The 113,115-nt window shown below is 32.8% G+C and overlaps 6 protein-coding genes across 14 annotated transcripts; 3 read left to right on the top strand and 3 right to left on the bottom strand.

Moving 5' to 3' along the window:
- The first annotated feature begins 27,270 nt into the window (after nt 1–27,270).
- On the top strand, nt 27,271–33,912 carry LOC110633872 (G-type lectin S-receptor-like serine/threonine-protein kinase RKS1). The gene is made up of 2 exons (XM_058139048.1): nt 27,271–27,685; nt 32,834–33,912. Exons 1-2 carry the CDS (start codon nt 27,271–27,273, stop codon nt 33,910–33,912), a joined length of 1,494 nt encoding a protein of 497 aa, XP_057995031.1.
- Nucleotides 33,913–34,018: 106 nt separating this feature from the next.
- On the top strand, nt 34,019–36,378 carry LOC110639903 (G-type lectin S-receptor-like serine/threonine-protein kinase RKS1). Its single transcript, XM_058139047.1, has 6 exons — nt 34,019–34,133; nt 34,243–34,439; nt 34,542–34,752; nt 34,903–35,140; nt 35,278–35,428; nt 36,319–36,378. Exons 1-6 carry the CDS (start codon nt 34,019–34,021, stop codon nt 36,376–36,378), a joined length of 972 nt encoding a protein of 323 aa, XP_057995030.1.
- A 4,894-nt stretch (nt 36,379–41,272) lies between these two features.
- Nucleotides 41,273–45,514, bottom strand: LOC110639913 (serine/arginine-rich splicing factor SC35). 3 transcript variants are annotated; one of them, XR_002491990.2, is made up of 11 exons: nt 45,352–45,514; nt 45,174–45,252; nt 44,143–44,222; nt 43,993–44,059; nt 43,713–43,784; nt 43,015–43,221; nt 42,657–42,846; nt 42,434–42,565; nt 42,004–42,122; nt 41,747–41,883; nt 41,273–41,647 (listed from the first exon to the last, which is right to left on the bottom strand). XR_002491990.2 is itself a non-coding variant. In XM_021791035.2 (8 exons), exons 1-8 carry the CDS (start codon nt 45,425–45,427, stop codon nt 42,560–42,562), a joined length of 777 nt encoding a protein of 258 aa, XP_021646727.2. In that variant the 5' UTR covers nt 45,428–45,514; the 3' UTR covers nt 42,268–42,559. The 3 variants fall into 3 exon arrangements, 1 of the variants encoding a protein (XP_021646727.2); XR_002491991.2 differs by having other exon boundaries at nt 41,747–41,863; XM_021791035.2 differs by lacking the exons at nt 41,273–41,647; nt 41,747–41,883; nt 42,004–42,122 and having other exon boundaries at nt 42,268–42,565.
- A 21,292-nt stretch (nt 45,515–66,806) lies between these two features.
- LOC110639907 (potassium transporter 7) lies at nt 66,807–78,393 on the top strand. The gene is made up of 10 exons (XM_021791021.2): nt 66,807–67,429; nt 68,568–68,796; nt 68,924–69,172; nt 69,365–69,415; nt 72,830–73,090; nt 73,573–73,625; nt 73,765–73,885; nt 74,099–74,353; nt 76,442–76,964; nt 77,503–78,393. The coding sequence occupies exons 1-10, from the start codon at nt 67,133–67,135 to the stop codon at nt 78,038–78,040; spliced, it is 2,577 nt and encodes an 858-aa protein (XP_021646713.2). The 5' UTR covers nt 66,807–67,132; the 3' UTR covers nt 78,041–78,393.
- Nucleotides 78,394–90,130: 11,737 nt separating this feature from the next.
- On the bottom strand, nt 90,131–97,403 carry LOC110639894 (putative disease resistance protein At3g14460). Its single transcript, XM_021791008.2, has 4 exons — nt 93,779–97,403; nt 93,446–93,638; nt 93,168–93,332; nt 90,131–90,708 (listed from the first exon to the last, which is right to left on the bottom strand). Exon 1 carries the CDS (start codon nt 97,396–97,398, stop codon nt 93,826–93,828), a length of 3,573 nt encoding a protein of 1,190 aa, XP_021646700.2. The 5' UTR covers nt 97,399–97,403; the 3' UTR covers nt 90,131–90,708; nt 93,168–93,332; nt 93,446–93,638; nt 93,779–93,825.
- A 2,810-nt stretch (nt 97,404–100,213) lies between these two features.
- LOC110639912 (putative disease resistance RPP13-like protein 1) lies at nt 100,214–108,165 on the bottom strand. Of its 7 annotated transcripts, XM_021791030.2 has the most exons (6): nt 107,945–108,165; nt 102,562–106,936; nt 102,379–102,418; nt 102,169–102,277; nt 101,670–102,010; nt 100,214–101,018 (listed from the first exon to the last, which is right to left on the bottom strand). In XM_021791030.2, exon 2 carries the CDS (start codon nt 106,697–106,699, stop codon nt 102,596–102,598), a length of 4,104 nt encoding a protein of 1,367 aa, XP_021646722.2. In that variant the 5' UTR covers nt 106,700–106,936; nt 107,945–108,165; the 3' UTR covers nt 100,214–101,018; nt 101,670–102,010; nt 102,169–102,277; nt 102,379–102,418; nt 102,562–102,595. The 7 variants fall into 7 exon arrangements, 6 of the variants coding, with proteins under 6 accessions (XP_021646722.2, XP_021646724.2, XP_057995112.1 ...); XR_009145415.1 differs by lacking the exon at nt 102,562–106,936 and having other exon boundaries at nt 107,945–108,149; XM_021791032.2 differs by having other exon boundaries at nt 100,214–102,010; nt 102,379–102,449.
- Nucleotides 108,166–113,115: the final 4,950 nt, after the last annotated feature.

Genomic DNA, 113,115 nt, shown 5'->3' with positions numbered 1-113,115 from the left:
TACTAATAATAAATTGAATTATTTAATTTTAATTATAATGAAAATATATAACATTATTATCAATTACAAATAACATTTTATTATATTATTTTTTTAAAATATTATATCTTTAAATTTTTATAAAGTGTAAAATTTTTTATTAATTTGATATATTTTTTATAAAATAATTCTTTTATAAAAATGGTTGTCATTTTATATAAATTTATGATATAAGATAAATATATTTCATAAAAATTAAAATTTTAAAATATCATGTTTTTTATTAATATAATAAATGTTAAAAATACATATTATTTTTCAAAAGACAGATTTCATAATTTTAATATTGTAACTTTATTTTTTTTTAATTATTTTTACTTGTAATTAAATTTTCAATGTAATCATATTTGTATTTTATTTTTGAAATTCTACTTCTTTATAGAAATATAGTTAAGAGATAATTTATGCATAAAAATTTAAATATTTAATTAAAATTTAAAAATATTTCTGTTAAAAATTAATGACAATAAAATATGGATAATCAAAATATTAGTTATAATTGCATTTTATATATAATTATAATGAAATAAAATATTAAAAAGATTAAGAAATATTAAATAAGAAATTTATAAAAAAAATTAATAATTAATAAATATTAATTAAATATATTTAAATAAATATATTTTGAAAATGATAACTAATAACTTTTAAAAGAAATAATAAAAAAATACAGTAAATCAAAAAAAGATTTGAGAGCACTTAGGTGAAGTGAAAACACTTAATGAGAGGAGAGTATTGATATTTATCAAATGTTTCATGTAGCATATTACATATGGACAAATAAATGGAAACTATTTAAATAAAAGTTTAATTTTATAATTTTATAATTAAATATTATTTAATTGAAAAATGTAACAAAAGAATTTAAATTCATTTTTTATAACAGTAAAATGTTTCTTATTTATTTTATTGTTTCAATTCAATGTCCATAAATTAGTCATAATGATAATAATAATAATAAGCATTAATTAATCTTAGGAAAATGAAATAAAAAGAATATTAAATTATTAACATAAAAATTAATACATAGTAATTATAAATAAGTCAAATATTTATATTTTATTTTTATAACCTTTTATATGGACTATATTTTTTGTGGTTAAATTTCAATAACTATCTCAGAACTTATATAGTTGTAACACTACAGTCCTTTAACTTTAAAATGTAACATAAAACCCCCTAGATTTTTAAATTTCACACAATAAAATCCCACTGACTTTCAATTACTGATTTTTTAGTTAGAAACTGATGTGAATAGCTTCCGCATGTCGCTTAATCAATATTTCTCTCTCTTTTCTTATGCAAAGTGTAAAATTATTCTCTTTATGCATAAAAAAATTATTCTATCCATAAAGAGAAGAAGGATTCAATTTACACATGGCTTGAGAGAGAAAAGAGAAATATTGACTAAAATTCATGCTGAAATTGTTTAAGTCAGCGTCTAACTGAAAAATTGATAATTAGAGATTAGAAGGATTTTACTATGCAAAATTTGAAAGTTGATGGGGTTTCATGTTACATTTTTAAGTTGATGAACTGTAATGTCACAACTAGATAAGTTCAAGGACAGTTGTTAAAATTTATTCTACTTTTTGTCTATCAAACTTTTTAACAAAGATTTCATAATAAAAATAATAGAAAATATAATAATATAACAAAAATATTTATTAAAGATAAGAAATAATTTAATATTGATTAAATTATATGATAGTTGATTGTGAGATCACAAATTAATGACTAATTTTCTTTAAATTAATGGTTCTCACTAATCTTTTATTATTATTGTTGTTGCTGTTATTGTTGTTATTAAATTATTTTTTATTTTAACCTATTATTATTATTATTATTATTATTATTATTATTATTATTATTATTATTATTATTATTATTATTATAGAGGGTGACATGCGGTAAATAATAATTTTGCATAAATAAATTTATAAAAAAATAATATAAATAATTTTTAAATATTGTATTTAACCACATAAAGTTTTGACTTTTAAAAATTAAATTTTAAAGAAAATAATAATTTAAATCATAAATGTTAAGGTAGATTATAAATAATATTGATAATTAAAAAAGAATTAAATAATTATTATTATAAAATAGTATAAAAGAAAGTTATTAATAAAATGTGACACATGACAAGCTTTTCAAAAAAAGTACCACGTGACATTTCCTTATGAATACCACTCTACTTTACATATATATAGATAAATTAAGGTATTGCTTAGCATTTCACTATTAATGATTTTAATCTATATATATATAATTTTTTTTTAATTTTAACATATAAAAATAATATAATGTTTTAAATTTTTTATTAGTTATTTTAATTTTATTTTTATTATCTTTCTCTCACAAAATTTTTAATGAGAATTTCAAAATAGAAATAATTAAAATCTATTTATGTATAATATAGATATAATTAATATATATTAATATATTATAAGTTATATTATAGTAATAGCTACTTATTATAATAATAATAATATGAGTAACTATTAAATAATATATAAATTACATATAATAGAGAATGTTACGTAGCAATACTATAAAAAAAATGGCACATGTTAAACAAGAATTGCCCATACTAATGCACGTAGTTATTAATAATTTTAAATTTTTTATTTTCTTTTAATTTAAAAAAATGTAATGTTTTATATTTTTATTAATTATTTCAAATTTTATTTTTATTTCTTTTATCTCTCAAACTTTTTAATAAAAATTTCATAATATAAATAATTAAAATCTATCTATATTATATAATTAATTAATATAATTAATATTATTATAAGTTACCGTATAATAATGATTATGTATTGTAATATTAATAGGGTAACTATTATGAAAAAAAAAATGCCATGTGCTAGCTATTTGGCAACACTATAAAAGAGAATGCCACTTGGTATTATCAATTTTGTGAGAAAGTGAAAAATGAAACTTGTATTGTTCTTTATATACAGCAAGTAGTTAGCTAAGCGACTAGAGGCGGGAAAAAATTAAAACTAACTAACTGATTAACTCCTTCTTTAATTGACTAACTAAATAAGTTACACAATAAAAAAAAAACAAAAAAAAAATTCATCCATTCTCTTCTTGATTCTGCGTTAATACCCCCTCGCAAGCTGGAGAATGAATATTGAGCATTCCCAGCTTGTTTAAAATAGCAGAAAATGAAGCTACCCCAAGAGGCTTAGTGTGGATGTCAGCCAGTTGTGCATTCGAAGAAACAGGCAGTAGCTTAATCAATCCTTGTTGAACCTTGTCTCGTACTAAATGACAATCCATTTCAATATGTTTTGTACGCTCATGGAAAGTGGGATTTGCAGCAATATAAAGTGCAGATTGATTATCACAATATATAATGGTAGGCTGATCATGAGGGATATGAAGATCTTTGAGAATATACAATATCCATTGAATCTCACAAGTGGTAGAGGCAAGTGCCTTATATTTTGCTTCAAAGGATGATCTGGATATTGTATTATGCTTCTTGGATTTCCAACTTATCAGAGAATCTCCTAAATAAACATTGTAGCCAGTAACAAAACACCTTGTGTCTTCACAATTCCCCCAATCCGAGTCACTAAAAGCAATAAGCTTGATAGCTGACTTTGATGGGAAGAATAATCCATGACCAGGAGCAACTTTGATATACCTCAGTACTCTATGAAGAGCTTTCTCATGTAAGTCAGTTGGAGCTGATAAAAACTGACTTAATTGATGTGTGACAAAAGACAGATCAGGTCTGGTAGTAGTGAGGTACAATAGTTTACCAACAAGACGTCTATATGAAGAAATATCTGAAAGTGGAATTCCTCTATCCTTGGACAATTTGGTAGAAGAATCCATGGGAGTTTTTATTGGCTTTGAAGTTAGATAACCAGTGTCTGCAAGTAATTCAAGAGCATACTTCCTTTGGCATAAAGATATACCATTTTGTGATCTTGCAATTTCTAAGCCTAAGAAGTATTTGAGAGTCCCCAAATCTTTAATTCTAAATGAAGAATTCAAGAAGCTTTTAATTATTGTGATTTCAGTCATATCATTTCCTGCCAATATTAAGTCATCTACATATACCAAAATGGCAGCAAAAGATTGACCAATAGCTTTGACAAAAAGTGAGTAATCAGATTTAGATTGAGTATAGCCACAAGACAACAAAGCATGAGATAACTTGGAAAACCATTGTCTACTAGCTTGTTTTAACCCATATAAAGACTTTTGTAACCTGCATACTTGATTAGGTTTGGGTGAGTGGAATCCAGGAGGTAAAGTCATGTAAACCTCTTCATTCAAGTCCCCATATAAGAAAGCATTATTCACATCACATTGCTGCAAATGCCAGATTAATAAAGGCTAAAGCTAATGAAATCTGGATAGTGGTCATCTTATCAATAGGTGAAAAGGTGTCAAAATAATCTATCCCTTTAGTTTGTGTATATCCCTTGGCCACCAGCCTAGCTTTGTACCTCTCTATTGTTCCATCTGCCTTGTACTTTATTCTATATACCCACTTGCATCCAATAGGAGTCTTTCCTTGTGGTAAATCCATCAATTTCCATGTATGATTTTGCTCTAAAGTAGATATTTCAGAGGCCATGGCTTCTTTCCATACATCTAATTTAACAGCTTATTGATATGTTTTAGGTTTAGTATGGGTAGAAATGGACAATGTATAATGTTTGTGTGAAGAAGACAAGGAATGATAAGATAAAATAGAAGATAGAGGATATAGAATACCTGAGAAAGACTGATTAGTAGCAGCTGAAGAGGTAAGATTACAATGGTAATCTTGTAAGTATGTCGATGGTCTTTTGACTATATTTGAAGTTCTGGTTGATGAAGCATGTTGGGAATGGAGTTTTTGAGATTGAGGTGTAGGTATATGATGAGATGTGGAAGAATTAGGAAGAGCACAGAAAGAATTTGGATAAGGAAAAGGATATTCTGGTTGAGAAGTTAGAGAAGGTTGAGAAACAAAAATAGAGGGACAGTGGACAGCATAGGGAAAAACATTTTCTTGAAAAGTGACATTCCTGGAAATAAAAATTTCCCTATTATGAAGATCCATTAATATAAAGCCTTTTGTGCCAGTTTTGAATCCAAGAAAAATACATTTTCTAGCCCTGGGATCAAACTTGGACCTTCCAGCAACAAGAGTTGAGGCATAACACAAAGATCCAAAGACTTTTAGTTGGAGGTAATCAGGTGGATGAAGATACAAAAGTTGGAATGGCGATTGGTTTTGTAAAAGTGGTTTGGTAGTCTATTGATTAAAAAAAAAAACAACATGGGGAATAGTGTAGGACCATAAAATTTTTGGAAGCTTGGACTGAAATAACAATGCCCTTGCAACATTCAAAATATGCTGATGTTTTCTTTCCACAATAGCATTTTGTTGAGTTGTCTCAACACAAGAAGTTTGGTGCAAAATGCCCTTTCTGTTATAAAAATCAGTCATTAAGAATTCAGAGCCATTATCACTTCGAATGACTTTGATTTTTGTTTCAAATTGGGTTTCAATCATTTGAACAAAGGTTTGCACATGCTCTCTAGTTTCAGACTTATTTTTCAACAAAAAAAAACCTAAGTAAATCTGCTATAATCATCAACTACTGTAAGGAAGTATTTGTGACCAGTTATAGAAACAATGGAGAATGGACCCCATATGTCCATATGTACAATTTCAAAAGGCTTTATAGATTGAGAAGTACTAACTTGAAATGACAATTTCTTTTGTTTTGCCACATGACAAGTATCACAAGCAACATTATTTTTAGTTACAGGAATAAAGGGACATACATAATGCAAAACAGAAAAACTTGAATTTGAGGGGTGTCCAAGTCTGTAATGCCATAGGTCAAAGGTGGTAGGTTTAGTATTGACAGCAAGAACTATAGAAGAATTGAAAGTGGGTTTAATCAGAACATATAGACCATCTTTTGCCTTAGTTATACCAATCATCTTCGAGGTACTCATTTCCAGGACAAAGCAATAATCATTTTGAAAAGTCAAACAACAATTGAGTGAGGATGTGAGTTTTGTGACTGAAATAAGATTGAAAGTGAATGCTGGTATATAAAGAACATTAGTGAGAAATAAATCCGAATTGAAATGAATTGTTCCAGAATAGTGTGCAACAATCTGACTACCATTTGGCATTTTAACAAAGATAGGTTGAATTTTCTTATAAGTGGTAAAAAAAGACAAGTTGGAACATATATGATCTGTGGCACCAGTATCCAAGATCCATGAATTTTGTTTAGAAATGCAACTAAGGGAAAATGAATTACCTTGGGATGAGGAAGGAAGAGTGTTACCAGTACTAATTTGATTAGTTATATGTGGTGAAGCTGTCAAATTTGGATTTTGAATCAAAGCCAATGATTGTTATATCTGCTCTTGAGTAAAAGGCATACTTGGAGAATTAGAGGAATTCGCTACTTGGATTGACTCAGTGTTATCAAATGGATCTGTAACTTCTTCAGCAGAGACCTGATTAGCAAAAGGTCCAGAGTTTCTGAACTTAAAACCAGGAGGAAATCCATGTTTTCTATAGCATGTATCCACTGTGTGATTCTATTTACCATAATAAGTACATACTTTTCCGGTCACATTCTTATTAAACTGCATATTCTGACCTCTGCTATAATTGTTCCCTTTCTGATAATTGTTTCCAGTATTCATCACTTTTGTAACGCCCTCACTTTAGATAGTCCAAATATTCTACTGTTCCGATGACTAATGTCTGTCCGGACAGTCAGAATGTCTGGAACTACACTTCAACTAGAGTAAGGAGACATAAATTAATTGAATAAAGATCAAGAAAAATAAAAGAAATGAATTGCAAATGAGTTAAACGAGCCGGGGTTACAGCGATGGGTGACCGTACGGGGAAGCGACTGTGAAGACAATTGCTGACCCCAGACCCATGAGGAACCCTAGGAAAATAATTTTTGAGACTCCAATGAATAGTTATTGAGGTCTAAATGAAATTAGAAATGTCAAAGAAAATTTTAAAAAATTTAATTATCGGTACAAACCAAAAATGACCGCTAAGCACAACGGAGGGAATTTTGGTCATTTCAACCCCAGAGTTGAAATTTGACCTAAATGTCAATTAAAATAAAATAGATTAAAAATATCAAAAATAAATTTAAATGATGAATGTTGCAAAGGAAAATAAGAAAAGAAAAGAAAAGAAAAGAAAAAGGAATAAATAAATAAATACTTTACATTTATGATGTCATATGACATCATTTAAAAATTTAGAACTAATAGGAAATTAACAAATTCACAAGAGGGATAAGAACGACTTAAAAGAAGACAAAAACTCATGAAGAACTCATCATCTTCTTCCCTCAAGCACCATGGCCGAACCATCCCTTAAGCTCTCTCCATCATTTTTGTTTCCACAAGCTTGATTTCTCTCATTTTCTCACCTTAAAACCCTAATTTGTCTTCACAAAAATTACTCATCACATCATAAGGAAGTTATTGATAGTTATAAGAAGAGGTAGAAGTGAAGTTTATCAAGTTACCAAAGAGGTTAGTGCACTAATCCATCTCTCTCTCTTCATTAAACATGAAAAGCATGTTTAGTTAAGTATAAATTTCATGAAATTAAAAAGAAAACCTTGAGGAAAGAAACCCTTGAATTTCGATAGCCCTAAATGAAGTATTAAATTGATGTTGTTGAGACTATTGTTGCCTAATTGAAGTGCTATAAATGATAAGTGATAGTTTGGGAGTAAGGAGGAATGAATATTGGGAGTGTTTCTTTTATGCTGGAATTTGGACCTATGAGTCCAGTATACTATTTGAGCTATAACTGAAGTTGTGTGGCTCCAATTGGTATGAGACCAATTGGAGGTGAAATTAGACTCAAAATACCCCATTTTTCATGAAGAAACCATGCCCAAATTCTGTCCAAATCTTGACCTAATTACTGTCCCAATCCAACTTACCAAATCCTGAGTCCAGAAAATTGACCAAACAATGTTCATTTGGCCATAACTCCCACTAGATAGGTCCAAATGACCTAAATTTTATACCATTGGAAAGATTAGACATAGGACTACAACTTTTGTTCAGAACACTAAGCTCAGAAATGCCTCTAACCAAATGAATTACTGACCCAAGTTAGGTCACCAAACTGACTAGAATCAATTCTACCTAGAATTTCCTGGACATAGACCACCCGACCAGTTTTGGAAAAATGGCCATATCTTGGTCTATAAAAATCCAAATGCAATGAAACTAATGGAAAAATTTTTATAAGACATAGGTCTACAATATTGGTCTTTTGACCAGAACCTAAAACCCAAAGGAACTAGGTCAAATGGTTAGAAAAAGTTAGCACATCAAAACCTGGAATTTGATCAAACTACACTTGACCCCAGAAACAGTCTTTAAGTCATATCTTCCACTAGGAAACTCTAATTGGGAAGAGTCCAACTGTTCTGAAAACCTAAGAAACAGGGCTCCAACTTTGATTCAGAGACTTGCCTCAAATTTTGAATGTAAGAACCCTAAAATGAAAGTCAAATCTACTGACCTGAACATGGACCCTGAAGACATAGGGCACATGAGTCCAGGCCATTGATTTGGCTATAATTAATTTTACAAACCTTGAAAAATTGTAATTAAAATTTTTGAGTGACTTTAAAACATAGGGTAAGAACTTTTATGAAGAACCTTAAGCCCAAAAATGACTGTAATAGGTCCAATTAATTAGACCAAAACAGACTCTAGAAAGTGCCTAATTCTGGACCCAGAAAGAGATAGTAAACCAGTTATGGTTATTTGACCATAACTTGAGTTCTAAAACTTCAAATGACATGATTCAAAAAGGAAAACAAAGGTAACACATAGAGGAACAACTCCCATGAAGGATATATGGCCAAACAGTGGCCACATCTTGACTAAATTGTTAGGTAAATTTGAGACATCAAATCTGAACCTTGAGAAAGGTTCATAAAAATTACTTGTTATATGATATAAAGTTAATCAAAATGAATTGTTAAACATAAAGTGACATGAATATATATGTGGAACATATGTTTCCCATCATAAGTAACATGAAAATATTAATAAATACTTAATAATATTAATTTTCCCTGAGTGTACCTAGACTTACTTATATAGTATGGGTCTATTGGTATACTAATTAGGGACTACATATTGCAGTACTGCCCACAGGGATAATCAAGGACAGAAAACATATGTCTAAGATAATTGTTCTACGGGCTTTATGCCTGCCCGATGGCCATAATGCCAATTTTCATTATTACTGGCTTATGCCTGCCCGTTGGCCTTGTGCCTGATATGATCGTTGTATACTGGGTAGACATACAGATGTCTGACTAGTATACTCCCATGTATCCAGTCTTTATAGTCTGTCATAGGTTACTTGGACACAGTTATGAGAAATAAAAGTTTAAACTCAAACAAGTACATGAGAAAATCATTAATATGAAGTATATAAGACCGAATATAATATACATGAATAAAAAGATCCCGATTAACTTAATTGCTTCCAAAGTTTTATAAACATGTAAAAAGACTGTAAATTCATATAATTGTATAATTCTTTATAATGTTATACGCAGGATAATTATTTCAATTATTTCGATATTTTTATTTCAATTTATGCACCACTAAGTAAAATGCTTAGAGCGTTGGCTCTTACCACGCATAGGTATTAGAAAGCAGCAGCAGCAGGGCCTAAACAGGACTTGGACCAGATCTGCTACAATGTGGATTGTTACCTCATCAGTTGTTTTGGTAGGGCTCATGTACATATTAGATTTTGTATTTTGGTATTATATGTAATTAAATGATGTAAATAATTTAGAATTGTATATGAATTGTGAATATTGTACTTGACTTTATATGAATGAAATTCAATATTTTATTTTCTTAAAAATTGATATGAGCATGAGGAATAATATGACGAATGAATAGATGTAAAGGATATGAATTGTTTTAACAGGTAACATGAAATCCACCATGCACTAATAGAACAGAGGGGACTCTGTCTGGGTCTCCATAAAAATGAAATGGGATGAAAAAAAAAATTTCTACAAGTGAGATAATAAAATTAAATGGACATTAAATTAATATTGTAAACGATAAGACAAGATAGGGTGCTCTGGCACCAAATGTAGCACGCCTTACTCGGTTACACTGTAGACAGGAGAGGGGTGTTACAACTTTTGTGTTCACAAACACTTTGGCGTTAACAACTTCTCTTATATCCATTTGTCTCTCCTGCTTAACAACTAATGAGAAGACTTTGTTTATAGAGGGCAAAGGATCCATGAGCATAATCTGGGATCTTATATTAGCAAATCTATCATTTAAACCCTTATAAAACCGAATCACATATCAATTTTCTGATAATTCGCAAAAGTATCAATTGCACCACAAGAACACGGATTAGGGCATAAACATATAGGAAAAGGCCTAAAATTAATCAATTCATCCCAAAGAGTCTTTAATTCAGTGAAATACTCAGTAACTAATAAATCACCTTGTTTAAAGGCGTAGAGTTCTTCTTGCAGATCGGAAATTCTGAAAATATCTCCTTGTGAAAATCTTTCTTTAGATCTTTCCATACATCAAAAGCCTTATCTAACTAGTTGATACTCTGAGCAATAGAAGGCGATAGGGATCTTGTGATCCATGAAAGTACCATTGTATTACACCTTTCCCAGGCTGAATACATCAGATTTGTAGTTGCAGGAGCTGGTAATGTGCCATCAATAAATCTCATCTTATTCTTCGAAAGAAGCGCCATTTTTATGGCTCGAGCCCAAAACTGATAATTCTTTCCTGTGAGAACAGGTTATACAAGTACAAGTGCTGGATTCTCATTAGAATGAAGAAAATAGGGGTTTGATGGATTCTGTAGGTAATCTTGATTTGCAACTTGAAGCGGTTGATTAGTCATTGAAGAAACAGAATGAAAACTAAAGAAATCTTAAAGAGGGCAAAATTCAAGAGAAAAGAGAGAAAATTGCTCTGATAGTATATCAATTTTGTGAGAAAGTGAAAAATGAAACTTGTATTGATCAGGGAACAATATTGTTCTTTATATACAGGAAGTAGTTAGCTAAGCGACTAAAGGCGGGAAAAAATTAAAACTAACTAACTGATTAACTCCTTCTTTAACTGACTAACTAAATAAGTTACACAGTGAAAAAAAAAACTCATCCATTCTCTTCTTGATTCTACGTTAATAAGTATTCTCTTGGAAATACTTTCCCACTTTATATAAATATATAGATATAGATTAATGCCAATAATATTTATCTCTTGCGTAACTAATATACAAAATAATTTTATTAAATTTAATATCTAACTAAATAAAAAAAATAATATGCCTTCTTTATCTTATATACGCAATTGTTCTTAAGCAATTCAATTCAAAGAAAATCTAACTAAATAATTTAATACAAAATTTTTATATAGAAATAATAAATAAAAAAATATAAATAAATAAATAAATACCGTTGTACAGTCGAGATGTCTCAATGGTGGTGCCACATTGAAGGAGTGGGTGAAATGACTCATTAGAATTTTTTTACTTATATACTATATGCTATTTGCCTATTTTTAACCTCACAAAATAGTTATACGTGAAATTAATATATAGATAATAAATATTTTAAAAGAAAAAGAATGTTAAGAAGCTATAAAAATAAAGGTGTCATTTTAATTTTATTGATTTCGATTTATTTATTTGTAATTTATAAATTAGGTGAATTAATGATTAAAATTTTTCATTAGTTATACACATATTATATTATTCTTTGGATTTAATTAATATAAATTTTAATAAATTAATATGTATAATTTATTTAGTTTGATGTTATTTTAATATAATTACGTCTTCTCTTTTTTTATAATAATTGAATTTAATTATGAAACATATGTTTTTTTACTGTAATGAATAAATACCATATAAAATGAAAATCTTAGAGCAACAATAAATTGTTAAAAAAAAAATTAATAGGTAATAAAATTAGTATAAATCTTCTTATATTTCGCTGTCTAGTTTATTTGCTTGTAAAATTAGTTTGATTTTGTCAGTTGCAATTATAAGATGATTTTGTAAAAATGAAAAAATGCTTCAATCAAAAAAAAAAAAATAATAATATATAATTTTTTTTTTTATATATATATATATATATATATATATATATATATATATATATATATATATATATATATATATATATAAGTTTAAATGAAATTGATTATATTGACTAAAGTTTTTGGCTTCGCCATTGATATGTGAATATCACATGCCACCAGATTTTTCCTTTGTCTTTGAATAAATCAAATCCTAAATTATTTTTTTATTGTATCAAATCTACCTAAGTATGCAAATATTAATTTCTAGTCAAAATAACTAACAATTTAATGGTATTAATTAAAGTTTGATTATTTTTTGATATAAATTGAAATTAAAAGATTAATAAAATAATACTTGCAATTAAAGGACTATAAATATAATTAAGCCAAAATTATTAAATATTTTCACTCGCAATTTTTTTTTTTTAGTGTAAATGTCACTGATTTTTAATACTTTTTGATGTATTTTATAATTTAGCGTCCGACGAGCAGTTTTCGGTAGTTGATGGACCAAAACCTTTGCGGCCCACTTTGGGGATAGCCACGCCTGCTCTCAGAGGTTGGGCCACCGTAATTGTCCATTGCCATCGTCTTATAGTGTAGCAAAGTCCCTTCCTAAGCACAATTTACTTCGATATTTTCCTCCTTGTAATAATTGATTAATGGCAGCTTCAACCAACAGTTCTTTTGGGATTCGCCTTCCTACTTTTCAAATATTTATGACTATGATGCAATATAGCTTTTAAAATATATATATATATATATAAGATAATAAGAATATATGTTATTTTTATGTTTATGTGTAATATATTATTAATTAAACAAAAAAAAAATTAAAACCCATAATTAAACCAATACATTAAGACTTTGTTTGATAACATTTTTTAAAATAGTGTTAATATTTTAACTAGGATCAAAATATGTTATCTTATTTATATTATTCGGCGATATAAAGTAATATTTAGTATGATGTAATTAAAATTATAATGTAATCGTAATTATATTGTATATTGATTATATTGTTTGATTATATAAAAAATTTTGATGTAATAAAATAATAATTAAATTATGTAATTAATTAATTAATTATACTAAATAGTCATAAAATAGAAGTAATTGTAATTACTTGTTTTGATTTTGTTCATTTATTATCAATACTACTATTACTATCACTATCTAACCACCACCACTTAGTCACTGCCACCGTCTTCACTGCCACTGTCTTCACTACCTAACCACTATCACCACCACTAGCCTCACCTTGATGCTATCACTATTGCCGTCGCCACCACCAAGCGATCATTAACACTCGATCAACAGTCACTTCAACCATTGCTATTTATTATTAACACTATAAATAAATTAAATATTAAAATAAAAATTATCATTATATTTTTATTTTGCTATCAAATATAGTAATATAATGATAATTATATTCCATTAAATTACAACGCTAATTTCATTATATAATTAATTATATTATTTTATATTATACTCTACTAAATGTAGCCTAAGTGTTTATACTAGTATTTAGAGATTGAAAGAGTAGATCATAAAACGTTGCCTCCCCTAGCTTTTAACATAGTGTTTAACATTTTAACTATAGTCAGAAGATAATATCACTATATTTATATTTAAAAACTGATTCAATAACTATTTTTTAACGAACATTTATTATTTAAATTACTATATAAATAATTAATATTCAATAACTAAGTGCTAATTGATAACTAATTAATAGTTATTAATGTGGTTAGTATTGTCAAACAGACAAAAAGCGAAGAAGTGGGAGGATGTCTTGCAAAAAAAGATTGCCATATTTGGATGGAGAGGGGAGATGGCTAGCATCCGCAACATCAGTTGAGAGGGCATGCATGTAGGAGATGAGATGAGGAATCAAATGTTGACAATTTGTGGCATAATAGGCGTGCGTTTCATCCATAACAATTCTGATGATGATGATGATGAAAGATAGGATGGTTTGTTTTGGAAAGCAATTAATTCCAGTCTAACATGGCAGATAATATCTTTAATTTTTGGATAAATTTTGACAATTGTCCCAGAACTTATCTAATTGTAACATTACAATCCCTCAACTTAAAAATGTAACATAAAATATTATCAACTTTCAAATTTTGCATAGTAAAATCCCTCTAATATCCAATTACCAGTTTTTCAATTAGACGCTGACTTGAACAGTTTCAGCATAGAGCTTAGTCAGTATTTCTCTTTTCTCTCTCAAGTCATGTATAAATTGAATCATTTTTTTCTCGGATAAATTTCAACAATTGTCTCTAAACTTTTGTAACACTACAGTCCTTCAACTTTAAAATGAAATATAAAACCCCCTAAACTTTCAAATTTTGCATAGTAAAATCTTTCTGACTTTGAATTATTAATTTTTCAGTTAGAAACTAATGTGAACTCTCTCCTTTCTTATGTAAAGTGTAAAATTATTCTCTCTACACGTAAAAAATTATTCTATCTACAGAGAAAAGAAAGATTTAATTTATACATAGCTTGAGAGAGAAAAGAGAAATACTGACTAAGCTTTATACTAGAACTATCCAGGTCAACATCTAACTAAAAAACTGATAATTAAAGGTAAGAGGGATTTTACTGTACAAAATTTGAAAGTTGATAGGGTTTTATGTTACATTTTTAAGTTGAGGGACTGCAATATTATAACTAGATAAGTTCAGGGATAATTGTCAAAATTTATTCTTTTTCTCTCTATAGACAGAATAAAATTTCCCTTTGAAACCAAATTGAGCCTTCATTTATACCCCTTATTTCCTTGGCACCCATAATTTACCTAGCCATAAACCTAAACACTTACTTACCCTTCATGAGAATAATTTGTTTAAGTGATAGATATGCAACAACAAAAAAAAAAAAAAAGAAGAAGAAGAAGAAGAAGGGTATGTAACAATCAAGTGGGAGAAGTACTAACGTAAAATTGGCTAGCAATCATATCATGTTGAAAAAAAAAAATTATTTACCACCCAAGTATACAAAGAAATAAGTTTGGGGGTTGATTAAAAAGGGACAATTGCAATGCAAAATTCAATGTTATTTATGTAGTCCCTAAAAGAGTTGCAAAAATTGTATGCTAGCATTGGTGATTTATTGTAAAGGTCTTCCTCCCATTTCATTCTTAAAATTAAAAAAAAAATAATAATAATAATAATAATAATAATAAAAGAAAAGTGTATCTTGATCTTTTTAACAATTTAATTATTTTCATGTTTTCCTTCCCTTTTACCCTTTCTTGTTAGCCACATTATCACCCCTTAACCCATTATATCCATTAAAAGTCTTTTGGATCTCTTAATTGTTTTTTTCTACATTAGTGGAGATTGGATTAGTTGGTATGCCTATAGAATTGGCACATTATTCATCCATTTAAACTATTTCCATCATCATTTGAGACGCTTTAGTTTATGGATTGTTTTAGAGCCTATTTTAGCATGATTTCTCTATGTAATTGATTGGTTTGGGTTTGAAGGAATGAATAATTGACCCAAGGCTAAGCGGTGATAACTTTGGTGAGAATTGAATTCCTTATATCTTGAAAGTGGGTATATGGTTTGTTGGTGGCTAGAGGTAGGTTTGAAAGTTTGAATGAGTGATTTTCATGAATTTAAGAAAAAGGTACCCCAATTGCATATAATTATTTTTAATTTGCTTGAGGACAAGCAAAGATTTGAGTTTGGGGGAATTTGATAAACTCATTTTATATAAGTATTTTAGGGTAGTTTTACATCCATTTTGCCTTTTTAGTTTAGTAATTTTATACTTTTAATGCTTATTTTAGTTAATTTATGAATTTTAGTTTCATTATATTTGATTTTTAGAATTTTAATGTTTTTGATAGGTTTTAATAAGGTTTAAAGGCAAAAGGTCCACATAGAAGAAATTCAAAGTGATTTTGAAGTTTAAAGTAGTGTGAAAAATGAAGAAAATTCATTTAAAGAAGAAGACCAGCCGAGACTTTCAAAGGCCTCAACATGCCCCGTGTTGAGAGTTGTGTGAAGATAAGAGTTAGCCAGCAGGAATCCACATGAGGCATGTAAATTCACACTGGGTTGTGTAAACAGAGATTTCAGAACAAAACACGCCGAAAGTTTTAAGGACTTCAACATGTCCGTGTAGCTGGTCATGCAGAATCTAAAGGCTCTTCCTCCGAATCAACATGAGGCATGTGGAAAATAACTTAAATCAATATGAGGCATGTGGGATGGCGCTGACAGATTTGTTGACATGGAAAAATTTTCTCTTTTCATACATTTTATACCTTTTATCTTTATCCTTTTAGAGACTATTTTTAGGGCAAAACTTGAGGGGATATATAAGCATCATATTCTCATTTTTACCATAAGGAGAAAGAGAGAGAAAAATCAAAAGAGAAAGGAAAGAGGAAACCACGCCATTTTTGGAGGAAGAACACCTACAGAGTGACGTTTTCCAGTTTCCATTTTCAAAGATTTAGATTCTCTTCTTTTGGGTTCTTTTATTTTTTCTTTTTATTTTCATGTTTTCTTGCTCTATTTCATATTTTCTACTTGTAAATACAAGCATGAGTGAGTAGATATTTAATATTTCAGAGTTGGGTGTAATGATTTAAGTTTTGTCTGTGGATTTGGACTGGTTTTAGCCAGATTTTAATATATATAAGTTTTTATTCTTATCTTGTGTACTTATTTACATACCCATTGTTGGTACCCTTTGGGTTTTGTTCTTACTCTTAGATTGAAGGACCAAGATGTGAAAATTTATGATAGATAATCAAGATAATGAACTTAATTACCTAGTTTTAGAAATAAACTAGTGAGTTAAGAGGAATTTCAAGTTGATTAAAATGCTTAAAGGCTTTTGGGTAATTAAACATCGTATGAGAATGGGGTTTAGTTTCCTTTAAAACACTTTATAGTTTGCTTAAAAGAGAAATTAAAGGATATCAGAATTAACTTTCTTCAAAATTGTATTTCCCTTAATTTTGACTTTGCCTATTCAAATCCCAATAAAATTTACTTCATGAACCTCAACTCTGGAATTAATTTTGCCATTAATTAATTAAATCATTAATTACCTATTGAAAATTTTAGTAAATTAGTATAGTGCTTAGAATTTTAATTGCTTCATTCATCATAATTTCTTTATTTTCTCAATTTAATTTACTACATCTCTTACTCTATTTTTGGCACAAATATCGATAGCCCAAATTATCATGACTTTTATAGTTTGATACTCAAACAATAAATCTCTGTGGGACGAAATCTTTTCTTTACTACTTGAACGACCCATATACTTGCGGAGTACGCAACCAGTATAATAAATTTATTATAACTATAAATTATGATAAATCGTACGTGAGTACTATTATAATTAATTATTATAATTAAATCATTGTATGTATAACGGTTGCATCAAATGTGAGAAGAAAAGAATGAGATAAATTTCACACATGACACCTGAATTTAAGGCTGTATAAATTGCATTGCATTGCATCAAACCCCTTCTCATTATTATTCTTATAATCAATCCCACTTGAATCATTTGCAAAAACATACTCAATTCACAGTGAATTCACAAAAATTGAACTTTCGAAAACCCAATTAAAAAGCTAGATCCAAACCACAATGACATGTCACCTTTTAATTAATTTTTAAATTTTTTTAAAAAATGAAAAATACATTTTCCATTTTCCTAATCACAAAAATTTTCATTTTCCTAAAAATGAAATTTTCTAAAATGAAAATTTATTTTATTTTATTAATTTTATAATCATTCCATATTTTGTTTCATGATATATCAATTAAGCTCTTATTCATCTTGATTAAATCTTAAATTCTTTATCTCTAATTTTCCAGATTCAATAATCGAGCTAGTATTATACTCAAGTTTCCATGTTCCAAATACTGTACCTCAGTCGTCAAAATTGAGACCTCTTTCCATGGGTAACTATATACAGTCAAATATATATTCTAAAAAAATAAAATAAAATAAAATAAATAGCCAAAATGTCTTTAGAGAAAATTCCAGAAAGTTTTTTTTTTTAATCAAATATTTTCTTATTGTCACAATCAATTATTTGAAGGTTCCACTAATATTAAAATAAATACAAAACAGTGATACTGACACTGGACAATTAGATTTTAATAAAAGCTAAATCAACAAGGATAACAAATAAATAAAAATGAGAACAAATTATTATTTAATCTCTTAATTATATTAAATTTAATTTTGTCAATTAAAAATAGTTAATAAAAGAAAAAAGTATTAATAATGATAAATTTTGATCTATGAATTTGTTATAGTAGACATGCAAATTTAAAGCACATATATAATTACACAATCTAACTGTATAGAAAAAAATAAGAAGAATAATAAAATATTTATGTGTTTTAATCATAAGATCTATGTTCATGATCAAGTCGAGAAAAAAAAATTCACTATGATGAAGAAAAAAAAGATATAATCATTCAGAATTCTCAAATTTTAATACAGTATTTTCTCGAATATCTCACAAATTTACTATAAAGGGCAGAACTCATACTGAGTCGTTGTCATACTGAGTCATTGTCACACCTTACCCCTCTGTAAGGCATAACATGATCCCGTAGAATACCTAATGAACTACCGCACTTCACCTACCGATAACTCATTAAGTACCCTACAAGGGATTTTAAAATAATTTTCTTACTTTTGTTAAGTGGTGAGCATTTTCTAATAGGTATTTAAAACATATGATTAAAAGTAAATCTAGTTAATATTTTTAGTCCATTTTATTTTTCCGTAAATTTTATAAAAATTTTGACAGAGTTCCCTCTGTATTTTGAGAAAACAGTTCTTCAAATACCTGAAAAAAAAAACACTTCTAAAAATTTTTCTCAACAACTACTTCAATTTCACAATCAAACTCAACCCATTTCAATCCATTTCTCAAGTTCAAAATTCAGTAATCCTCAAAATACTAGCAATACATTTCATTCAAATTAAATAAAATAGTTCCACTCATATTTCATTAAAGACAAAACAATTTATACACATCCTTACAAATTTATATCAAAAGAAACACAAACTAAACTTTATTACAGACTTCATACAAATTTTTGTACAAGCTGCTCAAAACCCATTTGCACGTCCATACATTTATATGCAATACATACATGAAAAGAAATATTTACAATTATGGCATAAATTATACCCGATGACTTTAAGCTGATAGCTTCACACCTCAACAGCTCAGTCTGCTACTCCTCTAGTCTCTGTATCTGCGACAGCAATAGAAGCTATCGCTGAGTACTAGGACTCAGTGGTGCACAACATACTAAAATAATCTTTGCACAAAAATAAAATCACATTTATTCAAAAATTTTACTAAATATGAGCATTAAACACAAAACATGAATTATGAGATTTTAATGCAAACCACGTTCATTTCGAAATATCAAAACACATTTCATAAAACCCACAGTTAGATCATGCCATTCGAAAGAAATAGAATCTCAATAGCCAGAGGCTAAAGAGAAATCACATCACAAGGCTAGTTAGCTCAAATATATGGATATCCATTCACATCCTCTTCTACTGGCACACCTCAACACTTCTCCAGAGAAGGAATCAAAATTCGAAACTAATTACCCCCACTAGTCGTGCTAGTGAGGTGTTCAAATATATGGTCATGACACTGTGGTTTCAAAACTTATCTTAACAATTTGATAAACATTGTCATTTCAATATACATAATAACTTTCAACAATTTAAATCAAAACATCATAAGAATGCCATAATTCAATATTTCACATTATTCAAAACAGTATGCAAAAGATGATTATAAAAAGTATACGTTGTGCACAAACCTCAAGTGAGTCGCCTCTTGGCCTTGACTTGGTTCCTCGGGTTTTTTCCCGGTATTCTTTTCAACTGAAACACACAATTTTATAATGTTTCAGTACTAGAACTTAACATAAATCCAAAATAAATTTAGCTTTACATTTACCTAGTTCTAACGTGTTAAATTCGACGTTCTCGAAATTTTTGTGTTTTGGGTTACTATTCACTACACTATTCAAGTCAAATAATTGACTTTCTAAGGCTTAGTAGGTATGGGAACTCCAACTTCACCCACATACCACATTTTGGTCACTAAACTTGTTGGTTTTGGTTGTTTACTCAAATCCTAAGTCTTTTAGGTAAATTTGGTAAATTTCAGTTTTGGAGTCCTAAGTTGCACTGTTCCATTGGTCACTTTATTGTTGGAATTTGGCAAAACTTTCTTCATAGAAAATGTTCCCCCATTGTCTTAAGTTTATTCTCCTTTTTGAATCACCCCAATTGGAGTTTTGTAACTCAAGTTATAGCCAAAATACAGTTACTGTTCACGTGCACTATTCATGCTGCAATTTTGGTTCTGGCAGATTTTTGATCCAACTTCGTTCAATAATTTGATCAAATTAAGTCCGTAATTTGGTCTAATTTCCTTCATACGAAATATTCTACTATGTCTTAGGTTTCCATCGGTTTAAGATTCACCTAAATCGGAGTTTTCTAGAGAGAGTTATAGCCATTGAAACTTTACTATTCAAATGGCAATTCTGCAGTTTTGCAAGTTCAGTAACTCAACTTTGCTCAATAATTTGATTAGGTTAATGGAATAATTTGGGTTGGTGTTCTTCATGAAAGTTTTAGATCCATATCTTATCTAATTACTGGTAAAATTTCAGGTCATTTTGACCTTCCTAGCTCGAGTTATGACCAAATGAACAATTACTGTTCATTTGGTCAGTTTGTGCTGATGTGATCGCTCTTAACCAACTTTGGTCAATTGGTTCACTAGGTTTTGGTCAGTTTTTGGGCATGGTTCCTTAATGAAAATTGTGTCATTTTATGTCTATTTTCATCCCCAATTGGTGGCATATCAATTGGACTTGTAAAATTTCCGTTTTGGTCCTTCAAAGTTGGCCTGGCAGTATGACCATTTACCCTACGAATTTGACTTCCATTCTAACAATTCTCACACATCTCCTTTGGTCATTATTGACCATTTTTCTCTTCACAATAGGTCAAAGTCATCATTTATGCATTTCTCTAAAATTTGCCTCAAAACCCTAGGCCTCCTAACCCTAATCACACTAATTTATTGTAATTAACTAATTCAAAGCATATAAACACAATCTTTCAACTCATTCAAGCATTTTAACATGTTTAACTCACTCAAACTCATGCAAATCACTCTCCCCTCCCTGCTGGACGAATTTCAGTTTAGTCCCTCATACATATTTTTTTTCATTTTAAGCATATTACAAGCTAATTCAAGCTAAAAACACAAGTAAACTAATCTTGTACCTTAAATCACTAACTTTTGTGTAGCAACTTCTAACTCCCCTTTTCTCTAATTTTCTTTCTTCTTTTCTTCTTTCTTTGATGACCAATCTTCTTCTCAAGTTGCCTAGACAAGCTTTAACTATGGTGGCTTACTTTTGTATGGTGAAATCTTATAATATGCAAGCTCAAAATTGAGCTTTAATGGAGGTTTTGGTGTGAGAGAGAGAGAGTGACGTTTTTTTGAAGAAGACTTGCGTTTTATTTTTTTTTTCTTTTCTTTTCTTTTGTCTTTTATCTCTTTAGGAAGACCAAAAATCCATTTAATTAATTTATTAATTATATGACTTATGGCATCATGCATGATATCATGCATGATGTCATCTTCCCACACCTTTTTAATTTTTTCATTTTCTCTTTTTTTTTCTATTAGTTCTTTAATTTAATTCTCGATCCAGAAGTTTTCTTTTCTCCGATTTTATTTGACAGTTAGGTCAGGAGTCAACTCTCGGGATCAATTGACCAAATTGCCCCTCGCCGATTCATCCCGGTTTGTAAATAATTTCATATTTCTTTCGGCTCCCTGACCTAATTATTTGACTGGCTTAACAGTTCTTTTTCATGATTTTCTCTTTTCCACTGTGTTCATAAGGGTCCTAAGGACCGCAGCATCACTTTTTACGGTTCGAAATTTGATTTTAAAATAACTTCGCAGTCGTTCCCGAGAAGGTCACCCATCGCTGTGACTCTCGGCTCGTTTAACTTCTTTTGTTCTGTTTTTCTTATTTATACTTAACTAATTAAACATTACTAATTATTTGTGTTTATGGCTTATCTAGTTGTCTTAAGTGTGGTTCTAATCCCCTTAATTGTCCGGACCGACACCGGTCACCGGAACAGTGAAATCTACCAGGCTATGCAAACGGGGGTGTTACAGTCGTGTTCTCCGCTACTGCTACAGATATCACATTTTATTCTAATCGGGTCAGAAAACAAAACTTTCGATCAAATCAAAATTCGAATATATGAAAAATATATTCAAAATTCATAACATATAAAATAACAAATAAAAATATTTATAATGGTAAAAACTTAAAACAAAAATATTTATCATTAACAGTAAAAGTGGAGAAAAATATATGAATAATCAAAACTTGTGTTTTTCAAAATATAAGAATTAAATCATTATTTTTAATATAATTCAAGGACTAAATTGTAATGGCCAACTTCATGTTTAAAGTGGAAGACACTAAGGTCATGTTTAAACAGATGCTTGAAGAAGCTTTGAATGCCAAGATGGCTGAGCTTGAAGGAAAAATCATGGCCAACTTTGAGAAGAAGTTAGAGATGGGTGGGCCTAGTGATGTTCAGGTGAAAAGGCCTGAAGAAGAGACTAGTAAAAAGAAGGCCTTTGATGATGTTTGGGATGAAAAAGATTATCTGCAAGACAAGGCCAAAAAGAAAGAAAAGGGGACAAGTGAGGAGATTAGAGTTGTTACTGAGATGATGGAAAAACTTCAGGCCAGTGTGAAAAAGCAAGCTATTAGATGCAGATGACTTTGACATCCAGTTGGATGGAAATCTACCTGAAAAATTCAAGATGCCTGATTTGGCTAAATTCGATGGTACTGGTGACCCAAAAACCCACCTCAGGTCTTATCTTATAGTCATGAAAACAACTGGTTTGACTAAGAACCAAGTCACTCAGTTCTTTTCTATGTCACTAGAAGGGGTTGCATCTTCATGGTATCATGGGCTAGAAGCCCTTTGTGAGAAAAGATTGGGAGGAGCTAGTTAGGAGATTTGTGCAACAATACTCCTATAATACAGCTTTAGATGTTACCCTAAGAGACTTAGAGACCACTAGGCAAAAACCAAATGAAACCTTTTCAGAGTATCTATTGAGATGGAGGAAAAAGGCCATGAAGATGACCAATAGGCCTGCTGAAAAGGATCAAGTGCGATTGGTAGTGAAAAGTCTGCAGCCTAGTTATTATGAGAAACTTTGTTATTATCCCTTGGCTACCTTTGAACAGCTAAATGATGCTGGGGTATTAGTGGAGGATGTATTGAATAATGAAAAGAAGATTTATCAGCCCAAGAGGGGAGGATACCAGTCAACTGGCAACATTGCTGGGGAAAACAAAGTCATTAAGGTTCAAACCGTGTCCCGCACCCCTAGAAAGTTCTCTCAATTCAACCAACCTCTATCTAAAGTCTTCGAGCGACTCAAAGCTCGGGCTCTCCTCCAACCCTTGGCACCTAGACCACCACCAAACCCACTGCCACCCAATTACAATGCTAACCTATATTGCCAATTCCATCAAACTCATGGCCATGACACTGATAGATGTTTTCGGCTAAAACACGAAGTTCAAGACTTGATCGATGCTAAGAAAATAGCTGACCCAGAAAATCGACCCAACACACGCACCAACCCAATGCCCAACCATAATGTTCCACCTCCACCAGGACTTTACATGATTTCCACCACCTCAATTGACCCTGACCAAATTCTCAACCTTATCCAACCTATCCAAAAGCTTGATGAACCTCGATCCAGTAATGACAATTGATATTTGGGATAGTTCGGTGATGAGGAAGGTTTGTTAGATGTTTGGGTTGACTCTGACGGAGAGGAAAAGAGTAGGGTGAGCCACATGACCAAGAGTGGTGGATATTATCCTGATCCACCCATGGAGAAGGACAACGTGAGAGGGAAAGCCAAGGTGTTGGCTGAAGAGGACACAGATGAAGAGGATGATCAGTTCCTTAGGCAATTGAAGAGGACTCAGGCTAGTGTAACGATGCAGGGAATTGCTATTGGCATCGAAAAACACAGAATCACTTGACCAAGGCCCCGAGTGTACTCAAGGTCTCCACGGAGATAACTCGGAAGAGATTGCCAAAGTTGTGCTTATAAAAGATGGGGTCATATTACTTTCTCTTATCATGATCTCCCGGTGAGGAGAAACCATAGTAGGGCTTTGTTCGTGACCGCCGAGGTTGGAGGGTGGAAAGTGCCTTGTGTGATGATAGATGATGGGTCACCATCAACGTATGCCCTCTCAAGATTTTGCCAAAATTAGGAATTTCTATGTCCGAACTAACGGTTACGATCTGGTTATCAGGGCCTATGATGATTCAAAGAGAAACGTGATAGGGGTATTCAAGACTATGGTTAAGGTGGGGCCTATAGAGACTGAAGTTGAGTTCACTGTGCTAGACATCCCCATGACATTCTCCTTACTGTTGGGTAGAATCTGGTTCCATCCCTTAGGTGGAGTCCCCTCTACACTCCACCAAAAGATCAAGATCCCACACCAAGATGGTGTAATCACTGTTAATGCTGAAAGAGATGGGGAAGTAGCTATGCTGCAAGTGGGTGGTTCGGTACCACTATTGTCTGGTTTCCAAGTTGCTGGTATCTATGGAGACTGGATGGACCCTAGGGTGGCCACTATGATGAAAGAGATGAAGTTTTTTCCTGGCATGGGTTTGGGAAAACGAGCTAATGGCTTAGTGACTTTTCCAGAAATAAAGGGACAAATCACTAGATATGGGCTGGGCTATCAGCCAACTGAAGATGAAGAGGGACTCAAGCCCACCAAGTTTATCAGGGAGGGCGCAATTGCATGGACTGATGACCAGGAGCTGCCGCATGTTGAGGAATTAGAACAAGAGGTTAGTGCCATCAAGTTAAGGTCTGCATGGAAACCAAGCACTTGGACCTACACCCCTAAGTTTGAGTCTGTCTTTTGTAATGCTCACAGTAGTGATACTGATATTGTTATTTCTGATGTACTTGATGACAATTTTGAGGCAAAAATAAATAATATGACTAGTCCTTTTGCTTACTTGTTTGATGTTCATCCTAATGGCTACACGCATGGCATTCATAATCATTTAGAATCTATTTCTGTTAATGCATTAAAATCAATCTCTATTAATTTGGGTACACCAGATGATCCTAAAGACATTAAGTTAGCTGAAGATTTAACCCAAAAAGAAAGAGATAAATTTATAGCCTTATTAATAAAGTACCAAGAAGCATTTGCCTGGTCTTATAAAGATATACGAGGAATTGATCGAGACATAGTACAACACAAGATCCCCACAGACCCTGACATGAGGCCAGTAAAACAAAAGAAGCGTCGCCTTAGGCCAGAATGGGAAGAAAAGATAGCTCAAGAGGTGAAAAAGCTCATTGAGGCTGATTTCATTGAAGTAATCGAGTATCCCGAGTGGTTAGCCAACATTGTGCCAGTCCCCAAGAAGGATGGGCGAGTTCGGATGTGTGTAGATTATAGGGACCTGAATAAGGCTACTCCTAAGGATGATTTCCCATTGCCTCACATCGATGTGCTTGTTGTGATCTTGCTTGCATGGCCATGTACTCTTTCATGGATGGTTTTTCGATATAATCGATCCTCATGGATTTGATAGATAAAGCAAAGACACTTTTATCACTTGAATGGGGACTTATTGTTATAAGGTCATGCCTTTTGGGCTAAAAAATGCTGGTGCGACTTATCAGAGAATGGCTACTATGTTGTTTCATGACATGATGCACAAAGAAGTTGAAGTATATGTGGATGACATGGTAGTAAAATCCCCAACTAGGGAGAGACATTTTGAGGCATTAGAGAAGTTCTTTCAGAGAGTCATCAAGTATAAATTGAGACTAAACCCTAGCAAGTGTGTGTTTGGGGTCACTTCAGGCAAACTGTTAGGGCATATGATCGAGGGAAAGGGATTGAGGTTGACCGGATAAGGTGAAGGTAATCCAGAGATGCCACCTCGAGAAGAAAAAGAGATTAGAGGTTTCTTAGGCAAATTACAAAGACATCAGAGGTTCATAGCTAGGCTCACAACTACCGTGAACCAATTTTTAAGCTACTAAGAAAGAATCACCTTGGTATGGAATGAGCAATGTCAAGAGGCATTTGAAAAGATAAAGCAGTACCTGAGCAATCCACCAATTTTGTCACCACCCATACCTAGCATCCCTCTAATCCTCTACCTATCAGTGGAAAACATGGCCACGGGGCAATGTTGGCACAAGAAGTAGAGAACTGGAGAGAGCCATCTATTACATCGAAGAAACTCCTTGCTTATGAGGAGAATTATTCACTAATAGAAAGAACCTGTCAGGCCGTAGTATGGGCAACTAAGAAGTTAAGGCACTACTTTCAGACCCATCGAGTTATTGTAGTATCCCGGATGGATCCTTTAAAGTACCTATTTGAAGTACCGACGCTAGTTGGAAAATTGGCCAAATGGTTGGTCCTACTGTCTGAATTTGATATTGTGTATGAGACTCGAAAAACCATTAAAGGGCATGTAGTGGCCTAATTTCTTTCTGAAAATCCAGTTAATGAAGGGGAAGAAGTTTAAACAGCCTTCCCGGATGAGAGTCTCAAGCTAGTAGAGGTCCAGCCATGGAAAATGTACTTTGATGGGGCCATGAATAAGAGCGGAGCCGGTATAGGGGTAGTTTTGGAAGCACCGAATGGAGAATAATTGTTAATGTCAAAAAGGCTATGTTTCCCAACCACTAATAATATTGCAGAATATGAGGCTTGCATTTGTGGCCTGGAGGCATTAATAGCTGTTGGGGCTAAAAAAGTGGAGGTGTTCGGAGATTCAATGCTAGTGGTTTCCCATGTTAAAGGTGAATGGGAATTGAAAGAAGAAAAGTTGAGGCCATACCTGGAGTATGCTAAGAAACTATTATTTAGCTTTGAGAAAGTGACAATGAAGCACATGCCTAGAGCTCAGAACCAGATAGCTGATGCTCTAGCCACGCTGGCATCCTTATGGGAGAAGGGTGATCAGAAGCTGACCCAGCTAGTTATCTTGATGAGGAGTAGAATCCCATGCTATGAAGGGTTAATAATAGCACATTTAGATCTAGAAGATGAGATGAAATGGTATGAGGACATAAGAAGATATTTAGAGGTAAGAGAATACCCACAGTCAGCCAATAATAGGGATAGAGCTACAATTCGTAGATTAGCCACTCAGTTCACTTTGGCTGGGGGGCAACTCTACAAAAGGTTCTTCGAAGGACTATTGCTCTTGTGTGTGACGAAAAAGCAGTCTGAGCAGATAATGGAGGAAGTACATGCAGGAGTGTGTGGTCCTTACATGAACGGAAGGGTATTAGCAGGCAAAATTTTAAGATTGGGCTATTACTGGTCTACCATGGATATCAACTGCGCTAAATTTGTGAAAAGATGCCATGAGTGCCAAATCCATGGGAATTTGAATCACCTACCGTCCAGTGAACTCTACAGCATGACTTCACCGTGGCCATTCTCAATATGGGGCATAGACATTATTGGGAAGATTTCTCCCACGGCTTCTAATGGCCATAGATTTATCATTGTGGCAATTGACTATTTCACCAAGTGGGTTGAAGCTGAATCTTATAAAGTAGTAGGGGCTAAGCAGATAAGTAAGTTTGTGCGAAAGAACTTGATTTGCAGGTTTGGGGTACCCCATGAGATAGTATCAGATAACGGCAGCCAGTTCAAAGGTGATTTCTTAGAATTAATTACCGAATTTAAGATTAAGCATCACAAGTCCTCACCATATAGGCCACAGACTAATGGAGCAGTAGAAGCAGCAAATAAGAATGTGAAAACCATTCTGAGAAAAATGGTTGAAACCTATAAGGATTGGCCTGAGAAACTCCCTTATGCTCTTTGGGGTTATCGCACTACTACAAGAACATCCACAGGGGCAACTCCATTCTCTTTAGTGTATGGGACTGAAGCAGTGCTACCCATTGAGCTAGAGGTCAAATCCTTGAGAGTGATACTAGAAGCTAAGATTCCGGAAAATGAGTGGGCCCAGAAAAGATATGAAGAACTAGCTTTGATTGATGAGAAGAGGATGCGAGCCTTGTATCATATGCAGGCTTATCAAAGGAAGATAGCAAGGGCCTTTAATAAGAAGGTGAAGCCAAGAAAGATCAAAGAGGGAGACATGGTTTTGAAACAAGCTCGGCCCATCCCTTTTGATCCAAGAGGAAAGTTTAAGCCAAACTGGGATGATCCATACATAGTCAAAAAGATCTTGTCAGGAGGTGCTGTAAGAATATCAGACCTGGATGGGAATGAATTTCAAGAACTACCAACTTAGACAAGCTCAAGCGGTACTTTGTGTGAGATAGCCCGCAAGGATTAAAATTTACAAAAGACGGTCTAGTCAAAAATAAGGTTAAAATAAAAAAAAAAGAAAAGAAAAAAAAAAAAGCTAGATTGAAAACCTGCAAAAGGCAGTCTAGGCAAAAGGAGAGATGAGAGAAGATTTGGATGAAAAACCTAAAAAGGCCATTCGACAGGTTATAAAGCTTATTTCTAACTTTGGAAGGTTAGAAATTTGGCAAAACTAAATGTAAGAGGGAGTAATGGTGTATCTGAATAAATAAAGAAATTTTTATTGCATTGACTAGGAATGGGTTTTATTTAATTATGATCGTGAATGTCTGTGTCTTGAGGGATACATCAAATGATTAAGTAATTGAACTGCGTTGTTTTGATTTAATCTATTTCTTCTGAGCATGAGAAGATAGGTGCTTGATATGAATGTCCTGGTAATTGTCTAATTTCAAAAAAAAAAAAAAAAAAAGGGGAGCTTGCTAGGTGGAAAACCCGAAATGGCCACTTAGGCAAAAGTTAGAACAAGCCCGCTGAGATGAAAATCCGAAAGGACATTTCAGGCAAAAGTTAGGGCACAGAGAATGGAGTTCATGGAAGAGAAATGAGTCAAGGCAGAAACCATGGGGGGAGAGAAGAAAAAGAAAAATCAGAGAGAAATTGTATTGTGACCTTAAGGAAGTCTTTTTGGTGAACAATTCTTCTAAAAAACTTGGAGGCTAAAAGAAAGTTTTTGTAAAAAGAGGTCCCTCAGAGGACTAAGTTTTTTTAGAATCTCTAGCAAAATCAGCATGCCCATGATAGGAAGTAGCATACAAGAAGCACAAAAATCACAAAAAGAGTTATGAGACCTAGTCATCCTAATTTTTCAAATCATGAATTAGATATTTTTTGGTAAGTCCTTAGACGTTGTTTAGGGCGCATGACATAGTTGTGTAAGGCATAGAAGAACATGCATCAACATGTCACCTGTGGGTGTGTAAGGCATAGAATAACATGCATCACCACAGTTTCAATTGTCGAACTACGAGGGGGTCTGATTCTTCCTTAGGATAGCGAGGGGGATACGTAGGTAGTTTAGGACCGCGGTCCTAAATACGAACCCACAACATTTCATGACAGATATTTTTTTGGTAAGTCCTTAGACGTTGTTTAGGGCATATGGCATAGTTGTGTAAGGCGTAGAAGAACACGCATTAACATGTCACCCGTAGGTGTGTAAGGCGTAGAAGAACATGCATCACCATAGTTTCAAGTGTCGAACTACGAGTGGGTCTGATTCTTCCTCAGGATAATGAGGGGGATACGTAGGTAGTTTAGGACTGCGGTCCTAAATACGAATCCACAACATTTCAAATCACACAGTTGCCATTGTCATGAGACCATAGCTAGTCTCATGACACAGAGTGTATCGACAGAGCAAGATGCACTCAATTTTCACATGACACAGTTATCACTGTTATGAGACCGTAGCTAGTCTCATGACGCAGAGTGTATCGACAGAGCAAGATACACTCATTTTTCACATGACACAGTTATTACTGTTATGAGACCGTAGCTAGTCTCATAATATAGAGTATGTCGATTGAGCAAGATATACTTGATCCTCATAGCCAATGTTTCATAGTTATTAGAAGTTCGAGTTTCACTTTGACGAAACTTGAGCAATGCTTTCGCATTGATTTCAACTTTCGCCAAAGTGGGGGGCAAACTGTAGACCCTTATTTTGTGATGAGTATGTGCATTGAGGCCGTGGGAAACCCGATGATGAAAAATTATATGACTGTAAGATGTAATTGGAGGCATTGAGCTGAATTATTAATTTCATGGCATGATCTTGAAAAAATAAAAATAATAATAAAGTTTTGGGAAAATTAATTTAATTAAATTTAAATAAAATTTTATTTTGTTTAAATTTAATATGGGTAGTTTTTTAAATGGATCTAATTAAGTTTAATTGGGCTCCATGGGCCTAAGAAAGCCTAGTTAGGAATTTTAAATGAGACCCATTTAATTATTTTCTAAAAATTAAAATAACAAAATATCTCTCTCCTCCTTGGCCCCACTCTCTTCCTCACTCCCTATTGGTGCCTTCCATTTTTTTCTGTCTTCCTATTGGTTGAAACACCTCACCCATATCCCAGTCTTATTTGAATTCTGCAATCGCAGTTGTTTAAGTCATCTAAACTTTATCACCCTAAGACTCCAAATCCTACCACACCTCTTCCTCATTCCCTATTGGTGCCTTCCATTTTTTCCTGTCTTCCTATTGGTTGAAACACCTCACCCATATCCCAGTCTTATTCGAATTCTGCAATTTTAGTTGTTTAAGTCATCTAAACTTTATCATCCTAAGACTCCAAATCCTACCACACCTCTTCCTCATTCCCTATTGGTGCCTTCCATTTTTTTCTGTCTTCCTATTGGTTGAAACACCTCACCCATATCCCAGTCTTATTCGAATTCTGCAATTGTAGTTGTTCAAGTCATCTAAACTTTATCATCCTAAGACTCCAAACCCTATCACACCTCTCTCCCAAAACCCTATAAATACCCTACTAGAGAAGAGAAGAAGGGGATGATGGGAGGAAAGAGGTAGAGAAAATTCAGAGCTATAAGAAATTTAGAGATATTTAAGACTCTTTGAGTTCTTTCTTTTTTTTTTTTTTTCTCTTCAAGAAGATTTTCATACAAGATTTCTGGAAGGTCAGTTTTTATTGTTTTCTTTTCAAGATCTATGCCACACAATCTTTTAATTCTATGCTCTTTGTCTTCAATTTATTTTATATGTTCATATAGATCATGTAATCATGTTTAATTTGAGGGGATACACAACTCTGCACATGTTTAGTTTCTGTCTCTCGTACTTTTATTATTTTTCTTTATTTTCTTTATTTCTTTTTATTTACAAACAAAATTGGTAAGTAGCCCTAAGATAAGTACCAAAGAGGGCATTTGCGCGGAGCTTATATGGAGCTAAACGGGAGTAAGCCAGGGATATCATTGCCATACTAGAAGAGAAGACCCTTTTTTAAGGGTAGCTTGCCCCAATGGCAACTGCATTTACCAACAAGTAAGTAGCTCTAAACTTCTCGAATAACCATTGGCATGAAATTGTAGTAATAATAGAACTTTCATTTGGTAAATTAAAATTAACTTTGTTTTTAATTTAACTGACTTTTGCATGTAATTAATTTAAATAAATACTTTGTAAATTAAAAATTAATCTTGTTTGTAAATTAAACTAGTATTGGCATGTAAAATAAATTTAATTTAATACTTGGTAATTATAAAATAAATTTGCATGTTAGAAATTTTTATTAGGTTGTGATTGTTTGGGACTTATGTGATATTAGAATAAATTACACATGTACATAATTAACTTAGTTCAATTATCCTTAGGGTAACTTAGTAAAAATTAATTAATTAGGTTAAATAGAAACATAGGGTTATTTGAAATTGAATTTGTTTGTAAATTAAATTTCCAATAATAAATTAATTTTAGTCATCTGGTAAATATCATTTAAATAATTAGCAACCCCATAGATAGGAATTACTTGTGCATGAAAATTGTGTGTAAACAACAACCCTTTTTGTGAATTACTTGCGTGTGTAGGATTAGAATTGCATTTTTTAGGATAAAGTTTAATAAAGGAATAATAAACAAGACTTCTAGAAACATTAGTAGAGGACTGGCACTCGAATTAACGAGGTTAGACCAGGCGTAAGGGGTGCCTAACACCTTCCCCTTACGTACCCACTATCCCGAACCTAGACATTGAGCTATGGTAATGACGGTTGTGGAAACTCTGCAAGGAGTAAGTTGCCATCCATGACCCTCGGAAGAAACACTGAATATGTCCCGGTTATTACCCGGGTAGCGACTCCTGTCTATCTATGCCTTCGTGGCATAAATCCTTAGTACCGTGATAGTGTTATGGGAAGACGGTACTTACCAGTGGTTTGATTCTATTAGGATTGTATGAAGTGCATGTCTAGGAAATGCTGTCTAAGGAGGTGGTACTTAAGTGAGACCATTGTGACTCCACCATCTTTCCTGGGCATTACCTGGTGCATTTTATATAATTCTAATGCATTTTATATAATTCTAATGGATGATATTTCGCCTCACGCCCCACCCCTACAATGGGTAGCAAATAGGAACAAGCCAATCAATGGTTCTTCTGGAGTTCTATCAATTAACCAATATGGGAACCTCATTCTCTATAGCAGCCACGAAATGAAAGTTCCAGTGTGGTCTACAAATATTTCAATGGAAGTGACATATACTTGTGTAGCTCAGCTCTTGGAATCAGGAAATTTCGTTTTGGTTGAAGATAGAAGCAAAAGAATTCTATGGCAAAGCTTTGATTATCCTACAGATACTAACCTTCCAGGAATGAAACTTGGCTTGAACCAGAAGACAGGTATTCGCAGGTTCCTCAGTTCATGGAAATCAAAGGATGACCCAGCAAGTGGAGACTATTTGGTTGAGGTCAACCCAACAGGATCACCACAAATCTTTCTCTACAAGGGCACAAAGAGTTATCGGCGAGGCATCCCGTGGCCGTTGAGAAGTTATGTGGATTTATTAAACTACAGTTTTATCAACAGTGAAGATGAGATTTTCACCTCCTACTCTGTTGTTGATACTTCTGTTATTGTAAGGATAGTATTAGATTATTCAGGAATGATGAGACACCAGATATGGCGTGAAAAGGATGGCAAATGGAAAGAATACTGGTCAGGACCTAAGTATCAGTGTGATACATATGCACATTGTGGTGCCTATGGTAAGTGTAATCCTGACCGATTTAATGTTAGATTTGAATGTGATTGTTTACCTGGGTATGAACCAAAATCCTCAAAGGACTGGAATATTCTGAAAGATGCGTCAGGTGGGTGTGTCAGAAAGCGGCTAGAGTCCTCTTCCGTATGTGATAATGGAGAAGGATTTGTGAAAGTGGAAGATGTTAAGGTTCCTGATACTTCAGTAGCAGCTTGGGTGGCCATGGACATGACTGCTATAGACTGTGAAAAGGAATGCAGGAGGAATTGTTCATGTTCTGCATATGTAAGCATAGACATCCCAGGAAGAGGGAGTACTGGTTGTCTGGCTTGGTTTGGAGAATCAATGGACACAGTATACCTTGCGGATGACGGATATGATATTTATGTTCGAGTTGATTCACTTGAATTAGGTACTTACTACTTTCTTGGAACTAATTTTTAACAAAACCATTTCTTGTTTGTCCATTATGCCTTGTCCTTTAAGTTGTTTCCCCTTCTTCCAAAGTAATGTCAAATTCATTTTCGCAACTGACATCAAGCGAAAATCAATGGCTTTTCTTGAAAGGAAGGATACGCAGGCCATCTTAGCATTATCTGTAGTTTCAGCCTGGTTTATCATTATCTTATTTGCATATTTACTGCACAAGAGGAAGAAAAAAGAAGGTAAGAATCAAGAAACAGGATTGTGAATGTTGTCTTCCACCTTTATATATATATATATATATATATGAATTCCTTGTTGATGGAACATTTTTGCTTCATGATTTGATAGCCAGGAACAAATGGAACGAAAGTTTACTGCACAGAATTGGTAATTCACACTACCATAAGGATACTTTGGCGGCAAATGAAGTTAGTATGAGTCTTCCAGACATTGCATTTTTCGATCTGAGCACGATACTTACAGCGACTGACAATTTCTCTCCATCTAACAAACTAGGACAAGGTGGTTCTGGCTTGGTATATAAGGTATATACATACAGTTTCTGTGCAAAAGCATCAATTCTGCATGAGAATACTGGTTTAAATTGATTTTTCAGAGTAAGTTTACTCCTCTAACCATTATTGTAGGGTCAACTGTCTAACGGACAGGCGGTGGCCGTGAAAAGACTTTCCAAAAATTCAGGACAAGGAATAGAAGAATTCAAGAATGAAGTTATGTTGATCGCAAAGCTTCAACACAAGAACCTTGTGAAAATCGTAGGATGTTGTGTTCACGGAGAAGAGCCAATGTTAATTTATGAATACTTGCCAAACAAAAGCTTGGACTCCTTTCTTTTCAGTAAGTCGTTCTATGTATATCCTTCCCATTTTCCAGTAGCTGTCTAACTGTATCTGTTTAGCTTTCAAAAGAAATATGATTTAGCAACATGGACGACATAAACAAACACCAAATCAAATGGTAAATCAATTTTCTTTTCTTTCTTTGTAGATGAAAGAAAAAGGACAATTTTGGATTGGAGAAAGCGCTTTGATATTATTGTTGGGATTGCTCGAGGGATCTTGTATCTTCACAATGACTCAAGGTTGAGAATTATTCATAGGGATTTAAAAGCTAGCAACATTCTATTAGACGCAGAGATGAACCCAAAAATTTCAGATTTTGGCATGGCTAGAGTCTTTAAAGCAAATCAAATTCAAGAGAAGACAAATAGAGTAGTTGGAACATTGTAAGTACGCATGCACATACAACACCAAAAAAAAAAAAATCAATTTTTACTTATCAGAAACATATCATTTTTCTTAACATCAAATAATATAAATTGGAATGATCAACTTGACTATTTTTTGTATTTTTCATATGTAGTGGTTATATGTCACCAGAATATGTGGTGTTCGGAAAATTTTCAGAAAAATCTGATATCTTCAGTTTTGGGGTAATATTATTAGAGATCATTACTGGGAAGAATAACAATGGCTTCCATGAAGAGGATTCCTACCTAAGCTTGATAGGACATGTAAGTTATAAAGAAGCTTTTGATACCCTATACAACTCAACTCAACTCAATTAAGCCTTTATCCCAAAAATTTGGAGTCGGCTATATGGATTCGCTTTCTCCACTCTGAACGATTTTGGATTAAATCCTCAGAAATGTGTAATGCTTCTAGGTCATGTTGTACTACTCTCCTCCAAGTCAATTTAGGTCTACCCCTTTTTTTCTTTCTATCCTCTAACCTAATGTGCTCTACTTGTCTAACTGGAGCCTCCGTATGTCTACGCTTCACATGACCAAACCACCTCAATCTCCCTTCTCTCAACTTATCTTCAATTGGCACCACTCCTACCTTTTCTCTAATACTCTCATCTCTGCAACTCTTATCTTATATGCATACGACTCTTTCAATGCCCAACACTCACTACCATATAACATAGCCGGTCGTATGGCTGTACGGTAAAATTTTCCTTTCAATTTATTGGGAATCTTATGATCACATAAAACTCCCGTGGCACGTCTCCACTTCAACCATCCGGCTTTAATCCTATGACTAACATCCTCCTCACATCCCCCATCTACTTGAAGGACTGAGCCTAGATATTTAAAGTGATTACTTTGGGGCAAGATCACCCATTCAAACTAACTCCTTCCCTATCACCGTTTGGCCTTCATGAACTCCGCAATGCATGTATTCTGTCTTCGTTCTACTTAACTTAAAACCCTTTGACTCTAGAGTACTTCTCCAAAGTTCTAGCTTTCTATTGACTCCTTCTCGTGTCTCATCTATCAGAACAATATCATCCGCAAACATCATGCATATTGTTATTCTTTTGATACCCTATAGTCCAAACTATATATGCAATTTCTGTTGATAGTTCATATCTCATATGTTAATTTTATGAACTACATAGGTGTGGGAGTTGTGGAAAGAAGGAAGCGTATTGGAGATAGTTGAGGTTGTAAGTCGCTAAAGTTATGGGCTTCCTTTTGGATTGTCATTGGGAGGAACCCATAAAAAGGTTAATCTCAAAATGGAGTTACTCCTGTGATCAAAGCCATATATGTTTTTCTTCAAGACTCAACTCAATCCAACTCAGCTTCATAAGAAATTGCATGTAAATGCATGCGACAAGGTTGATAAATTATGTTAATATTGAACCATTTGTCTATACTTCATTCTGACCAGATAATCTTTTCTCCATGGAAAATTTCTCATCTTTTATTCCTACTTTACCTTTAGATATTTCAGTGATCGACATGCATTACTCTAGCAACTCTCAGCCTTCTTTTCATCTAAGAGCAACCAAATTATAACAATAAAGCAAGAAAAAAAACACCCTTTTCAGAGATGTTGCTCTGCAAAAGAAGACTAATTGGTTCATTTACCCACCATTTGTTGAATTTTTAGAGCAGTTGCCAAGTAATAATAAATTCTTATACCCTTTACTGCCCTTTGAACAATCATGGTCCATATTTAGGAATGGCAACGGGTCAGATTTTTATGGGTACCTGATCTGACCAAACCCTAATAGAATATGTTTGGATATTATATAATCGGGTTCAGAACGGGTTCGGATTTGAAAAACAATACCCGTTGCTGATTCTGATCGGATTTTGATTTTACATGTTAAGCATCCATTACCCGAACCCATTTACATAAATACTTAATTAAATATAAAATATATATTTTTATAATAATATTTATAAATTTGTATATATTTTATTTTGTATAAAATGGAATTTAAATATTTTATGAAATTATTAAATTTTTAAAACATAAATTATTAGTTAAAATAATTTTCATACAAAATATTAATTAAAATATATAAAATTAAACGAGTTCGGATTCTTTTCGGGCAAAATAATTGAGTTTGGGACAGATTTTGGTAGTTGAAAATAAATTTTAAATGAGTTTGAGATGAATTCGAATTTTGATAATATTAATCAGGTTCAGATTCAGATAAGGTGATTTTTATAAATACCCTACCCGTTTGCATCCCTGTTTATATTCCAGTGAAAAAGCACAAATAATTGTAACCAGTCAGTAGCTCGAAGATCTTGTATTTTGAAAGTCAAAGAGAACAGTAAAAAGAGGCACCTTTGAAAGCACCAACTTGAGTGGGAGTTTCTCTTCTTAAATTCGAACACCTCTATCATTTTCATGTCTGCCCTTTTCGAATTTAAAGTTCAATCACCCTAACATCAAGAGAAATAGAGGAAGAAAGAGTACCCATGGTTGCTTAAAGGAGAAGATAAGAGAGAAGCGGCCATTTCCAAGTAGTTACAGAGAGAGAGAGAGAGAGAGAGAGAGAGAGCTGCTGAGTGACACAGCTAATCCTTTGTTTGGATTGGACGAAATGGAGAGAAAGGATTAAAGGAAATTAAAGAATGGAAATGAACAGAAATGTATTTTTTTAAAATAATAGGGAGAAAATAATTGTTATTTTTTTTTTCTTTTGATTATATATTCTAGAAGAATATTTAAATATTTTAATAATTATTTTTCTTTTTTTTAATATTAAATATTTTAAGTTAAAATTTTTCATTATTTTTCTTTTTTGCTCTTAAATTTCCACTATTTAAATAAAAAAATTTAGAGAAATGAAATTTCTTGTACTCAATAAAGTGATCCAAACGTGGAATTTTTTTTTTTTTTTGTTTAAACCGTTTGTGGGTCAATTTCTTTTATTAATTTTTATTAAATTAAATTAATTAAAACTCAGTTAAAAATTATCCATAAAATCTTTTTAATAAATAAACTTTTTCAATCCTTTTCTATTATTATTATTATTATTATTATTATTATTATTATTATTATTATTATTACAGATAAATATAGATTATGATGATTTTAGTTTATTTGATTTGCTTGTTTGGTGTTATCTTTTGAGTTTAAGCCTTTTTAATATTAAAAAAATTATAAATCTATTGAAAATAATGATACGAAGTAAAAAAATGGATATTAATAAAGTAAAATATCAATATTAAAAACTTATCATAAATATTTTAAATTTAATTTAATTCATTATTAATTTTTATAAAATTAAATTAAAATTAGATTTCATTTATTTCTAGAAAAATATTTTTAGATTTTTTAACGTTTGAGTACTTAAGAAAATTACACAATAAAAAAATATTAAAAATTAAATTATTTTTAAAGAAAATAACTTTTTTTTAAGGAGAAGTCATTTTTTTATTTTTTAAATTTTAATAATTTATTAAAATGTAAAAACACTTAACATTATAATTAAATAACATAAAATTCTTTTAAAGAAAATATTTTTTAAAACAAATATTTTTCATAAAAAAATATTTATTATATATAAATTAATTTTCATAAAACAAATGAAACCTTATTAACAGAAGAATTTTAATTTTTATAAATGTATAAATTGAACTACATTTTACGTTTATTTTGTTTATAAAATTAATAATTAATTGAATTAAATTTTGTATTTTTTTTAATATTGTCCCATAAAAAATATTAAATTATAATTACTAATTCTTTTTATTTTTTAACGAGATAAAAAGTATTCAACCAAAAAATAAAATCCGAACCACATACAATAATTAATTTCGGGGCAAATACCATCCATATCTATGTTTACACCATTCACATCCATATTTAGTAATGATACATTGAAATGATCCAAACTAAAGATGATTTATCCATTCTTCCTCTAAATTGTAGGGTCCATAAAAAAATTTTGATAACTCGAATAAATTATTTTTTTGTTTTATTTAAAAATCTAATTTTAAACAAAATCATTTTGCTTGATTTAAATAAAAAAAATTATTAATTATCTTCTTTAATACTCTAAATTTAGATTTCTAATTCTCTTATACAATTTTTTAGTAAAAATTAATTAAAAATTTATAATTAATATCATTAACCATTTTCTTAATTTCTAACTATAATTATACTTTTAAGTATGCTTAAGTAGATACTTTTAAAGATAAAATATAGATTTTTAAAATAAAATTTATTTAAAAGGAATGTTTTTTAAAGGGGAAGCTTTTAAAGATTTTGAAATATCTAAAAATTTTACTTTTTCAACCCATCAAATTAATAAATAAAAAATTTTTTGATACATTCCCTTAGGTTGCCTTCACTATTAAAAAAAACCCAACACATTCCATCCAAAACATACTGTTAGTATGCCCACAATTACTTTCTTAATATAGCTCACCAACGTCCTTCGTATGGTACCAACATTATCTAAATTCCACACGCTAACGATTTGGTTCGACCCTTTTAGGTTGAACCCATTTGCATAAATCTTTTTTCTCTTCTCACTCTATTCTTCAACATTAAATATAAAATTCGCCCAATTCTTACATAAACCTTTGTCACTCTCTTGCTGTGAGAAAAAAAGCCCACTTGGCTACAATTATATCTACCTTTAAAGATAATCAAGTTGACACTTTTTTTTTTTTTTTTCAACAAATGCATTTGCCAAAACCACATTATAAGCCAATACAAATTCTAGAATGATTTCCCTTTCTCATTCCCATTATTCACACATCTGATCCCTTCATGTATCCATTCAATGCTATCATGCACAAATCCATTTAACCCTCATTTTACAAAAACCTTGTACCCACCGAAAATTCCTTCAATCAGAGCATACACATCTTCCCCAACTTCCTCATTACACACGAATGATAATAATAGTCTCTTTTCTCAATTCTCATTATTTCAAGGAAATAATCCTTTTATCAATTTTACTTCCACCAACTCATCTTTGAGTCCTAATTCTGCCATTGTTCCAACCCCATTTCGGTTCTACCACAACTTACTTATAACCGCACAAACAGAACTTCGGTAACACATTGAATATATATATATATATATATATATACAATTTTCTTTTCCCACATTCAACGATGAATATTAGAAAATAAAATTTTATAGTTCAAATAGTTTGATAATACTAAAAAAAATTATAATATTCACTATAAACGCCAGAAAACAATATTCATTTATTTTCGACATTACAACAAAATAATATAAAATAAATTATTTCCAAACGGAATTCAAGGAGGATGCATACGCCAATTTCAAAACAATTATCAATTTCCACTAAAAATAAATTAACAACGAAGGATAATTAAATTTAAATTTGTTAATTTTAAAAAATTAAATATTAATTCTACTAAAAATAATAATATAATTTACACGAAACAATTTAAATCACTCGTTACTTTCACATTCCCTGTTATTTACAGGAGCCAAATTTGAATTAAATTACCATAATTTGTCAGATTTTATAATTAATTAAAAAGTAAATTTAATTATCCTTCATTGTTAATTTTAGAAACAAATTGACATAGAAAAACAAAACTATATTAACAAGAACACCAAACAAAAAGGACACAAGAAAACCAATGTCACACAAACACCATCATATCAGCTTACAAGATGTAGAACCTCTAGTCCAATCCATACAAAGGTAGATCCTTCCTCAACCAGGCTCCATCACACAATAACTTGTGTTTAATAAGAACAGTAAAACATCATATCAGCTTACAAGATGGAAACACAAGACATGTTCAAAGAACAATAAAAGTACAAAACATATTGGTTTACCGAAAACAATTAGAAACACACTCAAATAAACAAACTTTGAACCCCAATGACAAACACTAACTACTAGCCTAATCCTTATCAAATTATTTTTCCCTATATTAATCGGTGCCTAATGTGATGGACACAGATAAATGCCAAAGGCATTTTACAACTTATCATCAAGGAACTCAGATTTTAAAGTAGAGCATAAAATAAGCACATCATAGGACAGGCATCAGTCTCTGCCAACTAGACCACAAAGAAGTTGCAACATCAAACAACTACCAAGTACCACATAAGCAAAGCACAATCATTTGATGATCACAAGCATTATAAACAACAGCAACTCTTAAAGCTAATTTTCAAGTTTAACTTATGGCAGTAAAATAGAAGCCATATTTGTCCGCATATGACATTAAGCAAGCTTACAAGTCAAAGCAGATCTTTTGGAATTGACCCAAGCCAGCAACAAATCTAGGCAGCCATCATCAATATCAAAACTGCTAGTATCATTACCGACCCGATCCCATCAAGAAGGGCAGCAACAGCCCGCTACAGGTGGTTATTCATTAGTACTTGCACAAGTCACTCACGAACCCATGAATATCATACAACAGAACATGTATCAGCTACCACTTCACTGCTACAGTCACGGACTTGTATGCTACTCGCTACATTAAGCAACATAAGTCAAACTTTACATGCTAGGATTCAACATGGTAAAAGTCTAATGTACACCCCAAACAAATAATCAAACAGAAACATGTTACCATGTCCAATTCAGAGCAGCATATTATGTTTGATTTTAGTATCAGCAAGAGAACTACAAACAGGTCCACTTCATGTGCAGCATCAGCTATAGGTAAAACACGTGCATCTCGTGCCACCTTTTAAACCACCACAGCAACTACAACCCCAAATCAGGACCATATTTCCAAAGTAAAACAAATTCCAGAGAAAATCAGGTCAACATCAGACATCTGAATGACATTAGTGTTTCAGAAACCATGACTGACTTCATTCTTACCAAGCATCAGATAATTTCGAGAAATTGCAATCACGATCATCCATCTACATTTTACAAACAGCATCAACAGCCACAACAGCCACAACATCAACATTCTCGACATCAGCCCTCATAGCAATCTTTCCAGAAACAGATATAAAACCCAATAAATAATTTATGGTAAATCAAGACTACTATGAAATGAATCACATGCAAACAATGACCATACAGTTTGAAAACAGGATCCCAAAAATTAAAAAAGAAAGAGAACGTGAGAGAGAGAGAGAGAGAGAAATAAAACATACTTATGTAGCTTACAAATCAAAACATTTTATGAATAATAGAACAGAAACCTACAAACTACAAGATCCATACGTACCAAATTGACCAAGTAAAGAAGCATAAAGTTCAACATAGAAATATTTAAGCACCAAAACAAATACAACCCTACCAAAACTAGCTCATAAAAATTCTGACCAGAACACTCATGATGCTCGTCAGTCCTTAACATTAGTAACATGGCCATAAGAAATGCACTAGTCATGTCTCCATAAAATTTCCCATGCGACCCGCAGGTTCATTCCTACAAAAATTAAAAAAATAATAATAAGGACATCATGTAAGTAATCAAACTATGAGAGCAATGAAAGATAACTGGAGATGAAACAACTCACATCAACATCTGAGTTTCGAGGGGATGCGCTACGACTACGAGAAGCAGCAGGTCTACCTCTAGGTGAGGCACTTCGTGGAGTTGGAGACCGACCATCACGGCTGCGCCTATCAGGGCTTTCACCCTTAGATGGAGAATTCTTACGGGGGGAAGAACTCCGAGGACTTGGGCTACGTCTAACAGGGGATGCACTGTGATATAGACAGAAACATTCAAACAATGATAATGATTATGATGATGATAATCACAAAAATAAAAGAAATAATAATGTACCAAAAATAAAAGAAACAACAATGTAAAGGTAAAACAAGTCAACTCCTTAAATCCATAATGATTCATTGAATAACAAAGTTGTAAACCTATCCACTGATCGACTGCTGCTCCTCCGCTCATCATCATAACGCCCTCTACCCCGGCCTCTAGAGTAATCAGGACTGGCACTGCGACTCCTGCTCCGTCGACGATTATCTTTGTCCCTTCCACGATACCTGTCACGATCATATCTGTCCAAACTCCTGCTGTGACTTTTCCTCCTATGGTCTCTATCTCTATTGTCATCTCGGTACCTGAAGATTTGAAACATCCACCAAGAAGAAACAATATGGTGATTCAGTGTAAGCTTAAAAGATCACAAATAAAGGTGCCACCGAGGCAACCCCTACACATAAATCAAAAGAAGGATCACACATGTTAGCTCACACAATAGAAGTATAAAGAACAACCCAATCTCACTATAAGCAGTAGAACAATTATGGATGGTGCTTCAGATTCAGAACAATTTAAATTAGTGATCTTGCCCATCAAGTGATATTCTTGTTAGCCTAAAGCAGCAACACACATTCTTCAAACTTAAATGGACAGTGAAAGATAGCAAATTATGCAGTCCATTTAACCAAGGTTAGAAACACCATTTATCACAAAAAAAAAAAAAAAGCAGTAAGAGGGGAAGATAATGCAATTTCTGAGATTCATGTAAATATTGTTCAAGCAAACACACCCAAACTCACCCTTGGCCCAAAACAGAGAAGGCAATAAAGAAAAACAGAGAAATGTGTACCTTCTTCGAGGACTGCGACTCCGAGACTTGTGTCTTGACCTTGGAACAGGTTCAATGATCCTTCCTTTATGACTGATATAAAAATAACAAAAATTGATTCAGCAAATCAAGACAAAATTAGAATTATGGTAAGAGAACAAGTTATGATGCAAGTGCATCTGTAACAGAAAATTGGAATTATAATAAGGGAACAGATTCTTATAGTGAATCATGCAAGTCCCTATAATGGAAAACTGGAATTGTAATAAAAGAACTTATTAAAAACTAACTTGGAACTTACATCCTCTCAGCATTGGGGCCATATTTCGCAAACTGAACTGTTATCTCACGCCCATCAACAACTCTTCCTGAAAAGAGAAATACTGGGGGAATCAGAATGCATACATGCAGATATATATCAGAAGAGGGGGAAAAAGAAGCACAGGCATACCATCTAGCCTATCCACTGCCTTCTGTGCCTCATCTGCATACTTATAGCGTACAAATGCAAAGCCACGAGAGTCACCAGTCCTAAACAATAAAATCATAGTCAAAACATTATAATAAGGGGGAGGAGAGGGAACGGTAGCAGTAACAATAGCATCACTCTACAAAAGAAAGACAGATAATAGTAAAGGAGCAAATTGTTGGTATAACATCAAGAATATCAGTCAACCATTTGTTTAAAAAAGTGAAAGGGAATAAGCTAGACACGTAACTATTTTATTATTAATAGCAAAAGAAAAAATACAAGGTCTTCATATTCTTTATGTTTTCTAGGACCTAGTAAACTTAAATGGATGTATACCACAGTGGACAAATTCTACTGTTTCCAATCATGAAATACAGTTTCACCAATGTGCCCATAAGTCAAAACCCATACCACAAAAATAAACAGCACGTGCTCAAATCTCTATTAAACCAGTCAAAACTGAAAACAAAACATCATAATAACCCACAAGGCCACAACTCACATACAACAGATTGAACACTACTCGTAACACTTGATAGCATTGAATCAAATATGAAGTGCCAATTGCCAAATTACAAAATTCCAAGGTTCCCATCATCTCTAAATTTTGCTTCAAGAAAATGGACATAGCACGCCCTTTACCCCTTCCAAGCTGTGCAACAATAACAGGAAGCATACCACTAGTTATGCATGGAAATTGAAGCCACAAATTCGTAGAGGAGATGCACATTCGATGCATTCCCATAAACATTTATGCAAAGTTAACCCAACTACTATTATGCGTTTGCTATCTCCAAAAAATAAAACAAGACCGACCCTCCTACAAAAAGAGATTCCACATTCCCTCATTCAATAAAACAAGAATTTCAATTATTTTCTTTGAGGAATCAATATAATCAGAATTGAAAGGGCCGATTTTCAACAGAAGATAAGAAGATGACGAATACAAATCACAAAAAAAAATGTAAACGATAAAAATCAATGGAGAAAAAGGAAAAGTTGCAAAGCACCTTCGATCTCTGGGGATGAAGATGTCGACGACCTTCCCATACTTGTCAAAAAGAGGGAAAAGATCATCAGCAGTAGTACCTAATCAACCACAAAACCAAAATCCGTTACCAAAGGCAGCGAAAAAGAAAATCAGCATGAGAGAGAGAGAGAGAGAGAGTGAGAGAAGTGGGTGCTTACGGAAGGTAATGTTGAGGACGAGAAGGGAGTAGGTGTCAGAGATATCAGGAGGGCCAGACCTGCCGAAGTGAGACATCTTTGGTTTCTGGTTAGAGAGAGAGCGAGAGATAAGAGAAACGAGATTAGGGTTTGTGGCCGGCTTGAAGAACTTTCTCGAACGCTCTTGTCGTCATATATAGATAACAACAGTACGTAATTGCCCTTATATTCTCTTTTTATTGCCTTTTCTGCCATTGTTTAACTTTTTTTTATTGTCCAATCTTTTATGATTTATAATAATTATAGTTAAAGAAATAAATAGATAAATTAAATTTCAAAAACTTAATGATGAATTATGATGTAATTTTTGAAATTTTATTTTACTAATAAAATAATATATTAATTTAAATTTTATATTTACATATTTTAATTTATCATATAAAATATATTTTAAAAGAAAAATCTAACACAATTCAATTTTAAAATTTCAACACAATATTTGATTTTTAAAAAAATTATTATTTAATACCTATATTTAATTAAATTAAATATCTAGTATCTATATTTTAAAAAATATATTATTTCTCCTCTCTATTTTACTTTCGTTAAATTCTTTATTTTATCAGTTAACATCCTATAATATTAGTTAAATTATTATTTAATATCTCTATTTTAGTAAAATTAATTAGCTACTCTATATATTTTAAAAAATACTATTATTTAATTTATTTATTTTTATAAAATTAATTAATTGGTCCATATATATTGAAAAGCACAATATTTAAAAAAACATATTCCTGGATGAAAATATAAATTTTATTGTGTGGAGATTAAATTTAATTTGTATTTTTTAAAAATTATTTAAATATTTTTATTCAATTTTTGGATATCATTTTTCACATTTTCTCTATTGTTCCAAGATTATCGTCTTGGTTATTTTGAGATCTGGAATAACTAATTAACTTTTTATGTAGATAATTTATATCATTTTCTATAAAAAATGAAAAACAAAAAGAAAATGTGGAGGAAAAGAGAGTTGGTGCAAAAGAGAAGAAACATGAAAGAGAGAAACGAGGAGAGAGGATCAAAGCAATTTAGGTATTAAAAAAAAAAAAAGAGTAACTAATGAATTAAAGGAACTGAATTATCAACTAATTAATGTGTTTTTCAAAATTTACAAACTAACTAATTAGTTTTAATAAAATAAATTAACTAAATAGCAATTTGATTTAGCATTAAAACCCATTAACCAACAGCAAAATTACAGAGGGATTAAATAGTATATTTTTTAAAATATAAAAACTAAGTAATAATTTTATTAAAAGATAAGGACTAAATAATTTTTTTTATTTTGAGATGTCAAAGTATATCGTAAGCTACTTGGGGGCATTTTTTAAGTATAATTTTTATTTTCAACACTTTTTTTAATAGAAAGTATGAAACATTGACTTAGGAATGCCTTAGAAAGTCCTCTCAGCATGATCATAAGTGAAATATATGTAAATAAGAACTTATTACATAAATTTTTAGATGTTTATAATTTTGTGGTTTATTTTTAATTATTATAATTGTTGTTTTTTTGAGATTTTAGTTTTACAATTAATTTATTCTCTATTTAAAATAAAAAAAGAAATTTTAGTTATATGATTGAAGATTCATCGATCATGCATGTAATATATAATTCACTCTAATTAACACGTGTAATTTATTTAATAGATGTGATAATTTATATCGAATACATTATTTTCAATTATATATTCTTTTCAAATTTGCTTTGTAAAATGGTACAAATTTATTTTTATGATTTATTTTTTGATATATGAATTTGTTTTGCTTGATTCAAAAGATAATACATTAATTTCAATTCAAAATACATATAAAATATATTTTTCATAATAAGTAAAAATATTTAGTTATATAATAAATATAAAATACATTTTCTTTTTAAATATAAAATTTAAATCAATGAATTATTTTATCAATTAAATAAAACTTTGGGGACTACATTATAAGTTATCGTTACTTTTTTAAATTCAATTTAACATTTTCATTATAATTGTGACGAATGATAAAGATTTCGTTATAACACAAAAAAATTTAAAGAATTCACTATAATTATGATTTAGCGTAAAAGTTTGGATTTTTCGCCCATTAAACATTTTCATGGTTTAAAAATCTTTACAATTTTTTTATATTTGGGAAAAAAAGAAAAAGTTTTAAGTATTTTGAGATTTTAATGAGAAAATCTTATTAACCATCAATTTCAATAGTTAAAAAATTAAGGTTTTGGGATATTTTTAAAAACTTTATTTTAAAAAGTCATATGCACATCCAAATACAATTTCTATGTGTTTAAATTTTGAAAAACCTCTTAGCACGTTAAAAAGACCTCCTCTCAAACAAATGATAAGTATTTAGTAAAATTTTGTATAACTATTACTGTTGATATGCGATGTATATATATATGTGTGTGTGTGTGCGCGCGCGTGTGTATAATGGATATATAATTAGTAATTTATTATATAAAATGTTTAAAAATACAATTTTTTTAAAAGCAAAATTACATTTTATGTATATACATATTTCTTATCATTTAAGAATAAACATTATAATTAATTTAATTATTATCAATAATATTTTTATATTTATCTATTATTTCTTATAATTATAAATATTTTATTCATATAAAAGAATTAATTTAAAGGCATAAAAATTTTATAATTAATAAATTTTAAAAGGTTAATATATTTGGATTAATTATTAAAAATGTAAAAAATAAACTATTTACAAATCTAATTGTATTTGAAACTATTTACAAAAAAAGCGTTTGCTTAATAAAACATCGCTGCAGAAAGAGGTTTTTTTTTTTAAAAACTCAACTCAACTCAACTCAACTCAACAAAACATTTATCTCAAAAATTTAGGGTCGGCTATATGGATTCGCTTTCTCCACTCTAAACGATTTTGGGTTAAAGAAACTAAAATATATTACTGCTAATCAAAGATAGAGCATCTACAATAAAGGGAGGGGCAAAGGAATCCCAACTCCCAACATCTGAAATAGAACGGGTCTCATAAGCTAACAAGTGAGCAATACTATTCGCAGACCTATGAACAAAATTGAAATAAAACAGAAACAATCTTTGATGTAAGAGATTTACAATCTACAATTACAATACCAAAAGAAGGAGAACCATAAGAATAATGTTGTAAAGCAGAATTAATTTATTAAGAATCTAATTCAACAATAAAGTCAGCCTATCCCTGTACCTTGATCCAAGAAAGAGCCTCGCGAATGCCAATGGCCTCAGCAAGGTCTATAATAAAGAAAATGCCGTAGAGATTTTTATTCAATCATTGTCCTTTTAATAAGTGTTTAGTTTTTAAAATTATTGAAAAATAAAATTAATAAAAAATAAACAATTATTATATATCATGAGGACTCTACCCTTTAATGTAATGAATAAATTGAGAAATTTTTCTTTCAATTTTAGAGTGTTTTGGTTTTTTTTAGTGTAAATTACAATATAAGAAGGGAAAAATTTTTAAAAAATTGAAGTATGATCGGCTGGCCTTTTATAAAGGGAAAGTGCCACTGAAAATGCATTGAGAGTGGCATTTTCACGAGCATATCATATGCTCGTGAAAATGCCACTCTCAATTACGTTTTCATAAGCATTATTTCTCTAATGATTGTGCTATAATTAAGAAAGAAAACTTTTATTGAATAGCATTTTGTGTAGCAAGTTTTCATCAACCAAAATTTTTTAATTTGCTAAGAAAATTTTACTAGGATTGGCATTTTCTTGATTAAAATATTATTTTACTAAATTGTTTTGGATTCATATCATCTTTCACATTATTTTAATAATCAATCCAATATATTCTAAATAAAAAAAATCTAAAAATGCAACTAATGTCAACTGATTCATAAATTTTACTAAACACATATATGCTAGTTGATGGGTACAAAACAACTATTAGTAGGGGTGAGCATTCGATTCGAACCGAAGCGAATCGAATCGAATCGAACTGAATTACATTATAAAAATTGAACTGTAAATTTTAGAAATCGAACCGAATTAAAATGGATGAAAAATTGAATCGAACCGAACCGCTCTATTTTGGTTTGGTTCCTTTTAAATCGATCGGTTTGATTTTTGATTAATTTTTTAATTTAGACTTGATTTTCAAGTTATTTGGTCTAATTTTAACTTTGGTTTGAACCTAATAACTATTAATCAATGAAATTAAACAATTAATATATATAATTAAATATAGTTCATAAATTTTACATAAAAACAAATCAATTCAAAAATCGATTCGGTTCGATTTAGTTCAATTTGACTATATAAATTACTATTCGGTTTTGTTCAGTTTAACCAATTTTTTCTCTTTAAAATCGAACCTAACCGAAATAACCGAAATTGTTATAATATAAAACTGAACCGAATTGATTGAATTTTAAAACTAAACTGATTGAACCGAATTGACTCGATTCGATTTGATTTTTCTATTTGAACCGAATTCTGCTCAGCCCTAACTATCAACTACCCCATAATGCTAAAGCAAACGCCACCTTAATTGAGGTATTAATTAATATCTCAATATTAATACATACAGGAATTTTTCTGTTCACTCACAAGTTTATCTTTTCATTCTTATTATTATATATTAAGATTAAAAAAAAAAACCAACTTAATGATTATAGATATAGATTATTATGGTGTAGTTTACTGTTTAATTCTTGGATTTTATTATTATTATTAGCAATTCTACCTCTCTATTTTAAAAAAATAAATTAAAATGTCACAATAATTTTATATAGTCAACAATTAAATTTTTCCATCAATTTTACCATCTGTCACGACCCAACCTATGGGCCGGACCGGCACTAGAACCTGGGCCAGCCTAAAGCCCCCGAGGCCCGTAGTAAGCCTAACTGTTCATTAACCCAACTCTAAGGCCCATTTGGGCCCAATTTCAAGAAAACAAACGGACAGAGTCCGGCCATAAAATGGACTTACCAACGGGGAGTTTTCGACTCACCCGACCTATAAACACAATATATAGTCAATTGGGGAGCTCAGCTCACCCTCCACATACTCATCAACATAATAATAAATGGGAGCTCAGCTCCCTCATCCAATCCATCAAACATGCATAGCATATTAAGTTTACAGGTCCCAAAATAATAATTTAGTTTACAGACCCAAATCAAATAAACATTTCTAACACATGCGGAAATTCTAAGATTTAACAAGTTTATACAAACAGTAATAATTGACCTACGAGGGAGAGAGCAGGTTAACCTCAAAAAAAATCCTCCTGTGGCCTGTAAAAATTTTTGAACAGGAGTGAGCGTTCGACTCAGAGAGTAAAATATCAATTTTAACCATAATCCCTATAACTATCTAAAACTAATGCACCCTGTAGAGTAAAATGCAACATCAACAACATTTTCACATCATAACATCAAAAAGGTAATTTGGAGCACTCATACACCCTGTAGTATCAATCATAACATATGGGGTGATCCCTATCTGACTCTCTTAAATCCAACTTTGGTGCGGCCGAATTACTCAAGCTCGGACTTCCACTTAATAACCAAATCCAGGGTCCCAGCGAATTACTCAAGCCGTGACTACCCCTCGAAGGATCGGGTCCCAGCGAATTACTCAAGCCGTGACTACCCCGTCCTATCCATAGTCCACACCACATTACACGCACGCCAACGCACGCACACTGCTTCAAATTACCACAACAACATCCATGGCACATCAACAGTTATGAATGCAACATAAATCGTGCCTAGAGTTTAACTACATAAATATATGCATATAAGTGATGCATGGGCATGCTTGAACATATAATAATATCGAAATTACAATTAAAATTAATATTCTACTCACAGACTTGACGACAATCACTGTGGCGGTGGCGGAGGAAGAAGGTCATCGCTCACTGACAATTTTATTACAATCATTTAATAAATTTGACTCAATACAAACAAAGAAAAAGACCAATACGTCCTAAGTCGTAGAAAATCCGGTAGAGTCTCCCTATACCTAGGACCTACCCAACTGCAAAGGGCTCAAAATACACTTCTATACTCACAATCCATATATCCACAACTCAATCACATCACACAGCCCCTCCCGGCCCATCAAATCAATCATCCATCACAATATGTAAAATTTCAATTTAGTCCCTATAATTGACCATTTTTGCAAAAAGCGCCCAAATCACTCTAAAAATTCTAAAACTTTGCCCCGCGGTCCTTAGCAATATTACTAAGCTATTGCAAAAAGAATCATAATTTTCTAAGCTACCACGAATATTTTACGGATTTTTAATCCTATTTAAGTACTAGAAAATTATGTAAAAACAAGGTTCGGGTTTACCTTTGCCGATTCGACTTGAGCAGCGCTCGGGGCGTCGACAATGGGGCTAGCCAAAATCTCGGTCCAATTCGGAGACTTTTTTGATGCAGTGCATGCGGAATTTATGAACCGGTCAAGCGCCAATTTCCGCGAATCGAGGATACCTACACGAAGCCCATAACACGGGGGTTAGTACATAAATTTTTCAGAATTTTCTAAGCTCATTTAATGCTCGGAAAAACACTGCGAAGTTCCGTGGGACCCACCGAAAAACGGTGTCGAAAAAATTCGAAATTTATGTCGTTGCGAAGCTCTCGACGAGTGGAGCGTGCTGGTAGTCTCGGTTTTCTCGTGGGATTCACGGTTTTCGAGAAATCTAGCCCAAAAGTCGAAATGGGCTAAAAACTTTCCGAGCAAAAATTGGACAAACCGCTCGATGGATTTCGGCGTTCTTGGTGTCTATGGAAAGCTCTCGCCGAGTAGATGATTTTAGATGGAAGACACGGTCAAATTGGTGGCCGGATCGACCGAATTTGGCCGGGGAAGCCGAAGGCGCAGGGAGGGAGATCGCCGCGCTTTCCGGCGATTCTAAGCGGCCAGGCTACTGGGAGGCGTGAGGGTGGCCGGCAGGGGAGGAGAGAGAAAAGAGAGACAAAAGAGAGAGAAAACGACGCGCGCGGGGAAGAAAAAGGGAAGAAGGAAAAGGCCGGTCCGATTCGACGGTCCGATCCGTCCGATTTGATTCGGCGATTCGATTGAATACAAAATTTTGAATTTTTACTGCCTCGGGGACCAAAACGAGGTCCAAAATTCGAAAAAATTTCAGAAAACTCAGAAAAATACATAGACTCCAAATATATTTTTAGTTTTGCCACGTGGTCTTTAAATTAATTTTTAAAAATCATTAAAGTTTATATTTTCGGAAAATCGAACCCGATTTTTAAAATCCGAAAAATCTCAAAAAAATTCCTAAAATTTAAATAAAATTAAAATACCAAAAATGCTCATAAAATTTAAAATTTTGGGGTGTTACATTCTTCTTCCCTTACAGAAAATTCGTCCTCGAATTTTACACAAGGCAGAATAAAACATATGATTATACATTGAACAAATAAGGGTACTTGCTACGCATGTCCCTTTATGACTCCCAGGTGCACTCTTCCACTGACTGACTCCTCCAAAAAACCTTAACCATAGGGATCTGTTTGGATCTCAGCTGCCTCACTTGGTAGTCTACTATGGCTACAGGCTGCTCCTCAAATGTCAAGTTCTCTTTTAGCTCTATCACATCCGGCTGTAGTACATGAGAAGGATCGGGAATGTATTTCCTGAGCATGGAGATGTGAAACACGGGATGAACGTGAGAAAGGTTGGGTGGTAGCTCCAACCGGTAGGCAACTGCTCCAACTCTATCAGTAACCTCAAAAGGTCCAATATACCGAGGTGCCAACTTGCCCTTCTTTCCAAATCTCATGACTCCCTTCATTGGAGAAACCTTCAGGAATACATAGTCGCCTTTGCAAACTCCATCCCTCCGTCTGCGGGTGCATAACTCTTACGCCTCGAAAAGCTGTTTTGATCGTTCACGATTAAAGGAACTACCTCAAGTATCGCACTAGGTCTACATCATGCACCTTCGCTTCCCCCATTTCTGTCCAACACAGAGGAGACCTACACTTTCTCCCATATAATGCCTCATAGGGTGCCATCCCTATGCTGGAGTGATAACTGTTATTGTAGGCAAACTCCACCAAGCTAGCTGCTCATCCCATTGACCTCCAAAATCCAAGACACTCATGCGAAGCATGTCTTCCAGTGTTTTGATTGTCCTTCGGATTTGTCCGTCTGCGAGGTGGAAAGCCGTCTTGAAGTTCAACTGTGTGCCAAGTGCCTCCTGCAACTTTCTCCAAAACCGAGAAGTGAACTGGGGCCCTCTGTCAGATATTATGGAAGCCGGAACTCCATGCAATCTGACTATTTCTCGAATGTAGAGCCGGGCATACTGTGCCACAGAATATGTAGTCTTCACAAGCAAGAAGTGAGCTGATTTGGTTAGACGGTCTACAATTACCCATATCGAATCATATCCTTGCGTGGTACGAGGCAACCCAGTCACAAAATCCATAGTGATCATTTCCCACTTCCATTCTGGGATAGGGAGCTCTTGCAGCTTCCCTGACGGTCTCTGGTGTTCAAACTTCACCTTCTGACAAGTCAAGCACTTGGACACAAAGTTTGCTATGTCTCTCTTCATGCCATTCCACCAGTAGCTATCTTTCACATCATGGTACATCTTGGTGGAACCTGGGTGGACACTGTACAGGGTGTAGTGTGCCTCTCGCATGATTTCATTCCTGAGGTTGTCCACATCGGGCACACATATCCTAGAACCTTGTACTAGGGCGCCATCATTGGCAAATCCAAACTCACCACCTTCACCTTGCTGTACTCTTTCTATAATCTTCATCAATTGTTGGTCTCTGTGCTGGGAAACTCTAACTCTGTCCCTCAAGTCCGCCTTCTTGAAAAGTGAGCCAACAATACCCCCTCATCTGAAAGATCTAGGATTAAACCTTGATCCATCAACTCATGTACCTCCTGAATCAGTGGTCTCTTCTCTACTGAAATGTGCGCCAAATCGCTGTAAGATTTTTCGCTCAAGGCATCTGCCACAACATTGGCCTTTGCGGGGTGTGGTACCGATGGTGCAATCATAGTCTTCGTAAGCTCCATCCATATCCTCTGTCTCAAGTTTAAATCCCTCTGTTGGAAGATGTACTTCAAGCTCTTGTGGTCGGTGTATATCTCGCACACTTCACCATACAGATAGTGTCTCCAGATCTTTAGTGCAAAGATTAAAGCCGCCATTTCCAAATCATGGGTGGGGTAGTTCTGCTCATGCCTCTTCAGCTGCCTTGAAGCATAAGCCACTACCTTTCAATTCTGCATCAAGACACACCCTAGGCCAACTCTGGAGGCGTCACAATACACTGTGTATCCTTCACCACTCACAGGTAGTGTCAACACAGGGGCAGTAGTTAGACACTCCTAAAGCTTCTGGAAACTCTTCTCACAGTCATCTGTCCAAATGAATGGAACATTCTTCCTGGTCAACTTAGTTAGGGGAGCTGCTATCCTGGAGAAATCTTGCACAAAACGCCTATAGTAGCCAGCTAAACCCAGAAAACTTCGCACCTCAGTGACTGTTGTAGGCCTAAGCCAATCGATTCTGACTTCAATTTTCTTGGGATCCACTTGAATGCCGTCACTAGAAACCACGTGTCCCAATAATGAGATGCTTTCTAGCCAAAATTCACATTTTGAAAATTTGGCATATAGCTGGTGCTCCCTCAACGTCTGCAACACCATCCTCAAGTGCCACACGTGTTCTTCCTCGGTCCGAGAGTACACCAAAATGTCATCTATGAATACGATGACAAAACGGTCCAAAAATGGCTTGAACACCCTATTCATCAAGTCCATGAAGGCTGCTGGTGCATTAGTGAGTCCAAAAGACATCACCAAGAACTCATAATGACCATATCTTGTCCTGAAAGCCGTTTTGGACACGTCCTCATTCCTGATTCTCAACTGATGGTAGCATGATCGCAGGTCTATCTTGGAAAAGAATCTAGCTCCTTGGAGCTGATCAAACAAATCATCGATCCGAGGAAGTGGATACTTGTTCTTCACAGTCACCTTGTTCAGCTGTCTGTAGTCGATACACAACCTCAATGATCCATCTTTCTTTCTTACAAATAGAACAGGAGCACCCCAGGGTGAAGTGCTTGGACGTATAAAAACCTTGTCCAAAAGCTTCTTTAGTTGCTCCTTCAGCTCTTTCAATTCTGCTGGTGCCATCCTGTAAGGTGGCATCGATATGGGGTTTGTACCCGGCACAACATCAATGCAAAACTCTATTTCCCTTCCTGGTGGCAACCCTGGAAGCTCCTCTAGGAAGACATCCATAAATTCTCTGACAACAGGAACATTTTCCATGCTGACACCTTCTACAGATGTATCTCTCACCAATGCCAAATACCCTTGGCATCCACGCCTCAACATTTTTCTAGCACTAATTGCTGACACCAAATTATATAGAGCCACGCTTCTGTCACCATCAAAGCTAAACTCTTCCACACCAGGTATGTGGAAATACACCTTTTTGTTCCTGCAGTCTAAAGTGGCATAGTGAGTTGACAACCAATCCATCCCGTGATTACATCAAAATCCATTCTTGGTAGAGGAACCAAGTCTGTGGGAGGATCTTTCCATCCACTACCACCGGGCTACCGGAAAAACCATATCTACATCTATGTTGTCACTAAGTGGGGTAGCTACTGACAAAGGGCACTCTAAAGTTGTAGGGTTTCTACCCAACCTCATGGCAAACACAGGGGAGACAAATGAGTGCGTAGCACCCGGATACAATTGTCGAGGAACATTCGCAACAGAACCCTGTGACCCCATCTGTGGCTCGCTGAACATGGGGCATTCCCTAGCAAAGTGACCTGATTGGCCACACCTGAAGCATACTCCTGATCCCATCAAACAAGGTCCTGAATGTCCTCTTCCACACTGTGCATAAGGTGCCAAGGAGGATCCTGAACTGCAGGACCAGGCTGTACCCGGCGTGACCACTGCTGGATCCGTGCACAGTGCAGATCCTCGTGGTCTGTGTCTAAAACCACTTCTCTTGCTCCTACCCTTTCCTCTGTAATTACTCTGGCCACCACTATCCGGAGTACCCATTTGGGGAACACCTGAAGAACCCTCTGCTCTATTTTTCTTTACTCTTCCATTTGTCATCCACAAAGATAGCTAATCTCAATCTGCAGCTCGATCAACTACCACGTCAAAAGACGATCGGACATCATGGCCGGTTTGCATACCTCCTGTCAAGCCCCTTTAGGAATCTTTTCACCTTCATAGTCTCTGTAGATACTGCTGTAGGGGCATATCTGCTCAATTGCAGAAATTCTGTAGCATATTCATCTATAGACCTGCCATTCTGTCTTAAGGCCTCAAAAGCCTACTGCTTCTGATCTCTGAAGCTTTCTGGCACAAACCGATTGATAAAAAGTTCCACAAACTGAGCCCATGTCAAGCCCTCCATCCGGGGTAACACGTAGTCATTCATCCATTGTCTAGGCATAGGCCCCATGACATGCTGCATACACTCTATCAGTCTTTTATCAAGCCAATCACATTCTGCTGTGCGGAGAATCCAAAAATCGATATGCATCGTCTGACACATCATAAGTACCAGGCACCAACTTCTTGAAATTTATGATCTGTTTGTAAGGTTCCCCTCTTGGTGCGGTGGACTGCTGCTGCTGTGGAGGGTGGACCATATACTGCGCCATCATGTCGATGGTTCTCTGTAACCCAGCTAGAGTAGCTGCCATGGGGTCCATGGGACCCTGTGCCATGAAAGACTGTTCCTGAACTGTGGGCAGCTACTTTTGCTTCTACGCAATTTCCTGAAATTCAGCAGCATTAGCCCACAAAATTCAAAACTGCACATTGCACAGCTCTATAGACTCATATTTACACACAATATATGAAGCAGAAACTAGAAGCAAAGACGACAATGCAAGACGAATATGGATCCTATTTTTCCGCATGTGACTCCTATTAGACTTTTCCCAACACTTTAGACAACATTCCCTAAGAATCTGGAGCCTAAGCTCTGATACCACATTTGTCACGACCCAACCTATGGGCTGGACCGGCACTAGGACCTGGGCCAGCCTAAAGCCCCCGAGGCCCGTAGTAAGCCTAACTGTTCATTAACCCAACTCTAAGGCTTATTTGGGCCCAATTTCAAGAAAACAAACGGACAGAGTCCGGCCATAAAATGGACTTACCAACGGGGAGTTTTCGACTCACCCGACCTGTAAACACAATATATAGTCAATTGGGGAGCTCAGCTCACCCTCCACATACTCATCAACATAATAATAAATGTGAGCTCAGCTCCCTCATCCAATCCATCAAACATGCATAGCATATTAAGTTTACAGGTCCCAAAATAATAATTTAGTTTACAGACCCAAATCAAATAAACATTTCTAACACATGCGGAAATTCTAAGATTTAATAAGTTTATACAAACAGTAATAATTGACCTGCGAGGGAGAGAGCAGGTTAACCTAAAAAAAAATCCTCCTGTGGCCTGTAAAAATTTTTGAACAGGAGTGAGCGTTCGACTCAGAGAGTAAAATATCAATTTTAACCATAATCCCTATAACTATCTAAAACTAATGCACCACAGAGAGTGAAATGCAACATCAACAACATTTTCACATCATAACATCAAAAGGTAATTTGGAGCACTCACACCCGTAGTATCAATCATAACATATGGGAGTGATCCTATACGACTCTCTTAAATCCAACCTGGTGCCAGCGAATTACTCAAGCTCGGACTTCCACTTAATAACCAAATCGAGGGTCCCAGCGAATTACTCAAGCCGTGACTACCCCTCGAAGGATCGGGTCCCAGCGAATTACTCAAGCCGTGACTACCCCGTCCTATCCATAGTCCACACCACATCACACGCACGCCAACGCACGCACACTGCTCCAAATTACCACAACAACATCCATGGCACATCAACAGTTATGAATGCAACATAAATCGTGCCTAGAGTTTAACTACATAAATATATGCATATAAGTGATGCATGGGCTTGCTTGAACATATAATAATATCAAAATTACAATTAAAATTAATATTCTACTCACAGACTTGACGACAATCACTGTGGCGGCTGGGCGGAGGAAGAAGGCTGTCCCGGCTCACCTGACAATTTTTATTACAATCATTTAATAAATTTGACTCAATACAAACAAAGAAAAAGACCAATACGTCCTAAGTCGTGCCGAAAATCCGGTAGAGTCTCCCCTATACCTAGGACCTACCCAACCTGCAAAAGGGCTCAAAATACACTTCTATACTCACAATCCATATATCCACAACTCAATCACATCACACAGCCCCTCCTGGGCCCATCAAATCAATCATCCATCACAATATGTAAAATTTCAATTTAGTCCCTATAATTGACCATTTTTGCAAAAACTGCCCAAATCAGCTCTAAAAATTCTAAAACTTTGCCCCGCGGTCCTTAGCAATATTACTAAGCTATTGCAAAAAGAATCATAATTTTCTAAGCTACCACGAATATTTTACGGATTTTTAATCCTATTTAAGCATTAGAAAATTACGTAAAAACAAGGTTCGGGTTTACCTTTGCCGATTCCGACTTCGGGAATGCGCTCGGGACGTCTGACAATGGGGGGGCTAGCCAAAACCTCGGTCCAATTCGGAGACTTTTCCAGAACGTCCGTGCAGTGAATTTTGCATCGGCCAATCATCGAATTTCTGCGAATCGAGGATACCTACACGAAGCCCATAACACGGGGGTTAGTACATAAATTTTTCAGAATTTTCTAAGCTCATTTAATGCTCGAAAAAACACTGCGAAGTTCCGTGGGACCCATCGAAAAACGGTGTCGGAAAAATTCGAAATTTATGTTGTTGCGAAGCTCTCGAAGAGTGGAGCGTGCTGGTAGCCTCGGTTTTCTCGTGGGATTCACGGTTTTCGAGAAATCTAGCCCAAAAGTCGAAATGGGCTAAAAACTTCCCGAGCAAAAATTGGACAAACCGCTCGATGGATTTCGGCGTTCTTGGTGTCTATGGAAATCTCTCGCCGAGTAGATGATTTTAGACAGAAGACCCAGTCTAATTGGTGGCCGGATCGGCCGGATTTGGCCGGGGAAGCCGAAACGCCGCGCGCGCAGGGGAGGGAGATCGCACGCGTTGCTGCTCGGGCGGCCTACCGGGCCGGGATACCGGGAGGCGGCCAGGGGGGGACACAGGAGGTGGTCGGCTGGGAAGGGGAGGAGAGAGAAAAGAGAGAGAAAATGGAGAGGGAACGACGCGCGCGGGAAAGAAAAAGGGAAGAAGGAAAAGGCCGGTCCGATTCGACCGGTCCGATCCGGTCTGGTTCGATTCGGCCGGTTCGATTCAGAATACAAAATTTTGAATTTTTACTCTGCCTCGGGACCGAAAACGAGGTCCAAAAATTCCGAAAAAAATTCCAGAAAACTCAGAAAAATACATAGACTCCAAATATATTTTTAGTTTTGCCACGTGGTCTTTAAATTAATTTTTAAAAATCATTAAAGTTTATATTTTCGGAAAATCGAACCCGATTTTTAAAATCCGAAAAATCTCAAAAAAATTCCTAAAATTTAAATAAAATTAAAATACCAAAAATGCTCATAAAATTTAAAATTTTGGGGTGTTACACCATCAATTGGACTAAAATGTAGTCTTTTGAAAGAAATATTTTATAATTCTTGCCTCACCCTCAACTCCCCTCAATTTATCTCTACTTTACCCCCAACTTTATCACCAACAGTAATGCTAAAGCCATCACCAACACTAGCCTTCTTCCTATTTACTTCACCTTCAAATGCCCTCTCCTCCTGCAATGGCCCATGTCAAACTTTAGATGACTATTAGAATCAATAAGAATTGCAATGTGACATAAACATTGGCACAAACACATGCAGCAAAGGTGGAGCACAAGTTTACCCTTTAGAAGATTATCAATCTTTTGGTTACATTTCACATGGAGGATAATGCTACATTGCATACACATGAATGCAGAGTTGGTGAATTTTAAAAGGATAGTGGGCTCTGAATGCAGCTTTGAGCATCCCTTGCTAGCAGCTACAATTGGTCACTACATCCATTATTATCTCCTTTTTTATGTTCCCCATGTTAAGCCTCCCTCCCTCCTGTGTATTCTATTTTGTTTTCCATATTGGTCTATTCTTTTTCCTCTTATATTCAAACCTAACACAACAGTACTTTTAAGGAACGATGACTCAATTTGAATTTTGCAATTGAAATTATTGATTTGCAGATTCTATAATTGTTTTTTTATTGATAGAGGAATTTGTTGATTTGTTATTGTTGGAATTATTGATAGAGGAATTTGTTGATTTGTTATTGTTGGAATTGTGTAGTTGAATAGATTTTGTATTTTAGTTATTTTATTGTTATTTGAATTCTATAATTTATTAAAATTTGTTCTTGTTGGAATTCTTTTGCAAAATTATAATATCTGTAATAACCTGAATTTAAAAAAATATATAAATTTTATATTGTTATATAGTCTTTAAATACTATTTTAATATTATCTAACTACTTTATGATGTTTTTGTAATACTTTCATTTATATATATATATTTAATGTTTTTCTAAACATATTTTATAAATTATTTAATAATCCAATTTTAATTTAAATGATTAGTTTTAAATATTAATAATAAACCAATTAACAAAATATATTATTTCATTATTTTTAACCTTAGCTCTAAGATTTGATTTATTGTTATTAATTTGATTATTATTATCAATATTATTTATTGAATTTTATTTATTTTTTAATTGTGCATATTTTTGTATTTTCGGACTTATTTGAAAAACATAAAAAAGATCAAGAATTTATAAAAGAACAAGGGTTTATTAAGGACTTATTTGAAACTTTTCAAGAATGAATCTAGACAAATGCTTGTCCAGATTCATTCCCTGATATATATATATATATAAAAAAACTACAGCTCTTCTTTTTTCTCTCTCCCCCTCCCTCTTTCTCCTCTCTCTCTCTCTCGTCACTTCCCTCCACCCCCTCTTCCTCTGATGGTCGACGAGCCACCAACCACTGACAGCGATCAACGAGGAGTCCCACAACCTTGGGCGATGCCGACGAGTAGCCTGCCGGCTGGAGCAATGGCGCACATGGGGAGTTTTTGGCCTTCAACGCACGCACGGGGGCAGTGAATTCCAGGCGCGATTCTGGCTTTATCCAACGTCCGATCAAGGCGTTCTTGGTGGCGTTGGAAAGCTTATTTCGAGAGTTTTCTTTTGATATCAACTTTGCAGTAAATGGTGATCGGAGGAAAAAGTTATGAATGAGAGAAATTTTAGATTTTTCAAGCTTTCCTATCAGATCTAGGATGATCCGATCGTTGGATCGACGATCTGAGACCACCAATAGACTCAGAGTGATGAAACCTTCGAGATAGAACTGACCCTGCCCCGATCGAACACCATTTGAAAAATGCGATCATCGGACAGTCCAGATTGCTTGGTGAGATTTTTGACCTTTTTCGATGCTTGTAAATTAAATATAATTGTATGATAATTATTAAAAATTTATAAGCTTCGTTTAGTTGTAATCATATCGATATTAGCTCACCGATGCTCGAGGCCGAGTTTTCAGCCTGATCCAGCTGTCCGTCCAGGAACATAGTCAACATTATAATCGATCCCCATATTTTCAGACGTTCCAGACGCGTTTCAGGTAGCAAAATTTGCAAAAGTAATCCCTAACTCAAGTTGTATAGTTTGTGTCTTAATTAAGCTAGCTGATTAAATCTGTAAAATATTCCTGGCTTAGTAAAATTAAGTAAATTAATTTTAATTAATATAAAGATAATGTAGAGGACCTCCAGGAATATTTTTATAATTTTTGAAGTACTGAAAATAAATATTTGGACTGTAAAAGAGTTAAGGACCTGAGCTAGAGTTTGGAAGATTGGACCTAAACTAGGATTCTTGTAGGCCTCGGATGGGGGTTATAATTGTTGTTGTGGGCCTGAGGCCCTGTTGGCTGCTGTGCTTGGAGGGGGTTAGGTCCAGTTATAGGGAAGATTCTGTCGAAATTTCAGTAAGACCCTAGGAAATTATTCTTGTTTCTTTAAATAAAGTAATTGGTTAATTCTATCAGTAAATTGACAGAGGTCATTATTTCTGTGTAGGTGATCAATGTCGGCTAACCTTTTTCTTTCCAACCGAACCAGCTGCAATCGGGTCAACTAGTCTGTGAGTTGGATATTGATTATTTTTGCAATTTCAATATTAATTATATAACTAGGATGCTCATGCATTTTATAAATATTTAATTATGCGCATGTATAGTAAATATATTAGGGGCATTTTGGTTGCTGCATATTTAATTATTGTTATTTATTTGTGATTGCAGCCCTGAGGATAATTTAGAGCTTTGTGTGTGTGTTGGCGTGAGTATGGTGTATATATGGATATTGGTAGAATGGGTAGTCGCAGCTGGAGCTTGACTCGCTGGGACCCGATCCTTATATATGGATAAGTTGGGATGAGTACGGCTTTGAGTTGATCTCGCTGACTCCCACACTTGGATTATTAAGTGAAAGTCTGGCTTGAGTTGACATCGCTAGCAGGTATTGGATTAAAAGAGCTAGATAGAGGATCAGCTCTCATATATATATTGATGTCATATACTGAGTGTGTGAGTAGCTCCAAATTAACTTATTGTGTGAATATTGGGTGAATTATTTATTTTATGTGTTGGACATATAATTCATAGTAAGATTGCACTAGTTTTAGATAGTTATAGAAATTACATCTGTAATCAATATCTAAACTCTTTGAGTCGAACACTCATTTCTATTCAAATATTTTTCCCAGGTGGTAGAAGGAGCGAGTTTATTTCTTCGAATCTAACATATATTTTTCCTCTATAGATTGTGCTTATTAGTTTAACAGTTTCTTGTATCTATTTATTTATTTGTTTGATAACTAGAACTTTGCTGTGACATTGGGTTATATATTTATGGTATTAATTAATGAAAAATTATTATGATATGAAATAATTTGTACATTATGGTATCAGAGTTGAGCTGGGCTCCCCTAGCTTTGATTTCTGATCGTTATAAGGTTGGGTTAGCTCAAATACAAAATATAATATTTTATTTTATTTTATTTGCATGTTTGAGCTTAATTTTGGCCCTGGTTATAGGTTTGTGAATAGTGAGGCTTACTACGGGTCTCGAGAGCTTTATGCTGGCCTAGATCCTAGTGCCGGTTTGGCCCATGGAATCGGGTCTTGACAATATCAAAGCTGTAGAGCAAAAAAGAGAGATAGAGAGGGGAGAGAAAGAGAGAGGGAGCGAAAGAGAGAGAGAGAGAGAGAGAGAGAGAGATAAAAACAATGGAGATGGAGAAAAGGGGAGAGAAACATAACTGAGTCATTTCTGAGCCATTTGTGTGTCTAATATCTACATAAAAAAAATGATTGAGAGAACCAGAGAGACATAGAATAAAAGTTGGAGCAAACAATTCGTTTTCGTGAGTCATAAACAGACTGTGTCAACATAAACCATAACCCATATGACCTGTTTAACCTATTTAACATTTTAAAACACATTAAGCAATATTATCACACATTAAGCAAGATTACCATAATATATGAATATCACCTAAATTTCAAACATATTGAAATATTCAATTATCCAAAGGTTAACTAAATATCCAAACATCATCCAAATAATAAAAGTTAATTAAAATTGCACAACAACAATAAATGTTCAAGTTTTGAATATGAGCTTCACAACATCTTTGTCTTTCCATAATATTGTTGATGAAGTTGCAACATTGAATATGAGCTGCTTTAGGTTTAACTCTTTATATTTATGCTCTATAAATGAAACTATGTAGTTTTAATTTGTATATAACACAGGTCATAATATGTTTAAATGGTTTAAAATAAACCTGTTAATCTATTAATCTAATTAAATAAACAAGATATTTCATATTTTATCCAGTTAGTGAACTAAATTAAATTCTTATTTTTGGCATATCATAAATATGTTGACCTATTTTATGACTTGAACCTATTTACGTTAAACTTAAACCTGTTTAACTACTTGTCGAGTCATGTTGTGCAATTGGTCATTTTAAAAATTTTTAGCTCTAATAAAAGATAAGGAAGAAAGATATGAGGGAGAGAAAAAAAATAGGAGAGTGTGATAGAAAGAGTTGAAGGAAGTGAATGGTAATTCAGTCTTTTATCAATTATGATTAGCTTCTAATTGACTAAAAATAAATAAAGGAATGAAAGTGTAAATCGAATAAATTTTAGAGGGCATTTTAATTTATTTTTCCTAAGTAAGGAGACAAAAGTGTTGATAATAGCAAACCTTGGAAACAATATAATAAATTATTTATTATTATAATAATTAAAATATAATAATTTAATATTAAATGATATTAACATTATTAATTAACATAAACACGTTCTGTAAAGCCTCGTTGGCATTTTTTAATCAATATTTCTTGATTTTATTAAGGTTTATATGTTAGATTTTGATTCGTAGATGTGAATCTTTTGTTAATAAAGTTTAGTAGTATATTCCTCCATCAATACATAGTGGCTTGAATTTATCTGTACATAGGAATGATAGCAGGTCGAGTATTTTTAGATATTAGATTTGATCGAACTTATTGGAGTGGGTTTAAGTAGTATGTAATCAGATTTGGAAATAGCTTGGGCTTGAGAAATAGTATCCGCATTGAATTTGACTTTTATATGTTAGATATTAATTACTCAATCCGTTTATATAAATAAATATTTAAATAAGAAATATATAATTTTTATAATAACATTTACAAATATATCTTATATAAATTATTAATTAAAAAATATAAAATTAAATAAATTTTAATATGATAATTTTCACAGATACTCTATTCGTTGTCATCTCTATTTATATACATTATACATAACAAATTTCAGAAAAAATAACTAGGTATGAAGGATTCAAAAAAGTTATTTTATTGTCCAAAAATCATACAAACAATCAATGGCTATTCGAATTTTTTTTTATTAAGATAATCTTTAAGCAGAAAGATTTAATATTTAATTTTATAAATTTTATCTCATTTATTTAATTTTTTTCTCATTATATTAAATAAATGGCGTCTTCTATTATTAATTTATTTTTAATTTACTTTATTTTTATTTTTTTTTACTACACATAATTTCCTCACGCTTGAATTGAGAGTAATATTCAGATAAAGTGCGCTCTCAATAGTGAGGACTATAGATTAAGAAAATAATTATTTACATAATAAATTTTACTTGTAAAAAATAAAGTTGAATCCCTTAAATTATAACGGAAGAAAGCTCAAATTCACCCCTCAATATTCGGCCTCTGTTCAATATGAGCCAACTTTTAAGTTTTTGTAAAATTATTGATTTAAGTCCAAATAACTCTATTATTTTGTAAAAAATTAAAAATTTAATTTTTTTTAATTTTTACTACTAAATATTAATTTTAATATTGTTCACTATTAAAATTATTTATTATATCCAATAAAAATAAAAAATTAAAAAATATAAAACCAAACCCAGCAACATGAGATCAATCCACCACGAATCCCTTGATTTTGATCTCAATCTCCCTCCGAAACCAGAAGATGAGCCCATGCTCATCCGTTTTTAATAATTCTTTTACCTTTCTCTTTGAATTTTTTTTCCCAATTTTCTCCAAGAAATTAAGAAAATAGATTTATTTGAAATAAATCATTTACAAAATTTAAAATTTTTTTTACATAATTATACAATAATTTTTTAAAAATTTCTTTTAAATTAAAAATTAATTTTTTAAAATATTATAATTAATAAAAAAATTAATTAAATTAAATTCTTATAAAATTTTATAGTTAGTATTATATATAAGATAAGACTAGAGACATGGGCTCCCCTTTTGCTTTTTAAGACATTTTTAACTTTTTATTTAAAGGTGCAAAGCATAATTTAATCTATAACTTTTATTTAAAAAAATTTAAAAAGTTTCATTTCACACTACAATTTTTAGAAAGTGAAATTTGCTTTTAAAAGTAAAATTAAATCAACATTACAATCGTAATTAGCATTAAAGATAAATTAAACTAATTGAGAACATTACTACTTTTTTTAAATAATAAAAATCTAATTTTATATTAATTTATCTTAAAAAATTAAAATTTATATACTAAATTTCTTAATTAAAAAATAAAATATTTAATTTCTTAATTTTTAAGTTAAATTTTTTAATTAGTTAATTGAATTTAAAAATTAATAAATTTAATTTCTTGTTTTTTTATTTTTAAACTAAATAAAGACTTTAATAATTTTAAAAAAATAAAAATATACTAAATTAAAATTAGAAACCTTTAAATTTCGAATTAGATCTAATAATAGATGCTACCCACACCCGGTCTAACCCGCCCAATTAACAGATCCAGATTCACACCGAGCACACTCAAGGCTCACCGGTCACCAGACCACCGAACGTAGGCACGATTGCTATTTGTTAGTTACTCAACAATTACAGTTTATTTTTAGTTCATTATTGTCAATCCTGTTCTTCCTTCTCTGTTCGCCGCGTGATCTCCAAAAGCCCTTCCTTCCTTTCTGCTATCCTCCACTTCTTATTCAATTTCCCATTCACAGAAGCAAAAAGCAAATCACCAAACCCTAGAAACAACAAAAATAAATCTCATTTCCCTATAGATTTCTTCTTCTGTGTCTACGATGGCAGAGGAGAATGGTGGCACTGGTAGCAGTGTCGGTGGAGGATCCGATATTAACAGCAGATTGGCGTCTTTGGACTCTGTGGAGTCGCGTTGGGTCTTCCAAGACGATGATGATTCCGTTATGGACGACGACGATGAAGATGAGGAGGAGGATGTTGCTCACCACCGCACTGTTTTGGATTCCGATGACGATGATGATAATGCTGAGCAGCGTCTGATCCGTACTGGTCCTCGCATCGACTCCTTCGATGTTGAAGCTCTCGAAATCCCCAGCGCTCAGCGTAATGACTACGAGGTCTACTTTCCCTTTCTCCATTTCTCTGTAGATTTATGTGTTTCAGTGGCTTTTTTTGAGCTATGATTGCGCCGACTTGCTTGAGGTGACGCGAGTGGTTAGGTTTACCATTTCAGTTTTGTACGTGCTATTGTTATTCAGTTGACTGAGATATAGGTACTCAATTTGGTAGCTTCTTATTTCTCTTTTATTAAATTTGAACCTTGTGTTAGAAAGCTGAGTGTCTTCGAGCTACTAAAAAAATATACAAAAGCTCCATTAACTACTTTGGTATGAATATACTAATTGATATCATATTGCCATTCTACATCAACCCTCCTCAAGTGTGGTTGGGATGCTTTGTGCACTTAGTCACCCTTTTCATTGTCATTCTACGTATGAAAATTATAGCATCTATTATAAAACTTGATGTTTAACTATTAGAAACCATGCTAATTCTTGATCAATTTAAGTATTATATTTGGATAAAAAGGATTCATGTAGCCTTTCCTAAATATTGTAGATTAAGACTTGGTTGACTTGATTTGTTTATATAAATGATAAGGTTAATAATCAAGTTGATCATTGCAATTTAATGTAAGCATGCTCAGAAAGTTAATGATTTATTTTTATGGCTATCGTATAGATAGTATTCCCATAACATTATTTGTTAGATCTTTTAATTGTTTGGCATGCCAAACTGGAAACTCTTTGTTTATCAATGATGGTGCTGGTTAGGAAAGCATCTCATAGACACGCTTGCATGATTAGGAAGAGTCGCTCAGCACGTCTATGATGGATCAGTATATTTTACCATACTTGTTCTTCTTTCATTCAGAGGTGAGTTTCTGGATGAATTCAGGTTTTCAGAGTCCTTTGGCTGGACGCCTGGACCTTTGGATCTGTCTCTGGTTTTTATGTTTACTTCTTTGCCTGTGCACTCTTATGAGTTGTCTTTTGGACATTATGTTCATTAGATTCTGTTTATTTATTTGGGGAGATATATTTTCCTTTGATAGTTGTTCTAAGGTTCCTGAGAACATTATTGAGTTATGCAATGATATCTGCATCATACACAGACATAAGCACTAATATGCAGCACTGGTTGCCAACAGAAAAATAAGTACTGGCTGTTGTAATTATAATAATTTAATTGCAGGACTTCAGTGTGGGAAGGAAAATTATAGTTGCTTTTCAGACACTTGGTATTGTCTTTGGTGATGTTGGAACAAGTCCATTATATGCCTTTGATGTGATGTTTACAAAGGCGCCTATTAAAGGAAAAGAAGATGTTCTTGGTGCATTATCACTGGTCCTCTATACCTTAATCTTGATTCCCCTAATCAAATATGTCCTTGTTGTTCTTTGGGCCAATGATGATGGTGAAGGTATGCTGCAACTTTTAAATCCTCAATTTCTGTTAGCCTTTATCTCTCTCATATGCACTTGACCCATGCTCATGAATGCAAAATATTCACATATTAACAATAGCAATTGGTGCTTTAAATATTGCAGGTGGCACTTTTGCCTTGTACTCACTGATTTGTAGGCATGCCAAGGTCAGTCTTCTCCCAAATCAGCTTCCTTCAGATGCCCGTATATCAAGCTTCAGGCTCAAGGTGCCATCAGCTGAACTTGAGAGATCACTCAAAATCAAAGAAAGACTTGAGACTTCACAGACTCTGAAAAAGTTACTCCTGATATTAGTGCTTGCTGGTACATCTATGGTCATTGCTGATGGAGTTGTTACACCAGCGATGTCAGGTTTTTGCGCTCTTCTTTTCTAAATGCTTTTTGCCCTGCATGGTTGTTCTGTTAAATTGTGATTCATATGCAAAAGGCAACTTTTGATCTATACTTTAAATAGTTGATTCTTGTAATGCAGGACATGTTTGCGTTACCATTTCTTGGTTTTGTTGGTTTCTTGATAATTTTGCCATGCTTATCTTGATGCAGTAATGTCAGCTGTTGGTGGTCTAAAGGTTGGTGTGGCTGCAATCAAACAAGGTAATCAATCCTCCCTGTTAATTAATTTTGTAAGCATTTTTATCTTCTATAATATTAATTTCTCAATTTAGTTGGAATTTTTTTACTTAATATCTGAATTTGGTATTTGTTACAAGGTCTGATGTTAGGGCTGCACATTTATTTATTTATTTTGTTATTTTTTTTGGAGAAGAGGTCTGCATTCCTCAAACTATCAGCAAAGTTGGGATTATATTATAGATCTCTGTTCTCTTTTTATTCCAATTTCATAAATGGAGTAGGTTTAGTTTTTTGCTTGGCCGTCTGACTGCTATTCTTAATGAAATAGCAGAAACTAGGCAATCTGTGCTGGTTTTAATGAAGTTCAGAATCACAAGTGGAATAGTTGGAGGGTGATGGGGATGGTTCTGGTGTCTAAGTTGGGTAGCTTGGCAATTAATCAAAAAGATGTGGGGTGCTGTATTTGCTAGCAGACTAGATAAAAAAAATGGACACAGAACTGAATGTTAATTTTGAACTAACAAATAATAGCTAAACGATGCTAAAAAATTGGGATAAAATACGAGGAATCATTGACTGGGAAGATTGTGCATCTCATTTAAAATTAGGGTTGTTATCTTGAAAGAACAAATGCTCTAGATTCTTCCCCTTTGTCAAAGTAAATATTACAATTCTAGCATAGTATTTTGGGAAGGTTGCTTCCTCTTTAACTGCTTCAATGCTAAGGGCTTGTTTGGTTCAGATGTTTGTGACAATTAGTAATTGATAGCTGGTAGTTGATGGCTAACTAATTTCGGCATGGTTTTAAATTGTAGTCATGGTCTTGGGTAACAGAAATAGGCCTATAATGGCTATAACATTATGGTAACAGCCTGTCAGCTATGTTGCTTGAACTCGAGTACGGGTGTCGGAAATAGTTCATATTCGTGTGTCAGACTTGTGAACTTTCTAAATAGAAAATACGGGAATATGAATCTAAATTTAGACATAGGTGCTCGGATACGTTATGTAGGCTGAAAGGGTTAAAGTAATCTGTACAAAAGAGGCCAACCACAATAAAAATTGTGACCTGCAGTCATTGGATTCTCGAAATATTCAATATTTTTTAACTTGTTTTGTACCTATCCAATCTATCCTTTAACTAAAAATTGCATTTCTTTTTTTTTTAATTTGTTTAGTTGTTACCTATCATTTAATGCAATATGCTTTTCATCTTTAAGATCCCCATCACTCGAGTATTTGACTACATGAATATGTGTTGGAAACATATTCCATGTCATTTCCGGTGTCATGTCATGTCAACACAGGTATGACAAGGCAAAATGATGAGTCGTAGTATTTTGCTATGCAAATTTATTTGAAAAATCTGCAAAGTTCATGAAATGAACAAATATTCAAAGATATATTTAAAACTAAGATATACAACTAAATAATAAGCATAGATATATTAAATAAAGGCATTAAATCCATCATTTTTATATATCATTAGTATTAATCAATTTAAAACCAAAATAACTAGGTGGGTAGTAAATCACTAATCTTATTACCACCAAAATGAGTGTCTAGTAGGGAGAAATTGAGAGAAAATGGCTTAGTTGTCTCAAGAGAAAATGATGAGGCACTAAAGTAAATGAGTCAAGATAGTTTTTTGCCTGAAAAAAGGTTCCCTCTATTGCATTTCACTTGAAAGATGTAAAAAAGCCAAAGATTCTCCGTTGAAAAAGTAACGATCATTAACTTAATGGTCGGTAATGGCTGTTACCTTTATATAACTGCTGTAAGTTACAATTTTAAAAATCCATTAGATAACAACGATAACGGTAATGGCAAGCTAAAATCCCTTTAAATAATGGTGGTTACGAAACACAACAGCCGTTATTTAAAACCATGTTGTACAGTAAAACATTGGTGATTGTTGCTGCTAATATATCAAATAATCATTAATGATATAATTTATTTTATATTATTTTTCTTAAAAAGGCAAATTATATCAAATTAAAATAATAATTAAAAAACTAATTTACTTTGATTATGTGTTTGTGATAAATAACATTCCTTACCTATAAATACAAGTATCATAATTATTCAACCATTAATTTTAATAATTTAATAGTAATTTATTAATATTTACAACAAATAGTTTCCTCATATAAAAATTAATTTCAAATAATTATTATTTTGTTATTAGTAAGTTTTAATTAGTAAGTATTAATTTCAAATGTAAATATAAATTCAAAATAACTACTAGCTGGTATCAGTAGCCTTCAGGTGGTCAAACAACTACCAGCTGCCAATTTTTTTTATGTTTCCAAATAGGTTGACTTAGCTGTAGGAGGTCAAAAAGCTATCAGCTAGCCTTCAATGGCTAATTCCAACACCCCCTAAACCAGGTAAAGCCAGAAGGTTATGAGCACACTGCACGCATCTGGCTTGCTACTTACTTTCTTAAGGGTGAAATTCTTGTGTAGGTGCCCCTAAAGCTTCTGACTAGGTTCTTGCCCTTTTCACCTTCCATGGAGACTACAAAGTCAACGAAGGGATTACTCAAGTGGTCTCTTGTGATTTACTGACCTAATCACACAGTTTGATGCCTCAGGATGGAATAAATTATTTTTCTGTTTTTTATTTTTGCGGTGGTCGGGATGGGGGTCTGGGTTTGATGTAGTTGACAGATAACCTAATGTAATGCTTACCATTGTTAGAGAAAGTGCTAAAGATTGTAAGAGGATCAAAACGAATTCTGAACCCTGTCTCTAATGCCCTAACTGAACTGCTGAAATTGCTCTAGGGCTTAATCTAATGTTAGTCAGAATAACTTGGGCTAGCATTTGGATGATATATTCTGGAATTGGTTGTGGTTCATTGTTATGTGCCATTGCGTGGAGTAGCAAAGTGGAGCATGGGATGAACCCTGATTCTGATTTGACATGCTTGAACTTTCTTAATAGGTAATCAACATGGATCAACCACTTTTATGCATTTGATTTCTGCATATGTTAAGTTTCTCATTGTCATCTTTAGTAAGTCTTGCACACTCCTAGCATTAAAACAAAAGGGAAGAATTCTACTGTGATAATAATATTGATAATTACAAGTGCACAGTACAATTGTCATATTAGATGTAGTCAACTTAGTAATGTTAATTCTATCAACTCTGTTCATTCTGTTTATGGGATCTGGATCCAGTTCTGCATAAAATGATAAGCTTTCTTGCTAAAATGCATCGTAAAAGGCTTCCATGATCTGATGGTCAATGAGACTTTTCTGATAAACCAAATTAGCTGAATCTTGCATTCCTTCTGTTATATATATATATATATATATATATATATATATAGAGAGAGAGAGAGAGAGAGAGAGAGAGAGAGAGAGAGAGAGAGGTAAACCAGCTCTATTGTTGAATTAATTATTATTATTATTATTATTTTTTTGCAGATCAAGTGAAGATGATTTCAGTTGCCTTTCTTGTAATTTTGTTCAGTGTACAGAAGTTTGGAACTAGTAAAGTGGGACTTGGAGTAGGCCCTGCTTTGTTCATATGGTTTTGTTCTCTTGCGGGCATTGGGATATACAACCTTGTTAAATATGACAGCAGTGTCGTGAGGGCTTTTAATCCTGTTTACATCTATTACTTCTTCAAGCGGAATTCTACTAAGGCTTGGCGTGCCCTCGGAGGTTGCCTCCTATGTGCAACAGGTAAAGTGGATGTTTAATTCGCTATATAATATACTAAATAGCATACATATCTCAATTTACTGAACAAAGGGAATACAAATTTGAACTTTGGTTTCTGGAGTGCTACCAATTCCACCAGACCCAGATTATGCATTCATAGGGGGGGAAATTTTTAATTTTGTTACCAGTTGTGTTATTCAGTTGGATGGTTAGGATGGATAGAAAGATGTTTTGAATCTGAGTTTTGGATGCAAGATTCATGGATAAAAAGATGTGAACAAGATAGACATTTGATACAAAAGCAATGTTTTTCAAACAGTGACATAATATTAGATGATGTGATTAAAATGGGAATTGACTACAAATTATGCTAATATGAAGAAAATTGTGTCTTTCAGGTTCTGAGGAAGGTTTCATGGTTATTACAAAGTGGGTATTATATTGTGCTTTTCTTTTGTGATTGTTGCTGATGATTTATTTTATTTTATTTTATTTTATTTTAGGTTCTGAGGCAATGTTCGCAGATCTTTGCTACTTTTCTGTCAGATCAATTCAGGTAAGGAAGCAAGGAAGCAATGCTGTATGAGTAATGCTAAATTTCTCTCTCTCTCTCTCTCTCTCTCTCTCTCTGGTGGTTTTATTCTCATTTTTCTGATCGCTACAATTCTGATTTATTTATTAGTGGTCATTTGCAGCTTACATTTGTATTTCTCGTTTTGCCGTGCCTTTTATTGGGTTATTTGGGTCAAGCTGCTTACCTTATGGAAAATCATACAGGGGATGTGGCTGAGCAAGCATTTTTTTCATCAGTTCCAAGTAAGCTCCTTGCTATATCTGTACCAATAAATGAACCATTTTATATTTAGTATAACATATTTGTCAATATGTTCTTTTATGCATGTTTATTTTAGAAAGAAGAATTTATTTGTTCGTTTACTGCATTACTTAGTTAAATGAAACACTGTTTTGCATTTTGGATCTTTTTATTTATTTGTTCTACTAAAATATAATTTTGCTTTGTGTCTGCAGGTGGTGCTTTCTGGCCAGTTTTCCTCATTGCTAATATAGCTGCTTTGATTGCCAGCCGAGCCATGACAACAGCCACGTTTTCTTGCATAAAACAATCAACTGCACTTGGTTGTTTCCCCCGTCTTAAAATCATTCATACATCTCGAAAATTCATGGGTCAGATATATATTCCTGTAATAAACTGGTTTTTGCTAGTAGTCTGCCTGCTATTCGTCTGCTCTATCTCTAGCATTACTGAGATGGGAAATGCATATGGTAATTCTTGTTTCCTAGATATAGTTGAAATTATTTTGGCATCTTCATGTCTGTTTCTTCTTTATCAATTTATGAAGTTGTGTTTTATTATTTATCACTTTTTATTGATAAACAGCAAATTTAATTTGAAGGCCACAAGAAAGGTTACCAGGAATCATATATAAAGTAACACTGATAGAGAAAAAGATGTTCTTTCCTAGTCTAGTACTCAAGAAACTGTGAAAAGCTCCAGATTAATTTGCCTTTGTGAAAATATGGATCCATGAGAACAAATTACATAAAATTCCAGTTAAGTTAGGAGGATACCTTAGCATTCATTTTGTATTCTTCTTTCTTCCTCTTTAGTAAAATTTTCTTATATATAAATCCCATTTTTAGTTTCACCGATGGTATACTTTTTCTCGAAATTGTGAAGTTCCTTCCATCCACAGGCCTCGACAGCCAAACCAATAGTCAAATGCCCAGCCTTGCATTATCTCACCAAAGTGCGCCTGGAATTTCTTTTTAAGTCTTGTTATGGCTATATCATAGCTGATGAAATGATAGATGTAAAAATTATTTTAATATAAAGCTTCTACTTTTAGGGGGTTTCTAATATAAGAAATTCTCCCTTGCACTTTGCAAATCCACAATTGAATATAAACTTCTAACTACTTTGATTTTGATCCTGTATAGTGTTCTAAATGCAGTTTCTTCTATATTTCTTTTGGTAGGTTAGTCTCTAAACAGTTCTTTTAGTTTGTTTTATTGTTTGATATGATTTGAATCTAGCACCTTTGGCAACAATCACCTTGTGTCACTTCTCTGAGTTCCAAGTCCCTGCCCTTTGCTAACCATTCTAGATTGTCTGAGGTCAGAAGAATGCTTTACATCCGCTGATGTCAGAGTATTTTATTTGAGAAATAAGTAAACAGACTGTAAATTTTTTTTTGGTAGCCATTGTGCAAGCAAAATTATGTCTTGCGCTATCTACACGTAAGGCTATGGTTTCTCTCTTCCTTCCATTTCCCTCAGCGTTGGTCCTAGAGTTAATTTGCTTGTTTATTTGAATAAATTTCCCTAGCTTCAAACAGTTAGGTTTAAAATATGGGTGCTGGGTTGGTTAGCCAAGCCTTGAACACCCATACTTACATTGACTGCATGTCTGGGACTAGGTTTCTCCAGTATTGAGAATAATAACAAAGATATATTTTTTTTAAATTAGAAATTGAAATAATGTTTGAAAATTTCTTATTTAATATTACATAAATATCTACATGTCATCTTATATATGTGCTATTTTTTTACTATGCCAATAGTTGTTTTGTATAAATTAATCTTTTTTTTTTCTTGAGTATATGAAATACTGAACAGGATAACTATTTTTTAATCTTGTCCAGTACTATTGTGTTCTGGTTTGTTCCATGTTGTCCCATCCATTGCACCAAATGCAGGGTTACACTGCAATCCATTTGTTTAGCATATTCCATTATGATAATTGCTGCATCAAAGGTTTTCAAGGGGATATGGTTTCATTAAAGCCTTTATTTACCTCAATTAGCTTTGTGTGTACAGTGTATATATTAGACCTGGCCAGCGTCCATTTCATGCACTGAAGTGGACTGGAATCAGAAAAGGTCAATTGTTCAAGTTCCTGAACTGGAACACAACCCACCCCCCCCCCCTTAAAAAAAAAAAAAAAGCCTTGAATTGGACCTAATGGTTTGGAATCACTGGTACTGGACTGGATCAAAGCAATTTTTTATAAAGATAAAGGTGGCAGCTTTAGAGAGCAACACATGGACCAAAGCTTTTTTGTACTGGAAACCAGTTAGGAGCCGGAACCAGCTGGAACTGGACTGGTCCAGTCTGGTTCCAGTTCACTCCCTCCCCAGGACCTGAACCACTGGTTCCAGTCCGGTGGCCAGGCCTAGGGTAGATAGTAACAAACTGCTCTGTTTTTTGCAAATAGTCAAATGATTTTTTAATAATGCTGAAACTGGCTGCACAGTAGAGTTGAGATATTGTATTTGAATAAATTCTTGTCTCTTATTTTCTTTTGCTGTTTATGTGAAAAATTAATCTTTTGATGTTGATTGGTTATTACAGGAATTGCTGAGCTGGGGGTGATGATGATGACAACAGTTTTAGTAACTATTGTTATGCTTCTTATATGGCAGATAAACATCATTATCGTTCTCAGTTTTGTGGTTATTTTCCTAGGAATAGAACTGACCTTTTTCTCATCAGTTTTAGCGCTTGTGGGGGATGGAAGTTGGATAATATTGGTTTTTGCTGCAATTATGTTTCTTATAATGTACATTTGGAACTATGGGAGCAAGCTAAAATACGAAACTGAGGTTAAGAAAAAGCTGTCAATGGATTTAATGCGGGAATTAGGCCCCAACCTTGGGACGATCCGAGCGCCAGGAATTGGCTTGCTCTATAATGAGCTGGTGAAGGGAATTCCTGCTATATTTGGCCATTTTCTTACCACTCTCCCAGCAATCCACTCCATGATCATATTTGTGTGTATAAAGTATGTTCCGGTTCCAGTAGTGCCTCAGGGTGAAAGGTTCCTTTTCCGGCGAGTTTGCCCTAAAAGCTACCACATATTTCGTTGTATTGCCAGGTAACTTGTTTAGCTTTTGCAAGGTTGGTACTGTCATGTTTTAAAGTGTGAATAATTGATGTTCTTCTTCTTCTTCTCCTTCTTCTTCTTCTTGATACCATGGCTGATAGGAAGACAGTCATCTCCCTCCCTGAAAATACCCATCATCCTCCATTTCCAATAATACTAATTCCAAAAACATCCATAATCTCATAACTGAGTACAAGGACACAAGTTATCTTTCAAATAATTTCATAACTTTAGTCTCATGATCACCATGCCTCACCGGAAATGTGTGGTCCTTTGAAAGATAATGCACCAGATGAACTGAACATACTATTGACTACCATCTGTTCCCCCTCTGCACTTCTCCCTCCACTGCTTCTTACAGCACTCTTTTGGAGACATCTTCAGTTGATATAGAAGCACCAAATGAGCACTTTGGAATTTTGGAGTATTTATGGAAATTAATCTTGTTTCATTGATTTATATAGTGTATTTTTTTCACCTTCATGGTTCTATCATATTGCCTTAAAGATTAGCGTAATTGCTTAAACAGGTATGGCTACAAGGATGTCCGCAAAGAGAATCACCAGGCTTTTGAACAGCTTTTAATCGAGAGCCTTGAGAAGTTTATTCGTCGGGAAGCCCAAGAACGGTCATTGGAGAGTGACGGGGATGATGATACAGACTCTGAAGAAGAGTCTGCTTGTACCAGGGTTCTAATAGCTCCCAATGGAAGTGTTTACTCGCTTGGTGTGCCTCTCTTGGATGACTACAGGGATACAAGCAAGCCCATTTCTGAAGCAAGCACCTCTGAGGAGGTGAAACTAGGGACTTCTGCTGACCCAACAATGTCTGATCCAGAACAGAGCCTTGAAAGGGAGCTTTCTTTTATTCGCAAGGCTAAAGAATCTGGGGTTGTTTATCTTCTTGGTCATGGTGATATAAGGGCAAGGAAGGATTCATGGTTTATAAAGAAGCTAGTCATAAATTACTTCTATGCTTTTCTGAGAAAGAACTGCAGAAGAGGGGTTGCGAATTTGAGTGTTCCGCACTCACATCTCATGCAGGTTGGCATGACATACATGGTTTGAGAAATTGATTTTGCTATCCAAATAAGGCAAGTCTTAGTTACTTTTGACACTGCAGTTTGATGCATGCGATTGCCAATTGATTGGAGCATTGCATCCATGCGTTCACAAATGGGTCTGTCAATTTCGTGAAGCAAAATGCGTATGTGAGTTTACACATGCTTGCATCATTTTCTTGACTAAACCTCTTAGTAAGAGTTCACTCTTTGATTCAGGAAGTTTTGTAGTCTTGGAATCGGGCTGCCTTTATCATATTTGTTTTATTGTTGTTACAGATGCATACGCAATCAACCCTTGTAATTAACATTTCAAAGTGATATGAATGTGATTTACCATAAAGAAAATTCCACTCGAAATTGTCTATTTTTGAAAAAAAAAAAAACTTTACTATCCCTGTTGAATTTAATAATTCTTGAAGGGCTTTTTTTTGTGGATTTACTTGATTTATGTTTTGTTTGAATATCATTTTTCACTAGTTGGAGAAGAACCAGAATAGTTTGTGCAATATATGGCACAGAACTTGTCAAGTAGTTCCTGTCCTGCCATAAGACACGAGTGATGGCCGGGGGATGCTTTTAAGCATCCTCGTTAAGGACATGTTTAGTTTAACTATTGAATACAGCTATTAACTGATAGATGTTATTGTTAGTTGATGGTTGATTTATGTTAAATGTTTGGTAAAATTATATTTATTTATTATTATTGATATGTGAAATGACTAATAAGAATATATATTATATAATTTATTTTATTATTTAAATAAATATAAAATTATAAATTTATTATATTATTAAAATAAATATATAATTATTAATTTATTATATAATATTATTTATTTTATTATTGAAATTAGGAAATAATTATTTAAAAAAATTAAATAACTTCAAAAATATAGATAAAATAATAAAGTAATTATTATTGTTAATAAAAAAATTTTATAATTAATTTTAAGTATTTAAATATAAATAAATATTTTATATTTTATGTTATTAATAAAAAAAAATTTAATAAAGTTGAAATATGTTAATTAAAATATTAAAATTATAAATAAAAAAGTTAAAAGTATTAATAATATTAATTTTTAAGTTAAATAAAAATTAATAGTATGATCAAAATAAAAAATAAAATCAAATTAGCTATTAGCTGATGAACAACAACTCTAAAAATAGAGTTGATATAAATTATAATTGATAAACACTCTAATTCACCTGTTTGAGTGTATCAATTATCAGTTATACTCAATAAATGAATTTAACACTTCTCCCTAAATTTAGGCTGGTCCAGCAGGACGACCTAAATTGGGCCCATTTTGTAATTGAACCGCATAAACAGATGAACGGGAAATATCTGACGTTGATCGATCCAAAAACGCTATGTTATATATTTTATGGTAAATATATTTTATGTATTATTAATAAATTTTAAAATAAAAATTTCTTATATATATAAGTGTAGCTACAGTTTTACTCCATTTGGCCTTATAAATTTTTCTAAGTTCACTTTCCTAATTATTTTTTTTTTTAAATTTCACCTTTTTAAGATTGATTAATAAATATAGTAGTGCATATATATATATACCATAATAATTATTATAATTTAAAATAAAAAATTAATTTAATAGTATTATTATATCTAAAATTTATAAAATTATATTTATTCAATTAAATTTAAATATTATAAATTTCAGGTTTTTTTAATTATAGATCATCATGATTATATTTTTATATTATTTTAATTATTTATTTATTTATTTTTATGAATGATGATATATATATATATGATGATACTTTTATATTTTATACTTTTTATTTATTTATCTTTATGTGTGATAATATATAAAACATATTATAAATGATTTTGATATAAAGTGAAATAATAGAATTTAAATTAAATATATTAAAAATTATTTTTTATTAAATTTATTCATAGCACAAATATTTACTTAGCACGTTATTAGACAAAATTAAAAGACTTAGGAAAAAAAAATCCTTTTGCATATATATATATATATATATATATATATAATTTGATATTTTAAAATTTTTTAAATAGAATGAAATTACTTAGGTTTAAATATTATACTCAACTACCAAGTTAAAGCAATTTATATAAAAAGAAAAAAAAATTAAAAATACAAAAACATTAGTTGCATATCCCTCCCATGATGTCTTCAAACTATCTTTCAATTTAAATTGATGATAATATATTTTTTTAAAATTTCATTTTTTGACTAATATTTACCAGTTACTTGAAGGTTCGAATATCTGAAGAGGATCCTTGTGTTCGTGAAATAAAGGGTAGATAGCAGGGCCCCATGAGGATCCTTGTGTTTGTGATGGAGGCTTATGCAGCTCAAGAAACAATCACCAGAACATTATCTATGAATAATGTGAGATTCTTTGAGGGGAAGATTGTTGACGATCGTGTGCAGCTTATGATGCAATGCGCTTTCTCTGCTGCTCCTAGAGCTGCAAACTCAGTTGCAAATAAGCTGCCCAGATGGCTTATTCAGCCGATCCTTTTGTTGTTTGGCTAGAAGATCCTCCCCTGGTTTGATCTGTGCTTTCTAATGTTACAAATTCCATTGCAGACACAGCAGCCCAGTTAGCTTCTTCTGATCTTCTTGTTGCTTCGTTAGAAGATGCTCACCACATTTCAGAAGAAGCATATAAATTTACAAGAAAATTTTTTAAAAATAAAATCTACTTGCTAAAAATTAAATGAAAGTTATTATTAATTAAAAAAAAATAATAAATGCTTAATATTAAGAATTATTGTATTTATAATATATTAAGGCTTAAAATTAAAAATTTTGTCTAATTTATCTCGAATTTATTTTTTTTTATAGTAATCACAAAAAATAAATTTAACTAAATTATAAATTAAACAAAATAAATGATATAACTTTAATTTATAAAAGAAATTTTTTTTTAATTTGAGTCTAAGGAAATTATAGTAAGTGTCACGACCCAACCTATGGGACGGACCGACACTAGTACTTGGGCCAGCCTAAAGCTCCCGAGGCCCGTAGTAAGCCTAACTATTCATTAACCCAACTTTAAGGCCCATTTGGGCCCAATTTCAAGAAATCAACCGGATAGAGTCCGGCCATAAAATAGACCTTAGTTTTGACTCAAAACACAATAAATAATCAATTGGGGAGCTCAGCTCACCCTCCACATACTCATATCAACATCAAAATAAATGGGAGCTCAGCTCCCTCATCCAGTCCATCAAACATGCGTGAGATAATAATTTTACAGGTCCAAAATAACAATTTATATTACAGACCTCAATCATATAAATATTTCTAACACATGCGGAAAGTCTAGAAGTTTATAGAATTACACAAACATGAATAGACGACCTGCGAGGGAGAAAAGCAGGTTAAACTCAAAAATATCCTCCTGTGGCTTGGGAAAATATTGGAGAGTAAAATATCAATTTTAACCATAATCTCTATAACTATCTAAAACTAATGCACCTGTAAAGTGAAATGTAACATCAATAATTTCACATCATAGGTAATTTGGAGCACTCACACATCCAATATCAATCATAATATAGGAGTGATCTCCTCTCTTAAATCCAACAAGAACTCAAGCCGAACTTAATAAACCAAATCGGGGTCCGAAGAACTCAAGCCGTGTCTACGGAAGATCTCAAGCCGTGTCTACTATCCATAGTCCACACCACATCACGCTCCAAATTATCACAACAACATCCATGGCACTTTGACAGTTATGAATGCAACATAAATCGTGGCTAGAGTTTAACTACATAGATATATGCATATAAGTGATGCATGAGCATGCTTGAACGTATAATAATATCGAAATTACAATTAAAATTAATATTTTACTCGGAGGAAGAAGGTTGTGACAATTTTTTTACAATCATTTAATAAATTTGACTCAATACGATTAAGAAAAAGATCAAATACGTCCTAAGTCGTGCCGAAAATCCGGCAAAGTCTCCCCTATATCTAGAACCTACCCAACCTGCAAAAGGGCTCAAAACGCACTTCTATATTCACAATCCATATATCCACAACTCAATCACATCACACAGCCCCTCCTGGGCCCATCCAAATAGTCATCCATCACAATATGTAAAATTTCAATTTAGTCCTTATAATTGACTCTTTTCGCAAAAACTACCCAAATGAACTCTAAAAATTCTAAAACTTTGCCCCGTGATCCTTAGCAATATTACTAAGCTAATGCAAAAAGAATCATAATTTTCTGAGCTATCACGAATATTTTACGGATTTTTAATCTCATTTAAGCACTAGAAAATTATGAAAAAGTAAGGTTCGGGTTTATCTATGCTGATTCTGACTTGGGGGATGCACTCGGGACGTCTGACAATGGTGGGGTAGCCAAAATCTCGTTCCAATTCGGAGACTTTTCTGGTAGTCGGTCTGTTTGACCAGAAATTCACAGATCCGGACAACTATTGAATTTCCGCGAATTGAAGATACCTACATGAAGCCCACAACACGGGGGTTAGTACATAAATTTTATGGAATTTTCTAAGCTCAATTAATGCTCGGAAAAATACTACGAAGTTCCATGGGACCCACCGAAAAACGATGTCGGAAAAATTTGAAATTTATATCGCCGCGAAGCTCTCGACGAGTGGAGCGCTCTGGTACTCTCGGTTTTCTCGTGGGGTTCACTGTTTGCGAAAAATCTAGCCCAAAAGTCAAAATGGGCTAAAACTTCCCGGGCAAAAATTGAACAAACCGCTCAATGAATTTCAATGTTCTTGGTGTCTATGGAAAGCTCTCGACGAGTAGATGGATTTAGACACAAGACGATTGGTGGCGGATAGGCGGGAAGAGCGTCGTTTGCCAGTCGGCGACGCGCGGCGGCAGAGAGCTTGGGCGGCTGGGGGGTTGCGTCTGCGGGCTAAGGTGGCGGGAGAAGTGGCTGGCCGGCGGGCTGGGGCTGGAGGAGAGAGAAAATGGGAGAGAGAGAGAGAGAGAGAGGAAGGAGGAAACGTGCATGGGAGAAAAAGAAGAGAAGAAGTCCGATCTCGATTCGAATACAAAATTTTGAATTTTTTGGGACCAGCGAGGTCCAAAAATTTCGAAAAAATTTCAAAAAACTCAGAAAAATTCGTAGACTCTAAATATATTTTTAGTTTTGCCACGTGGTCTTTAAATTAATTTTTAAAAATCATCAAATTTTTATATTTTCAAAAAATCAAACCCGATTTCGAAAATCAGAAAAATTTCAAATAATTTCCTAAAATTTAAATAAAATTAAAACATCAATATTTGCCCAAAAATAATAAATTTAAAAATTAGGGGTGTTACAGTAAGGAAGGAATTTCAATAATAGTAATAAGATTATGAGAAGAAAGCTACTAAAATTTTAAATTGATGAAAAAAATGACAAAATAAATGTATTAGAATTTCATTTAATAATTTATCTAATAATTTAAATTTCAAAGAAAAGAAATTAGTGATTGCGGTAAAATAAAATTGATTGTAAAGAATAAACCAAGAAATAATGATGTCTTAAACTTTTTTACAAAAAAAATTTATCTTTTACTATTAATATCATTCAATTAAAATTTAGAGTTTTATTTTTTAAAAAAATTAGTAATACTCCTAAAATTTTTTAAAATATTGAGACAACAATTGATTTTTGAGAAACTATTGCTATATTATACCCCTAAAAGATTTTAAAATACTTATTAAAATTTTATGAGGCCTAGTACCCCATAAAATTTATATAGTAATAATTAAAAAAATACTAATATTTTAAAAAATTACTATTATACCCTTAAAAAATTTTGAAAAAAAAAACTCATGGGGCCAGTGCCCCCCTTGGCCCAAGTTTAGCTCCTCCCCTGAGAAGAAGTCATCTCTCTTCTTCTAAAATATGAGTCTATATACATAAGTTTGCATTAAAACAAGCTAGGAATTTTCCAAGACCTCAGTAATTAGTCTAAAACACCATGCAGATGCACATCCTGACAGTCAAAGGGATGCAAAGGCTGAAAGAGTACTGCTGAAATAGAGTATGTTTCATAACATTCAAAAATCAAAGGGGAAGACCTAATCATATGAAAATATGATCATGATATTAGGGCCTGGCTGATCAAGAGTCAATGCACAGAGCTATGTTCTAAAAGTTGATATTAAAATCTAATGCTAGAACTAAAGCGCAAGCTTATGAAGTAAAGATTTTTATTACCATAATGAAACTTTTATATAGCGTCTAAAGGAATAAATTTGCAATAACAAAGACTCGTTAAATGCTCCACTAATATGCAAGATACTGCTACTACCACTACTGCTTCTGGTTCACAGTAGCACAAGATGACCATTTATTTTGAACATCCGGTTGCTGGAATTTGTAAAAAGTGTGCAGCTGAAGCATGCTCCACAAGACATCATTTGCTTCATTTTGTAGAAATGGACTCTCCCTATGCTTCATCCTCTGATTCTCCCTTTGGTTTATTAATTACTATTTGTGAACTAGTGTAAGATTTTGTCTGGTAATTAATATTATCATATGGGTCAAAATCAATTCCTTTAATGTGGCTCAATATTAATTGATATTTACTTTAATTAATACAAATCCTAATTATACAAGGATTACTTTAATTGAAGTAAATCCTAATTCTAAGTGTAATAAGGATACATATATATATATGTGTGTGTGTGTGTGTGTGTGTGTGTGTGTTTGTGAGTTGTTCCTCTCTCTACCCATAAAGTTATGCACATTCTCTTTCATAAAATCAGTGACAATATGGTGCGAAGTACGCTTTCTAGATCTGTGAGAATTTATTTGTTCAAGATCTATTAATAGGGCGATGATTGAATCTTATGTTTATGATTTACATTATGTTTATGATTGTTATGATCTATTAAGACTTATTTTATATATGATATCAGAGTCCTAAGTTTTGAACAATTAAATTTCTCCATCAAATTTATGATGATGAATAAAATAAAATAAAATAAAAATAAAATAAAATTAAAATAAAATACCAAAGTGGTCAAATTAAAATAAAATAAAATAAAAATAACAGTTTATTAGTCACTAAAATGGCCGAACTATGAATGATGCTTACATGCATATAAAAATTATCAATTATCTATACTAATAAATGCTTATGATGAAAAATAGATTAATTAATACCCACTAGTTATCAGAACTTAAGGATTTTACCCAAAGGTAAATCAAATATTCTATGATAGTGAGAATTATGAAAACAATAATATTTTATCAAATATATATTAGATGTCTACATTGGATTCAGCCATGGAGGTTTAATATGTTGAAAGCATGTTCATAAAATAAATGAAATTGGAAACAAGTATTCCTGAAAAGAAAAAAAACATATATTTTTTCAACCCAATCTAATTAAGATTTATAATGAATGAATAAATATTAGGTTTATTAAGATATATAATTTATATGCATGCCTTATGATTCTTGTTTTAATTTGTTAGTCACCAAAGTGGCCAAATTAAAATAAAATAAAAATAATAGTTTGTTAGTCACCAAAGTTACCGAACTATGAATGATGTTTACATGCATATAAAAATTATCAATTATCTATACTAATAAATGCTTATGATAAAAAATGAATTAATTGATGCCCACTAGTCATCAGAACTTAAGGATTTTATTCCAAGGTAAATCAATTATTCTATGATAGTGAGAATTATGAAAACAATAATATTTTATCAAATATATATTGGATGTCCAAAGACAACATGTATATTTGATTTAAGTTAATTATTGTCTAATCAAGTTTAAATGCATTTAATTTAGGAAAGTATATTATGGTATCCACCCAAAGGAGAACTGTAGTATACTCTAATTGTTTGAATTGTCTGAATCTATTTTAATTTGAATATGTGTATAATATTTTACAGCTATTACTCTTCATTCACAAGCTTCATCTGTTATTGTATTCAATGGGCTAAACTTCTCTGAATGGTGTGAGCAAGTCAAGTTCCATTTAGGTATCTTGGAACTTGACTTAGCATTATTGGAAGACAAACCCACTGCCATTACAGATACAAGTAGTAAAGAAGAGAGGTTATATCATAAGCAATGGGAACGATCAAACAGATTAAGCCTTATGTTTCTGCGAATGACTATTGCCAATAACATTAAGACTACAATTTCACAAACTGAAAATGCAAAAGAATACTTTAATTTTGTGGAAGAACGGTTTCGTTCTGTAGACAAGTCACTCACTAGTACTCTAATGACACAACTCATGACCATGAAGTATAATGGGTCGAAGAGTATGCATGAGCACATTATAGAGATAAGTGATATTGCAGCAAGGCTAAAGACCTTAGGGATGGCGGTTGATGATTCCTTCTTGGTGCAGTTCATTCTGAACTCACCACCTTCTGAATATGAGTCATTTCAAATCAATTACAACACTATTAAGGATAAGTGGAATATTAATGAATTGGCCAGTAAGTTAGTTCAAGAGGAAACGAGACTGAAGAATCAAGGGACTCATTCTGTCAACATTATGGGTCAAGGAGTTGGTAAAGGACTTAAACCAAAGGCCAACAAGTTTAAGAAGAAAAAGAAAGGATTTTCAAATGCTTCTCAAACTGAAAAAAGGGAACAAATGGTAGATATGTGTCGCTTCTACAAGAAAGTAGGATACTATCAGAAAGATTGCCTAAAACGTAAAGCTTGGTTCGAAAAGAAAGGCAATCCTTATGCTTATGTATGTTTTGAATCAAACTTAATTGAAGTTCCTAATAATACTTGGTGGATTGATTCTGGTGCTACTACTCATGTATTCAACTTGATACAGGGATTTCTTACGATCCAAACCACAAACCCAACTAAAGACTTCCTATTCATGGGGAACCGGATGAAGACCCCAATTGAAGGCATAGGGACTTACCATTTGATCTTGGACAATGGTTATCACTTAGATCTTTTACAAACTCTCTATGTACCTTCAGTTTCTAGGAATGTTATTTCTATTTCAAAACTTGATAAATCTGGATTTAATGTTAAGTTTGGACATTGATGTTTTAGTTTATTTAATAATAATAATAATTCTGTTATTGGTTCTGGAATTCTTATTGATGTTTTATATAGGCCGAAACTTGATGATAAGTTTGCTGAATCCTTGCTTGTCACTTATAGTAATATTAGGATTAAGCGTAGTAGACTGAATGAAGATTCTGCTTTTTTGTGGCATAAGCGTTTGGGTCATATATCCAAAGAAAGATTAGAGAGGTTGGTAAAGAATGAGATTCTACCGAGTCTAGATTTTACTGATCTTGATGTGTGTGTGGATTGCATTAAGGGAAAGCAAACCAAACACAATAAGAAAGGAGCCACAAGAAGCAGTCAGCTTCTTGAAATTATACACTATGATATATGTGGGCCTTTTGATACTCCATCTTTTGGTGGGGAAAAGTACTTTATTACCTTTATTAATGATTTTTCAAGTTATGGATATATTTATTTGCTTAATGAAAAACCTCAATCAATAAATACACTTGAAGTGTACATAAATGAGGTTGAGAGGCAATTAGATAGAAAAGTGAAAATAGTAAGGTCAGATAGAGGTGGTGAATACTATGGAAAATACACTGAAATGGGACAATGTCCTAGTCCATTTGCAAAGTTCTTAGAAAGTCATGGCATATGTGCACAATATACTATGCCAGATACTCCTCAACACAATGGGGTGACAAAAAGGCGAAATCGAACTTTAATGGATATGGTTAGGAGTATGATGAGTAACTCTTCTTTACCTATATCTTTGTGGATGTATGCACTTAAAACCGTTGTATACTTGTTAAATAGGGTTCCTAGCAAGGTCGTCTCAAAGACACCTTATAAATTGTGGACTAGAAGGAAACCTAGTTTAAGGCATTTGCATGTTTGGGGTTGCCAAGCCGAAGAAAGAATTTATAATTCATATAAAAAGAAATTAGATTCTCGAATGATAAATGGACACTTTATTAGTTATCCAAAGAAATCTAAAGTATATAAGTTTTATGTTCCAAACCATAGTCCAAGAATTGTGGAAACTAGTAATGCAAAATTCTTTGAGAATGGTGAAGTTAATGGGAGTGTTGAGAGACAGGATGTGGATATACGAGAAAATAAAGTTGATTTTCATGTGCCTATTAAAGTTCTAATATCCACTCCTACTTTACATATTGTTTCAGCAGTTGTTGAAGGACCTAACAGTGCTACACAACATAATGAAACACATCCTGAAAAAGCTAACCCACAAAGAGCTAATGAAGATGAACCATAAGAAATGTCATTAAGAAGATTTCAAAGAAAAAGCAGATCAGCAATTGCTAATGATTACGTGGTTTACTTGGAGTCATCGGTAGTGGAATCAAAACCAAACCCAAGTGAGTGTACATAGGATCCATGTGAGGTAAACGTAACATTAGGACCAGGAATGGTAACAATCTTTCTAACACTAGGGTTCCATAAAGCAGCTCTATCAGTGTATTCGCCAACATCATCAGCTAGACAATAAACCCCATTACAAGAACCCACTATATGAACAAAATAAACTAGGCCCTTAAATGGGCAATCGAGTTCCTCAACAGGGTTTGCAAGGAAACAATCATCTGGGTATAGCAAATAGCGCTCGTGTTCTGTCTAGTCTTTTGGGGTTGTACCTAAAGAAAAGTTGGCCACTGTTTCCTGCAGCGGTTTTCTTGAGATGGTGGGCTATGAAAGAAGGGTCAGTGATTAAAGAGTACCATGTTTTGGAAACGCACCTGCATTTAAGTAGTGATTTCACTGGTAATCTTGACAAAATTTCTATAAGCAACTCTTGAGGAAGATGTCTCGACATTTATCTTTTTGTTTCTCTTGCTGCGTCTGCTCCGTTCTTGTATTACAGCGGAATCCTAGTTGTTAGGATCATAGTTAACTAGAGTAAATTGAATTTTAGAAAGTTATTGGTGAATTATAATTTAATTTAATTTTATTAATAAAATACTTTATTAATTTAAAATTTATATTTGTTATATAAATATATTTAAAATATAAAATAAAATTTATATTTATTTTTATTGATTAAAATATTTTAATATAATAAATAATTTGAAAATTAAGTAATCTAATTTTTTTTAGTTGCCAATTATCAAACTAATTGTGTAATTTTTTTTTCCAATTATCAATTTACTGTCAGCTATATTAATTTTTTAAATTGATGTGTAATTAATATAATTTTCAAAAAATTAATTATTATTTTTATTTATAAAATTATCAACAGTCTTTATAATTAATTGTATGGTTTATATTTGATATATAACTTTAATAATTATTTTATTATAATGTGATTATTTTATGTAATTGACAATTAAAAAAATATAGAGTATTTATTTTGTAATTATTTTATTATTATATAATTTTTAAATTATTTATTATATAATAATATATTTTAATTAATAAAAATAATTTTTTAGCATAAAATTTTAATTAAAAATAAATATAAAATATATTTTTATAATAAATAAATAATATTTAAATATAAAATTTAAATCAATAAATTATTTTAATAATCAAATAAAATTTTAAGAACAATATTTTAATTTATTATTAATTTTGTGACAACTATTTGAGATTCACTGTAATACACATAATTTAAAATTTTGGCTATCATCATAAATACCCTAAAAATTTTAATTTTTTTTTTATCAATAAGCTCTAATTAAGCCTCAGGTAATTATACTTAACATTAGAGTTGGGAAGCATAACTAGTGGGTGGGATCATTGGAATCTCATCTTTTTAAGATATCTAAATTATAATCTAATTTAGATTAAATATTATAATTTTTTGTAATTTAATAATAATTTTCCTACATTCATTTTTTATTTTCCATTTCATTACTAAGATTATTTTCCATTAATTTTTTAGCATAACTAAAACAAAAAAAAAATTATAATTTACCTAAAAATCTTTTATTAGCACAGAATTTAAATGACTATTATCCTATTTCTCAAGATTTACAAAAAGACTTTTTGCCTAGTAGAGGAAAAAACTTGGCTATACCAAGTTTACTGTACCCAACTGATAGATGAATCAATGGATAGATGAATGTAAAACATTCAAGTCAGTAAAAATGATTTATTGGCCAAGCGTAAATCACTTGGGGTATGTTGCGATCATTTGGAGGCATCAAAGTGATCAATGATGTGAAGATGCAACCATACATAATAAGACGAGATGTAAGATTTTGCCCTTAACTATGTTTGATAAACCACGTAGCATGGTAAAGAATCAACATATAATCAAATCCTCGAATAAAGAACAAGATTCAATCCAGAACCACAGCTTGGCCATGTAGCTTTCTTTATCTCGAGCCCTCTAGAGTACACGGTCTCGGCCACTGCCGTGGGACTGAAGTGAAGCTTTGTGACTCACTGAATGCTCTGTCAATGTTCACAGTTGTCATCACTTTCTTTTTACATGTACAATTGACCCTTCAAATTTACACACACCAGAGAGAGAGAGGAACTTGATTGTAGCAGTTTCTTGCACGCATTCCATCATCTTAAATCCACCAAAAGGCAATCAGCCTGGCTTGCCTTCTTCACACCTTATTTTTCAGCTACTTCATCCTGCTGCATGGCGTTCGAGAAAAAAGCATGCACGATTTAATCGATCATTGGGACAGCCTATTGGAGGAAAAAGATATAGAAAGACAATATTTTAGCACTCATCACAATGTTTGTCGTTATTTTGGCACCAATGGTGCTCATATGCTGATATTACATGCATAGAAAGAATCTTATTGCAGAACAAAATTAATTACCAATAGATAAGTTCAATAGAATAAGCAAAAATAACTCCAGAAAAATCAAATAATTTCTTCAACTAACAGTTCTCCAAGCGAATACAATTTCCTCTGCTGTAACATACTACTAGAAGATGCTTTCAGAATATTTCAGCATCCTTGCAAATCCATCCCAGTAATACCTTGAATAACTTTGTTATGAGCTATAAGAAAAATGAATGCATTAAGAGATGATGATGGGTGAAAAAATAACCCTTAAATGGAAAATGATATTCCTTATAATAGATGCTCAGGATGAAAGATTCTATGAATCTTGAAGCCAGCAATAGGCAGGTAACAATAGGTGAGAAAGTAACACTAATGGAAAGCATGCTTGCTAAGTATACAGCAAACTTCAAAAGCTAATTGCATCAAAATAGCATTCAAAGGATGCACATTTCTCCTTATTTACGGGTCACACTTACAGTTGATGAAGGTAGAAATGTTTCATATATATGCTATTGCATGAGCTCTCTTCAACAATCCAAAGATCTCAATTTTTGAAACAAATCATAGAATAACTGAATAAGAAAACATTTCTAACTGGCAATTCATGGGCATCAGCACATGGAATGTTTCATATGCAAGTTCATCACATAGAGGGAAAGAATATTACTAATTTACTATACAAAGAAGGTTGAATAGGTTTTGAAAATTGATTGGTGGTGGTGTGAGTGTGGTGAGTTTAAGTGCAAGAATAAAAAGAAAATAAAAAAAAAAAAAAATAAAAAAAAAAAAAAAAAAAAAAAAAAAAAAAAAAAAAAAAAAAAAAAAATAAAAATTAAAAAAATTAAATTAAAAATATTTAAATAAAAAAATTAAATAAAATTAATAATTTAATTTGAATTATGAATTTAAAATAAAATAAAAAAAAATAAAAAAAAAAAAAAAAAATAAATTTAATTGAAAAATTTTTTTTTCAATATTGTTTTTTTTTTTTTTTTTTTTGTATTTTTTTATCCCAATTTTTTCAATCAAAAATCAATTCTTTTTTGAAATTTTTCATTTTTTTCAATTTAAAAATTCAATTTCAAAATTCATTTTCAATCAATTATTTCAAAAAAAAAAAAAAAAAAAAAAAAAATTATTTAAATTTTTAATTCCCCTTTTCTTTTAATCCTCTTCTCTTCTCTAAAGAAAATATCTCTTTATATATAAGAAAATATTATTTATTGCATATTATCTTTAATTAAATATTTTTATTTAACTAAAGCTTTAAACAAGCAAGCAACAAACAACACAACAACAAGCAATACAACAAAACAACAAAAAAATAAATAAAAATAAAAAAAAAAAAAAAAAAAAACAAACAAAAAAAAAAAAACAAACAAATCAAAATCTCCAATCTCAACAATCTCATCTCTCTTTCATCACATCATCAAAACAAGAAAAAAAATGAGAAAAGATGAAGAAAAAAAAAAGAGAAAAAGAAAGAGAAAAAAAAAAAGAAAGAAGAAGAAAGCTGGAGAGTTGAGGAGAGAGCTTTAACTCTTGCTGCTCTTGCTTCTTTCTTTTCTCTTCTCTTCTCTCTCTCTCTCTTCTCTCAAAAAAAAACTCTCTCTCCTCCTGGAAAAAAAAAGATAAATAAGGTTTTTATATTATGGGGTTATGGGCTCTAAGAAAAAAAAAAAAAGGAAAGGAAAAAGAGAGAAAAAAAAAAAAAAAAAAAAAAAAAAAAATGCCCCCCACCAAATTTAAAAAAAAAATTGTTGTGTGTGTTGTGTGTGGTTGTGTAACTAAACTCTATATGAATACGATCCGATCATAACAACGACATACATAATCGGTTATCTTTGCTGGTTTGTTGTCTTTTTTTTTTTTTTTTCTTCAAAAAATTTTTTTTTTTGCAATCTCTCTCTAATCAAATCCATGCTGCATCAAAAAAAAAACTAAAAAAATTCAAAAATTTAAAAAACAAAAAAAATAAATAAAAAAAAGAAAAAAGTGTAGAAAAAAAAAAAAAAATAAATAATATATATGTTAATATCAATAATAATAGCTATGAACAATGGTAAATTATATGTAAAAATTACACATAAATGATGATATAAAATGCATGCATCAAATTGGCTATGAGAAAAGAGGGATTTTGTCATTTTGACCAATCAATTGGAAGGTTCTGAACTTCTGATTGAGAATTAATAAAACTTTTTTTTGAACTACGATCAATGTTCCGATTTCAAAAAATTTCTTACTTTAAATTGTATACCTCATTTGTTTTCAATGGAAATTTCCAAAGATAAATGAAAGATGAAAAGAGATAGAGTCTAATTATTTGCTAATCAAGCTTTTGTTACTCACATGAAGACTTGTAAATTTGCAATAAGATGAGCAGAAAAACTTGCTTAAGTGCAGCATGACAATCTCGAATCAGAAATTCAAAAATCGACTTAAAAGTTCCTCCTTCAACATCAACATTTTTCCAGTCCAAGATATTTTTGGCAAAAACCAACTAATGAAATGCTCCTGCAATATCAAATTTAAAGGGTTTTGATTTCTTTACCACTGTAAAAGTGCAAAAGGAAAAATAAATAAGAAAATAAAAATTGCATCATATAGGAGAATAAAGACTTTCTTACCCTGCTAATCAAGCTTTTGTTACACACATGAAGGCGCATAACTTTTCAGTAAGGTGAGCAGAAAAACTTGCTTAAGTGCAACATGACAATCTCAAGTCAGAAGTCCAGAAATCCAGTTGAGCTCCTCCTCCGTCAGGATCAACATTTTTCCAGTCCAAGATATTTTTGGCAAAAACCAGCAAATGAAATGCTCCTGCAATATCAAATTTAAAGGTTTTGATTTCGTTACCATCGTAAAAGTGCATATTGGAAAATAAATAAAGTAATTAAGAAATTAAAATTGAATGATAAGAGAGAACAAAGAAATAATATCAAACATTTTTCCTTTCTTACCCTTCTCAATCCCACATGCATCAAAATGACAATCCCATCCAACATCTTTATCTGATATCAAGGCGAGGAATATGGGAAATGATGGGCCAATAGTCTCCTTTTCCTTTTAAGCATTGATCCTTGAGAAGAGGGCATGATCTGATGTCTAGTGATCCAAGCCTGGCAGGGAGGCCCTCCATGGGCAAAGACTGGAGTTTAGGACAGCTATCAATACATAAAGTTTGAAGAGAAATGAGGCTTTGGAGGCCTCTAGATATAGATTTTAGATTCTTGAATCCACAGATGCAAAGGTCTGTTAGTGAAATGGGCAGTAGTAACCCATCTTCATCAGGAAAGGAAACTTCCAAATCTGTGCTAGGACATGTATTGCGAACTGTCAATTCTTTAAGAAAGGTGAGTCTATGGAGTCCCCATTGTGATATTGGCTGTGTCAACTTCTGGCAATCCCAGATCATGAGTCTAGTTAGATTTGGAGACAAACCCTCTTCTGGAAATGACACCAGACCATGGCAATCGTATATCTCTAAGGACTGAAGAGACACAAGGTTCTGCATCTGATTTGGCAGGCACCTAAAATTCTCACAGCTATAGATTCTGAAATTGATAAGAGTTGGGATAGACAATCCCATTAGTGGAAATGACTCTAACTCAGGACAATCTATTATTAACAGCTCAGTGAGATGCGAAAGCCCATTGCCTAAAGACCTTAACAATTGTGTCGGGCAATTGCGTATAGAAAGAGACTTGAGAGAATCAGAAAACTTGCCAGTTGAGAAGGATGAGAGAGACAAGCATCCTTCAATATCAAACCTCTCAAGCTGAGATGTCTCATTGCTGTAATTATTGTCTTCCATGACTCCATTAGGCAAGGATTTCAGACATTCACAATTTCTAATCTCAAGATTTTTAAGGCTATATGGCAAACCTGTTGCTGGGAAGGACACGAGTTTGGGACAACTGCTGATATGCAGATCTTTAAGAGATGTGAGGCTCTGCAACCCATTTGGCAGATTATCTAGGTTGTCACAATATTTTATTCTCAGAACTTCAAGATTATGAGGCAAACTTGTTGCTGGAAGGGAAACTAGATTTGAACAACCATAGATTCTCAGATCCTTAAGGGCTGCGAGGCTGTGTAGCCCAGTGGGTAGATTCTTCAAATTATGACAGACTTTAATGCTCAGCCCTTCAAGATTATGAGGCAAATTTCCTCCCTCTTCCTCTAATAATGAAACAAGCTTCTCACAGTAAAAGATCTCTAAGTTCTTTAGACAAGCTAGTTTCTCTGTATGAGTTCCAGCTTGCCACAAGTACATCAGTTCACTGCAATCTGCAATCTTCAAATCTTCAAGTGCCTCGAAGGCATGTATGAAGGGAAGTAAACTTATGAGGCCTGAAATTCTTTTAATTTTTAAGGTCATGAGGCAGGTAAGATCAGGCAAACTTCTGAGAATCATCTCTTGGCAGTTTTCAATGTTCAATTCAGAGAGAGAGGGTAGCATTTCAGGTAATTTTGCTAATTGTGGGCAATGTTGAATCTTTAGTTTTCCCAGGGAAGGAAGGAAGGTGGGCAATTTTCCAACCAAGTTAGGACAATTTCTCACTGTAAGCTCCCGCAGATTAGGAAAATTCAATGCATCCTCTTCATTGGGAACATTAAACCAGGACCATTGCTCCCAGCATGACATGTTCTCAATGTTCAGAGTTTCCAAAGACGCAAAAGTCGTAGAAAAGGGTGAACCATCCCCACAAAACTCAATACCCACTTCTTTTATCCCAGCCATGCCTACCAAGCTTAAATCTCTAAGTAAAGGTAGTTGTCCAAGTGGTGGAAGTAATGTAATTTTTTGACAATTATGAAGCTGCAGGTGCACCATATTACTGTATATGGGATCCCCCAACCATAAAGGAAATTTAGTACCACCATATGATCTAATTGAAAGGCTTGCTAGATCTTGATGAGGTTGCAGTGAGTTGAGGACCTGCAATTCATCCCTCTCGTTTCGCAAACCTTCGAAATCATCAAACCATTCCAGCTTCAATTCATCAAGCCCCTTCTTCTCCTTTAAATGAGCAAGATCTGCTTCTATAATACTTGCTACATTCTGCAATCCAGAGATATGAAGTTGTCCTTGTAGATGAGAAAGTTTCATCAACTCTATAATCCCATATCCAATGCCTGTTCCCACAATAAACTTTGATAACATGCAGAGATTTGTCAAATTACCCATGTGAGGTGGCATCTCTTGCAAGTCAATTGTATCAGTGATATCAAGGTACTGCAAGTTGATCAAGTTGCCGATGCCTTCTGGCAACCTAACAAGTCTCATACACCTTCGTAATCTTAATGTCTGCAAGTTGAAGAGTTCACTCAATGATTCTGGTAACTTTCTAATATTAGTATAAGACAAGTTGAGGTACCGTAAGAGCTTCAAGGTGCCAATAGAATTTGGTAGCTCTACTAAATTATAACCAGTAAGTGAAAGTACCCTTAAGAGTTTCAATTCTGGCACTATGTCATATAGCACACTGCCAGATAAGTAATGCAAATGATACGGTGATGAAAAAATGGGCACTGCTAAAAATGTCCGCAAACTTCTCATTTTGCCAATGACTTCAAATCTTGGTTTGTTGTCATAATAGTGACAAGTGAAAGATGAATGACGAACCTTTGCATATGATTTAGCACCCTCCAATGCATCATCCAAATTATAACATATTTCTCCAGTAATTGATTGAGCAAGATCACTCACTAGGTGATGCATTACATATCGTGGTTTGCTTCCACCACTTCGTTGAAAAAATGATCTTGACAATAAATCATCAAAATATTCATGACCCAAGTCTTTTGTCGGCTTCCTTTCCTTTGGTTGCTGTAAAAATCCCTCTGCCATCCACAGTAAAACCATTTCATTCTTATCAAATTCAAAGTTTTTTGGAAAAATTGCACAGTAAGTAAAGCATCGCTTTAAATGAGAAGAAAGATGAAGATAACTCAATCTCAAAGCAGGAAGAATACTGTTCTGCTTGGGTAAGTCCCATAACTTGCTATTCAACACATTTGCCCACACATCACGATATGGTTTACCTCGCAAGAGTCCCCCAAGGGCTTTAGCTGCCATAGGCAACCCTTGGCACCTTTTAACAATTTGCTCACCTATTTCTTCCAAATTTAATTGTGCATCAAACTCTTTGGTTCCCAGAGCATGTTCAGTAAACACAGACCTGCAATCATTATATGAAAGCTCCTTTAATGTGTAAGTGGGAACAGTACCCATCATTGATGAAACCCCTTGATTGCGAGTTGTAACAATAATTTTGCTTCCTAGTGCCCCTGCTTCCAAAGGACCATAGAAGACAGTCCAATCTTCATAGCTCTCATTCCAAACATCATCAAGAACAATAAAAAATTTCTTTCCAGATAAATTCTCCATCAATCTCACCTGAAGCAAATTTAGATCTTTGGTACTTACGTCTTCCCCAATCGACTGTAGAATTGTTTTTGTCATTCTAAAAACACAAAAATCTTCTCCAACAGAAACCCAGGCTTTCACATCAAATTCCAATGTGACATCATTGAAGACTAGCTGAGCAAGAGTTGTCTTTCCGATGCCTCCCATGCCAAGTATGGGAATCACAGATATTTCTGCATGATTAGCTTCAACCTTTAATAGTTCAAGGATTGCCACCCGGTCTTTCTCCCTACCATAAACTTTTGCTTCATTCACCAAAGAGGTTGTGTGTGGTCTTTGTCTCACCCGACTGATCCTCCCTCCTGCATTGTCTTTCAAATCCAGGTGATTTTTTTCTTCTGTGATCTTTTGTAGTTTGGCAGTAATTCACTCTATCTTGGAAACCATCTCAGCACTGAACTTAATATTACTCGGATTGACCACAGAGAAAAATCTAGGGATGAGTTTTCGCACCTTGCCTGCACGGGCTACGGGTTCCACCTCCAACTTGTGTCTTAGAGCTTCAATGGAAAACTCATCAATTATGTCTTCCACATCATAAGCCAAGTCTCTAAGATCATTCAGCCAGATTTTCACCAACGGGTTTGTCATCTGTTTCTCCTCGGCATCATCAAGCACTGCATCAATTTTCTTCAACATACTCTCCCATTTCATGAGTTCAGCCAAAACTTGACCTGAGGATGCATATTTGAGCAAATCAAGGGACACCAATCTGTCAATTAGCAACTGCAAAGAAGCAGAAAGAATAGCATCTCTAATAACAGCAACAGTTTCCATCACAAAGAATAACCAGTTTGCAGAAACAGTAAGCAAGTAGGAATCTGATGTTAAATACATACTTCTGTCCATTAATTCACCTCCTTAATGCAAAAAAGTCAAAGTCTTTAAAGCTCTGTTCCCTCTTCAAGCTGCTATTGGCTTAAAAGACAAAAAATTCAACAAAGATTTGGAAAATGAAGCAAAAGGAAATCAATGAAATTGGTGAGTGTCCCCTGTTCTCACTTGTTTTCAAATTTCTGCATTTTCCATCTCATTTCCTTAGGACGAAGTTTTTTGGCAGTGTTCCTTTTTTTTTTTCTAATTTCTTGGGTAGTTTTTGCCATCATATATCATGTGCTATGAAGCTTCATAGAAGGGATGGCAATGGGTCAAGTTTTTGTGACAACGGGTCAGATTTTTGTGAGTATCTGATTTGACCTAACTTTAATAGGATGTGTTTGGATAATATATAATTGGGTTTGGAATGGGTTCAGGTTTGAAATTTAATACTCGTGACGGGTTCGGGTCGGAGTCGAATTTTATATGTTGAGTATATGTTACGAAACCGTTTATATAAATATTTAATTAAATATAAAATATATATTTTTTTAATAATATTCATAAATTTTTATATATTTTATTTCATATAAAATAAAATTAAAATATTTTATGAAATTATTAAAATTTTAAAATATAAATTATTAATAAAAATAATATATTATTTAAATTATTAATTAAATATATAAAATTAAACGAGTTCGAATATTTTTCGAGTAATAATAATTGAATTTAAAACGGATTTTAATAGTTAAGAATAAATTTTAATCAAATTTAAGACGGGTTTAAATTTTGAAAATATTAACCGAATTCGAATAGGATGGTTTTCTCGAGTACTCTGACCGTTGCCTTCCCAACTTAAGAGTTATCAAAAATTAAGGGAAAGATAAGTAAAAAAGAAAAAGAACCTGCCCTTGTGTGAGTGGCAGTGAGTACTGGCGATGAAAAGTAGAATTGTGGTTTGAGAACCAGTAAACACTAACTCAGAAGTTAATTTGAGTCTTTAAAATTTTAGATTTTTATTTTTTTTAAATGCTCTACTTTTCAATAAGTTGATTTGCACAAGGATGTTTGGGTGGACTTCATGGTTTCATGGATAAATTTTAAGATTCGTCTTGAATTTTAGAGTTTTAACAGAATAACTTAAAAATATAATATAAAATTTTAAAATTTTATATAATAAAATTATTTTAATACTCAAAAACTCAAAATAATAATAATATAAATAGTTCTCTTCTCTCTATATGATAATGATAAAATTAATTATAATTTTTTTATAAATTAATTATAAAAAAATTTTATTCATATATTATATTTTTAAATTTATGAACAACTCTATTACGATTTTTAAGTTCAAAGATAGCTATTAAAATTTATTTTGATTACTTAATTTTATATAAAATATAATTAAAAAGTAAAATAATTATGAATTTATAATTAATTTCATAGGATTTTTGTAAAATAATTTTTTTAAATAATTAATTATGAAAATTTTATTAATTTAGTGAAAAAAAATAAAATTTTCTCACATAAAAAAGCACATCTAATATTTTTTAAAAAATTTACAAGATAAATTATATATAGTGAATTTTGTTAAAAAATTATAAGAACAAATTTAGCATATTAAATATTATTTATTAAATTTTTAAAAAACATTATTTTTTTTAATAAAGAAATTTTATTTTTTCAGTTAATAAAATTTTTATAATTAACTATTTTAAAAAATCTCATAAGATAAATTGTAAATTTACATTAAATTATCTGATTTTTCGTAACAAAATAATTACACTTTATAACAAAATAATTACACTTTATATAAAACCAAGGAACCATAGAAAACATCATTCTTTTGATGAAATTATGTAACACTTTCTTAAAGTTTTAATGCTCGTTTGGTCAAAATTATTTTTCAGAAAAATAATAATTAAACAAATAATTTAAAATAAAGCATTTTATTATTTTAATATTCTTATAATTAAAATTTATTAAATTTAATTTTAAATATTTTTAACAATTTTTAATTAATATATTTAAAAATATATTTTTCTGAATAGGAGTTTCATTATTAATGCCAAACCAAGTTTACCAAGGGAGAGGGAAAAATAAAATAGAGCACCTTGAGCATTGCCCACGAGCAAAGAACAACTTTCACCCACAGCAAAATTTCTCCTTCCATTAATTATAAAATTAATACAAAAACAAGGTTATGTATCTACTTCTGAGTTGGTCTTCAATGCCTTGTTCATCTCCCTGTGCACCTATTATTTGATTCAAATGGCCAAGTACCTCTAAGAAATTCATGAACACTAGAGAGCAGGGAAGACATGGCATCAAGTTGCAAGCACACAACAGGATAAAAGAGTTCACTTTTGATCAGCCAGAAACCCAGTTGATCCAACAAGTGAGAAGATGATGAAATTTTTGACATTAGCAATTCCGGTCCACTCTGGTTCAGGTTTGGGGCTAGGACCCTTAACCACCCAGGAGGTCCCGGTTTCGTGCAGGAACCGAGAACTCTTGACCACCCTTCTAGGTCAAACCTGGCCTGTGGCTAGGGCTAGCCATAGGCCTCTCCTCTCCATCCTTGTTTGATTATACATCTCTGCTCTTGAGAAGTTGTCCCACCCAAACCTGCAAACTCATACAATTCTAATATGTGATCTTCACAGCCTCAATGTCCCAGCAAGTGTTGGTTATAATTTCCAGTGCTTTCTCTATCTTGTCCTCTGGCACAAGATTCCCATTTTGCAGGCTTACAAGGTAAACTTGTTTAGCAAAAGTTTTCCAAAACGCTAAAGATTATCCACAAGCCTGAATCTTTACAGGTTACAGGAGTGAAGCAATATATCCAATTATTGCAATGGCGGGTGTAAATTTGAGAAGTCCTGAGGTGTTATCAATTCCTCAGCAAGAGAATACAAAACACTAGCACAAAAGATTTGAGTAGAAACCTGGAAATGAAAATTAAAGATTTAAATTTGTGCTCGCCCCAACATATGAAAAATATAACAATCCAATAGAAAATGTTATGCATGGTTTTGGGTTTATATTTGTGAGTTATTTTTTCTTGTTTGTTTCCAGTAATTTGGTTATAAAACAATTAGAATTAATAACATTCAAAGGAAGTCTCCTCAGAAATTAAATAAGGAACAAATAGGTTAGGGAAAAGCAACTATTGGAATCTACTCTATAACCTGAAATTGTTAACTTTTGTCACTTCACCATTGTATCACAGGATGGAATGTAACATAAAACAGTTGAAGCTACACCAAATTTTTGCTTACAGATGCTCAGGGTACTAGCAAACTACGGTTTGGTTCCCAGTGATACATGATTTTACTTAAGCCAGTTATTGCTGACAATAAAAATAGGACAGAAATATAAATAGTTCATCTAATTTAAAAAAATTAAGGAGAGAATAACAAAAGAAAACTGCAGAATTCTTCAACTGGATTGTGAAATGTAATTATTTGTTAAGGTTTTATCACAAGCTTACAGATAGATAGGAACGGGAAAAGAAGAAGAATAAAACTCTGCAGAATTCATCAATTGAACAATGAAAGGTAATTATTCTGTAAAAGTCTAGGAACAAGCTTTCATACCTTATTTCTCCCAAATTGATTAACCTTGAATCCAGCTTTCATTATTTTAAGCTTCAACATATGTTTTAGGTTATATATGAGAAACAAAGGCTACATTATCAAAGAAGTTAAAAAGTTGAGCTCTTATCATCGCCCTTTGAGATGGACTATCGGACTATCAATTATGTCTTCCTTTCGGTGACTTCAATGGTATCTCCACTCTTTTGGAAGATCCTCATGTTGGGGCTCACTTCTTTGCAATTCAATTACATCTTGGTTGGTTTCTGGGGCTTCATTTTGGATAACTCCTTGATTTATGTCCACAGTTTCTTCCTCCACTTGATCAATTTTTCTGCTACAAACTTACAAATAGGTTGATGTTTTTATTAGTCTTATCATACTCAGTCTCAAATGCTACTTAGCTTTAAAGTAAGGTGCAAGTAGCTGCAACTGCAAACTAGTACAAGGCTTTGCCCAAGTTATACCAAATGAAAAAAGATGCTTGAAATATACAACTTACCATGAACTTCTGAGTTCAGTTTGCTTGCTTAAGTGCACACTTGAAGGCGAAAATGCATCAAGTAGGAATGCCCATAACTCTGCTTGAACCCACACATAGAGGAGAACAACTAAAGGGACAGAAAAATGATGCATCATAAGCAAAAACAGATGATACTATATTTAAATTCAAAATTTTTTGTTGCCAGTATGAAATAAAGAAGAAGAGTACCGGGAGGGACCAATCTTCAAAAGAAAACTTCAAGTTGTAACTGCATGTTGTACAAAATGATACGTAAAGCACTGGGATAGATAACAAAATGTGAATGAGAATGAGCTACTACAAGAAGTGAGATGTATCTTACTAGGAGAGAAATAAATGAAATAAAAACACTAAATAGACCAGGAAAATTACCTCAACAAAGAATATTTTTATGATGTCAAAGCCATTAGGCATGACCCCAAGTTTGAACTAAGTAATGTGGCATAAACCATGGATTCAAGGGCATCTCAGACAACTTCGAATCTATAATAACACAGGGGATGGGAGCAATGATGGGCCAATAGTCTCCTTTCCCATTTAAGCACCTTTGTTTTAGAAGAGGACAGGATAAGATTTCTAGGAATCCAAGTGTAGCAGGGAGGCCCTCCTTTGGTAAGGAACGGAGTTTAGGACAATTCCAAATCCATAAATTTTCAAGAGAGGTGAGGCTTTGGAGGCCCTTGGATATGCTTTTTAGGTTCTTAAGTCCATCTATCCAAAGCAAGGTTAGAGAAGTTGGAAGCAAAAGACCATTATCAGGAAAGGAAGCAATATCTGTACTCGGACTTGTGCCTTTGATTGAAAGTCTTCTAAGATAGGTGAGTCTATGAAGTCCCCACTCATACATTGGCTGCCTCAAATTCTTGCAATCCCTTATTCGAAGCGTAGTTAAGTTTGGTGGAAAACCTCCTTCTGGAAAGGACAACATTCCTCCACAATCATATATCTCCAAATATTGAAGAGACGCCAAGTTTTGCATCTGACTGGGTAGACACTTCAAATTCTCACACCTTGAAATTGTAAAATAGATAAGAGTTGGGATGGGCAATCCCACTTCTGGGAAACACTCTAGCTCATGACAGTCTTTTATTTCTAAGTAAGTTAGATGCAAAAGCCTATCACTTTGCAACTCTAACAATTGTTTTGTGCAAAAGCAAATTGTAAGAGTTCTAAATGAATCAGGGAACTTGCCAATCGGAAAGGACATGCGAGATGAACATCCTTCAATAGCCAAATTCTGAAGATAAGACATCTCATTGGCATCATTACCATTACATATAATTCCCTCAGGTAGGGACACCAAAGAATTACAATCCATGATCATGAGTTGTCTAAGAGAGTTTGGCAGACCTGTTGTGGGAAAGGACACGAGCTTTGGACAACTACTGATTCTCAAAAATCTGAGAGATGTGAGGCTGTGCAGCCCATCTGGGAGCTTGTTCAGGTGTCCACACTTTTGAATGCTCAACACTTCAAGATTGCACGGCAAAAACCCTTCCCCTCCCCCTACCAATGATACAAGCTGCTTACAGTGTTGGATATCTAAACGTCGCATACTAGCAAATTTGTTTACATTACTTCCATCTGGCCACAAGTACATTAACTCATGACAACCTACAATCTCCAGATCTTCAAGTGCAATCAAAGCCTGTACAAGCACTTCATGTAAACTTACAAGGCCTGAAATTCTCTTAATTTTTAAGGTGGTGAGGGAAACTAGATCACGCGCACTTCTAAGAAACATCTCTTGACATTTTTCAACTTTCAGTTTACGAAGAGATGGAAGGATTTCAGGCAACTCTACTAATTGTGGGCAATCACAAATATCAAGGTTTTCCAGGGAAGGAAGGAACCTGGGTAATTTCCCAACCAACTTTGGACAATTTCTCATCCTAAGTTCACGCAGATTGATAAATATTTGTTGAAGCTCTTCACTGGACCATTGTTCCCACTCCACCATATTCTTTATGGTTAGAGTCTCCAGAGATGGAAAAGCTTTAGCAGAAGAAGAACGAACCCCATAAAACTCAATGCCCACTTCTTTTACTCCATCCATGCCTAATATGCTCAACTTCTTAAGTAAGGGTAGTTGTCCAACTGGTGGTAGAGAGGTGATTTTTTGACAATTGCAGAGTTCTAAATGCATCATATTAATGAATTTAGGATCCCCTATCCACAAAGGGAATATTGTTCCACCGTAGAATTTAACAGAAAGCTTGTGCAGATTTTGATGAGGCTGTAATGAATTGAGCACCTGTAGTTCATCCCTTAAATTTCGCACACCATGGAAGTTACCAATCCATTCCAAGGCTAATGCATCAATATTCTGCTTCTCCTTTAGATTGACAAGCTCTGAATCCCGAACATTTGCCACATTATGCAACCCTGTAATACGAAGCTCCCCACGCAAATGAGATAATTTCATCAACTCCATTATGCCACGTCCATGGCCTTCCCCTACTATAAACTTAGAAAAGGAGTGGAGATTTGTCAAATTACCCATATGAGGTGGCATCTCTTGCAAACTATCTGTATCACTAATATCAAGATGCATCAAGTTTATCAGATTGCTGATACCTGTAGGCAACTTAGTAAGTTTCCGGCACCCACATAACTTCAAAGTCTGCAAGTTGAAGAGCTTACTAGATGATTCAGGTAACATTGTAATTTCACTATAAGACAGATTAAGGTATCGCAAATGCTTTAAGGCACCAATAGAACTTGGCAACTCATCAAAACAATAACCAGCCAATGATAGTACCGTTAAGCATCTTAATTTTGGCACAAATTCATGCAACACCTTACTACTTAATTGGTGATAATATGATGGCAAGACTGGCAATGCCAAGAATGTCCGCAAGCTCTTCATTTCATTGAAGACTTCAAATCTTTTTGATATGTCACAAACATGACGAGAAAATGATGAATGTCGTACCTTGGGATTTGGTTTTGCTCCCTCTAGCTTATCATCCAAATTAAAGCATATTTCCTCATTGACAGATCGAGCGAGGTTTCTTATCAAGTCATGCATTACATACTGTGTATCCTTGTTGCTAGACTGTTGAAAAAACGATCTTGATAATAAATCATGAAAATATTCATGGCCTAAGTCCTCAATTGGCTTCATTTCATTTGGTTGTCGCAGAAAACCTTCTGCCATCCAAAGTAAAACCAGCTCTTTCTTGTCAAATTTGTAGTCCTTTGGGAATACTGCACAGTAAGCAAAACACCGTTTCAAGTGGGAAGGAAGATGATGGTAGCTTAACCGCAAAGCTGGAAGTATACCATTTTTTTCCTCAGGTAAATCCCATATCTTGCTGTTCAACACTTCTTTCCAGACATTGCAATCTAGTTTACCTCTCAAGAGGCCTCCAAGGGCCTTAGCAGCCAAAGGCAATCCTTGACACCTTTTAGCAATTTTCTTCCCTATTTCCTCCAATTTTGAGTGTGCATCAAAATTTTTTGCTCCCAAAGCATGTTGAGCAAACACAGCCAGACAATCATCATCTGACAACTCCTTAAGAGGATAAGCTGGAACATTACCCATCATTAATGAAACACCTTGATTACGAGTTGTGACTATGATTCTGCTTCCTGGTGCCCCTGCTACAAAAGGACCACAAAAGAGAGTCCAATCATCATAATTCTCACTCCAAACGTCATCTAAGACAACTAAAAATTTCTTTCCTGATAAATTCTCCTTCAATTTTACTTGAAGTGAATCTAAATCTTTGGCATCACCATCTTCTGACTGGAGAATTGTTTTCGTTATCCCAATAACATCAAAGTGCTCACCCACAGACACCCAGGACTTAAAATCAAAGTCTAATGTAGCATCATTAAAGATGAGTTGAGCAAGAGTTGTCTTGCCTATGCCTCCCATACCAATTATAGGAATAACACAAATTTCTGCACCACTTACTTCAGTCTTCAGTAGTACAAGTAACGCCTTCAGATCGTCTTCTCTTCCATAAACCTTTGCTTCATTCACCAATGACGTTGAGGGCTGTCTTTCTCTAACACGGTTGCTTCTTCTTCCCGTGCTCTCTCGTAGATCCAGGTCGTGTTTTCCTGCTGTGATCTTTTCTAATCTGGCAGTAATTTCCTCCATCTTGGAAAGCAGCTTGGAGTTGAACTTTACTGTTCTTGGATTTACTCCAAAACAAGTTGGTATGGATTTCTTCACCTTATTTGTGATAGCTAGAGGTTTTACTACCAGCCTCCGTCGCAAAGCCTCAGTAGCAAACTCATCAAGTACGTCCTCCACATCATAAGCCAAGTCTCTAAGCTCGCTAACCCAGATTTTTACCAACTGGTTAGTCAACTGCTTCTCCTCTGCATCATCAAGCACAGCATAAATTTTCCTGAGCATGCTCTCCCACTTCTCTATTTCAGCAAGGACTTTCTCCTGGCGTGCATATTGGAGCAAGTCATGGGAGGCCAACTTGTCAAACAGAGCCTTCAAAGAAACGGAAAGGATAGCACCTCCAATGGTAGTTACAGTTTCCATTACAGAATAACAATGAATCGATAGTTACAAGCCAAAGAACCAAACTATGAGAACAAGCTAGGATTGAGGTAGGGAGAAAACACAAAATTGTATCAAAACAAGAGGAAGTTTAGTTTGAAAGATCACAATTTTAATTTTTGCCAGCCCAAGTTTAAGACTTTTCCCCAGCCTTAAGCGTTGACTTCTCCCCACCCTTAAGCGTAGACTTCTCCTTTATTTACTTCAAGGTTTTTGCACCTACAGTATTGGAGTAATGTTTGGAATTGTATTATATGTTTTTTAATTATAATTAAAAATATATAATTTAAAAATTAGTTAAAATACATTAAATTTAATTTAAAATTAATTTTTAATAATTTTTAAATAATATAATTAAAATAATTTTTTTTTCTAACAATATTAAGTGTAACCTTAATGACATCAAGTGCTTCTTTTTAAAAATCAAAAAATTAATATCAAGTTCTTTTGAGAACTCACAAAATCTAACAACTCTAATAATCTTTAAAAAAATTCTTTTAAGTGTAAAATACAGAAAACATCCTAATTTATAAACCTTGAAGAGTGTTGATATACACAGTATTTTCTTTATTTTATAGAGATGCTGTGTTAATGATTCAAACCCATGATCTTTACTTTATCATTATATCAATGCTATCATATAAAAAAAAATGTATTAAAAAATAAAAATTTAGAGAAGATGTGCAGCAGTTGACAGATTAAATAATGAATTTTATAATTCTGAACAGCATATATTTTGCGACAAGATAATGTGGAGGCTAAGGACTCAACTGCAGAGCTATTTTTAAAGATATAGTCTTAATTGAATGAAACAAAGTTATTCAAAAAAAAATTTAATGAAACAAAGAAAAGAGATTAAAAAAATATTTTTAAAAATATAACTTTAAAGGATACATATCTTTTTAAAATATAACAAAGGATTGGCATATTTATATATGAAATCCCAGACAGAAATTGAATAAAACCCAAATAATACAATTTAATTATATAATAAAATTGTTTGGTTTAATTAATAAAATGTTGACCTTGAACAGACCTCCCTTTTCTGTTACAAAAATACCCTTCAATGAAACTGATAATTCCTATTCCCTCATGAAATTCGACAGCCAAATGCAGGAGAAAAGTAAAGAAAAATGAGAAGCTAACACAAAGAAAAGGGAAAAAAATCTGTGCAAAATCAGTGCATATGTGAGAATGAGAATTAGAAACTCTTTTGGTAGTACTGACTACATAGCGAAGCAGAAGAATTTCAAGTTACAAGCCTTCTCTTCCATCTTTTTCTGGTTCTCTCCTTCTTCTTCTTCTCTATTCTGTGCTTTCGCTCCATATGGCCGCCTCCATTGTTGGAACGGATGAAAACGGCGCGTTTTTAGCGTAGAAGATCAAGGATAGAAGGGGAAAACCCAATCACTGTTGTTGGTCTAAACGGTACCGAAATAAGAAGTTTTTTTTTTTTTTAATTTTACTTATATTGGGCTACTCATTGTCATTGCGGATTAGATGGTTTAAGCCCGGCTCGTGGGACCCATTTCTGCATTTTTTTGTTTGGACAGTAAATGAAACTTCATCGAGGAATAAGACCATGAGACCATCAGATACAAGGAGAGTCTTGACGGAGATATATTTATTAAATTCAGATTGAATTAATTAAATTAGTATATTAATTAATTAAATTAGTTAATTAATAAATTAATTAAATTATTTAATTAATAAATTAATTAAATTTATAATTAAATAAGATAAAAGAATAATTTGGTGTAATTCAATTAATTTAGTGATTAAATTGATAAATTAGTATGATCTAATTGACTCAAGCGGTTCAATTATTTAATAAAATTTTTATTTTTTTATATTTTTTATATTTTTTGTATAAAAAATTAAACTTAAAATCTTATAAAAAAAATTTTAAAATCAAAATCAATTGAGTTAGTTTGATAATTATGTATTTTTTATTTTAATGTATTTATTTTTAAATATATACTTAATATTTTATAAATATTAAAAAAAGTATACATTTATACAAATTTTTATATATTATATTACTTAAATACTTTTATGTAAAATTTAAAAATACTATTACATTTTATTAAATATAACTTAAAAAAATGCTAAAGTTTTATTTTAAATAATTAAAATTTAGTTAATTATTTTTATTTATATTAATAGATGTTATATTTAATTAATTTTAATTAATTTATATATTTAATTAATTTTTAATGACTCATTGATTGAATCATTGATCCACTTACCCATTCACCTGATCCTTTCGTCGAGTTAAGGCCGAGTTTAATAACACTTAATAGAAATGATAGCCCCGGTCTTTTTATCAAAAGGTGGTAAGTGAAAAATAATTTTATCAAAAGGGATGGAATAGAAAACATTTATCAAGATGGATGAGAATTGCTAAATTGGAGAGGAGAGAAAGGCAAACACTATTCAGATATTCAAGCGATGTGGAATTTTTCACACGCCTGAAAGTCCTCAAAGAGTATATAAATCTAGTGAGTGTAGATATTCAAAAGATGTGAGACTCTTCACACACTACTTACTCTCCCCTGGAAGCATTGATTTTCTTTCAAAGTAAATGTAGGTTTTGATTTTAGTGTTTTTTTCAAATTAAAAATTATAAAATATGATAACGTGTGATGATTATATATTTATAGCTATTTAGGAAATAAAAAAAAAATAATGTTGATCTTATAAAAAAAATTAAAAATTAATGAATATGCATTACTTTTAATAATTAGACATGTTTAAAAAAAATCAATAATTAATTTTTCATAAAAATTCAAATATCTCCTGATACTTGATTTTAATATGAGCAGATATTTTAAAGAAAATAAAACTTTAAGTTGTAGTAATAACTAAAGAGTCATAATAATATTTATTGAATTTTGAAATTAAACGTCTTTAATTGGTAAATTATCAATAATTAACTACTAAATTTAATTACAGTAAATATGTTTAAAAATATTTTACTAAACGGTTTTAAATTTCTTTTATAAATTCAAAAATATAAGTTTTAATTTTACTGTCATTAACGTTTTCAAATTAAAAATTATGAAATCTCATAATGAATTATAATTATATTTAGTAATTAATATTTTTTTATTATTTATATTTGAAAGATTAAATTAATTAAGAATTATATTTAAAAAATTAAATTATATAATAATTATATATTATAACTATTTATGAAATACATAAAAAAATTACCATCAATAAATTCAATTAAAATTTATCACTTAGCAAAAATGTGATAGATTTAAAATATTATCTCCTTCTGAATTTATTTTACAAAAATTTGCACTACTTTCTTAGTTTTTCCTCTCTCTAATTAACTTGAGTTTCTAGCTAATAATAATAATAATAATAATAATAATAATAATAATAATAATTACTTATTATAATATTAAAATATAATAATTAAATAATTTATATATACATAATTAGAAAATCGATAATTTAATCATAATTTAAAAAATTATATAATTAATTAATAAAAATAGAGAGAATTATATATATATATTAAATTTTTTTCTAAATAATAAAATTATTGAAATATATCTAATATTTTTAATTAGTTAGTCATTAAAAGTATAATAATACTAATAATAATAAAGATATTTAAAAAAAAGTTAAAAAAATAATTAAATAAAAATAAAATTAAATACTTAGAATAAGAAATAATAATTTTATAATTAAAAAAATATAATAATTTATATAAAATAAGTGCACGTTATAAAATTAAAAAAATATATATTCATACGACAATAGTCCCTTTTAGTGATTATATTTAGATGAAATTTATTTTATCGTTATTGTCAACTGTTAGACACGCATCAAATTTTGAGTTTTATAATTATTATTACTATTATTTAAAAATAAATAAATGGAACAGCAAAGCACAAAAGAAAGAATTACAGTCGAAACTGTCATGTTAATTTGACATTATTTAGTATTCTGATGTTCACTTTGCAAATGATGTCTTTTTATTAATTAAATATGAGTCTTTTAATCCCCACTCACATAAAGTTATGGCTCTGTTTTATTACTGAGAGTAAAATGTCAGGTGATGTCAACTGCCTATACGCAGGCTTGGGTAGCGTCTTGCGCTCACTCTGCCCGCCTAAAGCCATATGCTACCCTTCATAGCGTCCAGCAACTGCAGTTTGTCGCATCATGTATTATTTTAATTTTTTTTTGGGCTACTACACGCTGGACGTTGATTATGCTGACGTTCAACGCTGTAGCAGTTAAGTAACAAGACTGTAAAGTGTTGATGACTGCACAGTCAGAATTACCAACAAAACTTACTGCTTTTGAAGAGTCTTCACCATCTATTGATACAGCTTGAAGAACAAAGTTGATTCCTCCATCTGCTGCTTTTTGTTTAGAAAACAAAAATTCAACATCAGTCTCTTCTATATTTAAATGGATACTTTAGTGAATTTATTAGATTAATTTAGCTATCTTAATCAGTATCTATACTTAAAAATAATGATATCTATAATAATAATATTTGTAACGAGAAAACTGTTTCTAAAAGAATTTTCTTCACGAACAATTGACTATCTACAAGAATGATTTTCTTTTAATCTACTACGACTAAGTAGTATGTAACTATTGAAATTTCGGTTTCTCTAGTTCCTACCTGGAGGGCTTAAAGATATTCACATTTTCATTTTTGGTCTTCAACATGGATACTATGCATATTAGTGTTTGCCTTTCTTTGCCCTCCAACTCAGTAATTCTCATCTATTTTAGGTAAATATTTTCTCTCTCATCCCTTTTGATAAAATTATTTTTCACCTGTCACCTTTTGGTAAAAAGCCCAACAAGTTCTCTCCAATGAACAAAACAAGCATAAGAACATGACAACTAGCAAGTGTATGGGCAACCATGCTGACTTGTCTTGCAACCCAATTAAGAGAAAATAGATTTCCTGGTGCAAGAAGAGGACGACAATCTGCCACCAACACACCAAACTCTGATAGGTCAACCTCTTGAGACTGAATGGTGTTGAAAACCTCTTGAGCATCAACCTCAAATAGAACTCGACTAAAGTTTTTATCAATACTACCACAACAGCGCCTGACGAAGCCCATTAACCTCAGCATACCGAGCCTGAACAACTCCTTGAACCCAACCAATAGCAACCACCACATAAACACCATCATGGTCCCTAATTATAAAACCAAAATCAACATTACATTTCAAGGTTTGAAGTTGCAACAGACACAGAATTACTTCCCCTGACCTGCAAACGATCCTTAATCCAGCTTCTAACATAATGAACCCGATGATCAATCACTTGTTGAGGGTGAAATTGTTGTTGCTTCTATAGGAACGAACTACTTTTATTTGTATCAATTCATTTAATAATTTCTCAACTAAAATTTGCTAAAAGAGCTCTCCTTTTTCCCTCTCAAGTTTCGTTTTCGTCTCTAAGATTCAACCTTTGTTCTCTGCCATGTAAATTGGCTATCCTTTACCACTTCTAGATAGGGAATGTTTCCTCACCCTTTACTAGCTCACCTAGAGAACGGGTCTCTCCCTCCCCACCTTCTGGCGGGGCTATAAATATTTTTTACTGTGATTTTCGCCGGCAGACCCTATGGTTTCTGAGCGAGGATTATCTTTTCCGGTCAGCTTGTCTTTAGTAGCTTCGGTTTGCAGCTCGTAGTTGGTTGGTTCGTTTTTCTGGGGTAGCATGCTAGAGAGTAACCTGGTTTAGCTTTGGGAAGGGTAACTAGGGTATTTTTGCTGATCACTTCGATGGTCGCAGAGTGAGATTGCCGGCTCAGTTCTGCCTTTCCACTCTCCTCGCTGGTCACTGCCTGTCTCTCCCTTCGATTTCCGTGGCCTGAGTTCTTTGGTGCATCAAATGTTTCCTGGCTTGTTCGATCTACGGTGTTGTTGGATGACCTGTGTTTGATTTTCTTCAACTTGCTTAACCACCGTTGGAGAAATCCCCTGCAGCTAGAGGGCTTGCGGTGCTGCTGGCTTGAGTTTGTCAGATCCTCCTTTCCCGGTGGATAACCCGAATAGCCTAGGATTTTCTTGTTTTGGGTCTTATGGACCTAGTTGATCTTTGGTGAACTAGGCTTAAGAGTTTGCTGGGTTTTTTTTCTGTTAAGAGACTTGGACTAGGCTTCATATAATTGGGCTTGACCCTAGTATGCAATAGAAATCTCTTTACTTTTGATATAATAATAATAATAATAATAATAATAATAATAATAATAGTAATAATAATTTCTATTATTTTACATTCATTTAAGGTAATTTATTTTAAAAAAAATATTAAATTTAAAATTTTTTTTGATAATATTATATATTTTCAATTTTATCAATTTTCTTCTTTACTTTGAATTTCATTCTAATTTTCCTTTTTA

Source organism: Hevea brasiliensis, chromosome 17 (genome assembly GCF_030052815.1).
Source record: "Hevea brasiliensis isolate MT/VB/25A 57/8 chromosome 17, ASM3005281v1, whole genome shotgun sequence".
In the NCBI taxonomy this organism is placed as follows: domain Eukaryota; kingdom Viridiplantae; phylum Streptophyta; class Magnoliopsida; order Malpighiales; family Euphorbiaceae; genus Hevea; species Hevea brasiliensis.
This window is presented reverse-complemented; position numbering and strand designations above follow the sequence as displayed.

Bases quoted from the DNA above. Each gene is read 5' to 3' on its own strand.
- LOC110639894 (XM_021791008.2), bottom strand. From the start codon at position 97,398: ATGGGAGGCATCGGAAAGACAACTCTTGCTCAGCTAGTCTTCAATGAT.
- LOC110639907 (XM_021791021.2), top strand. From the start codon at position 67,133: ATGGCAGAGGAGAATGGTGGCACTGGTAGCAGTGTCGGTGGAGGATCC. The intron at 69,173-69,364 runs GTTTTTGCGCTC...ATCTTGATGCAG, and splicing joins TGTTACACCAGCGATGTCAG to TAATGTCAGCTGTTGGTGGT. The intron at 73,886-74,098 runs GTAAGCTCCTTG...TTGTGTCTGCAG, and splicing joins ATTTTTTTCATCAGTTCCAA to GTGGTGCTTTCTGGCCAGTT.
- LOC110639903 (XM_058139047.1), top strand. From the start codon at position 34,019: ATGGCTTTTCTTGAAAGGAAGGATACGCAGGCCATCTTAGCATTATCT. The intron at 34,134-34,242 runs GTAAGAATCAAG...ATGATTTGATAG, and splicing joins CAAGAGGAAGAAAAAAGAAG to CCAGGAACAAATGGAACGAA. The intron at 34,440-34,541 runs GTATATACATAC...CCATTATTGTAG, and splicing joins GTTCTGGCTTGGTATATAAG to GGTCAACTGTCTAACGGACA.
- LOC110639913 (XM_021791035.2), bottom strand. From the start codon at position 45,427: ATGTCTCACTTCGGCAGGTCTGGCCCTCCTGATATCTCTGACACCTAC. The intron at 43,222-43,712 runs GTACACATTTCT...TCAAATCTTCAG, and splicing joins AGTCGCAGTCCTCGAAGAAG to GTACCGAGATGACAATAGAG. The intron at 42,847-43,014 runs GTTTACAACTTT...TCTATATCACAG, and splicing joins AGCAGTCGATCAGTGGATAG to TGCATCCCCTGTTAGACGTA.
- LOC110639912 (XM_021791032.2), bottom strand. From the start codon at position 106,699: ATGGAAACTGTAACTACCATTGGAGGTGCTATCCTTTCCGTTTCTTTG.
- LOC110633872 (XM_058139048.1), top strand. From the start codon at position 27,271: ATGAAGCACATGCCTAGAGCTCAGAACCAGATAGCTGATGCTCTAGCC. The intron at 27,686-32,833 runs GCAAAATTTTAA...TACAATGGGTAG, and splicing joins GAACGGAAGGGTATTAGCAG to CAAATAGGAACAAGCCAATC.